The sequence below is a fragment of the Homalodisca vitripennis genome, chromosome X (assembly GCF_021130785.1).
Source record: "Homalodisca vitripennis isolate AUS2020 chromosome X, UT_GWSS_2.1, whole genome shotgun sequence".
Taxonomy (NCBI): Eukaryota; Metazoa; Arthropoda; class Insecta; order Hemiptera; family Cicadellidae; genus Homalodisca; species Homalodisca vitripennis.
Window position 1 is genome coordinate 117,457,736 of NC_060215.1, and position 121,896 is coordinate 117,579,631.

General features: G+C 33.4%; 2 protein-coding genes across 4 annotated transcripts; one reads left to right on the forward strand and one right to left on the reverse strand.

Moving 5' to 3' along the window:
* The first annotated feature begins 8,381 nt into the window (after positions 1 to 8,381).
* Positions 8,382 to 42,895, forward strand: LOC124369824 (UDP-glycosyltransferase UGT5-like). Of its 2 annotated transcripts, none has more exons than XM_046827948.1 (6): positions 8,382 to 8,474; positions 30,302 to 30,549; positions 31,281 to 31,897; positions 36,645 to 36,867; positions 39,642 to 39,861; positions 42,579 to 42,895. In XM_046827948.1, exons 2-6 carry the CDS (start codon positions 30,312 to 30,314, stop codon positions 42,874 to 42,876), a joined length of 1,596 nt encoding a protein of 531 aa, XP_046683904.1. In that variant the 5' UTR covers positions 8,382 to 8,474; positions 30,302 to 30,311; the 3' UTR covers positions 42,877 to 42,895. The 2 variants fall into 2 exon arrangements, with proteins under 2 accessions (XP_046683904.1, XP_046683903.1); XM_046827947.1 differs by lacking the exon at positions 8,382 to 8,474 and adding an exon at positions 16,038 to 16,127.
* Positions 42,896 to 47,254: 4,359 nt separating this feature from the next.
* On the reverse strand, positions 47,255 to 119,815 carry LOC124369825 (sorting nexin-4-like). Of its 2 annotated transcripts, none has more exons than XM_046827949.1 (11): positions 119,447 to 119,815; positions 107,049 to 107,155; positions 105,023 to 105,239; positions 94,313 to 94,418; positions 91,968 to 92,077; positions 90,021 to 90,158; positions 81,165 to 81,250; positions 64,766 to 64,890; positions 61,721 to 61,853; positions 51,755 to 51,869; positions 47,255 to 48,132 (listed from the first exon to the last, which is right to left on the reverse strand). In XM_046827949.1, the coding sequence occupies exons 1-11, from the start codon at positions 119,525 to 119,527 to the stop codon at positions 48,082 to 48,084; spliced, it is 1,269 nt and encodes a 422-aa protein (XP_046683905.1). In that variant the 5' UTR covers positions 119,528 to 119,815; the 3' UTR covers positions 47,255 to 48,081. The 2 variants fall into 2 exon arrangements, with proteins under 2 accessions (XP_046683905.1, XP_046683907.1); XM_046827951.1 differs by having other exon boundaries at positions 119,456 to 119,814.
* Between the last annotated feature and the right edge of the window lie 2,081 nt (positions 119,816 to 121,896).

A 121,896-nucleotide genomic window follows, 5' to 3' on the forward strand; every position in this document is an offset into this window, starting at 1 on the left:
ATCGAGAATCCACCCGGAAAGTGCATCTCCAAGAACAATTCTAAAGTCTCCTTCTTATTCATCATAAGGCTGTCATCAGTCTTTATTAAATCCTAAAGAGTTAGAGTAATGAGTTTGGAAAGTTTTATGAATCCTGGCAGCCTCTGGTAGGCTGTTTATATTTTTACAAAAGTGTTTCCAGGTTCTTCTTTTATTTTTCCAAATTTATTTCTTGTATTCGTTTAGGGTGTCTTGGTATAGCAACCAATCATCAGTCCTTTTTGCCCATTTAAGAAGTTTTCTAGTTTTGTTTATAGCCTCCTTGTCCACCAAGGCAGGTCGTTTTTAGCCTGTTGTTTCTGAGGGGGCAGTTTTTCTCATAGGCCTTTATGATGGCCTTTTTGTACCAATTGACCTAATCTTTTTAATTCAAACTCATTTTTCTGACAGGATTCTATTTCCTCCAACTCTTCTGCTAGGGACACTCTGAATATCCTCCAGTTGGTAGATTTAGGAACCCTGCGGGTCATATTCGTCTACTCCTAGGTTGAATATAATGAGACAATGGTCTGAAAGTGAGACCTCCTGTGAGACATGCCACCTCGCTATGTTAACGGCTTTAGATAAGGTAATATCCAAAACCTCTTTTCTTACTCTAGTAAAAAAGTGTTCTAGAACCATATCATTACTGAAAATACATTGCAAGAGTTCTAAGGTTAATATTGGCGCTGTTCCAGTAGATGTGGTAAGCGTTGCAGTCGCAGTAGCATTTGTATATCCACTGGTGGACAGTGTGTTTAAGTATGAAGTAAATATGTTGAGGCAAAAATTACATCTTTTCTCCATAAATTTTGAGAGTAAAACACACGCTCTTGGATTTTCATTTGATTGATCATATATAATATTACCAACCTGAGTTGTTAGGCCCCTGGTGTAACCTTTCTTGATCCAAGGTTCCTGGATTAGGGAAATATTCAGGCCTATTATGAAAAACCTCCTTCTAAGTTGCGCCAACAGCGTGATTGAAGTTTATCAGAATGAGGTGTATTACTACACCTTCCCCAGGTAGTCATCCCCTGTCCATCTTAAGCATCTAAATTACTCAAATGTGGGTTTTATCTAAGTTACTAAATAACTTTCAGGAATGAAACTGCCAAACCCCTATAAGAGAACAAAATATAACAAGAAACACCTAAAACGTCAAACCAATCCTAAACCCACAAATTATAAATCGATCAGGCTATCAGTTCTTGTTGAAAATAATTCCAGGGCTAAGAGTTGAATATAAATAAACTTGAAATGCATTTATTAACAATAAAAGATCGGGCAAAATAATTTAATTACATTATAAAGAAACATTTTGAATAGGATTAACTTCTGGTCTTCAAATTCTTCTAAATGTACTTGAACATCCCAAAGAGCTGGAAGGACTAGAGCTTCACACATTTATGGAGGTCTGGTAAGCTGCAGTAGCACGTAATACTCCACAGCTGACAAATGATATTCCTTTTCTGGTACTGAATTATATATGTTAAGTGAGAGAAGAGATTGCAGTAACATTAAAAAAATGGAGATCCTGATTCGGACGACCAAATTGTTATGTTCACACAAAGAGCTACAAATAAAATTAATAAAAAAATTACATCCGGAGATGGAAGGACGGGTACAAAAGGTACATTTGGGAATAGATGTCAACTTACCGATTTTAATCTTGGTTATTGCCTCGCTTCATCCGAGGAGGGGGAATTCCAGATCGTCCAGGGCTGCAGTAGGATCCACTGAAGAACGGATCACTTTCACTGAAAATCGTTACTGGCATCGGGGTAGGAACAAGTTTAGAGAGGAATCGTCGCGAGAACAAAGGGGTAAGCGACCGCGACCTGACCATGTCACCTCCGAAGCTGCACTGCGAATGAGTACGAAAGAATAAGGCATCAAGACCCAAGACGGCATTACTCTGCTCAAGAGAGAGAGAGAGAGCAAAAGCGGCGAGATCCGATACAAGACTACAACAAGAACAAGTTACGAGACTTTTGAGTGACCCCGACCGGACCTTATCTCCAGAATAACTTCTAAGGTACGACCTACTGTTTTGGGACGCTCCTGGACGGCGGATAGACAGACAAACAGATGTCCACCAATGAGATACGGCCCTTAAATCAAACTATAGGTACAACGGTCACTTGGATAAGCTCACCAGTATTGATTTTGTCATAGGAATACTCTAAAACTATTTCCACTGCTGTCAACGTGTCTTCTATTAAATATTAAATACCAAAACTTCTCTATTGGATATATTACAAATATTATACACCAATCGCCTTTAACTCACGTAGGAGTTCAACAAAACAAACTTAAGAGCCACTTAAAACAAGTCTAAAACGAGAAAGGACCGTAGAACAGGTTAGTTCAGAAGTGGAAACACCTGGACCGCAGGGCTGGCCAGGGTCCCGCCTGGAGTAGGTACGGCCAATGAATACAAACCTTACAAGAAGCGCAAAGCCAATGTTAAAAAGTCTGCCAACTTTTATTTGAATTTGGCAAGCTTAGCGCGTCCACCGCTAGGCAGCGTGAAGGGCGCTCGTGGCGTGGCCAGCAAGAGTGAGACAGAAGACAGAGCGGGAGCGAGGGAGAAGACAGCGCGCGGCCAGTTAGAGAGAGAGAGAGAGAGAGAGAGAGAGAGAGAGAGAGAGAGAGAGAGAGAGAGAGAGAGAGAGAGAGAGAGAGAGAGAGAGAGAGGAGAGAGAGAGAGAGAGAGAGAGAGAGAGAGAGAGAGAGAGAGAGAGAGAGAGAGAGAGAGAGAGAGAGAGAGAGAGAGAGAGAGAGAGAGAGAGAGAGAGAGAGAGAGAGAGAGAGAGAGAGAGAGAGAGAGAGAGAGAGAGAGAGAGAGAGAGAGAGAGAAAGAGAGAGAGAGAGAGAGAACAAGCTAGAGCGAGAGGGAAAGAGGGGGAAACAAGCGCTCTTAGCGGCGGACGTGCTAAGCTCGTTTTGGCGGGGAAACCAACTAGGCAGACTATTCTCCATAAGCTTTGCGCTTCTTGTACGGCACTGGAGGTGCGGGCTCCAGTATTGAGGGGAGGGGTGGTCGGCTCTCGTGGCGCAGTGCTCTGGCACAGCTGAACTGGTGTGTGCTCATGTGCTTGTGCTACACTGTTCACCACATCACTCTTGAGGTGGCGGGGGGGGGGGAGTTCGTAACGAAGAAAGGGTTACATAGTCACACCACATAGACAGAGAGTCGACGGTAAAATGTTTACCTAACTGTTCAGCGCAATAGCTAACCAGCTCGACTAAGAGGTGCTCGGCACACAATTCTAGTCTGGTAGTGTAACACACTTAAAAGGGGCAACACGAGTTTTTTACATAATTTAGTTCACGCGCAATTCACCTTCACTGTTTGCGCACTGCAAGAATACTACAACCGCGTAACCACTTTCTGACGCGTCAGAGAACCCACGTATTTCGTAGTTTATTGGTTCATTCAACTGTAGAGGACGTGGTATAGGGAGATGTCAGTCACACACCTTGTTGACACAAAATAATTCCACTGTTGGGCGAGTTCAGTGGGGAATATGGGGAATTTCCCTTTCCGCAAAATAACCTCAGGTAATGTGGTGAAGGTATTACTAGAGAATATATTTAAACCGCTCGGTTTATATGAGAGTATTGTAAGTGATAACGCTACCTATTTCACATGGAAACAGTTAACATGGAGTTGTTTCTTTGAAGAATACACTCACGAAATAAACTCCGCTACTATTTTGCTGTTAATAAGTACAGTACGAAGTACTCTTATATTAAAGACTGCTTCCACAAAAACTAATAATGTGCCATAACAGCCAATTATTCTATGTTATGGAGTTAGAGAAAAACTTCCATGCCGTCATCAAGGCGTTGTTTGAGTAATTTATTGAGTATATTGTAGAGTGATATAAATAATATGCATTGTTGCTAGCTCTAATACATGGTCACATTGATTAAAGAAAGGATTTTTCGGACATTTGCCATTGTTCAGTGATCACTGAACAATGGCAAATGTCCGAAAAATCCTGTTCCCTTCCATCGTCAAAAACAAACTTCGAACAAAAAATTAAAAACAGCTTAAGTCAGCTTACTTGGCTAAAGTAATAAATAATTCAAATGCGATTATATGTAAATAAATAAAAATAAAATGTTATTTTCGTAGGTACGATCAGCTGAACCAGTGTGGCTATTTTTATTTTAAAACCTTGCAATTTCCTTTTAAGGGAGGAAAATGGAAAATATCTATACAGCCCAGAGTTTTCAATGAAACAGGAAATTGCAAGCATTTCGAGAGATTGTAGTGTACAATGGTAATGGCAATGTATAGTATTATCTGGCTCTTAGTATGTATTTATGTGCCATTTAGTGTATTATGGATATTATTTAAACATTTTACAAGTTTAATGAGCAAAATTGTAAATATATGCACGTAAGGTACCCATAACTGGGATATCTAGGTATTGGGGCACGGTATGTTTACAGAAATTGAAGGAATATAGAAGCGCAGAGGGCCCGTAACTATTGTAAATAGAATCATTGGGCTGTCTTGAACATGAACACGGTCCAGGCGCTGAATAAGGACCGCCCTATTCTTAGGGGGTGCTTATTCAGGTCAAGGACATGGTCACTGCGCTGATTTAGCATCCCTTTCGTGATATCATATTGACGTTACGAGCGAGGGGGTGCAATGTCCAGGGGTTGCTGAAATAGGCGCACCGGCGGGAGTGGACCTAGGAGCCGTAGAAGACGCCGAGTTCGCTGAACGGGAAATCAGTAGTGGCGATGAGAGAAGACGCATGGTAACTGGGTGTTTGCGCTGTGTGTCTGGTGTGATATAGTCACTCTCGTCGTATTTGCATCAGTTCTTATTGATGCACCACAATTTTTACACAGACAGCGCCAGGACACCTCGTCGGTTTTTAAAGTTATGATTTGTTTGTATTTAAAATGATACAAAAACTATATATGGTTTGCCAGTCTTTGTTTTTTATATTGTGAAAGACATTTTGGCATAAATAAATAATGTAATAATTAAAACACATTTTAACATTAACTATGGGATAAATACAAAATTGTAAAATATCAAAAAAGATAAAAACTTTAATTTCAATAATATATTATGGTAACTTTGATAGTAAAAGAACTGCATAAAAATACCTGGTGAACGGATCGAACTCGTGATCTCTAGTCCAAAATTTCAAGACGGATACATTTTTGGCATTCAATCTTTATTGCAATTAAATCAGGCTATTACCTTTAAAAAAATAAATGAATATAAAAATTCGATTGTTTGGTATTTGGTCTTCCGATCATATGATATTTTGGTTAGTAAACAAATGTTAATCACAAGGTAAACACAATATTTCTGGCTATTGTGGGAAATGGCTCCTTCAGTAACGTGTTTTGACATTATCCATCACTGCAATGTAGGACATAAATTTGTAATAGAGCAAGAAAGTGTTTACATTCAGTTTTCATATTGACCTCAATTTTGAAATAAAAAAAAATATATTATATGTTTTAAATTTTATTTATGAACAGGTTTTAAAACACTTAAACTTGAGTTTTTCTATATATGCATAGACTATTTAGATTTAGTAACATACAACAGTGTGTAATTATTATTTACAATATACAAACTGCATTGTTAAAATACAATAAATCTATGTTTTTTTTTTGGAAAGTTCTTTCCCTTTAGATCTCTTTTTAATTTTCATTTACTTATTTATATTTTTATCGAACCTGGTTATTACTTTAATAAGGTAATTTTGCTTGGCATCCTCTTTGCAGTTTTGCTCCGTTTTCCTAAAGCCTGTGTTCGGTCCTTAACACTGCGAGCCCTCCGTCTATGTACCGTCGTCCTCTGGCGGGTGTGATTAGGCACTGCGCCCGAAATACGCCCGCCGAGGTATCCGCAGGATTACCCAGGAAGGCGATTACATTATTAATACTGTACCACAAAGACAACCGTAAATACATTCTCAGGCAACACAATGTTACAGGAAACTTAACTAATACTCCCCGAGTCAAGTACTGATTACGGTGTATTATGGCTTGATATACCCTGCTCAAAGTTGCTCAACACAGACTACAGCTTCATGGCCATCTCCCATCTCAGATGGGTGTCAGATTTATTAATTGTTTACCAGAAAATATGAAATCTATCACAAATCAATGAAAATTCAAAAAGGCGTTGAAACAATATATACTCGTAATAGAAAACAAATTTTATTCCGTGGGCGAGTTCTTGGAACTCAGCAACCAACGTTGTCAGAGCTGAAAGATGTGTGGGGAGCTGAAGAGTGTGCGACTGAGTTAATATGACAGATTGTATAATATGTGTATATGTGTAGTTATTTATTGGATGTATTTTTATTATTATTACTATTACTGTTACTTATTTTAAATGTTTATTTAATTTTAATTTTTAATGTTTTACTGTATACATGACGAAGCTTATTGGCTGAAAAATAGGATTAGTGGTGCATGTCATACAATTTTGTATAATTGTTAAATAATGAAAATAAAGAATTATTGAATTGAATTGAATTGAACCCTCATCTGGTCTATGGAGTGATCCTTTGGGGAGCTTGCGCAAACCCTCACTTCCATAGAGCATTCAGACTCCAAAAAAGCGATTCGAATCATCGCAAAAATAAAATTCAGACAGTCGTGCAGGCAAGATTTCAAGAAATTGCAGCTGCTAACTCTGCCATGTCTCTATAGATTGGAAACAACTTTGTTTTATATGAATGAATGTGCCTTAACCAGAGGCCAAGACATACACATGTATGAGACTAGTGGCAGAGCAAACTACCGAACTGGTAGACACGGAACGGTGGTTTATGAACGCCTGTCCTCACAAGCGGGTGTTCAATTCCTCAACAGACTGCCCAATTCAATCAAAGATGCTCCAACGCAAAAGGCGCTTAAGACTCGCCTAAAACGCTTCTTGGTGTCTCAGACATTTTATAATGCAGCTCAGTTTGGCTTTTAACTGGGAGGCCGCCTAATTAGAAGACTAACCCCGCTGTTCGAAGTGCGTTGTATTGGCGATGAATAAAAGAGGTGTGATTGTAACGATTGTATGTCTGTATGTGTATTATAGTTTGAATGACAGAAATGTTAGGATATCCTTATTAATTGACGTTTGCCATACGATGTTATTAATTATTGTCTCAGCAATAAAGCAGATTTGATTTGATTTTATACGCTGTCATTCAGTTTTTATTGCTTTTATCAACAGTACACAGGGTAACCAACTCGAGGTGTCCACCATTGTGATATCAGTAAGTAACAATTTTACAGCAAACTCTAAATGAGGAACTTTACCTTAATTTTATGCTTATTAAAATTACGTAGCCTAGTGTTTTCAATATGGCGTTTTTTAATTTTGAATTTCTTAATGAACCCCATATTATTTTGTTGATTTTGGGTTTATCATGCAATTCTAAAACTTCTTTAGTCTTGGTGGTGTTTTGATATAGCCGTTTAGCCACTGGGAGCGCTGAAAGTTTCAGAAACTATTTCTTTGACAGTTATTAAAGAGACTTGTTTTACCAGTTGCAAACAAATGCATTTAAAGACAGAGTGCAATATTTTTTACTCTTTTAGTGCAAGTCTGTGACAGCGTCAAATTTCAGACGCTGTGCCTAAGGGAAGGTGAATTGGAGCTAAATTCAATATTCACATTGAATCAACCCTTCCCACCACAGCTACGTGTAATAGAAATTATTGAACAGGTTTAAAACCCCCCAAGAAGAGACTGGTTATGGAGAGATACACGCCATTTCAATTTATTTTGTGGTGGAAAACAGTGGAATGATCCATATTAATATGATCCATAGTAATGGTGCATTATAATGGTGCATTAATATTTTTTTACAAACAATTTTCCCGTAGTGTTTAGTTTGCAATTTTTTGCAAGACTGTGTTTGCCTTCCTTTGAAATGTTCACTGGAGTACAGTGGTTTGGACTTGGTTTGTAATATTATAATTATTGTTAATGGTGGTATTTTGTTATTCGTTTGTTTTTCGTCAAATGTAAATCGTAATAGCAATTTATTTTGTTTTCTGTGGTAGTTAATTACTGTATATTGGAACCGTCTAATTTAAAAGAATTTAAATTGCAGTGTTTGCGGTTTTTATCAGTTATTACGGATCCGAAATATATTTTATCTTGTCATTGTCAAAAAGGTACAGGCCAGCAAAGATTTCTTTCCAACGATCAAATGGTTATGCGCCTAGTTTGTATGCAATTTACGGAGTACAGGTGACAGGTGGTGTTGCGGACACCGGATTGAAGGAGGTCTTGTTAGCTAAGAAAGAGTTACATTCATAAAGACTCGTTACATGCTGTCGGGTTATGTACCATAGAACCGGTTTGTTTCTTGCAGGACACTACAGTCGGTTTATTGTAAAGAGAATCCGTTCTAGATTCTTACCATGGCGAGTTGATCCTTCTTCCTCAGGTAGACAATTTAGAGCTTAAGAATACCTTTTACTTTACTTCTTACATAATTTATCCCCCGGCCTCTCTCATCACTGCTTGCCCGCGCATTTGTCTGCCTTTAGATGTATGAGTAAGAGTATAATAAACTAAACATTATTGACAAGAGTTATAAAAGTAAAATAATTTCTTCATGTAAATAGTGCATATAAAACCTTTGTCCACTTTGCGATTTAAATATATGATTTCGAATGTTAGTGTGTTTTGTCTGCTATTAGAATATTAAATGCCTTTGTTAATTTAATTGCTTGTAAAAAGAGTTATATACCCTGAGTCCCACGAAAGTAGTTCCACTTTTGAACCGCTAACATATGAGTGCTCTATACATCAATACATCACAAACTTTAAAAACATATTCCAAATTGTACCTTACCTCTTGAACGTTGCTACTTGCAATAGAAACAAGATGGCGGCTGCCAACAGCAATACATTGTTTAAAAGGCAAAAATAAAATTACGTTTACTTAAATTCAACTATAGATTCTAATAATTATTGCCGTTTTTCATTTAATTACTGCCTTATATTATTAATGGATTATGAAACTCGTTGTATAATGGAATAGAAAAACATTACATACTCGTTCTGTATGTAATAGAAAAAAGTTATACAATCTGTAACAGAATAACATGTTATTATATTGCTTCCGTTTAAACTATGAACCGCTGTCTGTAGAAACAGGACTACTTATCAGCTGGGCCCTATGATAACTAATATATTTATATATTTATACAAAAAAGAGCTCTAATCATAGTTTCAATGTCGTTACAGAAACATTTTACCATGGTGGGATACTTAAATACCATCGTTAATAGTGCAAAAAAGAAACAATACAAAAATATCTTACGCATGCAGATAATGATTCTCTATATAAATTAAAAAAATGTATAACACATTAATGATTTATTAAACATTTATAATTTACATGTTAAAATAATCTACTGTACATATGTTTGTCCAATTTACTTTATTTAATTTCATTTATGCAATTGTCAGCCTGTCTGTTCTAATCCATGCACTGCGTATAATACTGATTTCTACTGTTGATCCCATTGTGTAACTCAACCCTTTGCAGTAAAATAAAAATGTAACAAAATAAAAAAACCAACGGTTGGTTTCTATACCTACCATACGATATTTTTGATCTGTAACTTTTCTACAGTTAAAATATAGATTAACTGATAATAATGCTTAGATTTGGATAAACCTCACTTTGAATGAATAAACTTTACTTTGCAATCAACTTGTTTAAGTAATATTTTGCATTTGTAAGGAAATAATGGTCCTAACAATACATAAGTATGAAGGTCTTAGCAGCGAATAGCCAGTGTACAAAATCTGAATGAACAGCAGTTCTCAATGTGGACCATGTCTTGTCACAGATAATCTGCTCTAAATCAGTTATATATTATTAGATTTAAATGATTTTGGTACCATTAAATTTACATCCTCTAAAAAAATGTATTCTTTTAATTCTTTAAAAAATTGCTGATTTTAAGATATTCAAAGTTTTAATGACCGCCATTTTGAAAATACTAAAAATACTTTAATGATATTTTTCAGTAACTGGCCTTGTTATTATAAACATTTGAGTCAAATTCGGTATAATTTAATTTATTACTTTTTAAGATATTAATAATGTCATTGAAAACACATACAGAAAGACAGATGGGAAACTAGGCATCTGTCTTTCATATGGTGAAATCTGTCTTTCATCTGTTCATATGGTGAAATATGTTTGTCTTGACCTGAGCAATAACGTGGTATACCTTTGTCCAGAGAATTACGTTTAATTATATATAATTAGCAGGTTATATATAATATAAACATAGGTCGAGAAATGTTTATACTATATATCGTTTAGCCGCTAGCCGCCATTTTGCATTCTCATAAGGAAATTATTTTCTCTAAAACCAGTTGAGCTAAAGAAAACTAAATTTTGCATATAGGTTTGAATTGATAAGACGAAAATGTTGTGTTTTTTCTTTAATATTACCAAAATTGGCGTCTGTTTAAAGTGTTTTAAGTCAAATAACAAAAAAAACCGAATATAATTAAAATGTACTAGACATAAACCATTTGAGCAATTTAATTACAATTCAAACGGTACTTGTGTTAACGAAATCCATCAATGCATAAACGAGCACGACCACTTTAAATAAAGGTACGCTTGCACAATCAGGGAACAGGAATCATTTTGTCTTTTGAGAGCCATCAACTGTATTAAAATATCTAGAATTTTATTTAATTTGTGCTAATATAGTTTTGTGCTACACATATGGAGTAGAGATGACTTTTACAAACGTAAATAAACTGTAAATCGTTGAGTTTCGTAATAAGTTCAAAGTAATTTTTGGGTGGGAAGTTTGGGCTGTAAATAAACCACTTTTCGATTTTTACACATTATAAACCACAGTAAAGTGTTTTATAATGATTTGATTGGGTTGTAAGTGTTACTGCTTTAATTGAAGCAGTACTCAAAGATATTTTCACATTTACGCTCACATATAAATAGATTAAGCTCTGCTATCGTTTGTGCTGTAATAATTCTTATACGATAAGTAATATTCTTCTTACTGGCAGCTTCAACAATTACGATTGATTCATAATGAGCACGATGAGAATATGAATGCGCGACCGAATATTGTTTCATTTTGCTTAAGTCTTAAAAATCGTAGTACCAAAAAGGAGTGCTGTATCCAGTTTGTTTAGAATGCGCGACCGAATATTGTTTCATTTTGCTTAAGTCTTAAAAATCGTAGTACCAAAAAGGAGTGCTGTATCCAGTTTGTTTAGAATGCGCGACCGAATATTGTTTCATTTTGCTTAAGTCTTAAAAATCGTAGTACCAAAAAGGAGTGCTGTATCCAGTTTGTTTAGAATGCGCGACCGAATATTGTTTCATTTTGCTTAAGTCTTAAAAATCGTAGTACCAAAAAAGGAGTGCTGTATCCAGTTTGTTTAGAATGCGCGACCGAATATTGTTTCATTTTGCTTAAGTCTTAAAAATCGTAGTACCAAAAAGGAGTGCTGTATCCAGTTTGTTTAGAATGCGCGACCGAATATTGTTTCATTTTGCTTAAGTCTTAAAAATCGTAGTACCAAAAAGGAGTGCTGTATCCAGTTTGTTTAGAATGCGCGACCGAATATTGTTTCATTTTGCTTAAGTCTTAAAAATCGTAGTACCAAAAAGGAGTGCTGTATCCAGTTTGTTTAGAATGCGCGACCGAATATTGTTTCATTTTGCTTAAGTCTTAAAAATCGTAGTACCAAAAAGGAGTGCTGTATCCAGTTTGTTTAGAATGCGCGACCGAATATTGTTTCATTTTGCTTAAGTCTTAAAAATCGTAGTACCAAAAAGGAGTGCTGTATCCAGTTTGTTTAGAATGCGCGACCGAATATTGTTTCATTTTGCTTAAGTCTTAAAAATCGTAGTACCAAAAAGGAGTGCTGTATCCAGTTTGTTTAGAATGCGCGACCGAATATTGTTTCATTTTGCTTAAGTCTTAAAAATCGTAGTACCAAAAAGGAGTGCTGTATCCAGTTTGTTTAGAATGCGCGACCGAATATTGTTTCATTTTGCTTAAGTCTTAAAAATCGTAGTACCAAAAAGGAGTGCTGTATCCAGTTTGTTTAGAATGCGCGACCGAATATTGTTTCATTTTGCTTAAGTCTTAAAAATCGTAGTACCAAAAAGGAGTGCTGTATCCAGTTTGTTTAATTGGTTAAGTAGATTCATAGTCATTTGACTGATAAAATGTGTGTCCTTGACAGCAGAAATAGGAATTGAAACCAATCATACTTTGTAATGATCTGCCGGTATTAACATGGTTTTCTATTTGAATTAATGTTTTCCTTTTACCCCCAGTAAGTCTTTATCTTGTAGGCATGAAGAGTAGTGGTGAGATAATTGTACCAACGTATCTTGTGCCAATGTACCAAAGTTTTTGGGAGTGCCGATGACCGAGCGGTCTAAGACGTTGGACTTTGGGTCCGAGTTAGAGATAGTGCAGGTTCAAATCCTGTCTGTGACCGTTGCACTTTTTATCAGTACCGACGACGTTGTACTGTATCAATGCTCCTCCTTATTCTGTTTGATAAGATCCTCGCACAGGCTAGTGGCCTATGGGGACGGACAGAATAAGGCTAAAAAGGAATTCGGCCTCTCCTTTAAAGCATAAAAAAAGAAAAAAGTAGCCTGAGGGCGGAGTATTGTAGAAACGAACTGGTAAATTTATGTATTGTACCAAATTATTAAATAAATGTATTCATGCCATAAATGCTCTGTTAAACAGAGTTTGTACCCAACAGGTAGTTCTGTTATCTAGATTCAGTAACGTTTTACAACACACCAGATGTCCGTTTATGTATAGTATAAATAAGATGAATTTTGTAAAATGTAATTGAAATCAATAATTATAAAATTTATTTGAACAACATTCATACAGAAAACCATTACAAAAATGTTCAGATATGCATTAAAAATAAACTATTTAGTGTTGGAAAGAAGATCCTTAGCAGTTAGTGACTTGTAGGAGAGTGCCCTGGAGCTGGGTCCTGTAGGACAGACTGAGACTCTTGTATCTGTTATTCAGCTGATAAGGATCAGTGTTCAGGTCGTAGTATTCCCAGAAACACCCAGGCTAAACAGGACACACATAATGTACTTCAATAATTGCTAAAATTAATACACCTTGGGATTGATAATTCCCGATTACAACTCAAGCAATAAAACTTGGTATATAAACAAAACTGCACCTATAAATCTACTTTTTGAACTACCATTCACTGTCATGTCAAGGGGCTGGCTCGCAAGAAGTCAGAAATAAATCTTAAATTAGAATATAGTTCAAGTATTACATCAAATTAAAGGCTTCTATTAGTAGAGTACAATGCCGCCAATTCGGCCTGAAAAGGATCTCTCTTTAAAAAATGTGAAAAATTTAAAATGTATGTCTTGTTGTAGGTGGTTTAATATTCTTGACTTGGCTCAAGTTGTGAAAGTTAAACTTAATAAATGAATACTGGAAGTTAAGAAATAGTTTTTAAGGTAGTTATTGACTCTTCACACCTAATGAAGGACCGTCTACAAATTTAAAATAATGTACATTTTGCGATATTTTTACGTTAAAAATGTTTTCTGAACTCCTTGTAAGTAGGTACTGTTGTATTAATCAGTTTCAATTCTTTTACCACTAATTATAACCTCTTAGCCATAGTGAACGAGTTTTGCTGTTAACCACGGACACTACGATGTTTGGAAGATTGGAAATGTATTGGAAATTGGCTGGAAGTTAATGGCTGCCTACGTTCTTGCAGTTACTCGCGTCGGATTCGTGATCAACAAGACAAGGTCAAAAGGTTTCAACAAATTCACAAATCTTTTTGTGGTTGGATGTTTGTTGTCCATCACGTTGAAATAGTCGTTGTTGAAGTCGCCCGACATGACGAATTCTTGTCGTTGTTAGGTCAGGTCTGTATGAAGTCTAATTTTGAAATAAATTCTTCATTTCCCCTGGGAGACCTATGGATTCCAATGTCAAAATATTATGAATTGTCTGATTGAATATTGATAGTGACTGCTTCAAAATCTCGTTCGACTATTCTTGAATTAAAAACATGGAAAATGAAAAATGATTTTTCAAAAATATTGCTATGCCTCCTTCTTTGGACTGTCTGCAAAAAACGTTAAACAATTTGTAATTTGTAATTTTGCAGCAGGGAAGAAGGTTTTCGTTTTTGTGTTGGGTTTCATCAATTTTGTTGGTGGCCGATTGACAATTTTGATGAAGCAGTCGTATTTTTTGATTAATCGTCAATTTACTCCGTCGACTGTAGACAGGATCCCTAAAAAGGAAGATAAATTTACATTAGTTGGGACTGGTGATCCACTGACGGTCTCCGCACATGTGATATTCTGAAGTCTGGCAGCTGACTCCCTCGTGGCAACAGAGGGCACTGCAGGAAGAGTAGTGGGTGAGGGGACTCTCAAAGGTGGCAGCAACAGCGTGGGCACTGGTCACGCGGTAACAGGATGAGAGGAACTCATTAATATACGGATTTCCTTGATCATCCCCACCAGTAGCCACTTGTCCAACATAGAAAGATGTCTTGTGCAAAGTCTCCAGCCGATTCCATCAAAGTTCAGCACCCGGACTTTGAATCGGACAGCCATTTCTTCAATATAAGCATGATAGAAGTCAGAGCCGCAGCTATGGGCGGGGGGCAGGGGGGATCGTGTGCCCCGGGTGGCAAAATTGTAGGGGCGGCAAATTATAGAAGGTCCAGTCGTTGCACTGCAACTGGTGTTTACGCATAATTTAGTTAATCTACGCGCGAATTGCTTTACTATCGGGTCAAAAATAAAGATAATCGTGTTTGAAAGTTAATCACAAAATAACTAGCAGAACTACAATTACGGGAATTAATTTAAATTTAGATTGTTTATTTCTGCATTTATACACACAAAACAAATGATTGCAAATAATAAATTCCAGTTGTGTCAGTGACGGTTTTTTGTGGTTATCAACCAAATTAAAACTTTAAAATGTCATAACTCGGAAACTTGAGATCCCCCAATTAAGACCAAATTTTCATTCAAGATAGGTACAAATGAATTGTTTTAGTACGTAATTTTAGACTTATATGAAAATGTTTGTTATTAAAATACAATATCAACTTGTACTCTTGACCGAGCGGTTCAAAAGAGTCTACTTTGATCACGTTAAATGGAGATCCTAAAGTTATTATCCTGGGCTTATAATTTTGTAAATCACTATTTAAAACGTTTAATTATTAACACAGAGTTCAAGGTTTTGTTTATTTCCCGCGGCGGAAATGGTAAATTAAATAATTATTCTAATTACCCTACTGATACCTCACTCTACATAATCATCTTGGTTGAAAAATACTTTTTTGGAAATCGCTATCGATAACGTTTTAGTTATTATTTATTAAACTACTCACTTTCGGGATGAGGTACTGATCGTACGGTCTAGGAACTCGCATTGACCACTCAATATTCTGGTTCAAAAAGGCTATAATTTTCGTTCTCTCAAAGACTGAGTTGAAACCATGGATACTAGGTGATGCCGCCGCAGTCACCAATTGTTATTCGGTTCAGTTTTTGCAGTAAGGAGAATAGTATACTGCTCTCTACGTTGTTATATAATACTTAGTCATATTAATTGAGATATATGTCTCATCCCTCTATCCAAATCTCCGCCCCCGAAAATATAATCATACCATGTATTAAAGACATATCATGTGATATACATATTCATTAATTGAGTTGTTTGAACAATGGTAATTGTTCGCCATCATTAATGTATAACTTAATGAGACGACTGTTATTCTAAACACGTATATTAGGCTGTGAAAAAATGGGATTAATTAGAAACCACTGGTATGTTTTCGACCACGGAAACAAACATTGTAGAAGTCATCTCTAAACTAATTAAGCGGGTTGTCAGATGTAAAGCCCCAAAACATCAAGTCACATGACACGACCTCTTCTTATCTGGGTTATCTGGTAAGGGGGAACGGTAGAATGTGTTGTCCGTCATGTCCGTTATGCATTTGTGTAGTCTACATACAACACACCGGGAATGAACGTCTTGTAAGTCGTATATCTTATCTAACGCATTTTAACCTTTTGGAGAAACAGATCGGCAGAGACTGCCTCATTTATCTAGTTTTGTTTCAATACGTTTTTGTAGTATTTAGATTTGGTATATAGATATTTAAGTTGAAACATAATTATTGTTTCTCTACTAGTTTTTTTATTACACATGAATAAGTATCTCATTGCGTTGCTTTTGACTGTGAATTTATTGTTATTTTTATCAGGTTTAGGCCTACATATTTTGTAAACTTTTGTTACGTAACAAATTATTTTGTTTGCCTTTTCACAACAAAGTACTCATTCTAATGCATTATAAAGTACAGGGCACTGTTTCTTTAATAAACCTGCTCAGTTTTCACAGACCCCTAAAATACACGTATTCCGAAACATCACTAATGGAAACAACTAAGCGCTCTATTAACTGTACGTTTATGTACAATCGTAAGTGGTGCTAAGGGCATGTGAAAAAGAAAAGAAAAGAATCATACTAACGATCAAAACCTGATATATTTCTAAGTGCATTATATTTTTGTGTCAAGTAGGCATATATCTATGATAATATATGCAATACTACAAAGTTATTGCTATACAGCAGTCCCGATGTTTATGACTTCAAGTCATCAATATATGCTATTGGGTGAAGTATTTCAATTTAAAATTGGATAAGGCGGGCAAATCACTTTCATCTGAGGATTTAAGGGTTCGTGTTTTTAAATATTAATCCTGTTATTGTATTACTAGGCATTTCTCTCTCTATCTCAAAATATGAGACACTCCTGCCCGCTTCGCTTGCAAACCCCAGCCTACTGCTCTCATAGCTTGTTCGGCATTTGTGCCCAAAACATCTACAAAATAAACTTATTGCAGACTACAGTTGTTAAAAAGAATATAGCTATATTTTATAATTTTCGTAGTCCATTTCCCACAAATTTTAACGTATAAATCCAGCACGTATGGATTTAGTAAGATATTAATTCTAAGTTTAAGTAGCAAAGTACAGAACATTATGTAGATTAACGTAATGGAAAACAATTTTTAAACGCACTGTGGAGAAAACAATGATAAAAATACCACCACTAATAAATATCATGGCGTATTTCCAAAACAATTTAGGGAAATGCAATGTCCAACAAGGCCATATTTTAAGACAAACACGTCTTCTTTCATAGAAAGGAGTATTGTAATTATGTTATTTGTTTAATACATTGATGGATCGAGGAATAGCAATATCATTGAGTAGTATATATATAATGTGATCACTTACAAGGCTGATATAAATTATTTATTTATTTATTTATTTATTCAAACAATTTTATATGACAGCTACAGAAAACATGTTCCAAAACAGCTATCTTAACTATGTTACAATTATATAGACATAAATAGTAATGTACAAAGTTATAATGAAAATAATATTCTGACAGTCACGTTAAAAAAATAACCAAAAGCATATTTTTATCTAAACTTAAACTAATTCTATGAATAACTCTAAACTCAATTAGTTAAACTAAACAGGAATATCAATATAACTAATCTAAATCAAAAAGGTTGCTACATTTCATTAAAAATACACTTAACTTATCATTAAAAACATCTAGATCGGAAGCATAACAATTTAATAATCTCAATATTTTGTATAAAGGAAAGTTTAAAATGTGACAGTGTTCTACACCTTGGTAAGGAAAACAAATTAAATGTTCTTACACTTCGTCCAGGTACATATAAATGAATGTTCTCTAATAAAAACCTGCTATCGATTAGAACCATTTTAAAACTTTGTGTGTTAAGGATGCTAATGAAAGTTTTCTTCTCAGAGACAGTTTAGGGGCAGCAAAAATGTTTCTCAAATCGGAAGTAGGAAAATCAAAGGGACCATGAACGAGAAAATCTTTTGAAAATATACATATCTTAGAAATTTATTCTGGAGAATTTCTATTTTATCACAATCAGACTTGGTTTATTGAATCCCACACTACCGCACAGTATTCCAATTTGCTTTCTGATTAAAGTTTTGGTACAACCTTATTATGGCTTCTGTATCTTGGAAAGGACCTAGTATTTCTTTTAACAAACCCTAACAGCTTATAAGATTCAGCTATCACGCTATATACGTGATCATCAAAAGTAAGAGTGGAATCAAAGATTATGCCCAAGTCCTTTATTGTATTGACTGACTTTAACGGAGTACTTCCAATATGATATAAAATTATTGATAGAAACATTTCTCCGAGAGTATGACATAGCAAAAACATTTCTGGACATTGAGATATAATTTATTAAATAAACACCAGGAACTAAGTTGATCAATTGAGATTTGTAACAGTTGTGTATCTAATGTACTGTTTATTGGTTTGAATATTTTTAAATCATCAGCAAACAACAAACACTTGCAGTCAGAGAAGCAGTCTGGTAGATCATTAATAAAAATTAAGAAAAGAAGAGGCCCCAAATTTGAGCCCTGGGGCACACCCGAAGAACTGTGAAATATTGAAGATCTAGTACCAGAAATTGAGACATAACTGAGGTCGATCTTTTAGATATGAAGCCATCAAACTGCAAGCCCTCATTGAGAACCCCAAAATTTAATAATTTTATTTAACAGAATATCATGGTTAAACTTTGTCAAATGCCTTAGAAAAATCTGTATATATTACATCCAGCCTACCCCCAACATCGAGTTCAGAAGAAATATTAAAAGAAAATTCCATTAGATTAGTCGCGGAAGACCGTTTAGGAAGAAAAACCATGTTGCTCAGGGCGAATTTTACTCCTAACCGCATTGAAAATTTGTTTATATAAAAGTAGTTCATAGACCTTAGCAAATGAATTTAATAAAGAGATAGGCCTATAAATTTTCTATTTTATCTTTATCGCCAGATTTTAAAAATAGGAGTCACCTTTGCTTCCTTCCATCTGTGCGGAAATACACAGGACGAAAGCGATAAATTAAACAAAAAACATAAAGGTTCAGCTAATACTTCACCACAACCCTTTACAACATAACGCTGGTATACCGGTCAGGTCCCGATGACTTTTTTGATTTCATTTCTTTGATTGCAATACGTACTTCTGATGGAGTAAAAGGTGATATTTGAAAGTTATCCACAGATGAAGACTCACAACTTAAACTGGTATTTGGAAGGAGAACTATCATACACAGAAGAAAAATAAACCTGCAAATGCATTTGGAATTTCCTTATTACTGATAGTATTACCCTCACAAGGTCATACTCTTAAGTGTACCAATATCAAAGCCACTTCTGCTATTTATTGTCTTAAAATAATTCCAAAAATTTTTAACATTAGTTTTAATGCTATTTTCAACGTTACGTATATAATTTTCTATGGGGCAAGTCTAATATTTTCTTTAATACGTTTTCCTTAATTGTTTAAATAATTCGTCATGATACTTTGAGTACTTTCTCTTTTTGGATAATTTATTTTTCATTTTTAAGTCATGTTTAATTTCAGACGTAAAACCAAACTGGATATTTACTTTTTTACTACAAAGCTTTTCTGGGGTACAGTACTATCGACACAAGAGAAGAAAACTTTATAGAAAAAATCTAAACAGTCATCCACACAAGTAAGACTATACATTTCAAACCAATTAATTTCTCTCAGTCTACAATACAAGTCAAAAAAATTCGCATCTTTAAAAACATAATATTTCTTTGGCAGACAAACATTTGTAAACTTAAATTGGCTACAATCACTCATAAAAGATATAGATAGTGGAGGGTGATAAGCAATCTGGTGCCAACAGGGGAGACTCACTTTTTTTCAACTTTAACATCCTTCAAGTTACTTAAAACTAAATCTAATGTAAAAATTATCACAATTACGTATGTTATTAAAGGAGTTCAAAATTATATTCACACATGAGTGTATTAATTACTCCGGCTGAGGATCTAGCAACAGAGAAGTCAAAATTTGTACCGTTTATTCTAGGAATATTAAAATCACCCCAGAATTATGAAACCATCATATTTAATATTCAAATTATCATATGAATTACAATAGTTAGTGTAAAGATGAGCTGAGCGACCGGGAGGAATATACAGTAGGCTCACAAGAACCGTGCAGGCCTTGAGGCGGCGGCAGTGTCAGCCGAACCAAGAGCAAGTCAAGGTCGTCCGCTATCAGTGGATGAGTCATCAACACAGCTGAGACGCGCCGGTGCACTGCCAACAATACTCCTCCTCCCCGCCCTTTACCTGTCGCCATCTGATCCTATCCTTACGAAAAAACTTCATATCTTGCATCAAAGATTTCAGAACTACTTATACCGGGTTCGAGCCATGTTTCAGTTAATGCTATTAAGTCAAAATCCTCACCTAGTATAGATTCATAAAAACTCTAAAGTTTTCGTTCTCATGCCACGCACATTTTGATAGTAAATATTTAAAACTATGCTGATTTACCATTTGTAATCAAATAAAACCAAATATGCCTTAATTACTATTAAATTAGAATAATAATCAATGACGAAAAAATTAAATAAACTCAAAGTACTGTTGTATAGTAGATCAAACCGTACAGACTTACGTACATTAACTTTAAAATTTACAAACATATACATATATATATATAAACTACAAACAAGTAAACAATAACAAAGTGAAACAATATATTTTGACAGAGTAAAAATTCAGATTAACCCACAAACAAATCTAAGACCCCTTTGCCTCCCTACCAACCAGTCCAGCCAGCTCGTCCTCATTGTTTTATGACATTATTATGACATGTAGAAGATATATTGGTTCTGGGTAGAAATCACGAATCCAACTATTAACAACTCGATAGCTCCTATTACATTGTCAAACTACGAAAATAAATCAAGTTTACATAATAATAGGTATCACTTAATAAAACCATTGATGAAGATAAGCTTAGAACTCCTCAGTTTAGAACTACAAATCATAATATTTGGTGGAACTGAACACATAGAACCAATGTATCTTATGTGTTAATAATTTATATCAGCATTGTAAGTGATCACAACTTTTGTGCACTCCATAAACATTTATAAGCAGTTAAAGACTTATATTCTCAACAACTGCATTTTTGAACTGCCAACCTCATTCGTAGAGTAGCAGTCTAAGCCCATTTCAAACTATACAATATTTTTACGATCAATAAGTAGGCCTTGAAACTGTTCAAATTATTAGTTTTTTATTACTAAAATTGTAAATACGTATAGTCTCAGCACCCTCAATATGCTGGTGCAAATTGATTCAACTTTACATCTAAAGATATACTGTTTACCTAGTTACGTTTCTTCATGTTAGGCTTTGTAAATATTTAGGGTAATGCTTATCTGTGGGGTAGCTTTAGCCCTGTTCAAAATTCTGTTCTAAACTGTATCAGTTGAATTTACATATCACTTAATTTAATACAGAAACAATGTTACTAAACATTTCACTTGTTCGCCATTTCTCCTATCCTAAACCATTCATAAAACACTTTTCTGAAATATCTTAATTTAATGCATGTAAATGTCGTGAGATATATGGTTCCAATTATTAGATTTATTAACCCTTTCTTTAGATAAGGTGTAACAGTTACAAGGTGGAAATACGCCCACCACGTGTCGTAACAGCTTCGCTTAGGTTGCAGGCAAAATTAAAAATCTACAGCTCCTTTCATTATCGAGATGTCCCGTGGATAGATAGACAGGCAGGCATCATCTAAATATAAGTTAAAACTAAAATACCGCATCATAGAACTCATTCTGGTACCTATATAGGAAGTGTCATACAACATCTCAAATCTACATATGAAATATTTCTCGACATACCTTCACACATGATAAATTCATTATACAAATGAGATAAATAAATATTTTGCTGACATGGGATCATTTGAAGAAACTCAGAAAGAGTTGGAACATTTTTATAACTGAACAAAAAGCCTGGCCCTCAATGCAGAATTTACATTTATGGAGTTGTGTGATGGGCGGTGGGCGCTGATTAAATAGGGATTGAAATGATAAACGCAGTTAGCTCATATGCTATTGTGGCCTTCACTCATCTGGTAAACAAACCACTGAATATAATTAAATTTCTTAAGTCCTGGAAGATAAGCATAGCTCGACTCCTAGCAAAAAAGCAGAGCCCTTCCAGAGTCAGTGATTTTAGGCCAATGCTGATTCTGCTTGCCATGTCAAAAATAGTAGAGAATTCAACAACTATTTAAGTTCATGGCAAACCAGGATATTCTACCTTACAGGCTTCAATAAAGATTTAGGAGAAATCATGGCACCTGTACAGCACTTGTCTACCTATTTGATAACTCGTTTGAGACACGAGATGGGGGCAGTTGTAGCTCGTTAGTTTAGCTTGACTACTCTCAAGCTGAAAATTAGCAGAATGGGGCTGTCCTACTTTGGTTCGAAGACTAAAAAGGTAGTCAAGTATTTTTGACGTGACAACGTCTTAAATTAGGTTGCGGCTCGGAGTCACTCATGAAAAAGTGTAACGCCCGGTAACGTTACGATGCCCGTCCAGTGGGTCCGCCGCACGGGATCCGCACGGGATAAAGCAGATAACTGTGGGTCCGCCGCACGGGATAAAGCAGATAACTATGTTTATTCGTGAAAATGTGGAGTGCTTAGATTCGTCATTTACAACAACTACAACAATAAAGGTAAATAATTGTACACTGATATTTCATTATCGTAAACTATGATTGATTGATTAATTGTTAGATTGACACAAAAGTTGAGAAACTGAGTTTATAGGTTATGTCATACTATTGACAAATGTTGATAGTGTTAAGTAAATTATTAGTTTAAATCACTCTGCAATCAATCGTAATTCAGTCGATTGAGAAGAAACAGCGCGTATTGCTAGTCAAACATTTAAAATAACAAATTATAACCTCTAACCTGTCATAACAGTGCGACCAAACAAACGAACTAAACCGACCAATCACCACGCGCGGAGTTAGAATTTAACTGTGTTTAGCAAGAATTTCAAATTCCAATTTTAGTAAATGTTTTATTCAACTTTACCATTTACAATAACAAATTTTAATTAATTTCAAATTATGTACAATGTTTTAGTAAACAAAATATATTTCTATAGTTAAAATTTGTGCAATTCTTATTTTCATTCAATTCCTTGTTCCTATTGTGCAATTTAATAATATTCATATCAATAAATATTCTACCGAGAAAAAGACGTTGTCACGTAAAATCTTCGCCCGTAAAACCGACTTTACAGGCAACCATAATTTTTTTTGTTCAAAATTTAGTAAGTATATAGGCTAGTCTGTGTAAAGACTTAACATATGAACTGTAATTTATTTCAGTCTTTCACCATAGTAAAAAGTTATGTCTTCTTAGTATTAGTTTTCGTTATAGTAAATTAATGACTACAGTTATTGGGAAAAACACTGTACTTATTGACAATCGCTCTCAATAAAAGGCGTATTATTATTATTCACATTTTTGTTTCATTACATTGGGTTTCATTTCACTGTCAAGATAATAAAAGTCTAGACATCAAGTCACTATACAGTAAGATTATATATGTGATGGGATATTTAAGGTACATTTGTGAATATGTTACATTTTTTTAATCTCTTATGGCTGTATTGAGTTGGTTTATAAATTTATGTATTCACTATTTTCTCAATGCCATGCCATCATGGTTACCCTTAAGACCAAGGTAAATATATTGGCTAATGCTCAGCCACATCCCATGGAGTGACATGCACCACTATCGAACTCAGTGTTCCTGATATAGAACTTAAGCTTCATGCACAATATCAAGTCAGTTCGTTTTCGAGATATCATGCGGACAGACGGACAGAAACAAAATAATTCTCGCATCTCGAGTGATAGACTTTGCTGACGCTCGGTCAATTAGAACAGCAGCATTTCATTATCTGTGGAGATTCTTTCTCTCCTCATAATAGCGCGTCTTGTTTATATGTTCGCTGCATGCTCTTAAAACGCTTTGTAATTGTTACTCTAATCGGTGATCGTGTTCCATATTCCATCTGCCAACGGATTTGAAACCCTCGAAACTTTAGATGCTCTTTAAAACAAAGTTAATTTGATCAAGATGTAACAAAAATTCAGTCAAACTGATCACATATGAGAATTCTAGTAACATTAGTTACGTTATAAAAAACTGAATTTTGGATTATTGGCTGATTTACGTTTTAGAACAGATATATGATCATTTAAAAATGTTTTATTTTTCATTAAGACAATATTGATTCGGCCAGTAAAAATATTGAAATTTAATCAAATGAAAGTGTTAAGATATCTTAAACTATTGCATTCCCATGCCTAGTATTGTTCGATTGAGTTAACAAAGAACAGTTACAATTAAAAGAACGACTTTGTGTGATAAATACATTAGCCAGAAAATCTGAGGGCGTATTTCATCGGAACAGCCGTTGCTTCTTTGCACAACGATCCAGTTAACTCTCAATGCCCTCTTCTGGAACAGAGCATTACTAGATGATGCTGTCATAACTCAGTCTCGATTCCACTGAGGCAAAACAACCCAGCTTAAGCAAATATAGGACAGAAATTTCAAGAGATACATCATGACATGTATATCAGTATTAATCTGTTTGTTGAGTGTTGAAATTTGAGTCACCCATTTGAAATTATGAGATGTCAATACAAACAATTTCTTGCTAATGCATCGACTGACAATGGTTAATGGCAAAACGGTCCAACGCCGCCGTTTACTGCTCCATAAGATTATCGTATTATATTAATTGAAGCTCCACCAACAAGCGATTAAATAATGATCTTAATGCGCTTCATGACCAAAATTCATCCAGCGTTACTCACTGTAGCTGCATACAGCGTGTGCAGTTAAGGATGCTTCTCGATTGTTAATTAAAAACAGCTTCGTAAAAACGTACGACTTAAAACGAAATAATAATCGTGAACGGCGAATAACAAGTTTCAAATTTCAATTGATTAACTATCAATGATAGTTGTTTTTCTTTGATTAACTTTGAGATGGCGTGCTTTAATGCTTTAATCAGAAGAAATTGAAATTTGTAATTGGTAGTGCTTCCGTGTAAAAGAAAATTACAGAATGTAATTGTTTCGTATTAGTGCTCTACAGTTCTGTAGTCATATTAAATGCCTGGTTTTCAGTGGTTGGCTACAAAACACTATGTTATAAAATAACAATAGTAAAACATAGTTCAATATTGATAATAGAAATGAAATAATACTAACAATAAAACGGAGTATATGGTTGTTTTATAATAGGAGAAGTTGATACTTCAGTATTGAGTCACATTATATCAACATAGCTTAGAACAGAAAACGCAGTAACCATATTACAATTTATGTTAGCACTTATATAAATGACCTTGAGCAGGAGGCCATGCAGCTATTGAGTGACTTTTTAGGTCAATGTGCCACATTGGTGACAGTACATCATAATCTGATTATGACGTGAGACGTTCGATTCGAGTAGCTATGACCGCGGATTATTAGAAAAGCATGATGTTTCTGTATTTATAAGTTCTGATAAGTTTATAAGTTCTTATAATTCCTGATGGAAAGAACTACTGGATGAGAATTGTTTGCTGTAGAGTGAGCGGGTGGTACAAATCCTACTGAATTGTTCGGTCGCACGCGCATGTAGTATTAAAGAATACAAAGCGATCTTGTTTAACTGCGTGCACGCATAGTGATATCACGTCGCTTGACTGGTTCATACATTTTAATGGGCGCGTAAAAGGCGGATTACATAGCTTTGTATTGCATTGTAAAACCTTTTCAGTGTTAAGTTTGTGTTCACGGAAGTTTGTTTGCCAGAACCTTCATCATTATCGAAGTCGTAAAAGTAATTTTTAAACCCCTTAAACCATTTAAATACTGCACAAAATAAAAATCATTGCCATAAAAGACGTTATACTTTTAAAGCGGTTTCTGTTGCGGTCTTTCTTACATAGATTTTCCACATACTTACTATTACTGAAGGGCCAGAAGTTTTTACACAGTGTCAAATCGTGCTCCACTTTTAAATAGCGCTATTTTAGAGTGGAGAAGGTGGAAGAGTGATGACGGAAACTGGCTAACCTTATCTTCGTGACTTGATATAAAACTCCGGTTATTTTGTAGCCATACTGTATATACTCAAATCTGAATTTAATTGACTTATAACTCAACATTATTCTTGTCCGTTAATTAAACATCCCACTGTTTGTATCCGATTTTGGTGTGTGTGTGTGTGTGTGTGTGTGTGTGTGTGTGTGTGTGTGTGTGTGTGTGTTTTAGTAAGAATATTGTTAATTAGAAGTAAAGAGAAGTATTATTTTGTGGATCAGTTCCAGTGGAAGTAAACAAAACGGGTGGCTCAACAAAGAGCGGATCTAGTAGAGATTTTCGGAGGGGGCCATTTTGGTTTTAGTTTACCATTCAACTTTATTGTAACTGGTGATTTTGCATTAAGATACGACATAAATAAAATATTTTGAAAGAAATTTACTCATATCAGAAGATTACTTCATTAACTTAAGTTAATTTTATGTGTTATTGTTACAATACAGGAGTGATCATTTGTTTAATTAAAACTTATTTTTCAATCTCGGAGGGGGCCATGGTCCCTATGACCCCTCTTATGGATACGCCACTGGTCTTAGCAGCGAACGTAATGTACTGCATGGATCAGTTCCAAACCCGTCCTCCAGAATAGAACCGGTAGCTTCTTTACACAATCCTCCGCAACAACCCGCGCCAATCGCACCATTCACTTATTTATTTTAAATTCCCTTTAATAAAATAAGCAACGTGAGTAATTTATTTTTATGGAATTTCCGTAGATAAACTCCAATCGGTTAACGTACTAAGTAAATTGAAAATGTGAAGGTGTTACAAATATTTTGAAATGAAGTTCAATATGTATATTTTGGTTTTGTAATATGAATTCCAGACATCTGAAACGGCCAACAATGTTGGCTAACAGTGCAGCATCATGGCGGAGGTATAATATTTTCTGTGGAAATTTCCACTTAAGCGGATGTAAAATTGAATAACAATAATTGTATTTAGATCAAAATCAAAACGTAGCAAAAGAGAGAAAATGTTAAGGTTAATGTACTCGCTATACCTGTTGGAGTGTCTTATTAAGTAATGAAATAATATATCACAATTAAGGGAAATGTTTTGGCTCAGTAATACTCTTATGTTACGACTATATAGCTTTTTGGAATAAAAATGGCATCCATTCATATTTTTAATAAAACCAGGTCCAAGACTGAAATGTTGGTGTATACAAAATCCAGACTAGTACACTAGTTCTTCTCACTACATTTCTCACAGTATTTTGAAAACGATAAAGGAAATTCCGAGACAGAAATTTTTCTGTCAAATACCGTACTGACATTTGATTTGGAAACACAGTGTATAAAAATAATTGCTTGTCCTATCAGCTGTGTTGGGATATCACTTTGCAGTTCTGGTATAAAAATACATACTTTGGACAATGATTCAAACAAAAAATTCACCTAAAAAGCTTAAAAATTTTTAGAAATGCACTCTTATGTGGTATATGTAAGTGCTTTTTCGATACAATGCTTTACAGACGAAAGTTAATAACACTAAAAACTGGCTAAATTATAGAGGACTTCAACCAACTCGCTACAAAAACATTTAGGAAGCGTATGAGTGTGGAACCTACTGTAAAAAAATGGTTCGTTTTTCGGCGCTTTCAGATAGAGCGTACGGAATAAGTCAGAGTGATAAAACACTGCGGCCGCCTTGGGGCAGACGGGTATAGCAACGGGTAAGAGGAGAGGGGTACTTTCTGACAATATCAGCATGACTCACTTCTAGGATCACACACCATCCATCCATTGCAGTGAACCTTAAATGTTACAAGGAAAAGTAGTACTTATTAGCACACTGGCTGCCGCGCGCTCGTCTAGAGTGAGTCGCCCACCCCTTAGCTTCAGATGGATGACCTTTGTCAGCTCTGTGCACGGCCGACCAAGCCTCCCGATTGGAGAGAGAAATGAAATAATGCTCTAGGTTGTAAAAAATGGATGACTCATCAATTATACTAAGTGCATTTAAAAAATAAAAGTCATTTGACAGGTATTTGGTCTTCCGAGCATATGTTAGTTTGGTTATTTAAACACATATGTGAAAGAACGGCCAAATACAAAATAATTTAACCGTAAAAAGTGAGGGCTCTGTGGTGTAATGGTAGCTCATTCACCCGGCAAGTGAGCGACCCGGGTTCGAGTCCCGGCGGAGCAAGTACTTTTTGTGATTCAATGTTTATTGAAATTAAATTAGGCTATTGCTACTTATACAAATTAAATGAACGTAAATAGTGGATTTAAAAATTATATATATATATATATATATTTATATATATATTTATTTAAAACAGTAAAAATGCATCAATAATGGCTAGAGTGAATAATTTTGTTTTCCCATCAATAGGCATGTATTGATCGCTCTTATTTTGTACACTGGTATTAATTGTTTGTATCAAAACTCCCTAACAGAGTGGAATATAAAAATGTACAATTTTGATTAAGGTAATTTCGTGATTGCTCAATACTGCAATCGCTAAATTATGTTGCATGTTCAGTTTTATATCCTCATGATGGAAGATTGGTGGTCCGCAGAAATAAATGCAGTTTCCACAACAGGAAAGTGAGTAAACGATAGAGAAGTGTGTTTGTTCTCAAACAGGAAATTAAAACTGATTATTATGGGGTGCAATACAAGGAGTTTGAAATTTTCCATACTCGCATATTTGGCGAACAACTGACTAGTTCAAATGTAGGGTAATGGTATCCTCCGAAGGGTAGTTTTTGGACGTAGCCAACTTGAACTTTTAATGGCCTCTTGCGCGCTTACTTATTCATACATTGATTCAATGGAACTTGTACACCACACCCATGTTATTTGACAGGGTTTTCTGGTTCCTATAGTAATTTTAGAGAGTAAAAAAATGTGTATTTAATTTTTTAGAAATTAGACATTGAAACACGTTTTTTTTTTTTAAGAAAATTTGATCAAAATTGGATAACTTTTTTATAAAGTAGGTGTCATGGTAACTCCCAAAGGGAGGTGACCAGGCGTGAAATATATGTTATATATTTATTATTAGGTATAAGAATACACCTGCAAAATTAAAAAAAAAAATTTATTATGGGAAATGGGATAACCTACAGATCCTAGGGGTCACCGGAAGGTTTAAAACATTTTAAAAGTGTATTAAATCAACATAAAACTTTTTAGATAACTAAGAGTTAATTTATTTTAGGTTAATTTCCTTAGTTGCCATGTATTGTTAAAGTGCAGAATACCTTCATGCCACTTGCTTGTGAGTTTACGAATACATCTTTGCACAGAGTACAATTTTTACAAGATGATAGTATATTAAAGCCACTTGCACAGCTAAAGTCCTCCATCTATTGCTACAGCTAAAAACTTGTAGCAATCTAGTGCAAATCAGTAGGTTCTCATGGTACTCATATGAAAGGCTGAACACCTGTGTCAATGTACAAATATAGACTGGATGAAAGAAAGACAATATATCACCTGTATCTGTATGGAATGAATCTTAATGGGATTGAATAACAACTTTTAATTTCAACAACAACAAAAATGTACTGTCTTATTATGATATTAACTTACATATTGTAAAGATATCTCTAGTTTCACAAGAAAAACTAATATATAAAACGATTGTACACGAGAATGTATTATATCTATTTTTAATATTATAGTTTCAATAAATTATAGAAAAGACAATTTTAAACTCAAATAGAAATAGGAGGTCAAGGTCAAGCTTTGAAATTGAGCTAAACATGTCATTGTTTACACATAACTTGACTTTGAACTGCCAATAATCATATGAAGAATCATCACTGAATTGATCAAAAACTTGACTTACACCATCTCTATTGGAATTTGTTCTGGTGTTATTCCAATTTTGTGTTATTTATTTACTGTGATTTATGTACTATGTTGTATGCATGCAGATAGAGTGGGCTGGGTTTAAAGCATTTTAGGACAAATTCCACAAGAATGGTATTTTTTATCTTTTCCAAATTTTGAGAAGTATTGACATCCGGTTCTGAGCCTTGTAACTATATAGTAGCCAAAGTAGTGATATCCATATATTGTTATCCCAGCACTTGCTGTTTATTACTTTCAGAGAGACCAGGATGAGGTACCTGATCATATGGGTTCTAGCTTTGTGCGTAGTGGACAACGTACTGTCTATGAGGATACTTGCAGTACTCCCCTTCCCCGGCAAGAGTCATCACATCTTCTCCACAGGAATCATGAGAGCCTTGGCCGAGAGAGGACATGAGATAGTCGAGTACAGCCCATACCCCCCGGTCAGGCCTATACCCAACCATACACATATCGAATTCCATTCTCGTTTTGAGCAGGAAATAAGTTAGTTCTCATCTATACTTATTTTTAAATTATGTTCATTTTATTTTAATCCCCTGTTTAATTACTGAAGTATTACTGATTATCAATTAAGGATTATTTGAAGGAATAATACAATTATTTAGATTTATCTTTTTTTGGTTAAAAATGAAACATTATGTTTTCAGAACTTATATTTGTGAAAGATTTGAAGTTTAACATTGTTCTTAGGGGCCAAAAACTGAGATGGCTGCCAGTAAAGGCTCTTAATAACAAAGATTATGTATTCAGAAAAAATTTCTAATGATTGGAGATACTTGGGCCCAATTTGGGACAGTATTGTACCTTTAAAAGGCATTGTAGTAAAAATGAGCATGATTGAAATTAATTATTATCAAAACAGTATCAGAGGCAAAATTAATGATGTAGTATATTACCGAATTCTCATGTATTTCAATAATCGATAATCAATTACTGTCAAAATATTATTACAAACATATGCAGCAATACACATTCAATTAATGAAATTTTCATTTATTCAAAAGTAATGGTACTAGTATACGGATGCATTTAAAATCCATATTAAATAATTTAACTATATTTTGCATAAAAAAAATTTCATCAAAACTACTAAACTGTAATTTGCGTTGATTGTTTCTAAAGTTGAGACTGTTCCTCATTAAATATGTGAATAGTAGAAGTTGGTAGAAAATTCATTACAATTTAAAACATCTAATAATATTGTTATATTCCAGAAAGTTGGACCTACGAAGACTTTATGAAGTACCCTGCCCAACGTGATAAAAGCATTTTCGGATTTAAAATTAGAAGAATCTGGGAAATAAACTATAGTGTATGTGAAGATATGTTACAAAATGAGAAAATTCAATATCTTTTGAGGTCAAAAGAAAAATTTGATGTAGTACTGACTGAAGCCACTTTTGGGGAAGAATCTATGCTAGTATTTGGACACAGATTTTCTGCCCCCACGGTGTGCATAGAGGGGTTTTTCCCTTGGAGTATTTTAAATAGATATGCTGGAAATTCACTCTCCATTGCTTCAGTGCCCGACTTCACTTCTATGGTGTTTAAAAATGAGTTATTGTCTTTCAAAGATAGGTTACTGAACTTTATATCAATTTCTCGGTCCCTTTTTCACTACTACTACACTCATTTACCTCTTCATGACCAAATACTAAAACAGAATTACAAGTTTTCCAACACACCATCAGTAATAGAAATGGTGAAAAATGTGTCACTGTATCTCACAAACTCTCACCCAGCCGTCATCAACTACATACAGCCCTACACCCCTAACATTGTTCCAATTGGTGGGATCCACATAAACCCTCAGACCTCATCTGTTCCTCAGGTAAGAACACATTATTTCACATTCTTACTTTTTATATACATAGTGGAATAACTTAACTACCATTTCCTTTTAACTTATTTAATTTTAAAATAAATCAAACACTCAAGGGAATATCCAGCATACTACTTATTTGGGCCTCCTACCAAAATACAGGGGAGGGGTACTTCAACACTTACACCTATCATTCCAATCAATTAAATGAACACTAAAATTAAATCCATCACTATATGCAAAAACTTAACAATACAATAAAAATTAAATTTAGAAAGATAAAAACTATTTTAAAATGTCAAGTAATGTAAAAGGTATACTCCAAACATTTTTGTTTTATTTTCGTTACTACAGGTCCTAATATACATGGAACTTCTTTATTTTTCAACCTATACAGTGTTTGTTCCAAATGTTATGCACACTGAAGGGATCTTGGAAACTATAAGAAATACAGCAATTGACAAAGTTGTGCGTAACAACAAGACCAACAAATTAATGTGGTCAAGTTGATTATTGGTTCCGTCGTTCACTTGCTGAGCATAAGCAACAGTTTTTGATGAAATTGTAACAGCTCTCTTATGAAATCTGCATGAGATTTCTTCTAGTCTTTTAAAATTATTATGAAAAAGTTTTCTAGACCAGCAAACAGGAGGTGCAGTATTCTAGTACATTTTTGTAATGCGATGAAATGACCCATATTTAATAATTCATAAAAAGTGAATTTTAACTGATTTCAAAATTACCATATATGTTTTACTTTCTTCATGGTTTTCATAAAATAATAAATAAAAATCCATTTTTCTATGGTTGTGTGATCTACTACTCGGATAGGTGGTAAATCTAACTGATATATCACTGCACGCAGTGTTGAAATCAGCTGTAAAACATACAAATATTAGACAAGGTCAGTCTAAAAATGACTGTCACTAACTTTTTTTTAATTGATTAACAATACAATAGTTTGTTATATTCAAATTGTATCACAATTTATAACAAAAAATAAATAATAAAAATCATAATATAAAACAATTGAGGAGCTGGGTGCAAAAACGACCTGAGCAGCATCGGGTCGTTTTTGCGTAAAACATCTTAAATACACGGCCTTTTAATTCCTAACATTTTGGTGTTTGTTTCATTCCAATATCTTTGAAATTGGCTGAACCGTGGATTTTTTTTGCAGCAGTGTTTGACTTGATGATCACCTGTTGGACGTAAACACTAACACTTTGCTGTCTGCTGTGTTATTGTGAAGATTGTTTGGTTATGCGTCCATCGTTTTATTGGCGTAGTTAATAAGTGTCTTTTATTAGTGAATAATTAAGTGTCTTTACAGTTCTCATCCATGGAAACTGACAATGAAATGTCTGATGAAGAAAAGTCTGATGCTGAAATGTCTAATGACTCAAGTGAACTTTCAGAACATAGTGATCCTGGACCTTCGCGTAAGAGAGGGAGACGAAAGGAACGTGATAGCAGTACGTGGAAAAGAAATGTAAATAAAAAGAGGCGAGCTGAAGGTAAATCATTTGTTAAAAATACAATAAGGGGAAATGTTAAAGTTAAGGGTAAACAGTTTTCTGTCGTAACAACATGTTGCCCAAAGAAATGTTGTGATCGAGTTTTGAGAGCCCAACAAAATAAGATATTTGAAAATTTTTATGCATTGGGTGACAAAGCAAACCAAAACTTGTATTTATCAGGATGTATGTTGAATAAGGACATTTTGACTCGGAGTACTAATGCAACAAAACCTGTTGAAGCATTGTGGGAGTACAACATAAATGTACCAGAACTTAACGTAAGACATGCAACATGTCGAGAGTTTTTGCTTAAACTATTTCAAATATCTTTAGAAGAATACGTACTGTTCAGGATACTCTAAAGAAAGGGAGCCTAGATTTTAAAGAAAAAAGAGGTACTCATAACAACAGGCCTACCAAAATAGATGACTCTGTGTGGAATTTGGTAGAAGAGCATTGGGCCTCATTACCCAATACCCCTTCACACTACGCTGCAAAAAAAAGCAAGCGACTCTATTTTGATAATTCCTCACTCACTGTTACAGCGCTTTTCCACTTGTTCAAAAAATATTTTCAAGAAAAAACAAACACACCTCTCTCCAAGATGAAATACAACACTTACTTTCAATACTTCAAAAAGAACTCTCCCTACTCATTTAGAAAACCTAGGTCAGATACTTGTGACATGTGTGAAAAGCTCAACTTTAAGTTAAAAGAAAATCCTAGTGACATGAACACAAAGACTATGTTGCAATTACATGAAAAAAAGGTTGCTGCTTACAAAGATTTAAAAAATAAAATGGTAGAAAAAGCAAAATCTAATGACACTCACAGTCTATTGTTGGAGTTTGACTACGGTCAAAATTTGCCACTGCCAAAATTGACAGTAAATTCTGTATTTTATAAAAGACAGCTGTGGTATTACGTGTTTAATATTCACTGCCATAACAATAACTCTAGCACTATGTATACCTACCTAGAGACTGAGTGTACTAAAGATCCAGATACTGTAGTTTCTTTTTTGTACCACTACATAGACAACAGACTAAAAGAGAATAAAAACTTCAAAGAAATCATTTTGATGTCAGACAATGCTGGAGGTCAAAATAAAAATCATAAAATGCTTATGTTTTGTTCATTTCTGGCTGTAAAGTTCAAAATTAAAGTTAGCCAGTTATTTCCTGTAAGAGGCCACTCTTACTGCCAGTGTGACCGCAACTTTGGGGCCTATTCAAACGTTTTAAGAAAAACTGCGAGAATGGCCACAACTCAAGAGTATGACAAAATAATTTCCAGTAAGTCTGAGCTGGTTCATGGATATCAACATTTGAAAAACTGGAGTGCTTCGTTACTTGACTACTTCTTAGAATACAAGAATATAGTTTCAAAAAAAACTTCTTTCAAAATCCAGCAATACTGCAGGCTCCAGTATAACCCATCAGGGACCATCTCAGCCTCCTCCAGCTACCTCGGTTCATTCATCCCATTCAACTTCCTTGTAAAGGGGGCCAACCTGAACCTTTTTATCCCTGAAGATATTCCTGGTATGCCAAGAAAACAGTTAAAACCAGCAAAAGAGAAAGACTTAACAAGTCTGTTCTGCTTTTTAAGTGCAGAAGAACAGTGTTGGTTCAATGATGTCATTGAAAAGCCCAAAGTAGATGACAATGTGGTCGCAGAAAACGAAGAAAGTGACATTGAAGAGGAGTCGGACTATGAAAACATACTCGCCTATGAGTTTCCTTAAACATTGTTCACTTTTCAAAGTTTAAAAAAACATTGAAATATGATCAGTTCAATTTTGAACTAATTTTTTCATTAATCCTTAATTAAGTTAATTTCTAACAAATGCTTTATTTGTATTTTTATACCAATTTGAATTATTAATAATAATAATATTTTTAAGACTGCAGTGTTTTAGTGCCATTATTTCAAACAGTATCCTTGTAATTTTTCCCAACCTATACTTTTATGCAAAAACGACACGTGACACTAGCTACTATTATGTTTAATAACTTTGGTATAAAAAATGATATCACTTAGCAACAGATATATTCTTTAACTAGAAGAATATAATGTTACAGAATATTACAATGTACAGCACTATAAAAAATATAATAAAAAGAAAAAATCATGTCTAACTTTCAAAGCCCGTTTTCTCAAAACTCACTTTTCAGACTCAGGTCGTTTTTGCACCCAACTCCTCAATTACACAACCTAATTAAATCTGAACACAGGTTATTTTACTCTAACTAAAAGACACCGCTGACCCGCACGGTTAAAAGACTTGGCAACATTGGATGTTTTGATTTGGGAATAAATGAATAACAACTTTTATATCCATAGAGTTCAAATTTTTGTAGGATGTGTGTGATGCAAATGCTTTATTGAACACATTTTGTAAAAAGCTACTTCAAAAACTGTATCTCTAAGTTTACGTTCTTATTACATAACACAAATAAGAAGTAGTATAATGGAGACTCCCTAAAGCGTTTGATTTCTTTAAATATTAAACAAGTTAAAAGTCAGTTTATTCAAATTTATTCTACAACTGTGTCCATCTAATCTTTGCTGTATCACTTATACTTTCCAAGATCCCTTTAGTGTGCATACAATTCTGAACACACTGTATATTTGTTTTCAAATATTTTTTTTTCGTATAGTGTTTGATGATTTCTCTTATGTAATATTATAAAAAAAGAATTAAGGTGGTTTGAAATTCTAATGATAAATTAAAAATGGATGATTTAATCCATCATTAATTACGCATTAGAATTTCAGGTTTTGGTCTGAAAATAAAGAGCAAAAGATAAACTTATTATGCAATTGTGACAGATATAAAGTAAAAACTTTAACTTTAAACTAAAAATCCCTGTATGAATTTTTTCAAAACTTATCATGAAGACTGGAATCACTTAGAATTACTAAAAAAAACTTTACAGAGTTGCAATAGTAGCAATGATGAATGCTCTGACAGTGAATAATACAGAAACTGTGAATTTTTTACAGTACTGTAATGAAATTCCAGCCTCTATATTCTCCAGATATGATTCTGTGTGACAATTTTTATTAAAAAAATATGGAGAACCTTAAACTTCCTCAGTAATTCACTATAAGCTAAGGTTTATCCATATTATCACTGCTGCAAACATGTATTAATCCCTTTTTGATTAAACTATTTAGCTTCCAATATAAGCACGACTATCTTTAAAGGTTTCATCACAAACATGTTCTAGGATGTTTTAAAGTTTATGGATGATGCTAAAGAAGGTTTCATATACTTTGGTCTGGGGTCCTTGGTCCCCACACATCTCATGCCAAACGAGGTTCTCAATACATTTATCAACGTGTTCAGAAAGCTGCCTCAGAGGGTTCTGTGGAAAATCGATTCCAGAAATTTATCAAACCTGCCTAGTAATGTGATGACCAAGCCGTGGACTCCTCAACTTAATGTGTTAGGTAAGATGGTGGAAACATTTTCAAAAGTAATTTGTTCATTAGATGATCTACTTAAATAATTATAAGGGTATGCCAATGCAAATCAATATGCTACTGGAGTATTTTGTCTACTCTGATTGTACATAACATTAACACTTGTTAGCTCAATGTACTTATTAACAAAATAATTTCTCGTATTAAGTAAATCTTAAAAATAAATAGAATCATCACTCAAAGAGTTGGAAGGAAAAATTCTGTATACATAAAAGAATTAAAACTATTACTGAATTTGAAGAGTTTGAGAAGCAATTGATGAGCCAACATATTTTTTGATATTGTCACATAGTATTCATATTTTACTGTATAAATAATATTTTGATTTAATTAAAAATAAATGCTGAGAAAAGAATTATAATTCGAAATTAACCATTTTGGTGTAGTAGCACTATGCAATAATTAACCTATTACTTATATACCATGCTTTTACCAATTAATTGTTATGAAAACGATTCTTTGTGCTGAGTAAACCTAATTTGCACCAAATTTATTAGATCAGTCAAGCAGTAGTACCTTCTTACTAGGACCAATGTATTTTCAATACAAAAATTACACTTGATTGTGCTATTGTACATTATTAATGAAAGCATGAAATAAAAGCAGTCCAAGGATTGAGCCTTGTGGAATTTGATATTCCAGCTTTCAGATTGAATTTTAAGTTGTTTATAGTTCAAAGAGTCATGTACATACGCCATGCCATAAATTGTTAAACAAATATTACCACAGTTTTAAAATAAGCTATCATCAAGCTCTTAAAATTTGGCAGCAAAAAATGCTGGATACTTATTTATAACAGCTGAATAGATAGCCCTATAGAATGAGATCTATGACCTGAGTAATTTCACTAAGCCTGCTTAGTTTATCAGTAGTGTGTTTTAGTAGTGAATAGAGTTGTTGTTCCGTGGTTGAGGTTAACAGTTATCATTAAGAGGGTTTACGGATGACTCACCAAGGCCTAGCCGATAAGGAGTTATCTATTTCTTATTCGAAAAGTTTGATGTTTGAGGTAGAATAACAGGGAAATATTGATCAGAATCAGAATTTTTTATTTAGCATGAATGTATTTCTTCTATTTTCAGTAATGTCAATATTTTAGCTTTGGTTTTATTACTTAGAGGTGTTTAATACTCAACAGCCAATTTACATGTTGAAATGTCGAGTTTCGTGAAGCTAAGTACTGGATGAAAAAGTTTGTCTAGTTAAAATAATGAACCTTTTTTTCAAAGGAGGGGCCATTCCACTTTTTAGCCTTATTCTGCCCTGACCTGTGTGAGGATCTTATCAAACAGAACAAGTAGAAGAGCCAGTACAGTACAAGGTCAACAGTACTCATAAAAAGTGACACAGGCAGGATTTGAACCAGCTGTATCACTAACTTAGAGCCAAAGCATGATGCTTTAGACCGTGAGGTTACCGGCTCAAAACAATTTAAATATTTTTCCTACCATTTTTAATACCACATTGTGATGGTGTTGATTCACACATTAAAATAGTGTTTGAAATATGGAGAACTCAGAAGTGTAGTGACACCAAAGCAATGTTCTCTTATTGGTTAGAGTATTACATTGTATACAACTTGTTTTATTGTTGACTACATAAGGCTTTTATGAATTCAATATAAACATGAGTTTTTTATAAACAGATTTACTGCTGAATTATATTAATAACAGATGGTTTGAGCTGCTTTGGGGTCTTGTGCTAGCTTCTCAGCATCTGGTGTACAGAGCCAAATTTCAACGGGGTTATTTAAGAGATTTTGAAGATTAATATGATTTTATTAATGTTTATTTTAATCATAAGATGCCATCTGTGTAGAAAAACATCAAATTCCTTAAATTAAAAAGTGAAGTTTTATACAGTGAAATGTGAAAAGTTTATAAATATATATGAAGGTAAGTGCAACAAGAATATCACAAGTTTGTATGCTGATATCCATTTATACTTGGAGGATCATGTAACAAAGACCTCTTTAGAGCATTCTGCATTATAACATTATTAAACATTTGTTCATTGAAGGTTTTGAACATGTGTGATAAGTCAAACTTATTACATAATTTTCCTTAGAATAGACATTATGTTGCCCTGTCTGAAAAATGTATTAATTGAGATTCTGCAATGTCATGTCATTACATTCTCAATGGTTCATATAAGCCTATACAGAACATTTTGAAATCTGAATATGATGACAGCTTACTGCAGTTACGTTTATTAATCAATACTGTAAACTAACATTCACAGTTCATATAGGAGATTGTAATTTTTATAACATATACAGAGTTAAATGTATACAGTAATAAGTTTTATGAGTAAAATAGATAACAGGAGGCAAGTTTATAAATCAAATTTGAAACTTCATAAAGGATTGAAGTATTCCACATAATTTTGAGGCATTAAAGGTATATTTTAAGTATAATATTTTAACTTTACATTTTAATTAAGATAGTATTTTATATTATTCATTTTAACCATGTAAAATTTAATGACTAAAAGGGAATTTTCATTTAATTTCACGTTTGTTTAAATAATTTTCAAGTTTATAGTGATACCGAAATATTTTGTAAATGATTTTAATGAAGTATAAGTATGTCTGTTTAAAAATAAGTCAGAAATTTAAAAGTTTCTTTTAAAATTAAATGACAGGATAAAGACCTAAAAAAGTTGAAACCATTCATCAAATTTCTTAAACTCTTTTCTTTCACTATATATCACATGTTATAACTTCTATTACTGTATTGCAGGTCATAAAAATTGTAGACTCTTCATAACCCATGGGGGATTGTTCAGCCACCAGGAGGCAATACACGCAGGTGTACCAACTGTAGGTATTCCGTTCTTCGCAGACCAACCCTATAATGTGCAATATAGCCAACTCCGTGGACGCGGTGTGTGGCTGGACTTTGCTACTCTCTCCGAAGAGACCTTTACCGAAGCGATTTCCAAGGTTCTTAATAATTCCCAGTAAGTTGCAAAGTACATTAAATTGAGTTCGGATATATTTTTAGAATGATTGCTGTTTAAGTTGCAATTTCAAACCAGCAATCCAAGCATTTTTTAGATACAGGACTTCCCTTTTTTCACAATCTTTTGCTTGGGGACTAATGGTAATTGTGGTACTAACCTGGCTTTGGACAATAGATTGGAGAGCTAAAATATGAAATATTTAAACTGCTTAAAACAAAAGCAAAATATTTTGCATAGAAATTAAATATCTTTTTCATGTTTTTTGGTTCTTGTATACATAGAGTAAAGTACAGCAAAATATAAAAGTATTGAAAGAATAATACTGACACTGAAGAGCTACCATAAGGTTGTGTTCCCATTGGAAGCATGCTTGGGCAAGTAAAATGGAAGTGCACACTTGGCCAAGGATGCCCAAACTAGGCTTGCGGTCGCACTGTTTGAAGAAATTAAAAGGCAAGTGAATGCTTCCCAGGTATAATTGCATCAGAAGATGAGAATACGTTCCTTGAAAACGACTTTTTATTGGTTTTTAATGTTTTATTGTTATACAGGGTGCGGCAGCATAACTTCCTTTTTTAAAATGCACGCCATTCAGTTAGTTGATGTCATAGCGGAGCGCTAGTGGTCTCATTCAAAAGGGGGTACTGTAAAGTTTTGTCCCGACACGGTTCAGTCGCCATGATGCGTTGGAATAGTAAGGAGCGTGCCTTTGCCGTTGAGGCCTACTTTTCAAGCGGATGTTCAGTTATTGCAACACAGCGTGCATTTCGGAATCACTTTAATTTAGCCCCGATGGCTCCCGTCCCAGACCGCATATCAATTGTTACATGGGTCACTACATTCAGACAAACTGCAAGTGCGACAAAACGAAGAACTGGAGTCCCTCGGCCCGTTAGATCACCTGAGAACATTGAAGCAGTGAGAGCGTCAATGTTGCGATCACCACGGCGTTCTGCGCGCAAACACGCATCTGCCCTTGGACTATCCGATCGTTCTGTGAGAAGAATTCTTCGTGATGATCTTCATTTTCATCCCTATAAGATGGCGATAGTGCAGGAACTTTCAGAACGTGATTTCAATTCTCGGATGAACGCGTGTGAGCTTTTTCTTGATGTCGTTCCCGAGGGTGCTATTGTTTTTTTTAGCGATGAAGCCCATTTTCATTTGAGTGGGTCGGTTAACAAACAAAACATGCGCTACTGGGCTGACACCAACCCTCAAGAATTGCATCAAAGACCTTTGCATTCACCGAAAGTCACAGTGTGGTGTGCAATTTCCTTAGCTGGAATTATTGGTCCCTGGTTTTTTGAGGAAAATGAGGTTACAGTGACAGTGACTTCGGATCGATATGTAAACATGCTACAGAATTTTTTTTTCCCACGGCTAGAAGATTTGGATTTGGGGGACACTTGGTTCCAACAAGACGGTGCAACAGCACACAATTCGAGAGCATCGATGGCTGTTTTGAGGGAAAACTTTCCAGAGCGCCTTATCTCAATTAGAGGCAATTTGGAATGGCCGGCACGCTCTCCCGATCTGTCACTTTGTGATTTTTTTTCTACGGGGTTTTTTGAAATCCCGTGTTTATGTGAACCGTCCAAGAACTCTACAAGATTTGAAGACTAACATCCGAGAAGAAATTGCCAACATAACACCTGCTACGCTAACAACAGTCATGACAAATGCCAGAAATCGGCTTACGCAATGTATGGAGAATGGGGGACGTCACCTAACAGATTTGATCTTCAAAACAATGTAAATAAAAACTTTAGACATGTACCTACATTATAAAAAATGAATAAATATTTTCTGATGCATACAATAGTCTTTATTGAGTTTTGAAAAAAGGAAGTTATGCTGCCGCACCCTGTATTATGAACCATTTAGAGGAAAATGGGTTAATTAATACTTTGCAGACAGAGTAGAAGATGAAGACATTTTTCAGGGCCTTTATTATGGTCTCTGTTGCTATGCAACTAGGTAAGTTGTATCCCATATTGCTTTTTCCTTTAATTGCAGCTATGAGTAATTCAGTATCCATAATAAGAATTAATTAACAACAACTAAACTAAGCACACTAGTAATAACATTACTGTGTCACTGCCCTCTGGAAGAATGAGCATGACAGTAGAAACAATCTTTTGTTTCCTGACAGAGGTGGCACAAGTTTGAAACTTGCGCCTGTCATTGGTGATCAGTGAACGGCACAGGCAAGTTGCCACTAGTTTGTATCCCACATCAAAAAGATTTTTAAAGACACACTTGACCAAGTGTGCACTTCCTGTTTACTTGCCCCAGTGTGCTTCCAATGTGAATGCAGCCTAATTGACATTGGAGGTCCCTTAAGTACAATAACTTCAAAATATAAACATTATACTTTGTCAAGATCGTACACATGTGAAAAAAATATGTACAATATTGTAGTTATATAATCATACTGCGATTGGTTAAAAGTAACATATTTGTGTCTTCCTCCATCTCTGTTGGCATATATGTTTTTAAATGTATTTAGAAAACTATTTTTATGTTCATTATTATTGAATTTAGATACATACAAGATATTGAAATATATAGTTTAGATTCAACTGCTAACATATCCCGCACAAAAGCGTTTAGTCACAAAAGCGTAAGATTTCTGACAGTACCCGAGATACTGTTACCATAGAACTAAGGTTAATGGAAATTCATATAAATTTTCTTCTACTGCTTTCTAGGTACAGAGAGAATGCTGCCAGACTTGCACGTATATATCGAGACAGACCTATGTCTCCTGTTGATTCAGCAGTATTCTGGGTGGAGTATATAGTGAGACATGGTGGAGCCCAACACCTTAGACCTGCTGCAGCACTTCTGCCCTGGTATCAGCTTTATCTTTTGGACGTGGTATCAGCAGTAGTTGCTACCATATTATTGACGGTGTTTACTATAATCATAATTATTAGGAAAATATTTACAGTTCTGTTTAATAAAAAAGGAAGCAAAAGAGTGTCTAATCACAAGAAAAACAAATAAAGTGTCTCTATCAAACTGATAAATTCTTATTAAATGATTCCTGTAAATCTTTTTAGTGGTCTTAGTTGATGAATAGAACATATCACAAATGAACATAAATACAAAGTTTATGAAAGCATGAGCTAAAAAATATTTGCTTATATGATCTCATGCTAGTACACTTTTGATGTTTGTTATGTAATTAAAAATAATGTATTCTACGAAGTTGTAGCTGCAAGAAAACCAAGCACCTTTGTAGGAATGTGAGGTTTTTTAACAAAAGAAATTACTTAGTAATACAATTACTTTATTGTTCGGTTTTTGTACTCAGATTCAATGCATAGATATTTATCTTAAATCTACAAACATATTTCAAAGTTGACAAAAAGGTAACATACTTTAAATTATCATTTTCATTTTACACAATGTAGTTTGTCAGCTGCTCATCAAGGTAAAATTGTATGCGCTAACACTGGTATAAATAGATTATCTCAAACATAAAACTATTCAACACAATCACAATTTACGTAACTGTGCAAATCTTTAATTGATGGGCACATGCAAAAGTATAAAAAATTAACTACCAAGAAGGTACAGCAATCCCCTTTGGAACGGTAAGTAAATAATAGAACCATGAAAAATTTAAAACATTGTAATTTTTTTAATAACAGGATAATACATAATTTCTTTATAAATAACAAATTCAGGAGAATATAAAATATATTTTATTATATTTTTCCACATATATTTATAACATTTAACGTTGTAACAGCTTTTTTATACTGTGGTCAAAGAATTTTGATCCCTTCCATTCAACCAGTCAGTAACTTTGAATTGCATGGCAAAGCTTTGATGGCATGTCATAATACCTTCCAGCATCTAATGTCATTCATTACACCTTCCCCATTTACTTGAAAAACTTGCTAATATATTTTCAGCAGTAAGTACGCCTTTTTAAAAATCATGTGATTCTATGGACTGCCAGCAGGACGATTAATTAGCACAACAGTAAATAATACAGAGTAATGAAATAACCAATAGTTGAAATATATTGCTGTAGTAGGTGGCCAAGAGTTGTTCACGATTGGTTCACATTTTATAACAAGCTGAAGGAGAGTAAAACCGGAGATAATGGAATACACACTTTTTAGAGCACACGCTACAACAAAAATACTCCATACAAGACCAGGATTAGGAAATTGGGACAGGGTAAAATCACATGTTGGAGCCAAGAGATGTCAAAAGAAGAGTTTTCACCTGCGAACAGCTGCTCAAAAGGCAAAGAAGGAAAGGATTTATGCCTCACATAGCGTTGAAGATGAAAAGTGGATTCGTTACAATAATCCAAAGCGAAAAAAATCATGGTGAAAACCGAGCCAAGCATCAATATTGACCTACAAAGAAAAATTCATGGATCGAAGGTGATGCTCAGTATAAGGTGGGATCAGGTAGGAGTATTTGGAGTTAATTCTTGTTTGCTAAATTCTAATGTTCATTCGATCCATTTAGAATATTTGCAATGTCTCAGGAAGACAGATTAGTACAAATAAAAATTGAAACATAATTAGTGTAATTTTGGTAAACTAGCCCACGGAAAATAAAGACAAGACAATTTTATATTACATACACTTCAAAAAAGTCACCTGAATTTGCTACTTAAGTTCTTAAGGAAAGTAACCAAAAGAAATATTTCACACATGTAATTTTCTTTGAAGAAAGATTTGGATATAAAAAAACCATTGTTGCTGAAATTCTGACAAAGGGTTTGAGTTTGAAACAAGTGGTGGAGAAATGTGTTCCAAAATTGCTCACAGAATATACAAAGGAGCATTGTTCTGAAGTCGTGCAAGACTTGTTTGGTACTATGACTACATACCAACCATACATTTTTTAAAAGTAATCACTGGCAATGAGACATGGCTACCACCACATCATCATCCAGGAACCCAGAGCCAGAAAAAAGCTCGCAGAATTTGAACGAGACTAAAGTTTGGTTGCGATTGCTAAGCTAGTTTTTCAACAATACCAAAATACTATATACTTTCTGGGAAGCCATCACACTTTTGGATATCTTGTATTATACTAGTGAATTACTGAGAATAACCAAAATAGAGGTTGATACATGGAAACAGTAAATTTGGGGGAAGGTGAAGGAGACCGAACATTTTAAAGTGAAATTTGGTCATTAAAAAAAAAAAACTTGAAAATTATAACTGGCAATGGAATATAATTAGTATAGTAAGAATATAAAACACTTCAATGCTTAAATGCTTTAGCCACATACACAATTTGACAAGCAGACTGACTACTAACAGACATACACATATCATTGTAATATTAAATATTTTAAAAATAAATTATATATTGAAGTATTTTAATTTAATTAAAACATATATTATAACATGATGAAAAACAACAACGCTATAAACAAAAAAAATACTTATTCGAATAACAGTTGTGTTTAACTTCAACTAATCATTACCCTATTATTATGAGAAAATGTGTTTTATCACTCAGAGAATGTTAGCTTCTAAGATTGTAATGAACAGTAATTCTATTTGGATATAAAGCTTCTTTAATTTAATCAGGATTTGTCTGCTAGCCAAAGGGAGAGTAATTTTATAAGTACATTTTCTTATAGTAATTACAAACTAATCAACTCTATATTACAGAATATTATATCTACTTTATTTTATGGCAAAAATAAGTAACAACATTGAGTAACAGGAACTTCAAGTAGTGCATGAATTGAAATTTGCAAGTGTCCTACAATTTAACTTGACAAATTAAGGCAGTTCTTTTGTTAAAATAATTACAATGTAGCAGTATTTTTACACACAAACTCATACACATACTAATTTCTTTAGTACTTCAGATTAGCTTATGGAACATGAAATTAACTGTATTACTCCACCATACCTAATGTGATTTTATTGATCTAATATTAGCATTTTATATCATTATGTTTTGATACAAGAATGTGGAGTGTACTTATTTTAATATTATGTAATCAATAATAACATTATTAGCTTATAGGTGGTTTTCAGAAACAATTATTAACTAACACAAGCCCATTCTCAGCAGTTTTGGACCAATTTATAATTATCGTAAATGGTTAAATGTATTTATGTACTAAATTCATTCACATGCAGATAGTGCAATGACATCACCACTATCTATAGTGTCAAGGGATTTACATGTTCTGGAATAAAACATGCCAAATAAGTCGCCATGATGAGGACTTACTGTATTGATGTGACTGTGTGATTATAAATCTTTAGATGCTAAACAGAAATATATATTTCCACTACTTTCCATGCTGCCTTTCATTGTTAAGGAATGCAGTGAAAATATATATATATATATATATATATATATATACAGTATATATATATATATATATATATATATATATATATATATATATATATATATACCTTTAGTTGTTATTCCATACCAGATAAAGTGCATGATGGTAATTTATTTTTATAATTTGTTATTCAGCTAGAATGAGAATATTTTCAATATAACTCGCTCACTTGTAACATCTTTAAAACAATTTTCTTAAGTAATATTATACCTACCTACTATTAGCTGTTAAGAGCAGTGTGGCTTTGTATATATTTGTACATCAAAACTACTTTATAACAAAAAATAAATTTTGACTTCAAGGTAAAAGTTCAGGACTGTATGTTAGTGAGACCTGTCATGGAGTTTGCCTGGACAAATTTGTCAATAGAATTGAAAAACAGCTAAGAACATTTTGTAAGTATTTGTGTGAATGTGTTTGTAAATATATGTGTTGATAGGTGTAGAATTACTGTGTTCGGTTGGTGTATAATCACCTTTGATTATACACCAACCAAAATCAAGCAAACATTGAGACAGCATGCACAGTAGTTTTTTGTTTGTTTTTGTGAGGTTCAAAACACTTCCCTAAGTGTTTTGAACCTCACAATTAACATTTTCATGTATGTTACTGATTTTTTTATTTTATCAGATTACTATAATTGATGTTTAAAACTGTGTAAAGCTTTTCTTGAACACCTGACAGTTAACTTTTAGTTAAGTTATATATTTTTTATTCATTATAACGTGGATATTTAATAAAACATTTACACATGACAAATTTGTATAAGATCTGTACTATCAAAGTTTTTTAATTAAGAAACTAAACTAAAATGTTTCAACATGTTTTATTCGTATGCTTATACTTACACATTTATAAATTATAACATACCTTGAATGTGTATCTTTCACTCATACACTCGATGAAATCATGACATTTTTTCTAATATTCCAAATCTTTCTTTGAAATTGGAAGGGTTATGTTTTTATTTAAATATCTTAATGTGGACCGTTTTGTCTACTATAAATTACATTACAAGCAGCTGATACATTCTCTTACTGGTCCAAAACATGTGTCCCAAAAACAGCCCTCAAGTCACCTATAGGCTAAAACTGTTATTATTAATTGTATGAAATTAATTTATGTAAAGATAGCGGTTTTATGAAATTATAACTAGATAAAAACATATTATAAACGCCACCGTTTGCAATATTAGCTAATTCTTATGTTTGTTTCAAAAACATTCATAGTAACTTTTACGTTTGACTAGAAAATAATGTACTATTTTGTATATCAATTCCTTCACATGATTTCTTACTCACTAAACATGTATTACAAATTCAAAATATACTTTTTGAAATCTTGCTCAATTACTTAAGTTACAACAACCTTGAAATTGGTCCAGCGTTTCCATATCTATCTGTACACTTACTTACAAAAATATTCTACATAAATAAACAAGAAACCACATTTATTAAAAATATAAAATGGATAACATGAAAAATACAGTAAAACATTTGCAATAAACAAAGTTAATACTGTAAGTTTCTATGACTAAACAGTTCAAAACTAAATAACAAACATTTCACATTTATTATGTTTAAGATTTTAATTTATATTTTGCACTTCGATACTTCATATTTAATTAATTACAACTACAACAAACTGAAGGTATATAATCTTCTTGGAATAAGATAATACACAAAAACAATACTTCGTGACACTGGCATATACATAAATTCAGTCGAATAGACATTTTATTTCTGGAAAGATAACAAAATTAACACCTAAAACTAACACAGACAATAATTTATTAAGTATCACTAGAACAAAAACAGACTGGTATAATATGATATCTTTGTATTACTATTGTTGGTTTATGGAATGTTCTCAATACACTCTCTGATATGGGTCCAAGTCTGCAAACCCTGGAACAAAATGTGAAACTGCTTGGAATATTGTAGAACAAGAAACAGGGTCTTTAAAAAAATACAAATTCTATTACTGAATTGATTATGAAGTACAAATAAATAATCAATTCCTGAATGTATCTAGTAAACCTTTGCTGTTTCATGATATAGTACGATCTTTTTTTTTTTTCTTCAAAAGCAGAATGGACTGGTAACTTATTGATAACTTCAGGTTCTGTGACTGACCTGAATGTTTTTAAGAAACTAAAGCAGCTTAAACATACAAAATCTTCGGGCTGGGATGAGATACCTGTATTTATGTATTTATTCTCAGAGAATGTGCCAGCTTCTTAAGATACATTTGGTTCATTTAATTAGTTCCTCCCTCACTACTGGTATTTTTCCTGATGCTCTTATATACATAATGTAAAAACAATTAAAAAAAAAGATAATCCAACTCAACTGGATAACTATAATCTATTTGCTATTCTTCCTGCAGTATCTAAAGTGTTAGAAGCTGTAATTCTCAATAAACTTTCCAGTTATCTTGAAGAGAATGAATGTTTACATGCTCCACAATTTGGCTTTACAAAAGGAGAGGCACCTTTAACCCTTTAAGCGTCATAAAAAATTGGACCTGATCCTTGATTAAGTTAGAATTTTTTTTAATTTCCAATGTGTAAAGTTAAATTTATTTTCCTTTCTGTATGTCAAAATAGAGTTATTTAATGGTAAATAAAATTTGTTTAGCCCTTTTTGGATTTCCTAGGCTAATTTTTAACTTTTGAGAATATCGTAGAATAGCAGTGTAGTTGTCACTAATTTTTTTATCATTTATTCAGTAAATAGGGGAATGAAACACAGTTTTACAGATAAACATAATACTATATTACAAACTAATAAAATTAGAAAAATACAAAAGTACACAAAGAGTGTTTATTTGGTGGCGGGCTGCCACAACTGGCATTCCGCGCCTCTCCCGCAAGCCACTGTTATCGCGTGGATTTTAAACCTTCTTATCGCTCGGCAACCTGTAGGACGGCCTTGCGGGGCTTGAATTATGTTTCTTGCTTTCTGATAACATCCTTATGACCGTAGTAAAATATGAAAAAGTTTGGGGTTGACCAAGTAATTGCTCAGAATTACCAAATCTTCAAATTCCGAATCGTCTGGATTCGCCATTCACGCGAGTAAAGGTAAAAAAACACTACCGATAAATAAACACTGGACACTGCTGTATATAATATAATTAATTTACTTTAAAAAGAACAGGACACAACAGAAAATTAGCGATAACCGAAATACATGTGCGTGTACCGGACGCTTCTCACTAACTAACTGACTAGATGCCTTGACGGGAGCTCCCGTCAATGACTTTGTGAAAGGCGCAAGGCCACGCCCGTTAGACAGTGTTTGCCCAATTAGAAGCCACTGCCACTCCCATTGTAATAGAATTTGAGGCAGGGCAACCCGTCTGTATGTCGCATAACTACTAGAACCATCTAGCAGCAAAATATTCAACTAACATAGCATTAAGAAAATAAAGAATGCAAAAACGCGGATCCACGGCAATAACGTTTTGAGCTTGTAGTAGCCCTCCGCGGATCCGCGTCAATAACGCTGGAAAGGTTAATGCTATTCATGAGATGGTCTCTAAAATGGTGATTGCTTTTAGTGGATCACATATTCACTGCTGCTGTTCCACGATCTTTCAAAGGCTTTCGAGTGTGTCCAACATAAAATATTGCTGACAAAATTGCATTTTTACGGTATTCGTGATGGTGCATTGGGATGGTTAGAATGATATCTTACTAACTGCAGACAAAATGTAACTCTTGAGAACAGGATTTCACATAAAAAATATGAAACAATGAGTTTAGGGGTACCCCAAGGCTCTATCTTGGGACCACTGTTGTTTGTGATTTACTGGCAAATATAAAAACAACTCTAATATAACTGTGATGCCAATGATACAACTGCTCTCATTTCTAATCATGACAAAATCATACTTAACAGGCTTATTTCTCAGGATCTCTTATAAATGAATAATTGGTTCACAGAAAACAGTCTTTTCACTCGACACTGGAAAAACTCAGACAGTCATTTTCACCATAATTATAGCAATAGCTCTAGATCTGACATCTCCTTACTACAACTTTATTAGGAGTTTACATTGACGGGAGTCTCACTTGGAAACAACATGTTCATTTGTTATCAAACTTAGTAAGGCATATTATCTGGTATCTTTCCTGTCTTTATAAGTACATAATACAACACTGCTAACAGTATATATATACATATGTATTATTCCTACCTTACATATGGCTTTGAATTCTAGGGTGATTCAGTTGAAGTAAATAAGCTTTTCATAATTAAAAAAAGATCAAATAAAACATAATGTATGATGCATCCTGCAAGTCCAGTTTTAGATACTTAAAACGGCTTATTCTTCCATCAATTTATGTCAGACACTTATTATGATCAAGAAAACCATAGCAAATTACAGTTAATTTTCCAATATACATAATTATTCCACCAAACCCAGAAAATTCTTATGTATCCATTACACAAAAACAAGTCTTTGAAAATTACCTGAATATGCAGGAGTATGCTCTATAATAATTTTTTTTAATAAAGTCAAATCAGAGAATTGTTTAAAAGTTTTTTTTTTAACGTAAAGGTCTATTTTCTGGAAAAAGTAAATGTAAATGTACGATGTAAATGTATTATTAACCAAATAACAATATGTTATTCATTATGTTATGTTAAAATTTTACTGTTTGCTGTCAATGATTTACATTTAATGTTTAGTATTCAGTGTTTTATGTTTAAACTTTAATACCATATGTTTTATCTGTAAAAGTTATATTTATATTTTAATTTAGTATAGGCGTTTTTGACAAATTGACGTATCATCTACCACAAGATAATTACTGTTATAAGGTGTTATATGACAACACATGAGAATAAGAAATTAAACAAAAATAAAAACAAATTGGTATAAGATAATATAACTAACATCGAAGTTTTCAAACTTTACTTACACCGCACTGTGTCAAAATATTGTATATACAGTTAACTTCTTGAAATACTTTGGCATTGCTGTGGAGAGCCATCCTCAGTCAACAGATGTTAAACCAAAACAGTGGAGTAGTTTTATGTAGTACTGTTCACATAAATCTATCATTAAAAACTATTCATTGTTTAAAGTTTGTTTTGGTGATGGAAGAATTGTGAAGGAAACAGAACTTTTCAGACATTTGCCGTTGTTCAGTGATATAACAAATCAGTACCATTATGTTTAGACATTTTGCAATCTGATCTCTCCTCAGGTGGATAACTAATCTAACATTTAGCTACAATTTAGATTAAAATAAGGAAATCGTACCAGAACATTTTGACAGTCAGGAATCATAACAAACATGTAATGTGTCAATTTCATAAACACCATCTCTAAAACTTGTACTTAATAAAAACCCTAATAAAACTGAACAGAAGAATAAAGGTCACAATAGAACTACTGAATAATCAACACAACTGAATAGAGGATAATAGTAAATGGTGATCGACATAGCAGAAACAAGATGGGGGCAAATCAGGAAATAATTTCATAGCTATTCATATATCCTGAACTCCTTACCTTTCTAGCCATTTTTATTTGCAAGGACATATAGGTAGCCAAAGTGTCTCGGAGATCTACCACCTTCTTCTGTTGAAACCCATCAAACTCTTGAAGTGCTTTATGAGAGAAGTCACTAGAAGCAAATAAGTTTGTATTAGCTTTCGTATTTTATTGAATGATCAAACATGTTTTTCAATCTTAACTGCACGGTTAAGAATAGCTAAAATCAAACACAAATTGTCACTAAGCAACTTAATTGGGTCAAAAATTATCAAAATATGTTGGAGGGAACCTATCACAAAACAGTTATGAATTAACCATTTGCGGTCGGTTTGTGGATCTGCTAAAGGTTAAATTTGTCAAATTCCTGATAAAAACCCTGATACCTGACACTTTCACAGACCTGAATCCTGGAATCTGGAATCCACGTCCATCTAAAGAGATCCAAAATAAGTCAAGAGACAAACTGTACAACTGATGAGACAATAAGAATAACTCAACATGTGTAATCTAGACGAGGGTCTAGATTACACATGATTTTGTAGCCTACATATCTCTGATGTTAAAATGGTGCAAGAGGTTGTTTTGAGTTTCTTCGTCACTAAAGTACGAGTATATTATATCTCTTTAGATGGACATGGACTCAGATTCCAGGAATAACGTCTGTCACATAGTGAGATTTCAGACATTGCACTACGCGGAAGGTGAAATGGAGCTGAACTCCACATTTGCATAAACACTACATTTTTATGCCCAATACACCATAGATATTGAATAAAATTACCAGTAATGGCATTACTCAAACTGTATGTTTCAAATGGCCATGCATACTCAAGTTAAATATTATAAAAATACAGTAATCTTAAGTGCAACTCAAGTATTTTATTTGCCAAAAAAGAGATTTACATTGTATTGGTGACGTCATTTTTATTAATGATAAAACAACCCTTTTTCAATAGCATGGTAATAAATTGTCAATAAAATATAACATACACGTGTACTATATGTTTTACAGTGTTGATATATTTGTATTAACCATATATTACAGCACATATCAACTCCCTGACAGCCAAACCCGTGTTATCAAGTTCCAAACAGCTGCTTTGCTAACTATTAGAAATCCACAGTAGTTTATTTAATTGCTACTACAGTAGTAGAACCCCTCATATCCGGCCTCGGTTTTACCGCACCTCGGTTTATCCGGCCACTTCCCGGAAGCCAATATCGAAATTTATTTACCACGGCTTGCAGACGCGCAGTTGCACGCACTAGTCTCCCACGACTCTTGCGTTATTTTGGTGTATCTATTTGTTTACATTTTCCTGTGTTGTCCTCAGTTGAGCTAATAGGTTTTAACCTGTAAACAGTTCGTTGATTATTTCCAGTGCGGTTAGTACAGTACAGTACAATTGTTTTGTTTCGTCAAGTGCTGTGTACTGTAGGTTGGTTTATCCGGCCGAATCGTTATCCGGCCAGGGGCTCAGTCCCGTGGTGGCCGGATATGAGGGGTTCTACTGTACACTCTGACAGTCAACTAAGAAAGCACATGATGAAGTTTTACCTGAATGTTAGAAGCAGAACTTTAATGTTTTCTAGTTTTTTTTCAATTCCGTTTTAAGATTACTAAAACAAGTTTGTTTTATTTTCGATTTTCATTGTGAAAATATTTTCATTGTCAGTATTGTAGGAATTAGTTGTAATAATGATAAGGATATTATTAATTTTAGATTTTTCCAGACACATTGTTGTGAGTTAGGAATTCAGCAATGTAACTTTTCTAAATTGTGGTGATCTAGATGCAAACTCAATTTATCAACCATGACCTGACGTGATGAATCAGGAGACTTTGATGACAGTTTGGTAAATGATGATATTGCTGAAGTTACCATGGTGTGTGAGAAACATGTATTAGTGCTGATTGTGGAGCAGCTCTATGTGTGGCAAATAAGCCCGGCAGTAGCCAATAACATCACTGTAAACTCTGAAAACTCTGCACTTAAAGTGTTAAAAGAAAGCATGTCAAAAAAGTCAAGGGATGAAAATATATTAAAAAAAGTATAATTAAAAATATAATTTCCAATATTTCAGGAAAATGAATGTTAATGAATGTTTATAGTTGAAATGTTAAAATCATATAACCAATAATGGAAAAGTTTTGAACTTAAAGTACCACTAAGCAAACATTGTAAAAATCGGAGAAAGTTGCATCCATCACATAGTTTAAAAGACCACTTTGGTAGTACAGTTTAAAAAATATAATGTTGATGATAACAAATCATTTTGAATTTGAATGTACAAGAGATTTCAGCTTGAAATCCAAAAATGCTACAAGCTCTTCAGACATTTTAGCAAAAATATTTTGTCTTGTACGACTTATTAATAGCAATGTTATCCAGCGGGAGATTACAATAATACTTAACAAAAAGCAGTCTGTAGTTCTATAATACTTTAGCCTCCAGAACCAATATTTACATTTATATTTATATATATATGTATATAGTTGTAAAAATATTTAGAACCTCAATAATCAAAAGATTTTTAAGAGGTTTTATTAAAAGCAGCATAGTTAAAAATAAAATTTTTAATTTATTTGTAAAAGTACACAAAACACCAGTCTTCCCTTAATTTAAAATACAAAATTAAATTAAATAGCATGGCTATTAGTCATAAAAAAGTTACTTTTCACATCAATTTATCTTTAAAAAAACTAATAAGGCCTACCAACATCATTAAATTGTAGTCTTCTTTGTTTTGTAAACACCAATGTTTAAACCTCATTAGAATAGATTGTTTTTTGTTAACACCTTAGAGATCATTAAAAAATTATTTAGATTGGTTATGCTTAACCTTATACGAATGTCTGAAATTTCAAAATAAAATTTGACTGCCACATAACCTTAAATTTCCAGCATTAGTTACAGATGCTAAGAAAAACGTTTAGAAGTATACAACGTTTGTTTTTGTTCTTACATGTCAGCCATGGCGCATCAGCACTGTTGTCATACCAACATAATACCTTATAATGTATATATATCAACATAAAAAAAAGGTATAGGAATGAATTAACACTAGCAAAAAAAGTTGCAGTTGAGCAGTATATTAGTAAAGCTCCTAACCAATGCAGGGCTGCTTGGAAGGTGATTAGTAATGAACACTCACCTACACACAGTCAAGATGTAAATTTGGATCCTGAGGAATTCAACCAGTATTTCATAAACTCAATTAAAAGAGCTTAGTGAAGGAATTCCCCCAGCCACCATAGTCCTGATTACTTTCTGAGGGAGAACGAATGATTGATCAAAATTCATTTGTTTGGCTAACAAGTTACAGCCGAGGATGTTATAAAGGCTGTGTCAAAATTCTCAAATTCAAAAGCTATGGACTATTATTGGTTGTCGAATTTCATTATTAAAAGTACTATTGAATTTATAAGTGAACCCCTAGCGATAATTTTAAATAACTGCATGAATGAGGGTTTTTTTCACCTTTACTAAGGTTAGTGTCAAAAGTTACTCCAGTGTTTAAGAAAGGTGACAAAAATTGTGTACATAACTATCGTCCAATCTCAATTGTCCCTATATTTTCTAAAATTTTTTGAATCAATTATGTACAACAAGCTGAATGGCTATTTTGAGTTTCATAATTTAATTTCAAATAGTCAATATGGCTTCCGCCAGGGAAGATCTACAACTTCGGCTGTATTAAACATAATTGATCATACCCTAGAGGCTTTTGAAAAAAAGGATTCCTCTTCATTAGTTTTTATGTGACCTCAGTAAAGCATTTGACAGTGTCCTTGTTGATGTTCTTCTTGATAAGCTTGCATTTTACGGTGTTAGTAATTGTGCTTTAAGACTTATTAAGTCATATCTTTCCAATAGATTGCAATATGTATGTGTCAGGAATAAATGCTCTCAAATGAAAACCGTGGAAACTGGTTTTCCACAGGGTTCTATTTTCTTGGGCCTTTTTTCTTTATTGTTTTATATTAATGATCTTCCTAAAAACCTCAATACTCATTCAGTGATTTACGCTGATGATACCACCTTACTTTCTAGTCATCATAATTTTAGACTGTTTGGCACAAAATTACCCAACAATCTGAGAAGAGGGCTTATGAATGGTTTGCAGCAAATAAGCTAGCATGCAATTTGGATAAAACACAGTGTATTACTTTAAGCCTCAAACAGGAAATAAAATTTGGTATCGGTCAAGCTCCTAGGAATTAATGTAGACTCAAAATTAAACTGGTCAACTCATATAGATACTGTCTGTAACAAAATCTCAAGAGTAAATTACTTACTTTGGAAAACTCAAAAGTTTTGTTAGTCCAGAGTATTTAAGATTGGCATATTTTGGGCTTTTTCAGTCGCACATATTGTATGGTCTACTTGTATGGGGTCATTCTTCACATGTCATTGACATTTCTTGTGCTACAGAAAAAGGCTGTTCGTAATATTGGAGGAGCCAACCCACTTGAACACTGCAAACCTCTTTTTGTACAATTTCAAATTCCCACAATAGTAAATCTTTATATTTTTCAAGTTTTATTGTATACAAAAATCTAATTTGAATCTTTTTCATACAAGACAGGAGATCCATCAATACAACACTAGGGGAAGGAATAAGATTGATATATTGCCTCACAGACTAGCTAAAACTAAAAGCTCGTTTAAATTAAATTTTATAAATTTTTTTAATAAGCTGCCTGATGATGCGAGACTTGTTTCCTTTAAAATATTTAAAAAAAAGTTATATGATTGGCTAGTGAAAAATCCTTTTTACAGCATTGAGGAATTCATGAATTGCCATATTAATGTTAGGTTTTAGTTTATAACTAACTATAATTATTTTTATTTATTGCTACTTTACTTAAATTTCATGTGAACTTTTTACAACACTTTTGTGTTAATGCAATTTTTAGCTCTAATAATGTATGTAATTTTAAAATGACTTGTCCTATTTTCTGTAAACAGATCAATGGAATAAATGATTCTTATTCTTCTTATTCTTATTCTTATTCTTATAACAAGCATAGCCGTTCATTGGATACTACTCTTGCATCAAAAAGGATTGATAACCTAGTTTGAACGTTAACCACATACTAACAAGTTGAGTACAAATTACGGGAGTGGAATTAAAATGTAGCTTAGTTTATTTTAGAGTCTAGACATAAATCAAATTGTTTACAAACATTAAATTTAAGATTTTATGTTGGTAAGAATGGAAAATGGTAACTCTTTTGGTGCTTTTCAAACAAATTACAATTTTGAACATTCATAACCACGAAAAATTGTAATCCTATTAAGACCAAAGTTTATACAAGATATGTACAAGAGTACTAACTTGGAGTCTGTAGTTTTAGTATTTTTGAATTGTATGGATAAAGTTGTCGAGCCAGTAGTTTGATAACCATTTTAACTTTTATTCTCAACTGGTTTCGGTTTAAAAAACTCGGCATTGGTCACATTATTGAGCTTATAGTAATTATTTTTGTTTTAAAGGCAATTTATAAACACAATTTTAAACTATAGTTTTGAACATCACTGGAACTTAGTTACTACCTTAGTTACTACATTTTGGCATCTGGTCAGTCGTAGGTGGTTGGTCGACGAATGCAAACCTATTGTGAACTGTATTCTGTAGTTTAGTTTTTTATTACGCGCATGTTTTAGTGTTAGTGAAATTGACACACAACATGGTGGTTGTGATTCCTGACTTACGTGTGTCACAACGCTCTGGTATGATTTGTTTCTTTTAACCTAGTTTGTAATTATGTCTTAGGTTAGTTATTTACCTAAATAACAGATCAGATTGCAGATCTCGAAACGTAGTGTTACTGATTTTTTGTTTCACTGAACGATGGCAAATTTCCGGAAAAATTCTGTTTCCTTCACAATCCTTCCATCGTCAAAAACAAACTTTAAACAAAGAAGTAACTTAGTTAAACAGATTTTGTTAATTTGCCCAGACTGGCGGATGCTCATTAGAATGTGTGAACCATCAGACCGTCGAGGGCAATGTTGTGACGTCATGCAGGGTCCACTCGCACCCCTGAAGGAGCCGTAATAAATTAAATATTGTTTTAATATATTAGACCGTTTTCCATTAGCTTTTTTTATATTAGCTCTAAGCCTCTAATGGCAGGTTTAACAATAATAATTTAACTTTCAAAATTTCAGTTTAGTAACAAAGCGCCAAAACAGGTAACTTTTTTCATTGTTACAGACACAAAACTTGTATGTAAATAATTTGCTTTATACGTCTAGATGCAGAAATAAACATTTTAAATTTTAATGTAACTCCCAAAACAAACAAAAATAGGGAAAATCCAAAAGACCTCACTCTGATGGCTCCACACCGGATGCTCATCGGAGAAAGAAAAAAAACGAAGTGAGACAGGGGGAATATAAGGAGCAATCTGCACTACCCCAGAAACCTTCATATAAACAAGCAGTAACGGTATAAGGGTGGGAATTCTACACTCCAACTTTCCTGAAACCCTACTCTCAACAGAACAGATGGAAGAGATCCAGAACTTCATCCTGGAAGCGATTGTGGAGGAACAGGAGGGTCCCAACTCTCCAAGCTTCTACGGGATCAACAGGAGTTCTGATCTTCACTTGTGAAGACAACAACCCTGCTGAATGGCTGAAAGGAAAGCAAGATTCCCTAAGCCTTGGGAAGGGGCCAGTCTGAGGATTGTACCAGAGGTAGAAATTCCACGTGCAAGAATCGTAACTATTTATTTTCCTAATACCACAAATGAAACCACCGATAAGATCATGAAGTTCTTACAAGCTCAAAATAAAGAGCTATCTGTCACAAACTTGAAATAGAGGGTCCATGGATCAGATACAAGTTTGGAAAAATTCAGGTAAGACTGAAGATAAAACATCAAGGGAACACTGAGGAACCTAAAAAGGTGGAGGAGACTTCAGAGAAATCTGAGACAGTCACCGTGGATAAAAGCACCGATGAAGAGATGGAAGTGGAGAAGACCGTAAAGGTATCAGAGCAATCTGTACATACCTTACCTAAGAGGTCTACTCCAGAAGCCAGTGCAGAGGTCCAAAAAGAAAAACCAACTTGCTCCCTCTTCCTGAAGAAGGGACCCTCTCTGAAAGTACCATCCGTCTTGGCCAGGGGAAAAAAGGGGACAGCATCCCCAAACACACCTAAAAGGAAGGACGGGGATGGATCACCAAGGCGAGGTGAAAAAAGGGCATAAGTATGTGCCTCATACAAATAAACCTTCACTATGCTAAGGGCGCAACCAACATTTTGGGTAGGAGGTTTATCTCAACAGGCCTGGGAATCGCCCTAATCCAGGAACCATGGATCAACAGAGGTTGCATCAGAGGATTGACAACTCAGGTTGGTAATCTCGTATATGATCGATCAAATGAAAATCCCAGAACATGTATCCTAATTTCAAAACATATAACAGCCTTTCCTGTTACAGATCTGATAACAAGAGACTTGGTGGCGGTTACTGTGAAAGTGGCATCACAGCAAGGGGTAAAAGAGGTTACCATATCCTCAGCCTCCTTCCCCAACCCATCAACAAGCTGCCCACCAATAGAAGTAGAAAGGCTATTACAGAGCTGCAGAGATAGAGGTTCAGCCCTCATTCTCGGCTGTAACTGCAATGCTCATCATATCTAATGGGGAAGCACAAACATAAGCCCAAGAGGTGAGGAACTCCTACAGTTTATGTTCTGTAATGATTTAGTCTTAGAAAATAGAGGGTCCACTCCCACTTTTATTACCAGAACTAGACAAGAAGTCCTAGACATAACCTTATCCACAGGACTCAAAAATATAAACATTGTAAGGTGGCACGTTTCACAGGAGGCCTCACTATCGGACCAATGCCCCATTAGGTTTGAAATAGAGGAGATAGGGAGATAAACGTGATCCACAGGGTCCCTAAATCTACCAACTGGAGAGGATACTGAGTGTCCTTGGCTGAAGAGTTGGAGGAAATAGAACCCTTCCAGAAAAATTTACTTGATTTAGAAAGGTCTGCTCAATTAGTTGAACAAGCTATAACAAAAGCCTATGAGAAAAACTGCCCTCTCAGACAAAACAGGCTGAAGAAAGATGTGCTTTGTTTGGGCTGGGAGGCTAGAGACACTAAGAAATAAAACTATGAAATTACTAAAATGGGCAAAAAGGACAAACAATTGGATCCCTTATCTGCACACCCAAAACGAATATAAAAGAGAATTAAGAAAGAACAAAAGAACCTGGAGAAATTTCTGCAAAAATATAAACAGCCTACCAGAGGCTGCCAGGCTTTAAAAAAGTCTCCAAACTGATCACACTAATCCTATGGGGTCCTTAGAAAAAAAGGCCAACAGTGACCTTACAGTGAACAGGAAGGAGACCTTAGAACTGCTCCTGGAGATGCACTTTCCGGGGAGTTCACTTGACACGAAATGAGGATATTAATTATCTAGTTGAGGGGCGATCCAGTCGGGAAGTTGCAAAAACCAGAGAGCGGTCTAAAAGACTGTTCACACACGAAATAATTAAATGAGCAATAAGATCATTCAAGCCATTTAAATCACCTGGGGCCGATGGAGTTTCAAGCCCTTCTTCATAAGGGGCTGGACATACTATTAAATATTCTAATCAATCTGTTCAAAAGCAGTAACGTCTTAGGAATATATCCCAAAAAACTGGAGGACAGCACTGGTGGTTTTCGTGCGGAAAAAAGACAGGGATCCGAACTCAACCCAACTCGTACAGATCCATAAGCCTAACCTCCTTCATGGGGAAAACTATGGAAAGAATAATAAATAGACACATTAGGGATGAAACCTTACCAGTTCACCCACTTAGTCTCACACAACATGCTTATATAGAAGGTAAATCACTACTACCACCTCTCTCCACAGCTTAGTGGAAGCGGTGGAGAACACCTACAACGAAAAGGAAACCTAATCAGCGTCTTAATGGACATTGAAGGAGCTTTCGACTGAGTTGCATATCAATCCATGGAGACTGCTATGGAACGTTTGGGAGTTCCCTCAGATGTAGTCAAATGGACAGTAGCCCTCCTAAAAAGCAGATAAGTGAAGGCAAAGTAAGGAGACGAATATACCACAATCACAGCCCGGAAAGGCTGCCCCCAGGGGGGAGATTTGTCTCCTCTCCTGTGGGTGATGGTAGTAGATGGTCTTGTTAGCAAAGCAGAGAAGAGGGGAACAAGGCTACTATGCTATGCAGACGACCTAGTGCTTATTAGGGACGACTGGTATTAGGGATGTTGATAGGACATGGCCCCCTAAGGAAATATCTTATGAGCGTGGGCCTTAGCCAGCCTGACGAATGTAGACTCTGTGGTGAAGAGGAGAAATCAGCAGAGCACATTTGGTTAGATTGTTCTGCCATCTCAAAAATTCGGAAAAGATTCCTGGGAGCATATCTCCTTAGCCCCAAGGTTATCAGAGAACAGGAGCCCTCAAATCTGATAGGCTTCTGTAAAAGCCACGGACTTTGAGGATACAAATTTAAGTAAGGGAGGCGCAAAGGTCCTTTTAGGACTAAGCCCGGGGATAAAACCGTCCTTTTCCCTCAGGACAAAAAAAACTCCCATAATTTCATCTTAACTAGTTTGTGGTTAACGTTCAAACTCGGGTATCTATACTTTTAATCTGAGAGTAGGCAAGCGTCTTCCAATCAGACAGTTTTTTCGACCTGCACCGCCGCACAGTGTCTAATATTTTATATACATGAAATTAAATGTGATGACAAAATGTATAATCTTATAGTATCATTGAAAGACATTATTTGTAACGCTATAAACTGATTTTCAAAATGTGATATACTTTTTTTGCGGTTAGTTCTTTCTCGCTTTCGTCGCAATTTGCTAAAGCTTTTGCCAGCATCGCATTTTCTCTGCTCATTTTTCAAAATGAGACAAATTTGATTGCAGCTTAAACCCTGGTATTGTCTACTTCAATGTTATCTCACCTTAAAGCTAGCTTGCAGTCTTGTACTGCTTGTTCCCCTACTTGAATCCTGGCCTCCAACTGGTTCAGTTTCATGTCTCTGACCTCCTCAGTCTCAACTGACCCAAACAGCCTGGACATCAGACCCGACCTGCCTGTTACAGCAAAGATAACAACGGATGTAAAAGTTTATTAACTCAAAGAAGTTCTAAAACAATGCTGTACTTTTACAATGTGCTGTAAAGTAAATTAAAACTCTCTGTAAACTTTCAACAGACACTGTTAGAAGCCAATCAAACAAGAGGTCCAGGGTGTACATTGATTAGCAATTAAAAAGTAGGTGAAGTATCTATGTTTGTAAATAGAACTTATACTTTGGTTACACTTGTTTTCCGCAGTTTATCTTTATATTATGTTTATAAAGCACTTGTTGATCTTGCAGAAAGAATCATTTAAAACAACCAAATTATAAAATAAATAAATGTTAGCAAGCAATTTTAATATATAAATAATTTTTAGCACATAATAAAATTGAAAAATTGTATGAAAGTGATTTCTTGAAGATTAACAAAAATAAACTAGAATCAAACATCAGGCAGTATAATTATAACATTCACCATACAAACAAATTTTCAGAAACACGCTGTAAAATATTATAAGAAATGAACCAAGTTATATTCATATTCATTTTGTGACAGGAGATGGATTTGAAAATCTACTGCCCATGGGCTATAGCGATAGCAGTGCCCCCTGTCCCCCTATAGATTACTGCCGTATCACATCCCCACTGATACTACCTTTGATAATGCAATAATCTGTGAGAAGGTATGTCATATAACACTAAAAACAGTCGCCATCTAAAATATTCAGATTGTGTTCCTATTTAGCGGCAAATGACAGAAGCAGAAGTGACAAAAAAAGGTATTACAGAAAAGTATAAAAAATGCTATATTTTTTAAACTCTAACATTAACAAAAATTACATGATATTTAAATGTAACTCATCAACATGAAACCATTATTAAAAGATTCAAATGGATTAGAACTCTTAGCTAAAGATTTAGTATGGTAGTGCTAATCGCGTCACAGAATTGCTTATAGGTAATACTCAAAAGATTTCTGCCACAAAATTCCTGTATGGATTCACTGTCATTCTTTTTTAAAGTCAAAGCTATCACTAATTTCTCTACAGCTACATGAGAGGGTACTGTATTGCTGAGATTGAACACTGCAATGCCCCTGCACACTATGAAGTCATTACACAGAGTTAGCAAAATTATAGAAATCTGTATGGCGATCGCATAATATATAGAGGATTATAGAGGTAGTACAGATGTCGTTTCGAAAGCCACACATCAAATGAATACGTAAATCTTTCTCTACGAAATCATATCATATCTGTACTAAATCATTTTTATTTTCTCTTATAGTCAACTTCATTAAATGAAGTCTGGTTTATATAAATAATTTTATATAGGTAATGATTTCCACTATTTATTTAAATTTTAAGATCATAGACGAATTGTTCCTACCTCATTCTAACCACTGCCCAACTCCCCTACCCTATCCCCCTGATTACTTGTTCTACCCATGGATTTTGCTAAGCCTTTTCAAGCAGAGTAAACAAATAAATGCTGACTTCCTATACACATCATGATCAGCAATGTGATATTAACTACCCTAATAATTTAAATGTATAGTATTTAATTTTATAACACTCCAAATAGCCTTAATTTCTGCTGACATTCCACAGTCATGTGTTTAACAGTTTTCTTTTTCCATTTTGTTTGCAATTTGTATCAACGAGCGACATTATAAGGCAGTGCGATTATAGAAATACTATAATTTTACTATGTTATAGCTTGTATATCAAACAAAACTCTACAGTTGTGAATGTTGAGTAGTTTCATCTTTCATCAGTGGCATTACACGTTCTGTACAGTACTATAAAGTACAGTACAGTAGAAGGGTAATTATCAAACCGCAGCAATAGCCTATTTTAATTCTAGCAATGACACTAGTAGAGCCTACTTTTTGGTTCTATATTCCACTATATTTAAAGTATTTCTTTTGAATTTTCTTTTTTTAGTTCATGTATATTCTGAAATGTCTCCTAAATTTGCTGCCCCTCAAAATGTGATGCCCTGGGTTATAGCCCTTTAAGTTGTAAATCTAGCCCTGTACATAAGTATGTCCTAGTTCTTAAATAGCTGATATACATATATATATATATATATGTATATACGTATATATACATATACGTATATATATATTAAAAGTGAAAGATCCGGGTTCGATTCCCGGCGGAGCAAGTACTTTTTTTGATTCAATGTTTATTGAAATTAAATAAGGCTATTGCCATTTATACAATTTAATGTAAATAAAAGTCGTTTGACAGGTATTTTGTCTTCCGATCATATGTTAGTTTGCTTATTTAAAAGCATATGTGACAGATACAGCCAAATACAAAATAATTGAATCGGAAAAAGTAAGCGCTCTGTGGTGTAATGGTAGCACATTCACCCGGCAAGTGAGAGATCCGGGTTCGACTCCCGGCGGAGCAAGTAATTTTTGTGATTCATTGTTTATTGAAATTAAATAAGGCTATTGCCATTTATACAATTTAATGTAAATAAAAGTCGTTTGACAGGTATTTGGTCTTCCGATCATATGTTAGTTTGCTTATTTAAACACATATGTGACAGATACGGCCAAATACAAAATAATTGAATCGGAAAAAGTAAGCGCTCTGTGGTGTAATGGTAGCAAATTCACTCGGCAAGTGAGAGATCCGGGTTCGACTCCCGGCGGAGCAAGTACTTTTTGTGATTCAATGTTTATTGAAATTATACATACAGTATATATATATATATATATATATATATATATATATATATATATATATATATATATATATATATATACTGCACCGCTTACACCACTTTCTAACTCAGGTGAATTTAAGATGGGTGTATCCACTAAATACCATCATTTTGTATGAATGAAGGAGAAAGTAAAAACATAAATGAACTGTATTTCTGATTTGCTTTATAGTTGACACTACATACCCTGTTGAACCCTTATCTTCTCTTGTTCCTTGTTCTTGATGTTTTCTTGAGCCTGCTCCAATTCATACTGTAGTAGTTCTTGTCGCCTACACAGGGCTTGAAGAGATCCAGAGAAAAACAGGTACCTGTTACAAATAAGATACTCTTATAATATTGAAACTATAATTTCATTTATAATCAATAAGAAAAGATTTTATTTAGGAACTACCAAAATTAAAAATAAATGTAATTAAAACAGAATTTTTATGTTAGTTTCCACTAAAATGCCACAGCCAGTTTTGTGATTTAATGATGGGGCATTACTACACATTGTTCAATAATTACAAATTAAATAAATAGTCATTAATTTTTGAACTTTTAACGAGGTAAAATACCATATATTTGTCTTTAACTCCAGTTTTGAGGCTATTACAAACATGGACATATAGTACATTAAATCAAATGTAAATATCAATATTTAAAAATTGATAAAACAATCCTTTACCAATTTTCTTACCATTTATACAACTCTCCATACACTAATAATTCTATTAATGTCAATAACTTTCAATATTTTGTTGCTTTCAAAAAATAAATCACAATATGTTTTTCACAACTTAAATGTATTTATTAAAAAAAAATCCATCATATAACGTCCGAAGGCTTTTGGATCGAACCATCTAAAGAATTGCTGAAAATCAATCTTTATGCTTAAGATGTTTCATAGGGAAAATGTGTCTTTAATATTTTAAAATCTTAACTGTCCCAATGTGGTACTACTTTAAATTCTTCTAAAATGTAGAGATACAAGTGAGTACTTGCTTCTTAGTTGATTTTAAGAAAATTCTGATATGCCCTTCTGAAAACATCGACTCTAAACTTGAGTCTGGTTGCAGTACATTATAACAAGAAAAAAGGTAGTTCAAATCATCTCAATAAACAATTGCGGGATTAGATTACATGTAAATCACTTCACTGTAAAGTTAAATTTTTAATTAATTTGTTTATTGCATCTAGTATGATTATTTTTAAATTAAAATGTTTACACTTTTTATTTGAAATTGCTATAAGTTGCAAAATATATATTTCACAAGCAATAATCTGTGAAAGACTACTATTAAACCTCTTATGTCTGGCAATTAATTTAAAAGTGTAAGGAATCAAAGAAGAATATTGAAGTGTATCAAACTTGCCTACTGTAACCCTGATTTCATAGGATTTCACATGTATCTCAACACGCAAAAACATGTATTCTACCGCATGTATTTGTTTGTGTGTCCTACAAATTTTGAACACACTTTAGTGCATGAAATAATTTGCTATGGGAGAAGACAACACCAAAATGTGCTACAACTTAACATTAAAACACTGAGTAATTACCAATACAACTTCTACAACAGACATACATGGTGAGCAACATTTCTCTAGGAAATAGCTATTATAAAAATCAAGTGAGTATGCTACCAGGAAAGAATTAAAAAATATAATATTAATAATAAACTATAAAGACTGGGTTACAGAACCCACTTGTGAATACTTTGTCCTTGAAAGGATAACAGGATTTCAACATTTGCCATCGTTATAGGTTATAAAAAGTATTATGCTGTTTATAACCTACAAAGATGGCCAATATCTGAAATCCTGTTATCCTTTCAAACCTTCATCGCCAATAACAAATTTTAAACTTTGTCCTTAATAGGCTGACCCAAAAATGAGTGCTCCTTTTATGGAAAGTAAAGTGGATTCCTGATTTCCTATACATCCTATCAGGAAACACTACGATGTCACTATGAACACTGGGCAGATTGTTCTTTCCACAGAGGTGGAGCTGTGATACGGTGTTGGATAATTCTTTATTCACAAATCAAGAGTTAGGATGGCATCATAAAACATAACAATAATGCCAGATATTGATGATGTCCTAGTGAAAGCCTTTACAACAGATATTTATTTATTACTGCTATGAACAAATATGTTCATTGTGACCATTGATTGACCGAAAGCAACTTTAATGCTTGTCTGATAAACCTGTCTGCATACAGACTTCGCTGTATACTATACACAGCAAGAAACTACTTAAGAAGAACTGTAAATCAAGGCATGTAAAGAAGAACTGACTAAACCACTTGTACATATTATCAATCAATTATTCAAAGAGACAATTTTTCCAAATGATCTAAAAATTCAATAGTATTCCCAAAATTAAACGAGACAGTTTCGATCCCAAAAAATTACACTCCTATACCTACATTTTTCAATGTTTTTGAAAATTAGTGCTTCGAACATTTATCTTGTTATCAATTACTTACCCCAGATCAACATGCCTTTCTCAGAGGTAAATCTAACATATCGGCCATCACTACCCTAGGTAGGGTAAGGGAGGGTAAGAGTACGCGGTCAGCTAAGAGTACGCAGGGAATTTTCAAACTGTTGGCATCACTGCAGCAACTACGCCATTCTAGTGTGTCTACAACTGGAGAAGAAAACGCCCTACTGTCATCCGCCTGCCACTCTTTCCTTGGATTTTACAAGGTAAAATGTTCTTTTGCAACTTTGTAATGTAGTATTTATGCTTCAAAACTGCCATGTAGCGGCCATTTATTTAATCAAGTCAAGTGAGGCCAAAAGTACGCAGCACTGCGTACTTTTAGCCTCACAAGCATAAGGTTGACTGATAACCCTATTTACTCAATATATAGTTCTTATAAATTGATTATAGAAATTTGTTTATATGTTCCTATAGTAATATTAAATTTATAATATTAAAATAATAAACATTATATACATTGTAAATTAATTTCTTTTAGTATTTGTAAAGTAGCAAAAAATGTACTTTGGAGATGGCACAACCTGTAAAAATGTAACCTGGGGTGTGTGCTTTGGATTCGATTTAAATAACTTTATAATATTTTTGTTTCTATAGGCAAATGGCGCCGTATAAAAGAAAAACTGAAAGTGAAGTCATCACAAAACAAAAACTGGAGGCCGGGAAAAGTAAACAGGCAGTCGCAAGAAAGTTCAGCATGAATGTACCTTGAGCAAGAGATTAAAAGCTGTAAGTCTAAATTACTATAAAATTAACCCGTCATTAGGTAGGCCTACAGGTTATAAGATGTATGAATAAAAAACCTGAAACAGTTTAGACACTTAACCTGATCTATTTTTAACGCCAATAAGATGATATTTTAACTTCTAAATTTAGTATTGCAATTTTGATTTGTTCTTTGTAATTTTGTTTTTTTAGTGCAAAGTTTTAGTCATAGTCATAGTCATAGTCATAGTCATATTTCTTTATTAACATATTCTTCAAGAACAGTAATAGAGTCACAATGTTAACAAATTACATAATTGATATTAATAAATAATCAATACAAGATGTCAGAGCCTCCAATCTTCCTTGTTTACTTCTGTGAATTCTTCGATGGTGTATATTGGGTGGTCCACCAGGAAGTTGTGAAGACATCTTTTCAAGGCAGCTCCCTTGAGGTTTTTCACAGCTTGTGGCAGGAGGTTCCTCAGCTTCCTACCAATGTAGGATGGTTTTTCCTCGAAAAGTGATGTCCGATGTAGAGGTAGTGTGTAATTTCCTGCATGGCGTGTGTTATGTGTATGAAGGGTTTTTCCTGTTTGTACATGCAGTTGGTCAACATGCAAAATTACTTCTTGTATGTAGAGTGCAGTAATTGTCATAATTTCCCAAGGTTTTAAACGCTTGTCGGCAGCTCTGTTGGTGTTCGAGTTCCGCTAGGGTTCGGATAGCTTTTTTCTGCAGGAGTAGTACTCTGTTCAGGTTTCCTGCAGAGGATCCACCCCAAACAACAAGTCCATACCTCACATGAGTTTCCACCAAAGCATAGTAAGCTGTTTTTGCTGCCTCCAAGTTGCCGATACATTTTATTCGGCATACTACATATATACCAGTGCTGATTTTTTTGCAAAACCTGGTTTACATGCTCAGTCCACGTAAGTTTGTGGTCAATAGTTACGCCAAGGAATTTGATATGGTCTTTTCTTGATACATCAAGTGGGTTAGGGATATGGTCCTTCCTCTTGCTGAAGTTGATGTGAACTGTCTTCGATGGATTCATGGCTAGATCATTCCTTCTGCAGTAATTGAGGGTTTTACTGAGAGCTTGTGGCACTTTCGTACACTCCTTCAGCAGAGTCATTCTTAATCAACAATGTTGTATCGTCTGCATACATCACACAAGTGGTATTGTGATCACGTATATAAGCTGGGAAGTCATTCACAAATAAGACAAAGAGAACTGGGCCCAAAACAGATCCTTGCGGTACTCCGCGGGTAACAGGTAGTGGATTGGATTGATGTGAAGTAGTTACACCATAAATGGTAGTTTGTAGCTCGACTATTTGAGATCGGCCTGTGAGGTAACTTACAAAACCATTTGTTAGCTGTGTCTCTGATTCCTAATGATGTTAATTTCTTTGAGATGATGTCGTGGCCCAGGCAATCAAACGCCTTGCTGTAGTCAAGAAAGAGTGCAGATACGTATTGTTCTTTGTCTATTTGGTCAATAACATGTTCAACAAGGCTGATGATGGCAGAGCTGGTTGATTTTCCTTTCAAAAATCCATGTTGCTTTTCGGTTATCAGATTTTCTTGTTTTAGGTGAGCCATGAGTCTGTGTAAAGCTATTTTTTCTATGATTTTTGAGAATGTTGAGATTAGAGAGATGGGACGGTAATTTTGGACTTCCAGTGTTGAACCTTTTTTATGTTTGGGATATACTTTAGAGAGCTTAAGGGCTGTAGGGAACTCACCAAGGCTGAAGGACTTATTAATTATGCTGACTAAAGGCGGCATTAGCTCTTCAGAGCAGTGTTTCACAATTTTAGAAGAATATTCATCCACTCCACTTGAAGATTTTGATTTTAGGGCATTTATGATGTTCCGTACTTCATTGATGCATGTTGGGGTTAGATATAGAGATTTATCAACATAGTTAAGTGGAGTTTCGTAATTTTCATTATCATCTGCGTCCCCTGGGGAGCAGTTATTCTGTTTCAGCGTCAATTCTGCTACTTCTGTGAAGAAGGTGTTAAAGTGGTCTGCAGTTTGTGTGGGGTTGTCCACATGTTTCCCATTCACTGAGAGACATATGTTTGGCTGTAGTTGATGTTTTCCTCTTCTTTCATTGTTTATGACATTTCAAAGAGCTTTACTTTTGTTGTCAGCCGAGTTGATGAAGTCAGCATTAGCATTTTTTCTTATTTCTCTAAGTTTTTTATCATAATTTTTCTTTTTTACCACCATATCTTCTTTGTCTTGGGTATTTCCTGTGGTCTCAAATTTGTGCAGGGCTTTTAGAAAGTCATTTTTAAGGTCTTTGGCATCGTTGTCATAATACACATGTTTCCTTTTGTGTTTTTGACTACATTTTTTAGTAGGACAGGCAATGTCTAGCGTTGCTTGGAGAGTTCTATGAAAGATGTTGTATGCTTGCTCTGCATCTGGGGCCATATAGACAGCATTCCAGTTTTTATTCATTAGGAGAGATTTTATCTGGTCTGTATTAGAATAACAAAAGTTTCTCTTGAGAATGATCTGTGGAGGGATGTTTACTCTCCAGTCATATATTTTTATAATTTGAGCAGTATGGTCAGAAAGTCCAGTTTCAAGTATGGCTGTGCCAATGTTGTCCTCGATTATGTTTGTGCATATGAAGTCAATTGAGGTGGCAGTGCTATGTGTGATACGTGTTACAGGAAGTGGCAGTCTTCGGATGTTATGGGTGTGTAGTTCATCTTCTAGGATAGTGTTGTCTAGGGTTGTTTTCATCCTGTCGATGTTTATGTCTCCAGCAAGCATGATTGATTTACTGTGTGCTTGAGTATATTCTAAGATGTTGGATAAGGCATTTACACCGGCTCGTACATTCTCTTTGGGAGATCGATATACCCCAAGAATGTGTATGTATTTACCCATGGATTCAATTACTGCCATGGCTGCTTCACAGTTAAATTCTTGGCAGAGGTGGGATATGTCAGTTGCTGTTGTGCAGTTTTTGAGGGTTTCTTTGGCATATATGGCAACACCACCAAGCTTATGATTTTCTCTGCAGTATTCTGCTATGAGAAAGTACCCTTCAATTTTTGTATTCTCTATTTCTATTTTTTTCAGGCCATGTTCAGTAAGCACTAGTATATTGGGGTCAATGTCATTAAGAAGGTGGTTAAGTCTGTCTAATTTTTTGTCTAGTCCACGGATGTTTTGGTGTAGTATTTTTAGGTTACTTAGGTTTATTTTAGATTTGAGTTTATAATATACCTGTTTTTGAATTTGATCTTTTTCTGTTGGGTTTGGTCTAAAAAATGGTGGTTGTTTTTTTGGCTTGTATTTTCAGTTACTGTCGTCAGATGGGGTGATAGAGACTTTTCGTTAGTAGTGGTAAGTTCTTGTGTTGCCTTATAGTGCTCAATATACTTGTCGAAAAAGTCCTGGTATGTTTCATTGGGTGCTTTAAGTTTAGCTGTACAAGGTGGTGACTTATTAGATTTCTGAGCTGGTTTTTTGTAATCTTTAGACTCCGGCATTGTACAAATATTTTCTCTGTGAAACATGGCTTCCACTTCGATCACTTCAAAGTCTCCTTTGTCCCTTGGTATGCATGTGGGAATTGGTCGCTGTTTATCTGATATGGTTAGGACTGGGTTGTTGTAAGGTTCTTTGGGGTAGGTTGTTTGCTCTTTAATTTTTTGTACTTGTAAAGAGATACTAAATTTATTTTTGGAATTCCCATTAATCTTTTGTTTTTTTAAAGAGTTATGAGATTGGTTTACAGCTTCCCTTTTCTTTTGATTTGTTAGATTTTCTGCACGGTTTTGACTATCTAGGTTTAAACGGTTAAGTTTTTGCTCTAGAAGATAGTGATTATTTTTTAGTTGAACAATCTCTGTTACCAGTGGGGTTGATTCAGCTACTGAAAATGGTGGGGAGTCTGTTTGTGTACCAGCTTCTTCAAGAACCTTTTCTTGGGACATATTTTCTTGGGTTTTTTAAACGTTTTTTTAAAATTAATATTTCTTTAGATAGCTCTTTAATCTTTTGTTCATAGTCATTTAGAACTTGTGCTTGTCGTCTATCGTGATCTTCAAAGATTTGTTGTGTATCAATAAGTAGTTGCTTTTCTTTTCCAAGTTGCCTATCCATATCAGAAATTTTTTGTTGAAAATTTTCTACTCTTGAGAGATAAGTTTCTTCCTCTCGGCTGTAATCTTCAATTTTAGCCTCCATACTGTTTAGCAAGAAGTTTAACCTTCGATTGTCTTCTTTGAGGGCCTCGTTTTCTTTAAGCAGTGCTTTTCCCAATTTTGCTGCCATGATTAGACTGTCTTCCCCATTTTGCAGTTCACTTTCAATTAAGCTTTCTTCTAGCTCTGGTAGTGTACTTTCTAATATTGAGTCTTGACTAATATAGCCTTTTAGGGTTTTATTGGAGTTGCTCTCTGTTAGAGACTTTAGGTGACAGTATTAACCTTAATATACCTTATAACCTTAATATAAACTTGATAACTGAACTTTCTTTTTAAGTTGTTTGACTCATATCTTATATTATTTTATTTTAGAATATCCAAATTTAAATTATTTTAAAATATTGATAAACAATGGGAAGACTACATTTTTATGATTATCAGTGACTATATTTTGACAGTTAATGGATTGAACACGTCTGAACAGTAAATCTTCATATCAGTGTCATTTGTACTGGCTGGAACACAAGCTCAGATGTAAGCTTGAGTAGCTCAGCTGGTAGAATGCCTGCCTGTTCCTGAATTAGGACTGATGACAGGAACTAGGTTCAAATCCAGCTTGGAACTATATATAATTTTGTATAGTTGTTTTAAATACTAAATCAACTACTGAACACTATTATTGAAATAAAATAGTGATGTAGCCTTTTTTTCTTTCTCTTCTTCTATTGTTTATTTATTGAGGAGACATTATTAATTTATGTAAATAATAATAAAGAATTTTAAAAAGATTGTAGAGGTAAATATTTTACTGCACTATTAACAGTATTAATATAATAAAAATCAAAGTGAAAAAGTTGTAATTAATAAGATTGTATTTGCAAAAGTAAGAAGATATAAACCCTGACCAGCTTACATTTCACTGTCACAAGCCACTATCAAAGCTCTAATATTAAAAAAAAGCTGCACCCTGTTGAAAACAACTGTTCAGAGCTGCCAGTCAATACACAGAAAACCTCTATTTCTGATCCAATAAACACAGGAAATGTGCGGATAAGTCTGAAGATAAAAATGAACAAAAAAGTTTCATCTGTAAAAAGGAAAATAAAAACATGCAACTTAAAAAAACTTAGAAAAATCATCGCCAAAAAGTTTTTGAGTCCATAATTTCTACTTCTAACATATATGAAGCTTTAGACTGCCCACCAGACTCTAAATTAATAAGGAAGGAAATTCCATTACCGTCTTTAAAATCTTCAGTACATGTCAAAAACTCAGATCCAGACATAAAAATTATCAATACAGACAAAATAAAGAAATGTTACAAAACTGCTTTGGATTAGAAAGCAAGATTTGTAGTGGACTGTCCACAAGTAAAAGTGACTCTGTGCAGCAACAGCCAAGGTAGTTACTTAAGTAGCAAAATAGAAAAACTAAGCAATGGGAAAATTCCCACTTTTGGCTATGTAAGAGCAAACACCATTCTAGCACAGGTTATTGAATCTATTGCCTTAGAAAGTAAAAATCCTCTAATAATTCTTGGTGGAACCAATGACAGCCTGAATGGAAGTTTTGATTATATTTACAGAGACTTTGATAAACAACTAAAAATAATTAGTAATTTTAGGCCTGTTTTTATCAGTACTATCCCTATAAGACATGATAAACTATGGAACAATACCATAAATAAATTGCTAAGATTAGCAAATAACTAACAGCTAGAATGAAAAATGTCTACGTACTGAACTTAAACTGTTTTAGAAGACTTCACTATACTAAACATGGCCTCCACTTGAATAAAAGTGGGAAATATAAACTGGCCGCTTTAATAATAAAGGCTATTAGATTGTGGCAATCAGAGGATAGATTACCAGAGAGTTTGGATCGAGAATCTGGCTTACCAGAAAAACCACATGTAGAACTAAAACAGATCAACATCATTGAGGCAGACATGAACAAACTAATAAAGGATAACTGTAGAGACAAAAGTGTTGCCTTTGCGCATTGTATACCAGGAGACTTCCAACAATGACAGAAATATGAGCGCTGGTGTAGCTAAAGTTTTCAAGATGCAGTTTGGTAAACCAGATATTGGTAAGGATTATTTCAGTGATCATTTGGCTTGCTAGGTAATTGAAACCGGAGTGGCTGTATATAGTCCAATCACCAAAGATAATTACTTTCAAAAACCTAATGGTGAAATATATGATAAAGCATTTCAACAACTCAAAAAGGACTTCAAGAAAAGACATTTCAGTCAGCTGATTTGTTCGCCCATGGGATGTGTGTGGGATGGTATCAATTCATTTTCAGTGTGTCACCGGAACCTCTGTAACTATTGTAACTTATGATGAACATGCTAGAAGAGTTATAAGGAATGGTTTAACACATGCCGAGTTTGTTCAAAATCTGCGACATACCATCTCTGCGCTGCTGCAGAATGATGAAAATCCTTACGTGTCAAACCCAAATATAGTATCAGAGACATCTACATCATTTGTCGATGGTGACTCCTGTGAAGTGTTGAACACAACAACCCAAAGTCTACGGACATCAAACGCCTCAACAATGAATCGGTGGCCACTAACTTTTCAGGATGGTCTACTCCTCACAGTGCAATTAAGAAGAAAAATGTTTTCAGTGATTTTCTTTCTACTAGGGAGCATTCAGTATCTTGTTCAAGTGACACTTTAAATAGTTTTAATGTAGCCTCTAATAATACAATAAATTATGAATTAGATCAGACAAAAAACTTGCAAGTATCAAAAGCAAAGACTAATGTATAGTAAAAGATTTTAAGGTTTTCGATCAAAATGCAAGGAGCTTACAACCAAAATTAAACCATTTTGAAATTTTAATTGACCAAATAAATCCTGATATTTTACTGATAACTGAACATTGGTCGAGCGATAACATTCTTGAATGCATCAAATTTAATAATGGGATGTATACATTGGCTAATTCTTTTTCTAGAACCTCAATTAAAGGTGGTGGAGCTGCAATTTTCACAAAACGTTCTGTTTCATTTCAAAAACTTGATATAACTTCATGTGAAGGATTACTGGAAGCTACAGGAATTATAACTAAAATAAATAAAGAGAATTACTTAATTATTTGTATCTACAGACCGCCCAATTCTGATATTTACATTTTTATACGTAAATTATCCAGAATAGTTGACTCACTTGGTTCTAGTTCTAATTGTATTCTGACAGGAGATTTTAATATTGATATTTTAGTGCACTTTAACAATAAATTTAAACTAATGACTTTTCTTAATGAATTAAATTTTAGATATCTGATAAACCAAACACCCAGAATACACAGTCAGCTTTGGATAATATATTAATCAATAAAAAGTTGGGCTTAAAAAAAGTAACTTCAAAAGTCATAATTACAGGATTATCAGATCACTTTGGTATCACATTTAATATTCCTATTAATAATGCAACAGAATATTCCTTAAAGTGAATACCAACAAAAGCAAGGTCTTCAATGCAAAAAATTTACGCATACTAAATTATTTTCTTCAAAAAGAAAACTGGGATATAGTGACATCAAGTTGTGATGTCAATAAGCAATATTCTAGTTTTGTTGGAATATTAAATTATAATCTTGATATTTGTTACCCAATAAAAGATAAAAATATTAAGAAACAGATTAAAGATGAAACGCCAGGGATAACTCAAGAAATTACTGAGACAAAAAATGTTTTTAATTTTCCTTGAATCACTTTGGCTTCGAAATCGTAATAATTTTGCAATTAAAAATCTTTTGAAAATGCAAAAGCAAAATATGAAAGTCTGCTAAGAAAAACAAAACAAGAATATATGACAAATAAAATTTTGAACTCAAAAAACTTAAATGCTGATACATGGCAAATCATAAACAGAGATTTAGGAAGAAATACAAAACATAGAGCTAAAATTTCACTAAGAAACCATGTTAATTTGATAAATGGTCCCAATGTTAATGCCAATCAGTTTAATGAATATTTTAAAGGCATCCCTGAACGATTGGCTATTAATTTTAGTAATCTGAATTACTCTTTCAACAGTAAAAGAATTGAAAGCAGCTTGTTTCTTCACCCAAACTCTGAAAAAGAGATTCTTAAAATAATAAAGAACTTGAGGAATAGTTATGCAGTTGGTTGGGACTGCATAAGTACTAATTTATTAAAGAATATTTCAAATGCTATAGCAGGACCTTTGTCATCTATAATTAATACAAGTTTTGAATCAGGGATTTTCCAAGATAGTCTTAAAATTTCTAAAATTGTGCCTGTTTTTAAAGACAAGGAAAACTGCTCAGAAATTATTAACTATAGACCAGTTGCACTTCTTCATGTTATTTCTAAAGTTTTTGAGAAAGCTATTTATAATAGGTTTATAATAGGTTAATTGATTTTTAGAAGCTAAGAGCAAACTTTTTGTAAATCAACATGGATTCATAAGGGGAACATTCACTTTGTCAGCCATAATTAAATTTCTTAATGAAATAATGAAAGGAATAATATTTGGTGATTATATTTGTGGTGTGTTTCTGGATTTACAAAAAGCTTTTGACTGTGTAAACATAGATATTTTGCTTGATAAAGTAGAAAACTATGGAATAAGAGGGACACCTCATGATTTACTGAAATCTTACTTAGTCTGTCGGAAACAGTTTGTCAGTATAAAAAATTATCAGGCTGAAGTCACATCTAAAAGAGCAGACATTCTGTTCTTGGTCCATTGCTATTTTTAATATATATTAATGACATTGGAAATGTAAGTAATCCTAACCAGACAATTTTATATGCAGATGATACATCTATACTATATAAACACATATAAACACAAAACTTTGGAGGATTTAGAAATCATAGCAAATATACAAATTAATAATATAGTGCAATACTTTAATGAATGCTTTTTAACAGTAAATGCAAATAAATCAACTGCTGTAAATTTGATTTCAAATAAAAAATCTTCCTTTGAAATTCAAATGGAAGTTGACAATTTAGTAATACCAATGTATGATTCCACAAAATTTCTCGGATTGATTATCAACAAAAATTTAAATTGGAATGACCATATAACTACTCTCTGTTTAAGGTTATCTAAAGCAATATTTATGATGAGAAAACTGTCATATAAAAACATCCACCAATATAACACAAGGGGCGCAAACAATATTGTAACAAAAAAACTGACTTCCAAACAATATTCTTTAGTGACATTATCTCTTGGACCAAAATTATGGAATGCACTGCCAAACAGATTAAGATCACTGCCATTTGGTATTTTCAAAAGATAAATTGGCTTTTTCATTTTGGAACACCCATTTTATGAAGTGGATGAGTTTTTTGGGATTAATCATGAATTAAACAATTATTGTTGATATTGGGAAATTCTTTTATCTGTGTTGTAATTAGTTTTTAATTAATTAATTCATCTGTTTTAATTGATTTTTTATTTATTTAATGTATTGCTTCTTTTAAAGATCTGGATGAACTGGAGGATTGCATTGCTCTTAAAATTGAAATGTACAATGTTGTATTTCAATGTGACAATGTACGTAATCTTTACCAGTAATAAATGAGTATCATTGCCAAAGTTGAAAACCATAAATATTACGTTGTAATTTTTGGTACAAGTGATACTACGGTGTATAAAGAGGGAGATGTCTTTGCCTACAATAATATAAAACAGAAATGTTACCACAAAGGAAGATTAAATCTGCTTTAAAAATTGCTCTTGAGGAAGCCAAGACTCATATTTTGCAAAACATAAATTCAACTAGGGAAGAAAAAGAAGAGACTTTCTCATATGAGCCTGCAGAAGAAAGCATGATTGATGAATGTGAAATAAATAGCCAACTACAGTACGAAAAAGAAAAAAATGGAATCACCCCTACGCATGACAGAGGAAGAAGCTGAAGAGATGAGTCGAAAGATTGAGGAGATAGCAAGTCTCAACGGTCAAATAAAGCTGCTGGAGGATAAACTTTGCAAGAAAGATAAGGAATTGGCTGAGCTACACATGAAACTAAAAAATAATATTTCAGAGGAACTGAATTATTTATCTCCAATAGTGTGTATTCCAATTGGTACACAGACAAAAGAGAAAAATACAAATAAAAAAATACAGAATACAACATTAATGAAGAGCTTGTGACTAAACTAAAAGAATATGGAAAAGAATTAAACGACAAAAAGAATACTTATTTTGAAACTTAAAGACAATATTGACGAACTCAATGAATCCGCTATAAATAAAAAATGTCTCCACTGTTTTCCTCCCCTGCAGGATTCAGGGTTTTAAACATGATAAAATTAAATCCTTGAATAAAGAAATGAAACACATGTCACCTCTCAAAAAATCATACTTTGACAAGTAATAACCGTTTTAAAATTCTAGAAATAGAATAGAATAGAATAGAAATTCTTTATTTTGCTGCAATACAATTTAGTACAATAAATACACATACAAAAAAATTATGGATTTTTTTATTGGATTTGAATAGAAGATGATGTTGGAGAGGTTTTAATAGAACATGAAATAGTAATTTCAAATAAAAGACCCACCCAGACATTGCACTTCTTAAATAAAAAATCCTATACAAATGTCAAACCAACAAATACAGAAACTCATCCAAATCCATCAACACCAGCTGCTTCAATCAAGAACCAATTTCTCATCTTGACTGATAAGTCATGGAAAATATTTAAGCTCAGTGGTTTAGCAAAGATCTTCAGTGAACGTTTTCTCATGTCTTCGGCCTGGAGCAAAGTTTAGTGGTGTGGTGGAAGACATTATGGACCTAAGCAAGAAATTTACTAAAGAAGACAGTGTCCTTATCATAGCTGGAGCAAACAATGTGGAAACTATAGGTACAAAACGTTTCTTGAATGAGGTACAGGAATTGCTCAATGAGCCCAATGATTTGGACCTTATCCTAGCCACATTGCCAATCAGGCATGACAAGCCTAATAAAAAAAAAAAAAATTCTATAATAAAATTCTGATTTGAAAATTTCTATAATAAGAGAGAAATTGAAAGTATTGCTGCTAACAAAAATTGTCTCGTATTAACACTCCATTATCTACCTCGCCACCTTTTTACAAATCACAGGTTACATATGAACAAGAGAGGTAAATCAAGAGTAGCTGAAATGATATTAAAATTTATCAACAAAAATAATAATCTAAATAAAACTCCATTTACCTTGAACACTCCTTGTCCCAAATTATGACCCATTTAAAACGCCTTTATTACCCAAAGAGGGCAGAGTAACTGTTGTGGAAGCCGACATGAGGGAAGTTTTTGAAGAAGTCAAGAATACTTACTTCACCAATTGCACTAGCACATGCCGTGTCATCAGATTTTCAAATGTCAGAGAAAAGTTTAAACGACCTCAAACATCTGACCTATTATACAGAAATTTGGCTAAGCAAAGGATTAATACTACTTAGTCTAGTCACAAAAATAAGATATTTTGACAAGCCTATACTTTCTGACTACAATGCATCATTTGACCAGCTACAGCATGATTTAAAATCCCAAGGTTTATCAACTCTGATTTTCTCTGTGAAGGGGTGCGTCACAGACCTTATTAAACCACAGCATTTTGTTTGTAACAACATAAATTTCCACAAAAAATTGGGGTTAACGTAAAAATAGTTTCACATCACCAAGAGGCAAGAAGAACTTTTTGGAGGAGACTTGCGCAACCCTAGGGGAGCAGTAGATACCCTACACATTTACTCTTTTCAGAATTTCTAGTTATGAATATTCGCCAAGTGCACAAAAAAAATCCTCTTTATTTTTATTCGTAACAACAGTCATAAAATATTCTTTAATATTCCTCATCAATATCACGAGCCAGAGAATATTTTAATATTCATTTACCTAGACTTTGATAAAATTTAAAAAGCTTGAGTTCATTTTACATTGCGCACCAGGTGTACCACTGATTGCCTGTAGTAATAATTGAAACGGAAAGTGACAACGTTGTGTACAGATGGAGGGTCGGTGAGTACCTGTTGTGTATCGGTGTTGCTGCTGCAGAGATGCTGACACAATCTCCATACAATTAACATTAACTTTTTTGATTTGATTTCTCCCTTCAACATGGAGCAAATGGTTAGATTGGACAATCCAAAATGTACTGACACTCCTACAATACATTTTTTCATATCAAATAATTATTAGCAGATATATCAACTTTTATTTTAAAAATTTCATTTAAAATTTTGTATCTACAATGTGTAATCCATATTTATAGTATTAATATATCAACATCAGAATGTGTGCATCACTAGATTACTAGCTAGTTCAATAATTATTGTAGTTCTCTTTAAAAGTTATGCATTACAGATGCATATATTACTAAATACCAGATTGAGAACAAAGAGCAAATGAGAATTAACAATATAACTGAATACTGTCAAGTTTAGGTGATTCTAGAATTTAGAATTAAAATCAATCCATGTCAATTAGAAGTAAATATATTGAGTTTGGTGTGCTCATTGTTATATTAGAAAAATGGTAGAACTGATTAACAGATTTATTTTGTTTGGTCGTATTTAATAAAATCGATGATCCTAATTTAGCTTCCAGTTCTTCTATCAATAATGCATTCATATTATAGTCATTGATCATAAAATAAAATTAAAAAACATTGTTAGATAGGCTGACATTAATTTTGATTGGGTCTTTCTCAATTTGTTACTATAAAAAGGCACACAGTATCCACTGCATATTTAATTCTATACAAAACTTTTGGTTTATATTGATCAAAATAAATCCTATCACTATCATAGCTGTATGCTTTGGTGAATGTGTCATCCTAGTTCTCTATATGTCATCAAAATATTTCTGGTACCATGTTTAATCATGAAATCAAGTGGTTGCTTTCACATATTTTATCTATCAAACAGAGCTCAATTTCATCCATACCCCTCATGATCATGATCCTTTACCTTTCTATGGGAATGTAACATGTAATGCTTTGTAATTTCATTAATACATTGGCCTGTTTTTCTAATCAACACAATTTGTTAACAATACACTGTGCTTTATATATGTACTCTTACGCTTACATCTTTAGATATACAAGACTTACATAACAAGGTTTCCATGATTTGTACAGAATAAAACTTGTACAGTTAAAATTTTGTATAGTATATTACGTTACTGTATGAACATACTTGTTTAAAACTTACTCTTTCAGCTGATCAATAACCAATTCTTCATCCTCCAGGCTTGTGCCAATGCCGGCTGCTATAGAATCAAAGAAGTGCCCAGATTTCTGAAACAATACAAAATTCAAATACAGTATACCTTTTTAAACAGAGTAAACAGCTCTCCTCTTAAAATAATATATAAATAAATAGAAAATAACTGAACTTTGAGAGGAAATGAAGATGTTAAAGCAATGTCTTCAAATCAAGGACATGGCCGTACTAATACTACTGCACTAGGCAGCAGCAAAACACATTCCAAAACCTACACCAACTCCAACCATATCTCTCAAGATGCAAGTAAAAGTAACTATCAACAACAAAATCCTGCTTTGTACTCTAAGATTCTTCAGCTAAAACCTGCAGTAAATAGTGACAAACCAAAACCTAGGCCTATCGTTGGCACAAAGGCTCTTGCGCCAAACAGTAACAAGCTCACATGTGTGAAGAAATTAAATTAGGGAGTGCCGATGGCCGAGCGGTCTAAGTCGTTGGACTTTGGGTCTGAGTTAGAGATAACGCAGGTTCAAATCCTGTCTGTGACCATTGCACTTTTTATCAGTACCATTTACCTTGTACTGTATCGACTCTCCCTCTTATTCTGTTTGAAAATATCCTCGCACAGGCCAGTGGCCCATGAGGGCGGACAGAATAAGGCTTAAAAGGGGATCGGCCTCTCCTTTAAAAAAAAAATTGGATTTTCATCTCTAGGCTTGATCCGAGCGTTGTAAAGGAAGATGTCAAAGAATATCTCACTAGTGGAGGTATTACTGACAGTTCTTGTGAAGATGTTGTGTCTCGTTTCACTACCTATAAATCTTTTAAAATAGGTGTAACTGATGAGCAAAGGGATAAGGCGTTGGACCCGGGATTCTGGTTGGAAGGGGTGCTAGTGAAAGAGTTTGTTCAAAAGAGGCGAAATTTGAACAACAGGGATTTTTTGTCAGCAAATTAAGGTCAGGTCCAAGTGAAGATAAATCTAATCTTCCTGCTACAAATAGGCCTAGTCAAATACCTATGGATCCTAAACCTAGAGTAGAAGAATTTGTGTTCTTCAGTTGGAATGTGCAAGGATTGTTATCCAAACTGAACATAATTGAATCTCTGACTGAGGACATAGGACCTGATGCTCTGTGTTTCTGTGAATATTGGTTAACCTCTGAGGAAATCTCTACCATTGCAATTGATGGCTATGACCTCAGGGCTTCCTTCTGCCGACCTCAGTATAAGCGTGGAGGTGTGGCTCTATTCCTAAAATCTGGAATTGAAAGTAAGTTAACTAATATTGATAGTTTTGCATGCATATCTGACTTTGAAGTTGTGGGCTATTTATTGCATGTTATAAGATTGTTCTTATTAATGTATATAGAGTTCCTGATAAAAGAAAAGATTCTATTGACAATTTTATTGCTAAGTTGCATGATGTGGAGAATTATATATTTATGACATATTCCAATTTCAATATTGTGATTGCGGGGGACTATAATATTAATATTTTACAGCCTCATAGATATGATACTCAAGAATTCTTTAGCTTACTAGGTATGTGTGGTATGAGACACACCATAACTGAATTTACTAGACCATCCGTTTCAGCAGATAGACTTGGTCACTTTAATGTAGGCTCATGCATTGACAATTTTTTGACAAATGTCCACTCTGATCACTGTTCGGCTAGTGTCATACCGACTCTTTCCACTTCAGATCATGATGCAATCACTTTGAAATTAGCCGTTGATCAGGTAGAGTTTTATCAAGCGAGGAAAGAACCAAAAACTGTATTTTGTAGGCAAATGTCAGATCTTGGTTTAAAAAATTTTATCTTCTTGCTGAGCACAGTAAGTTGGCTTTTCATGTACTCTTGTACAGAACCTGCTGATATGGCATACTGTTTCTTGTCCTGTTTTTTAAATGTAGTAGATGTGTCATACCCTTAACTAAGAAAATAGTAAAGTTTAAAAAACATTCCAATGCAAATAAATGGTATACAGAAGAACTTCATAAATTGAAAGAAGCCTGTCTTGAATATTATTATGCTGCCAAAGACTCACAGTGTATTAATGTTAAAACTGTTTATAATGATCTCAAACTTAGGTACAAACAAAAGTTACAGGCTACAAAATGTGCTTACTACTCAAATCTCATAGAAAGCTCATCAAATAAATCAAAAACAACTTGGTCTCTTGTGAAGGACTTGACTCACATTAGTACTAAAGCCAGATTTACTCTTAGTGATCCTGGCCTAACATCGGAAGGTTTTAACAACTTTTTTGTCGACAGTGTGAATGACGTCATCAATGCTAAACCATATAACGGAAAATGTTTTTCGTTCTTTCTCAGTACCAATATACCAAGCCATTTCAGCTTTACTCAAGTGACAGTGGAAGATGTACATGGTGTGATAATGTCTTAAAAATAGTAGTTCTCTGGATGTATATGGACTGAACCCTCTAATCATCAAACAGGCTGCCTACTACATTTGCAAACCATTGACTTGTCTCTTTAATAGGTGCATTGAAGTGGGTACATTTCCCGACTGTTTAAAATTCCCTAAGGTCAATCAATCATCTTTATTCATCATTAAGCATTCATTATACATGCAATAGATGTTGTCAAAATTTACAATATATTAATAATACATTGAAGTATGTGTTATGTCTTAATTTATTTACAATTATAAAATTAGAGAACATACTTAATCATACCATATGCAATACCTTTACCAAAAATAACAATTTATAACAACTTAAGCCTCAAACAGGTAAAAAAAGGTAAACAACAAAAAGCAACAACTTATAATAAACATTAAAATGGCATAACAATCTGACCGTAATATAACACTGAAATAAATAATAAGATACATAGCAGGATAAAATAACATGAAAGGTTAAAACTAAGCAATATAGGTAATTCAGAATCAGAAACATTTATTGTTTTTTAAACTCACAATGTGTGATTAACAAAGTCAAGCCTTATAATAATAATATTAACAAATCCGACTTAAATGAGTAATGCTCTAAAAAGAAAATTTAACAACAGTAGAGCTAAAATGGTAACAATATAATCAACAAATTATTCAACAACAGTTATTTACTAACAACGAGAGGTCTCAATAAATAAATAAATAAACAACAAGATTCAGATACCCTACGTATTCTCTAAAAACTACTCTAGACACTAATGTCACAAAATCATAGGCCAAATATTCGTCAATTGAATAAAAAACAATTTCCTTTAGAAACTTTTTTAGTTTTATTTCAAACTGCTTCAAGGGCAGACACCATAATTCCTTTTGGCAATTTATTAAATAATTTTTATTTTCATACACAAATGACTACATTTAGTCTTTTCCAACCTTACTGGTATTGTTTCGAGAAGGTAGTTTTGCCTAGTAGGATAATTATGTGTTTCTCGTCTTGTAGGAAGATTATTCAAAGATTGCTTGATATCCATCACGCAACAGTAAATATAAAGATTAGGGAGAGTCATTATTTGATACTCTTTAAACAATGGCACACAGGATTCCCTAGCAGATACATTTTTAATTACCCTCAGAGCCTTTTTCTGCCATTTAAAAACAGTTTGTGCCCCACAAGAGTTGCCCCATAGAGTTATCCCATACCTCATATGGGAATGGAAAAAAGCATAATATGCAGTTATCAGCGTATTAAGAGTGACACAGGTTCTTAGTTTTCGAAGAAGAAAGATAACTCTAGATAGTTTTTTTACATAACTGTTCCATATGACAGTCCCAGCTTAACCTACTCTCTATATGGATACCTAACAGCTTAACAGGCTTGTATTCTTTAATAAATAGAATGGTCCAGTGAAAATACAATAGTTTCAGTTTTTTGGTCATTTACAATCAAAGAGTTTAGAGTGGAACCATTCTATTGCTATATCTAAGGCATGTTTTTCTTGAATAATAAGCTTATCTAAATCTTTATTACAATTAACAAGCGTTGTATCATCCGCATATAGATTGAAGGGCAAGGAACATTGAAAGGAAAATCATTTACAGAGATAATAAAAAGTAGAGGCCCAAGGACTGATTCCCTGTGGAACTCCCCATCTCTACTTCTTCTAAAAACAGATTTATCCTCTCCCTGGACAACCATTTGTTTCCTGTCACTTAAGTATGATATCAATAGACTGAGCTCCTTGTCCCTTTATACCATAGCAAAAAAGCTTTAGTTTTAGAATCTCAGGATTAATGCAGTCAAAAGCTTTTGACAGATCAATCAGTAACGCAGATGACAACAGTTTATTTTCAAAATTTGCCAGAACTTCTCTGACCACATTTTCTACTGCATTGATTGTATTTTTACCTGACATAAAACCAAACTGTTCCTCACAGAACAAGTTATTGCTAATAAAAAAAGAATTAATCTGACCCTTTATGCATGATTCAAAAATTTTACTAATAATTGGGACAAGAGAAATGGGTCGATAACTTGACGGGGTCAATCTTTCACCTTTTTTGTAAACTGGTATCACCTTGGTTACTTTGAGTGCCCTCGGGTATATACCTTGTTCCAACATTTTATTGAACAGGAAAGATAATGGGTGAACTATTACCTCAATAATATACTTTAAAACCTTGTTAGACAGCCCATAGTAAATCTTCACTGCATGAGGTACTTAACTTTAGTTACACAATTTATTATGTCAGTAGTACTGATTTTTTCCCAAGTTAACGATTTTTACCCTCCGAGTTTTTATGTAGTACAAAATCCTTGACTAATTCTATAGCCTGGTTATTAAACCCATTATTGTCCCCAGATATATTTAGGTTATTAACCACATTAACATAATAAGTATTTAAAAGTATCGGAGTCTATCAAAACCTCTTGACTATGTGTTTTTAAGTTTGACTCAGCTTTGATCAAATTCCAAGCCGCCTTACATTGATTAGAAGAATTCATTATATATTGTTCATTTGCCACTTTTTTACAATAGCTAATTTTTATTTTTGTACCTTCTTTTCACTTCTCTATAATCTTGCTTAAACACTAGTTCATTTGACGTGCCCTTGCTATTCTTATATCGATCATAAAAAGTTGTGACATATTCTTTAAATTTTTTTTAACTCAGGCGTATACCATTTTTATATATGGCCCATTCCTTATTTTTACTTCCTTAATACTACAGCATTCATTAAATGAATTTGTCAGTAATAAATTAAAAATATCAAAAGCTTGATCAACATTACAATAATTCTCTAACTGCACCCAATCAATCTCAGACAATTTTTTTCTAAAACAAGACAGTGAAGCAGGATTTAAATTTCTTTTAATTTTTAACCGACACATTTTTATCAACTCTGTTTTTAATAACTATTTCTTTAAATTGAGCGTACACCCCAGCATGATCAGATAAGTGGGGTTCTATTACAGAACAATTCACTTTCTTTCTATCAAAATTTGTAACAATATTGTCTAAACATTTATCACCCCTAGTTGGCTCTTCATTTAACCAGTACATATCAAACGAGCGAAGTAAATTAAAAAAATATTCTCTCTCAAGTGATCTGGACAGTATATTTATGTTAAAATCAGCAGCAACCACATACGTTAGTCCTATATACTTCTTACTCAAACACAATAGAAAAGATTCAAGTACATTTAAAAAAACTGGTTGACATTCGAATCTGGAGTTCTGTAAAGAGTGGATATAATTAAATTAGTATTTGGCAGTAAAATGGGCGGTTACTTCAAAGATCCTGTCCTTATAAAATTGTTTTACATCTAAAGTTTGGGCCTCAATATTTTGCTTAACATATATAGCACTGCCTCCACCACGTTCAAATGAATTATCCCTACCACAGATACTACCTAATTTAAATCCTGAGGGGATGTAGAGAGAGTATTCTCCCTCAAATAACCAGTGCTCATTTTAATGTTAAAATGTCACAATTGGTGCCTGTCAAAAAAATATCTATCTCATGTAATTTATTTCTTATAGACTGAACATTACAATGATAAATGTTAAGATTTGTTGACACATGTTCTATGGGTGGTTGTTCTGTATGAAAGAGTCTTACCTATGTTCTATGGGTGGTTGTTCTGTATGAAAGGCGAGGCGTTTCCCAACAGTGACTCAGTTCCCGGTGGGGTAGGTTGTTCATCACTTTCACGGCAGGGATGTCCTCGCTGCTGCTTCGCTGCTACAGCTTCCATTATCATTTCTGATTAACCCCTTCTTTCCCCTGTGGTTGAGATGGAGACCTTGGCGAGTATGCCAGTGTCTTTCAGCTTTGCTCGCCTCCACCAAAATTACATTTTCATATTTTCTACTGAGCTCTTGGAGTCGTTGATTGGTTTCCCTCACCGCCTTGTTCACACATGACCAGTCCACTAAATCATTACTGTTTGGCAGATTCACAATAACAACCTTAGTCTCCTTAGCTGAGTCTAAGATATTCGTAACACCTTCAATTACTTCATCGGCTTCGTTTCTTAGCCACGTCATTTGTCCCACAGCATATAACTAAAACATCATCCTTGGTAAGTTTAGCTTCTTCGATATTTCTTCTTTCTAACACTTGTTTGGTTCGACCACCTGGCCGCACATACCCTACTGCTTCAAATGCTTTTTGGGATTTATTTATATGCCATGCTAAATCCCTGCCATGACTGTCAGCACAGATTAGTATTTTATTCACCTTCTGCCCAGTTTTCATTGAATCATGTACACTATTTACAGTGACAGGACCCTCAGAGTTTTCTTCTTCTTCTTCACTACTCAGGGCTTCAAAACGGTTGGATAGAACAGTGGGCTCTATATTACTAGGTCTATTTATTTTTGCAGGACTACAAGTTTTTTCTTTCCCTTAACAACCATAGCAAAGGAAGAAATATTTTTTTTCTCAGAGTTTTCTTGTTGCAAAGCCTTCTGGGGTAGAGTGTATTATTGGTAGGTTATATTCTCCCATGTGAGATCTTAAACCACCAGTCCTATTAGCACCCTCAGCCTTAATATTTAACGAATTAAGTCTTCTTTCTAACATTATTATTGCTTCTTCTTTTTTTAAGACCATAGTTTCAAGCTGAATTATATGGGCTCTTTAGATGTTTAATAACTTCATTTGCCTCATTCAAGTCCTCTTTAGTGTTTTAATAATCTCATTTTGCATCTGAATCTCCTGTGTTACCTCATTACCTATTTCTATTGCCTTCCCTATCATTTCTTAAAGTAACATCAACAGACAGACATTGATTGCAAATCCATTTTTTAGAGGATTTTTGTACAGGTTGTGCCTGGCCCTGTACATAAAAAAGGCAGAAAGTCAGAGTACAGTAATTTTAGGCCTATAAGCATTATTACTGTCCTATCAAAAATATTTGAGGTTTTATTAAATCGACAAATTGTACATTATTTTGAATCACACTCTCTATTCAGCAAGTGTCAGTATGGTTTTAGAGCAAAGCGCAGTACAGTGGACGCGGTTTTATCATACACTCTTAAATGCTCTGAAGGCTTAGAAAACAAGTTTAGTGTAGGTGGAAGGATGTATGATTTTACCAAAGCCTTCGACACTGTTTCTCACAAAATTCTTCTTCTGAAATTAAAGCACTACGGATTTCAAGATTCAAGTATTGCACTCATGAAATCTTACCTTGATGAACGTTATCAGGCTGTTTGTTTGGAGGGCAGTGTATCTACTTTACAGTTGATGGAGCATGGAGTCCCACAGGGCTCAGTGTTGGGACCACTGTTATTCATAATTTATGCAAATGACCTCCCCAATGCTATTCAGAGTGAATCGGTGGAAGCTTACCAGTTTGCTGATGACTTAGCACTTGCTGTATGTGAGAGGGGTAGCATGGCATTGAATTTGAGATTGGATGGATTATCGAACATCATACAAAATTGGTCTGAAGCAAATAGTCTCTGCCTCAATGACGCTAAACCGGACATCAAATTTACATCAAATCGCACTAGAAATATGCATTCTGAAGCTGTTAAGTTCCTTGGTGTGCACCTAGAATCTAATTTGGGATGGGAGACACACATTAGCTCGCTCGTCAAGAAAATCTGTAGCAGAATATTTACTCTCAGAGTCCTTTATCGCACCATCTCAATTCAGGCCTTGCTTACCGTATACTATGCCCATATTCATAGCTACTTGGCATATGGAACCATTCTCTGGGGAAACCATTCTACTGCTATTCGTCTACTGGTTCTTCAAAAGAGAGCATTAAGGGTAATGATAGGAGCCCCATCTAGAGCACATTGTAGACCAATCTTCAAAGAACTTGGAATTTTGACCTTGCCAGCAATGTTTGTACTTGACTGTTTAAGTTATGTCAGATGCAATATTGGAAACTTTTCAGCCTTTGAAGATATACATGAGCATAATACCAGACATAGACAGGATCTCTTCATTAAATTTCATAAATACGCAAGAACTCAAAAAAGTTTTGAGGTGGTATCAGTGAAGTGAAGCTTTTCAATCTTTTACCTGTTGACACAAGACTGTTATCTGTAAAGCACTTCAGACAAAAGCTCAAAACATTTCTTACCAACAACCCAATTTACAGTTATTTGGAGTTTTTTGATATTATACATCTTTTTGAATAATGTATAAAAATTGTTATTTCTTTGTGTGTAATTTACTGTTTACTCTAAAACTAATTTTTGACACTATTCCATGTAACATGGTTATCACGAATAAAGATTGTTTGACTCTTGACTCTTGAACATTAGTCAATCTCCATGTCAACACCAACCTCTGATAAACTAGAAGCCATGCAATTTAAATTTGAAACACATGAATTTTCAATGCATTTTCTGAATTCAGAAAAATAAAATAAGAGCAATCCAAAAATTACTGACCTGTAGACCATCCCCCATATCCTTCTCAACAACACTCCATTCACTGAAGACTCTTCCATAACCCTGGTGTAACTTGTTTATACTGAAGAGCTTAGCTGCTAGTTTGGCGCGGATTCTCAACAGGTTGTGTAGGTTACCCTGTAATATACTGAATTATCACAATATTTTTGACTCTAACACCATTCTTGTTTTACATTAATAATCCTACATTGGTCAACACTGAAGATCATACAAAGTTGCTCATTTTCAGGAGGCAAAAGGTCTATTAGATGACATTGATTATCCAGTTTAAGGGTAGGTAGATTATTTTGTTACAATATTGTTAATGTGTGGTTGAGAAAAAGAGTTGTACAAGCAAGCATGCTGTCTAAAGAAATCATTTTGCTTGTGAGTTTTCGGTTGGATTTATACACCACTCAACTGTTACTCAGGATGTGAGAGGTGGCAGTAGTGTCTGCCTCTTGTTACATATTTTATCATGCTAATGGAGTAATCTAACAGATAGGCTACTTAATATAAAGCAAACATAATAATCTCTCATGAACAGATTAATTATTATAGCAAGTTGATTCATTATTGAATAAGCTTAGTAAGACATATTATCTTATGCCTTCCTGTCTTTAAAAGTGGATACTAAAACACTGCAAACGGTATATTATGCATATATATATATATATATATATATATATATATATATATATATATATATATATATATAGTCCTATTTTACATATGGCATTGAATTCTGGAATGATTCAGAAGAAGTAAATAAGATTTCCATACTTGAAAAAGACCGTAAAATAAACTGAATTAAGTACCATGCATCCAACAAGTCAAGTTTTAGAGGTTTACATCTGCTTAGTTTTCCATCGATTTAAATTGACCAAACACTCATTAGGATCAAGAAAACATAGGAAATTTCAGTTCATTTTCCAATATACATAATTATTCCACCAGACACAAAGCCCTTTTATATATCCCCTGCACAAAACGAGCCTTTGAAAATTTCCTGAATATTGAGATGTCAGATCAGGGAATTTTTTTATGAGAAATTGATGTAACTATATAGTACTTGAACCCTGCCATATTTAACATATTAATTTTTTGAATTTTTAACTCTCAAATTACTGATAATTTTCTCCATGATGGTATGCACTTTACAGTCATTATTAAAGATTTAATACCTGTTCCATACTACTGAAAGTTCAACTTATATGTGACATATATATCATTGTTTATAGAAAATGTCAGGGATTACTAGTATCCGTCTATCTGTGTAATAGTTCTTCATAGAAAGATCCTAGTGACTTGACATAGGTTCCTCTTGGTTCAAGGAAGGAAACTTTTGTTGGTTTTAGCGTCAAAACGTCAAAGGACAGTAAAGTTCCAGTCAGTTATATCCGAAGTTACATTAGTCAGGACATGCAACCACCATTGGTCACCAAATATGCCAAAAACAATGAAAAAACAAATATCAAATTCATTTAAGGGAGGGGAGATTCTTTATAAAATACTTGTTTTGAAACCAAAATGCCCAAAAGTACTCCAATAACCCTCAGTACACGATAAATTCTCTTTTTATACCATACAAGATTTAGGTTATTGCTGGCCACTTAAGATTAATTTATTTACTTAGTACATCAAATGCCTCAAAACATTAATAGTAGTTATTGATGACGTGTGATTCATGTTAATTAGAGCTGACTTAAAATTCTGCTGAAAACTTACAATTTATTATAAATTCTCTAAACAAAAAAATATAACCATTTTATAAAGAGCAAAATTTATAAATAATTATTGGGTCTAATTCTTTTAGAATGTGGGATCAAACAGGAACACTATTGGCTAGGACAAGTTTGGCCATTTTCATTCCACACACACAATCTGAGTACATTAGATTTAATTTTTTTTTAATCTCCTTTGACAGCACATTTATGTAGGACTTACATGCAATCCAGTTGCGTAGGACTTGATATCATCAAATCTTGGATCAGCAGACTTGAGTCTGACACCGATGCTGAGTGCCCGAAGTTTAGTTTCTGCATGTTGCAGGTACCCTGACAAACAATTAACAACAAAGCTTTAGCAATCAGTTTCTTTTCAAGTATTGTCAGCATCTGATGAAATAATAAAGAATTGCCAGTATATAGTTACAAATATATCTATCTGTTCAATCATTCTGCGAGTTTAACATAACTGTTAGTGATTTCACACAGAAACACGTGTAATCCATTGTGAAAGCACAGCATAAAATCTCCAAGAGCTGAAATTATCCTCTTCCCATTGACTTAAGTATATGTTAATTATACTAATTAACTATACTATGATAAGTTTTCATTGTTATATGAAAATACATGATGAATTAATTGCACCCATGCCAAGTAACAACCGGTTTTAACATTACTAGGTTTTTTCACATGATTTTAGACAAGGGTTGCTGGTAAAAAAAAAAAAAAAATACAAATGAGGACATTAGGCACAACCACTCCAAGGACAAACAGTCTTATTAATACAAGGGTTTTCTAGAAACTAACATATTTTGGAATAGCTCGGAAGTGGACAGGGCTAGAGACCAGTAAGTACGAGTACAGACTAATGATTTCTGTAGGGTTCCACCCATCGCAGCTTTATTAGGAACATTATTGGAAAACTTCAACTTAGTGCCAAGATCTCGATAAACATTCCTATAGTCAGTGGTGGGGACTTAAAACTTTCATCTCCATCTCGTACCACAGACACAGGCCAGGAATTAAATTATCCCCAATATTTTATCAAAGCCTTTCCCTTAACCCCTTGCTATTGAGAGGCCACTAATGTGATTAAACCTTATCTCTCCCTCAGTTCAGATGGAGTCTCAAGTGGTTGTCCTCTCAGCTAGTTAGGCCACGCATAGTGTTTTGCGTCACCACTCAGCACTTGCATAACCATTAACATAATTTTTATTCAGACTTAAATAACAGAATTTGACCTTCGGCTCTTTAAATGACAGATTTAAATGAAATTCTTAAATAATTTACAAAGCTTATTAACTTCAGGGTTGAAACTTTATCGACTGGTTATTTATTATTTGCTTTTAAGTGGACCAAGTAATATATACTATATATATATAATTAAGTTACAAGTTGATCTGTTTAAAAAGTAATTTTATTTACAGAATAAAAATACAATCAGTCTCAACTAGGTCTCTAGTATCAACAGAATATACACTTGTTTCCATATTTTCAGCTTCGTCTCCACAAAACTCACTAGTATTTTAATAAGTAGGTTGGATACCCTATAGCAGTTATAGTGACACCGAGAGTCATAAAAATTTATTTCTGAAAGATACTTCCTATGGCATGTGCTGCAAATAGTGAAAATTTAGTTACTTATTTGGTCAAGATATTGTAGCACTTTTCAGCTACAACTGGATAAATAATGAATTATATAACTGCACAATATATTGGGCCACACATAGTAGACTGACGAGCTGAATGGCAAAACAGCAAGGGGTCTCTAGATGTAGTCCGCCAAGCTGAGGAACAGGACATGCTCATAAATCAAAGACCTGACTGACCGGAGACAGAGAACAACCGTGGCCACCGTTGTGGCCAGGCAATATGAGAAACCACAATCATATGAATTTAATACCGATCCCAAAGGTTCAATAATGTCTATTATAATATGATAGAACTGTGCCATTTCTTAGATATGTACATTCATAAGTAGTCTTATTTAAATTAACATCAGTATTTGTATTCCAACAATATTTTGACCCATAAGACAGTATTAGTCAGTGATGAACCAACTTTTTATATGTTGTTTTAAAAACATTCATTGAAGTATAACCTTTAATATGGTGACAATGTGGTACTATTGGTCTATTTCTGAAATTCGCTTAAACTGCTATAAATATTTTCTACCACACCCATATCACAAAAGTGAAAAATTTGAACATTTATAGAAGACTGATTTCTTTCTTAGTCAGAATTTCACAGCTGATGGAATTCAAGAATTCATTTTTTTATTACTAATAATGCAGGTTGAGTATAACACTTAAACCAAGAGTTTCTTCCTGATGGCAAGATTTACAAATCTTATTTCATCAAACCACCCAAAACGATAAACATGAAATAAACCATAAAAATGTTTAAGTCAATCTGAAAATTCCATAATCTAATTTCACTGCCTCAAATTTCCCAAACCAAGCCACCAAGATAAAAGCATTCATCACAAGTGACACAATTCATCATATCAAAACTGAAGTAAATCGATAAAAGTATAAATTGAATTGAAGAACAGCTCCAAATTACCTGTCTTTTTGACAGTCTCCTTCCACCCTTCTTCTTGCTGGAGAAAACCAAGAAATATTTGATCTTTTGATAGGATGGGATGTGCAGCAATACGGTGTAGGAAATTCTGAAATTAAATAAATCAATCAGTTGCCTGTTCTTCAGCTATGCTCTGTTAGGCACTGTGCAACTTCATAATTTGAGCAGGTAGATAATTCCTTAGATCTATTCATTTCAATAATAAAATGACATTATTCCATCTATTAAACTTTATTTAATTCATTAAGAAAAGCTATCCAAATTAATTAAATTAATCCATTTAATTTTTAAAATGAATTTGGGCTATTTACTATGTATAGTAGATTTACCAATTTGAGTAATTTTAAATTCTCTTTACTGGGTAGAATATGAAAAAATGTTAAATGTTACATTTCACTTCACGCTTCTATAAATTAAAACCTATATAATGCAGAAAACTTAAGAAATAGCTAATTAAAAAATGTTATTGAAACAAGCTACTGACAGGTGAAGCAATGAAACACAGATTGAACTCCTTGTTGACAGTTGATCCAGTCTAATGAATCGAATAGTTTGTGAACAATATCAAAGGTAGTGAACTTAACTAAAGAAGAAAACATAATCACAATGTATACTTTTACAATATAGGTAATCGTATCATTTCAACATTTTTTGCACGATTCTCTGTGTTCACTTGATGTTCAGAAATAAAGCATTATTCTATTCTATTATATATTTATACATTTTAGAATAATATTTACTGTATGAGAAAGGTATGTACAAATACAAAACTAATACACTATGCAGAAAATGTCCATAAGTGGAACAACTACTGCTGTTAAGCAATACTATTTTGTTTCCACAGCTGTTAATTAGCATAACTCAATTTCTGAAAGAAGAGATGTAAATTGTTTTCTAAATTCATTAGATTTATTTTTATAATGTATGTAAAAAAACAGTCATGTAAAAAATTAAGTACATGTCAGTAAAATAATATAGTGGTACAAAAATTAAACTCAGCAAATTTTAACATAGATACTGGTATAATAAGCTCAGAAACACAGCCTTTCCTTAATTTGTTATGATCATTTAATCTATACTGCTTGGATCAAAAACAAACTGGGGAAGATGCAGTATTCGATAATATTGTTCAAATATTAGCAAAGACAACACTAAATGTCAGGTTATTGAGCCATATTTTTTCAGATTATCCTTTAGTCCTGAAAATCCATTTAGTATATGTTAAAATATTAGGGGGGCTTGACTCCTACAACAGTTTTGAATCTCAAAGACATGTTAGCTTTAAGAGATTGGAGGCAATTGTATTCTATGTCTGATGGTGAAGAATCTGGCTAGTATTTTATTTATATTTTCACAAATTCTTTTAAAGAATGCTGTAAAATTAGACAGGTTAAGGTAAAAAAAGTCTAACAGGCCAAAAATCAAATGGTTTACCAGAACTGAAAAAGATGAAGGAACTTATAATTTTATTTTATGACAAATACAAAAATCATAAGGGTACATTAGATTAAAGTAAATACAAAAAGCATACATTAAAGCAAACAGACATTACAAAAAAAATTGTTTTAGAAAATAAATACGCTGACAAACCATCATTGCCAATGTTTCTAATAAATTTAAAACATTATTAAAAATGAATATAATAATTTATTGCAATGGCTGTAACAAATCTATTCAAGGTATTGTTATTGATTCCAATACATTTAATGAATATTTTGTTGATTTAGTAAGTTAGATTTAAGTAGTTATAATAAAAGTATACCTGAGGTTATTAATTATGTAAAAGAATATGTTGTAAACTATTTTGAGGGCGAAGAGCATTTTAACTAGAAAAAAAATTAGATAAGCCGATATTTTAAAAATTGTACAGAGTCTCAGGTCATCTCGTAGTGAGGATTACTATGGTTTTTTAAACTTTGTTGTTAAAGAAATTATTGGAATAATTTTATATCCTTAAATTCTCTTTTTAATAAGATATTAAAGCAAAGGGTATATCCTTTGTCTTTTAAACTAGCTAAAGTGGCTACAATATTTTAAAAAAAGGACAAAAACATAATCCATCTAGCTACCAACCAATACCTCTGGTTCCAATTTTTAGTAAGGTATTAGAGTGTTAAGCAACATTTAATTTTTTTCTTAAATAATCAGTTTTGGCAACAAACAGTTCGGTTTCATGCAGGGCCGCAATACAGTAAAGGAGTATAACAAATTATTCTGGATGTTGAAAACAAATTAATATCCTCTGCTATTCTAGTTGAATTGAAAAAAGAATTTGATTGTATCTCACACAATTGATTAATAAAAAACTGCTTGTATATGGAATAAGAGATAAAGAGCTTGATTTACTCGTATTTCCAGCTTATCTAGAAGATAGGAAACAAATGGTAGTCCAGGGCTAAGAAAAATCAACTTTTAAAGATGTAAATATAGGGAGTTCCACAAATATCAGTCCTTGGACCATTTTTATAAAAATAGTCCAACATTTAATATACCATGCTCATCATTTTTATAAGCTGATGACTCCCCTTCAGCTTGCTGGGTGCGAATTATGTATTATTTGAATTTGGACATGAGGTTTCTAAATTTCATGTTCACAGCTCTATACGTTCTCGAGAATTGTGTGGGTCATAATGCTTTACTAACGCTCAGCAATAAGTGCTAAAATGATCCATAGATTTCATAGAAAAAGAATCTCGAGACCAAATCTAATAGAACAAAATGTAGTAGTATAACAAAGTAAAAGAATAATTTATGCTATTAAATTTACTAGAATTTACTAAAGTTTTGAATTTGAGGTGTATTTATGGGACGACAAATAAAGATACAAGGAAATACCAAATGACCTTTTTTAAAGATCACTTAATCTTCAATAATGATAATGCATTAGATTTGTGTTCCAACCACTAGATCGATCAAAACTGGCCTTTGAACACAAATAAACATGGAAAATTGCCAATAATTAACTGAAGTGTTTGACTTTAAACGTGTTTTGTTGCTTAACTGCTTGATATACGACAAAATAACTGGACTTTTTTGTACAAAATTTAAAACTCTAGAATGATCCTGCTCTCAGATTTTGGCTAAGTCCTCTGGTTTGCCCGATACAAAGGTTGTGAGAAAAGTCTGCACCGGTCAGACATTGTGAACTTTTTAGGGTAATTTAAATGAAGAAATTGCCAGCTTTTAGGTGTTTTCTAGTGGTTATTAGAAGTACAATAGGATTGCGCTGAATGCAAAATTTCTAGCATTCCAGGAAGTACGTTAAACTCTGTATACTGAGTACCACAGTGGGTTAGAACAAGCTGTTTTATTATCTAAAGAATACTTCATCTAAGACAATACTTTTTTTAGTAAAATAAGTTGATCCGGTGATAAGCTGATAATTACAATTGAAATTATCTGTCTATACCAGGAATTTCTCGGGGAGGGGGTTAAAAAGAGCATGTGGTTCTTTTCTGGTGAGAGTTGTGTCTGTGCTATGAGAATAGACAGTAATCTTTATCACCATAATAAGTTAGATGGATTAATTTACGCAAGAGATTATTTGGATATACTAGGAATTTCCTGGGGAAGGGGGATCAATATTCCGAGGGCTTAAAATAAAATGTGGTCCTTTACTGAGGAAAGTTGTGTCTGTGCTATGAGAATAAATGTACCGTAATGTAGAAAAATAAGTTGATCAGGGGGTTTAACTAAATCATGAGATAATCTTTTCATATCAGTGAGATTCCAATGGAGGAGGGTTTTATTGTAACCGGGGGTTAAAAGTAGAAGGGGTTACTTGCTAGAGGGTTTGTTGTCTGGTTAACATTAAATATTGAGCGAGCAACATGTTCTAAAGATATCCTACAATAAACCACTATTTGGTGAAATTAATTAAAAACACGCTGTCTCTATCTACTATTAACGCTCATCCAACTCCAGGGGGGATGTCAACCCTCATTGAACTATATCTTGTTAACGTGGAAATAAAGTAATATGTTAAAGTTTTATATTCATAGTTTAATTTGTTCTCTAAATATCGCAGGCCAGTGATCCTCAGTCAAATTTCATGGAGGTAGGTACACATACCTTATCTTAACTACATCTTTTAGCATAGTAACAAAGTGTTGTGCAAAATTTCAAGTCCACAGCTCATTTCATTCTCAAGATATCCTACAGAAATGAATAAGAATAAGAATACATTATCAATTGTTTACATAGTAATACAAGTTCAATCGGGATCAGGATCGAATAGCATAAATTGTAGTGGTAGAAGTATTTTAAATGTCTAAAACTAGCAATATGCGACCAAGGATTTTGTAATTGAGAGCAATTTTCAAGCTTAAGTAAGAATACCCGACAAAAAGCCACTTAAGGACCTTTTTTGTATATCACATCATTGTCTAGTTATCAAATATTTTAGATTTAAGCTAAGACCAACGGTTCGATCTCTATCGTGCCCAGAAATAAATTTATCACGTAAAATTACTAAAGGATTATATTTATACGCGTTTTGAGAGTAAACCAATGAAAATAGAGCAAAGAGTGACTAAATCTTTCTTGTAGATCATGTAATTTCTTAATTCCTGTTGACAATTTGTTTTGAGGTACGATCGGTTTGGCCGCTATCGAACCCGGAAACTAAATTCTCACTTGAAAATTTCAAACATTTTGTACATAATCGTGTTTTACAGCCAAAACAATGGGAATAGAGCAAAGTGTCATTGGACCTTTTTTGTAGTCCACATCATTCTCGACTAGGAATTTTGTATCAGGTACAAGCTAGCTCTAACAGTTCGCCCACTATCATGTATCAAAGAAAGAGCTGCAAGGATGAAAAAGTGCAAAAATTCACAAATTTCTGGATGAGTTTAAAAGTAAAAATTTCCAGTTTTTGACTTTTCCCGGTGGTTACACGAATAAAGCTACGTGTGTGCACAATTTCGTGTTTCCAGTACTTCTAGAAGTTGGTTAGAATTTGTATACCCTATCAGTCAGTCAGTTACATATGCGGCTGTATGTATTGTAGATGTATACTATACTTTCATGCTGGAATAAAAGTTTGGATACACTGGTTGAGGATGAAATTCAAGCCGTAGAAAAAGCACTAGAATTGTTTGAAGCAAACAACCTTATTGTATAGTAATAAAACAGAAACAATAATTTTCTACTTGATGCACTATATTTATACAGATGTAAAACCTTTCAAACTGTTGAGAATACACCAGAATAGTAGACTGAGCTGGGATTAACACATTTAGGAGTTATGTAAAAGAAAATATCTATAGTAACATATATTTTACATAAGCTTAGGTTTTCTTTGACTGTGAATATGGTAATTACTATTTACTGTGCATTTTTCTACTCTCATCTGAGATATGGAATTACACTATGGCTATCAGCTGTGGTTATGAAAAAGATTTTACATAGCAAAAGAGAGCTCTAGGAACAATAAAAAATGTTTCAGAAAGAGAGACATGTAAGATTTTTTTTTAGAGAATTACAAATAATTACTCTCTCGGGTTTATAAATTTATTGCGGTTTAGTTGATATTAAACAAAATCTATCAACATACAAGATTAGGCAAGTGGTACAAAGGCATAATATTACTAGCTGTTTCCCGTGGCTTCGCACGCTTTTCGTAAGTTTTGCCCGCGTATGAGCATTTCTGGTTGAAGTAAATTATATTTCCAACCCCGATGTAGATTTTACCTTGATGTCACGATCAAGAAAATATGTCAAAAATGTATTGTACATGCATAATGTATTTTATTACAAAGTGGTCTACCACTCAACCTTTAAGTTCAACCAAAAATTTAGTTTAGACAATTATACATCATAACTTAGCGCCTTCAAATAGTGTTTCACTGTTTAATATACGTATCTATCTCGTAATTGCAGGTTATAATGTGCAGGCGCTTTGAAAACTTTTCTTCATTTTATTCGTTTATATTCACGACATAAGCGAATAATTCAGATAATAACTATCCTATCTTCTAAGTTAGACTAAATTACGGATACATGTGAAATTTGATTGAAATTGGTTCAGTCGTTTTGGAGTTTATTGGCAACATACATCGTGACTCAAGATTTTTATATATATAAGATAAAGAAACATATAATAGAAATATTACCAGTAAAACTGGAAAAAAAAACTAGATATAGTCATTTCATTATGAAAGTAAAGACATTCAATAATCTACCACAAGAAAAATGGAAAATTCTACAGGAATGGCTTGAGGATGAAGACTTTTACTCTGTAAAAAGTTTTTGGCCTGTGATACTAGTACCTTAAGATTTTAAATTAGTGTAATACCTGTTTATTTAGTGGTTATTGTTTTTTATAATACTTTATTTACTAACTTTTTTTCTTGTTTTTATTGTTGTCACATCTTAGTGTTGTTTTAAGTTTTTGTTGTTGTTAAGCCTTTATATTTTAGAATGATGTAATGGTTAATTTGAAGAGATATATATGAAATGCATTTTTTAATATTGATTGTATGTTATTTCCTATATCGATTTAACACACTAAGAGAGCATTTATTTCATAATAGGTTAAGGTATTCCTTACTGTAAAAGAAGACTTGGTCGATTACATGATTCGTGTTTAAAGACAATAAACTTTCTGAGACAAATATGGACCATCTGATCGACCAATGTAAATGGATGGACACGTCTACAGCCAACTATTTACAACAATGTTAAATTGCTGATGCGTCAGCAAGGAACCTTTCCGTTAGCATGATTGCTAATGACGCATCATCAATAAACCACTGGAGGGATAGTTTTCATAAAAACTGTTTTCGTATAAAATTTATAGGGGTACTAAACATTTTATTGTTTAAGATCAAATCTTATGGATAATAACAAAACTCGGATGAATGCTGGATACAAGACACGATTCATTGAGTTTTTGGAGTTGTAGACTAATATTATAACATTGCTGGGCAGTAATAGAGATACTTCTTAATGCTTTTTTAAGTATCTCCTCAAAAATGTATATGAACAAATATCAGAATTTTTTCAAACTTTTTGATATTTTTAAATTTTATTTATAAAGCTAATTACTGATCTTTAGAAAATGTATTAAGTTTTTTATAATTAACCATATAGAACGTTTTTAAATTTTCAAACACTGTATTATTTTAAAAACATGTTCACTTTTTTTGCTATTGGATTTTAAACAAACACAGTTTTTTCAGTAATGCAATACAATGTTCTGGTAAAATATGTTCAATAGTAAACTTACTAAAAACTACTGATTAAATTAGGTGTTTTAAATTTAGATGTTTTAAATTTAAATTAGGATTAAATCATTAAAAAATGATTAAATTAGGTGAGATGATTAAAGGCTTAATAGGTCATACATTTGAAAAGTGTGAGAGTTATTTTAACTTACAGAAAATGCTTATGAAACAAATCCTTTGCAAAATAAAATAGATAACCTAAGAAAAACTATAATATACTGTATATGTAGCAATTATTTCAATTGGTAATCAAATTGTTTTTAGTAACAGTATAACTTATAATGAAATCATAATTATTTTTAAATGTGTTGAATTGATTATTTGTACTACATAAAAAATAATACACATTTCATTTTTAGATTACAATTTTGAAAATATAGACACGTCTTATCTGTCTGTTTATTACATAAGTGTTTGTTTCCAATAATTTTATTTAAATTCCTAAACTTACAAGTTGAAAAATATAATGATTGTTGACAAAATTATCTTGTGGTTATAGAGGGCTGGAAATGGATGAAAAATGGTAATTTCTTTAAAATTGAATGAAGGGTTCAGGTATCATATGACATAGAAGTCAAACAGATTACAAATACATGATGGATATTTTAAAAATGGATCATTGCTATGTCATTAAATCAAATTTAAAGGTCAGTTTTAGAACGTACTTATGATCTAATTTCTAGATGACAATTTGACAAATTTCTACAATTTCTTCATAAAACTACCTTTATTAAAATAAGTTGTAATAGGTATTAAATTGAAATAAGCTTTTATACTTTCCTAAAAAAAGAGCTCTCACCTTCCTAATGATATTTCAAATGTACTTAAACAATAAATTACACTATTTCCTAGTATTAATGCTTCAGTTCCCCTTTCCATAGCACTTTAGTTCACTTATTATACCAAACACTTGTTTTAAATAAATGTCCTGCTTAACTTAAAATTTCTATTTTTTAGTAAAGAATTACTTTTAAAACTAGACTAATCTATATAATTAAAAAATCATCTCATTTCACTGAGTTGTTCTAAATAGCGCTAGATATATAAACAAATCTGAAATTTGGATTCAATACAAAATCATAATTATCTATTGTTATCTTATAACACAGCCAATTAATCTGATAACATTGTATTAATGAACAGTAATGTCTGTATGTTGTCAAATCTTTATTGTAATTGAAAACTGTTTTTATCAAGAACCATTGTCATATCTGAGTAATGGTTTGCTTTAGATAACTATCCAAATAATCCTATCTGTTGCAACACATCAAACACTACTAATACAGAACACCTCCAAAGAAAACGGTCTATTATTTAGTTATTTGAAAAAATTTTCAAACTGACTGAAATTGCTAAATCAAAACTCAGTATTAAGTACTATTAAATTGAGCCCAAATGTCTAATATAGGTATACACTTATTACATTGATAGAAAACTTATAACACTGTTAAAAGTTTTTAGAATTATAAATTACAATATTTTATATAACTTAAGTGAAACTATTACATAAACTAATATTATTTTTATTTTGTAAAATCTAAGAAATGAATAGAATTTTTTCAGTGGTGATTTATACAGTCATGGTTTATAAAAGTTACGGAAATGTAATAACAGGTTGTAATAATGCCAGTTTCATTTGTCAAAAATGTTTGAAAAGTTTTAGTTGCAGATTATCCACTACACGTTTTGAGACAAGTGTTTTATCACCCAATGACTATAGCAGTTTATCTATCATGTAAGTATTTTACATGACCATATTATAATTTTCACATGATTGTTTAATGTATGACTAATTTGAGATTGCATTGCACTGTGCGGTGTTGTTTCACTGCCCTATGCCCTAGTTTGAAACTTAATTAATAAATCTATAGATCAAAAGGATTCTAATCATTGTGGTAGGATACTTTGTTTTCTCTAGTAGAGTTCACTTCTGGCTGGTTTATAACTTCCAGATGAACCTTCACTGGGTACAGCAAAACTAATGTATCACTTAAATATAGGCTCGGCACCCACAAATGTTGAGATATTGGAGTGCAAGGGTAGATCAATAGGTCTGGTCTAATGCGAAGGATGACTGTTGGAATTGGTGAAGCTCCCTAAGTTTTAAAGGCAGTTACTAGCCTGGACATAAGGGTGTGCTACCTCTGACCACTTTAACTGGAGAGGATGGTACAAAGCTGGGCCCCCTACTTCCAAGGTGAAATGACTGAGATATAGTGTCAGCTATCCCAACTCATGGATCTGTAAAGGAGGCAGCCCCCTACCCCCAACCTTACCCGTCCTGAATAACCCGTCACTCTAGAAGCAAGCGCAGAGTTCCTTTTAGGATTAAATGCAATTAAATGTTTCTCAGTTTACGCTGCAAAGCAACCAATAAGCAATGCTTAGTCAATAAAACATTCTTAAAGTGTTACATGATCCAACTATTCAAAAAATTTTATGGATGAGTTAACTTAATAAGTTTATTCTCTTAGGACAAGAAGCACTTAGTTTTAAAAGGACTTTTGCGGTAGTTCCAGAGTGACAGGAAATTTTGGATGGGTAAGGCTGAGGGTAGATGGATGAGTGTTTTTAGTAAAGACCAAAAGTTTTTGATTAAAAGGAGGTTAATCATAATCTACCTTCTTTATCTGTTATATTTTTATGATGAAAGATTTCTTGCAATTGATTTTCCCTAATCAAATTCTTTTGGGTTGAGCTTCATTCTTATATTAATATCCAAATAAGTTTATTTTAACAAAACCAGACTCTGTTTCAAAAAAGTAATTCTAAATCTGTAGGCTAAATGCTTGGGGAATTAAAAATGAATTATGAGCTCAGTACAAAACTCAGAGCATTTTCTTGAGCTTTTATTAATAGGTTTAGCTTGGGTTATTTTTCAAAACCAAAGCTGCTGTTTTATTTAATGAATGTACCTATTGCTGCTGTTTTATTTAATTAATGTAACTATTGCTCTTTCCTATTTTCTTTTACATTGAATCTCATTATTATGCATGTCATTACTCATTTTGCAGAAGTTAACACCTGCTTTACTATGCCATCAGGTGGTTATGGAAACAATGGCATTTACCTGAATTAATTCACAACCACACAAAGATCATCTTTTTATTAGTTTGGCAAATTAATAAATTAATTAATGTTACTAACCCCCACAATGAGTAGACATGTAATAAAAATTTAAATAAACAAATATTGTCACAATTATTTATGAAATAAACTTACAGAAGTTTATATTTCACGATTCAACTACCCACATATAAATAAAGATGCTCAATATATTGAATTGAATAAAACATCAGTTTAATATCATTTCAAATAATAAAATGTACTTATTAATGTAGTCTCTCAATAACTATACTCATAAATTTTGTCTGCACATTTTGTTTTGAATTAAACTGAACGAACTATAGGTCATCCACTTTTGTTCATTTTATTTGCACCTAAAATGAAAATAAAAACCAACCTCTAGTCCGGCTCTTCGACGGTCAACAAAATCGGGATCAAAGGTATCATTAGGAATGTTTTGCCAAGTGTAGAGGGGACGTTTCTCTGGCAGTGGAGGCACAATTGCCCATGGATAGGTCACCTCTAGATATGCTCTCAGTTGTTCGAACTCTGTGTATCTCCTCCACAGAAGACCTAGTGAACGAGTAACTGCTGGCCATTCTTTATTCAGCGTCCTTAAAACAATAACAGATAATACTGAATAATACTCAAATATAATGAACACACTTGTTACACTGCAAAAAATGAAGATGACAAAATAGTTGAAGTGGTGACAGGAAAATGAAAAATCTGTGACAAATAGTAAAGAGATTGCTAAGATCAGTTTAATGCCAGTATATACAATATACAGAAAGCGGATAACAAAGGTTGGTTTGACCATTTTTATATAGTCAAATTCTCATCATAATGTTAAATATGAATGTCTGCACTTCCAAAAAAAATGTCTTCAGTTAATTGATTAAGAGTTGGTCACATTATTCAGGAGAAAACTTATCAGACACACAAAGAACTCAGAATACAGCTAATTATTGTAAATTGGGTTTTAAATTAATCTATATTAATATTCAAGAACATTCAGGATGGTATTCTGTTTGAAGAATAAGATGCATATAATAAGGCTATGTACACAGCCTACAGTGTGCTACAAATGTATGTTGTTCCAATTTGTTGATTTGGTCTGCCTGTTCTTAAACCAAACTTTATATTCTTTACAAAATGCTATTCTTAAAGATTTTCTAGTAAAATCCCACATGCGATTTTAAAATAAAAACGTTTAAAATTATTTGAATGAAACTGAGGAATTGATGTTTACACTACAAGAATAGGTTTTTAAAATTTTTTACCAAATATGGAAACAATATATATTTTGAGAATGCAAACTAGTGTGGCATTTTATTATATAAGAACTAATTTTATGATAAGAATATGTGCACAACTACAAAGCTCTATTACACTTTTGAAATTTTTTTGAAAATTAGCACAATAATACTATACATTAGCTAAAATTGTTGGGCAACAAAATGTACCTATCCTTTGTATTGTTCATTCAGATTTTAACAATGAATAGTCATAAAAAATCCTTGCATACTTTAAAATGTGAAAAAGCTAATATTTTTAACTATACTCAACAAAATTATTTAGACATTAAGATCTATTAAAATATTCCTAATAATATTGTAAATGTTAAAGTGATTTTATTTGTTATGCTTTAACACGTAAACTATTCAACTGATTTTACTGAAATTTGTATGGACATTCATAGCGTCACTGGTAAAGATACAGGCGGAAAGTCTCTCCGGGCTATGCCCCACTTATCTCTAATGTAGTGAGAAATCCCATCTTGGTCTTAAGTTGCATCACAGCAAACAAATATTATTAATTGAAAGAGCCTGTTAAATCTAATCAACTGTTCTGTGTAAACAGTTTTATGGCAGCAATGTCATGTATTTAATTAATTTAACCACTATTTGCAATTTGTTTATTTATAGTGTAAAAGCACAGAGTAAGAAAATGTCCAGATACTAAAATTAAAGTTTTAGTAAAAATATACTTTTAACTGTACATTTTAGAAAATATTAAGTATGCAGTGCTTGGTCAGTACTATAATGCATATATCAAAGACAAAGTTACTATCTAACTTTTACTACAAATTTAAATACTGTAATAATACCCCTCTTAGTAGTTTTTTCACAGAAGTAGGCTTCTCAGACCTGTGTATATATATATATATATATATATATATATATATTTTCTTGACCAGGGAAACAAGGTAAAACTACTATGGCACAAACAATGCTAAGGCCAGAGTAAACTACAATGGGCATTAATATACAGTTTTTGACATATTTTCTCACTCAACATTGAGAAATATAATTCGCTCAAACGAGAAGAGCTCTTACACGTGCAAAGCCTACAAAATTGTGTGTGAAGCCACGGGTAACTACTAGCACTTTCATAATCTAATGTAATAAAGCACGACTTACTTAGTTTCAATCAGGTAGACTGTATAGTATTCTCGAATGTTTAATGCTGAATTTGCTCTTTTTTCAGCTTCTGTGATGTTGATCTCCATATGATCCAATAAACATGGCTGAAAAAGGGCAACATATAACCAAAGATATAACCAATGTCATTAAGTAACCACCTTAACGTAAATGATGAACTGTTTTATTCTTTGAGAAATGATTAGGAAGATAAGGAAGCAAGTACATAAACTTGTTGAGATATTTTATCCTTTAACACCTGAAATGAAAGATATTGAATACAAAATTAATAATACATTGAAAACCACACACGATTATAAATACCATAAAAAGTGATAAATTGCTATCCACCTAAGACATTAAGGGGCAAAAGGGTTGGAAAATCTTGAGACGCAAGAATCAAACTAGGATTATAAGTTACAAAATGATGTTAAAAAAATTATATGGAATGTGAGCACTCTAAACATGTTTGTCAATGTAAAAGTTAGAGTTGGGAAAGAGAAGCTGTTCAGATGCCTATACTACTGATATTTTACACTTACTTAAACTATACTGTAATTGAATAAATATTACCTAGAGAAACATCATATTTAACAATAAATTGATGTTCCTGCACTCCAACACAACCCACTTAACCTGTAAGCTTTAGAGTAGAAAATAATAAAATTATAAATTCACAATAATTTGAATTCAGAATGAAATAGATCTACAATTACAACAGCAAATAACCTTTGGGAGAATGTTATTCAATGATTCAAGGGCCGAGAACATGTGATTAGCATATTTCTTATTCTGTCCAAAGCTTTTTGTGTGCACCATGAGATGTTGTACCTTGTACGTTGTAGTTAAGACATTTAGTCTTCTGCACTTTTGAGTCACTTCTTCAGTCCTCATTTCCCTTAAGTCCTTTCAAACCAAATTAAAACACTTGACAGAGTCCCTCAGAGATCTATTCTTGGGTGTTTTCTAATCAATGTCATTAGACTAAATTCAGTTATCCAGCATTGGATATTAATGCAATATGCTGATGACATGACTCTGTTTTAAAAGTAAATCAACATAAGAATGGAAAATAACTTTGTACATGAAATTGGATTCTATAATTGACTAAAATAAATTTTAAAATTAATCAGTCTAAATTAAATGTCATAAATTTCTGCTTTCATCAGCATTTCTGCCTTTGTGTGTGACCAGCCGTGTTTATGAAAGATGTTCTATGACTAATTTCAAAGAGTTTCTGGGAATGAACGTACATAGGGGATTTACGTGGAAAGAGCATGATAATATGGTTTGGCTAGTCAACTATGCCTATGCATAATCTGACAAAGTTTTGTTCCTCCGGAATTTAAAAAAATATGGCTTAATTCGTTCACATTTTATGTATGGAATAAAACTTTGGGAAGGCTGTATCAGAACAAAATGGAGTGAGTCTTTAGATCCAAATAGGCTATTAGATTCATCACAAAATTCTTTATACAGGGGTTCAAAAAAAGGGTGTCACAAACTTTTGTGGCTGATAGTACTCATCATTTCAAACAAAAATGTCATATAAACATAGTTTGAGATATGCCTTGTTTAGCCGCTAGCCGCCATTTTGTATTATTTATAAAAAAATTGTCATCTTTAAAACTAGTTAAGTTAAAAAAACGAAACTTAGCACATATGTTTGAATAGATAATATTAACGAAATGGCATCTGTTGAAACTTTTCAAAATCAAATGACAAAAGACTCAGAATAGTAATACAACATTTACTAAACACAAACTATTACAATTTACAGAATAATTTCATTACAATTCCAACGATACTTGTTTCAACAAAATCTGTTAATGACTAAGCCAGACGACCATTTCAAAGGTACGCTTGCACAAGTAGGGAACAGCAAACATTTTGTCTTTTGACAGGCATCATCTTTTTTATAAAAGTTATAAAAATTTTACATGATATTGACTATTTTGAAATGTTAATAACAATTCCAACAGTATTTTTTTTTCAACATAATCCTTCAACGCATAAGGAGCACTTTAAGGTGAGCTTACAAAAGCCAGGAGCAACAATCAACTGATACCTCTCAACTGACATGTTTAGCGCTTCTGGCTTTTGCAAGGGTATCTTTAAAGCGGTTGTGCTCGCTTACCCATTGACTGATTTCATTGAAAAAAGTACTAATTTAGTGGCAGTAATGTTCATCAATATTAAACCAGAAGAAGGGACATCTTTCGAACTCACCAACATAGACTGATGTTAATTAACTCCCGGAATGTATACAAAATTATGATAACCAAAATCAATTTAAAACTCATCTCAAATACTTTGGTGCCCAACATGTTCTACTGTGTTCGTGAATTCATTATGAGTCTGCCGAGATATCTGAAAGTACTGGATTGTGTTACTGTCAAGTCTGTATGACAGTATCGGAAAGAATGTAGGAAATGTTAATCTAAATGTGTGTGAAAATCTAGATGAGAAGCCTACCTACTAAATTTGACTATTAGACTATTGTGATACGATGAACATTGTGAATACATAGCAATAAATAGATTATTATCTAGAGTGACCTCCAGATATTATGCGTGTTCATTGTGTTTAAACAGAACACTATCAAATCAATGTTACGCTTAAAGTGAACCATATTCTTATTAAGACGAAATCACGCTGGTTTCCATTTAAAAGTAGTTGAAATTGAGCTTATAGTTTCAAAAGTAGTTTCTTGAGGGCTACAAAACAAAATGTCCTAGATGAATATGTGGATTCTGTCACATCCACATGTACTTCTCTATTCTGTGATGCAATGGTAATGTCATTTGTTTTATATATATATATATATATATATATATATACATATGATTTCAATAAATATTGAATCGCAAAAAGTACTTTATATATATATATATATATATATATATATACTCGCCTTCGGCTCGCTGGGGGCTACGCCCCCAGGCCCCCAAAGTAAACGCTTGCAAATTCGGGGATAAGCGGAATTCGGTGACTGGTTAAGTCCGGACATTAAGTAAATGACAAGGGATTTAAAAATTGACCTTTTTCATAGATTTTTTTCCGGATTCGTAAAAACTTTTGACTTTGAGGGCATTTTGCGGTTAAACCGTTAGAGATACGACAAAAAGTGACTGGACCTTTCTTGTTGGAAATTTAATTTTGTCTTTCGATTGTGCCCTCAGATCTGATCTACGACCTATGGTTTAGCCAGAAATGAGCTCGGGAGAAAAGTCTGCACGGGTCAGCTATCTTGAATTGTTTAGTATAAACATAATAAAAACCGACCTCAAGGCAGTATTTTAAGTCGAACAGGGGGTTTAATATCACCAGGAGACTATCTAGTCAAGGCGAGAAATTCCCTGGGTGGGTGATTAATGTTAAGGAGGTTAAGACAAGAGGGGGTTTAATTTCGTCAGGATATTGTCTGGTCATATGAACAAATTCCCAGGGGGGGTTAACGTTACCGGGGGATAAGTCTCCAGGGGGTTATCTGGTCATACCAGGATCTTCCCAGGGGGGGGGGTTAAGAGATTTGGTGACTGGTAAAATTCGGACATGAGGTCATGGCAGGAAATTCCCTGGGGGGGTTTAATGTTACCAGGGGGGTTAACACATCAGGGGGTTGAATGTACAGGAGGTTATCAGGTCATACCAGGAAATCCCCGGGGGGGGTTTAATATTACCGGGGGTTAATGACACACTTGGGCCTTTTTTAGAGGGTATTGTGTCTGTGAACATAATAAATATTCCTCTGTCCCTATCTACTATTGACGCTTAGCTAACGCTCAGCCAACTCCCGAAGTCACTGAACCTTTTCTGTAGATCACGTGATTTCCTAAATCCCGTTTAAAATTTGTTTTGAGTTACGACCAACCGTTTAGCCGCTATCAAGCCCGGAATGTAAATTTTTAGGCGAAAAATGTCCAATATTTTCACTTAATCGCGTTTTGCGGTCAAACTAAGGGAAATATAGTAAAAAGTCACTGGACCTTTTTTGTAGGTCATCTTATTTCCTAAATAAAACGTTAGTCTTATTTTGACCTCCGACCAATGGTTTCGCCGCTATCGACCCCAAAAACAAAAGTTTCGCGTAAAAGTTACAACAAAATATTGTACATAATCACGTTTTTTTTTCGGCCAAACCAATCGAGATAGGGCAAAAGATTACTGGACCTTTTCTGTAGATCGCGCAATTTGCTAATTTGATGGGTCAATCAGATTTGAGCTACGACCAACGGTTCGGCCGCTATCGGGCTTGAAACATTATTTTTATCGAAAAAATCTCTGGAATTTCAAATGTTCGAGCGTTTTGTCGCTTAACCATGGAAGATAGAGCAAAAAGTCATTAGACCTTTTTTGTAGTTCACTTCATTCCTGACCATGAATTTTCCGTCAGATCCGAGCTAGCTCCAACAGTTCGCCCGCTATCGGGCTTACAAAAAATGCCTGCAGGGGTGAAGAATGCGCGATTTTTTGGGAATTTTTTTGAGGGGTTGAAAATGAAAAATTCTCACTTTTCGGGATTTTCCTGGTGGTTACACGTGGAAAGCTATCTGTGTACCAAATTTCAAGTCTCTAACTCATCTGGAAGTAGGTTAGAATTAGTATACGTGAGTGAGTGAGTGAGTCAGTCAGTCAGTTACACATGCGGTTGTATATATATTAGATATAGACAATAGACAAATATTTATTGTACAATACATTTTCTAGTATCACAATGTAATAAAAACTGGTACATAGTCAATGATTAAAAACTACATCACTAAACTTATTCTAAAACATTACTTTCATACTTTCATAAAAAAACATTGATTAAATCCAAGGCTAAACCCATTGTACATATTTTTAAAGATATATTTTTACTATACGTTTTCATCAAAAACTACCTTCAAAGAATTCATTTACACTATAATATGTTTTTTGACAAAGTGCTTCTTTTAATTTTTTTGTAATTGTAGATAAGGGAAGTTTTTTATATGCCTGTGGAATATTATTATATAATTTCAAACCTAGATAAATAGGACTATTTTCAAATTTTTTTAGTTTATGTGCCGGATATTGAAACAAATTACAATTTCGTGTGTGATATCTATGATTAAATAGTAAAATGATGTGATATCTATAAAACGTTATATATATATATATATATATATATATAATTTTATCAAAATTTTATCAAGAATCTTTCACTTGACAGACCTAGGTTTTAATATCTTTTTTTACACCTCTTAAAATATGTTTTAAAGTTTTGTAGGGACTATAGCTTCTCTAATAATATTGTATGTATTATACCTACTTAAAAATTTGTATAAAGGTTATTTGATTTAAAGATTATCATGTAGTTGTCTTAAAAAGTAATACTTTTTTATTTATGAAAATGTTTCATCTCCTGAATAGATGTTTAATAAAACAATAGGTTTATTCATTAATTTTAAAACTGAGACTCCAATATAATATATATCATCACTTGCATTTTCTCAAAACTATGTTTTCTATGAATTTCTATTCTGCAACAAATCATGTGCGAAAATGAGGATTCTATCTTTGATCAGCAGTAATGGTTCAACAGTTATTGAGACACATAACAGTTCAACACAGTTGTTGAGCCTATTGCATCAAGAATTATAAGTGACACGAGAATTGTATTTCTCATGCTCTGATTTTAAGCATTAAATATGTAAATGCATGTACAAATTTACCTATTTAATGAACCAAATGTTCCAACCAACTTCATCCAACACATATCACACTATTTTATGTATCACCCTGATTACTGTCCTGTACAAATTAAAACTCCCAACCTGACACCAACATTAGTCAAAAATAAACCATCGATCACTGCAGAAATCCGTAAGAAAACTGAAGGCCTAGAGAATTTTTTTAACAATCACGTTGAATTCTACAAAAATATAAATAACAACTACCGGTGCTCAAGCAGTATAAACAAGCAAGCTGAAAAAGTTGACACCAACATAAGTATGCTGCAGGCTGATCAGCACTCATCAAGTAGCTCGCTGACACCAACACCACAACTACCAAACCCTTTTTTATGCCTCACCAAAAAGAAAAGAAAAATCTCATAACTAACCAACTTGAGAAAATAACTATAAAATTAATTCACCAAAATATAAATGGACTCAAGAATAAAATATACATGCAAACACACCTTCTATATAATATAAATCCAGACATAATAATACTATCAGAACATGGATTAAGTACTGAAAATCTTGAAAATACTACAATACCAGAGTATCAACTTATTGGAGGCATTGCAAGAACACAATATAAGAAAGGTGGAGTGGCCATATATGCCAGCTGTACATTGTACAATCTGACCACCCTGATATCTGTTTCAGACCCAACAGCTGAACTATTGTGTGAAATTATCCTTATAAAATAAGTATTAAAAAGTATCATCTGTACCTTATGGGTATCTACAGAACACCCTAAAGCAGACTAGAAAACGCGTTAGAGGTTTTGTCGGAAGAACTAGGCAAAATACCCAGTGTAAGCATCCCAACTATCATAATGGGAGATATAAATGTGGACAATCTAACAAGTAACAACAATAACACATGTCTGACAGAGGTACTGTCTGGATACAACCTAAAAAGGTTAAAACTACTCGCCACACTTGTCAATCATAACAGTCACATGTCCATTGACATCATCTATACCAATCTCTGTGAAGCCCAACTTTCACAAAGTGTGTTCATGACTGAACTATCTGACCACACTGTGCAGCTGTGTTCTGTGAGGGTTGACTTGAAATGCCCTGAAATAAGGGTCAAGCAGAGGCTGATTAACCAACACACAATGGAGCAACTAAGGAACATATTAGCAGCTCAAGACTGGGCACAGGTCATAGAAGCAACGGTACTGTAAGATTTGCACATGAGACAGCATGTCCATTTAAACAAATCAAAACAAACCGGAGTCGTTCAAAAAAATATTTGGGACTCTGATTGTATAACTCTAAAAAAAAACTTACTTAGAGGCACTTAACAAAGAAATCCTCACAGGAAATGAAAGAGACAAAAGAGAAACTGCAATCAAGAAGAAAAACTATGACCTCAAACTCAAATCGCTCAAGAAAAAGCAAAATTCTGATTTTATTGCACAAGCTAAAAATAAATCAAAGGCTCTGTGGAAAGTAATTAATGTAGAGAGGAAAGTTTTAAACCTACTACTTCACTTCCCAAGAGCATGAGAGTTAACGGTGAGACTTTTAACACACCTGAGAATATTGCTGACTTGTTAAACAATTTCATTTCAAAAATAGCAGAGAAAATTTTACAACAAAACAACCGAAATATTACCTCAAACCAATGTAATTTGATAAATACCCTGCAGACGGAATGTCAAGAAAAAAACTAAAATTTTACAGTACTACTGAAGAGGAAGTTATGAAAATTATTAAAGAGATGAAACCTGAAACATCGGCAGGAGAAGATCAGATTAGCTCAAAAATAATTAAATACTGTAGAAATGAAATCATCGCCCCTTTATCAAATCTAATCAACAAATCCCTAAGCAAAGGGGTCTTCCCCAGTAGCCTGAAAGTAGTTTAAGTCTACCCTAAGTTTAAGAGTGGCAAAACCACCGAAAAGCAGCAAACTATCGCTCAATATCACTCAAATCAAATTTTCAAGACTTATTGAGCGTATAGTACTAAACAGGCTCATAGAACACATATAAGAACACAATCGCTTTGCCCCCAGACAGCATGGTTTTATAAAGAAGAGGTCAACGACAACAGCAGTGGGTCCAATTAGTTGAAGGCATAATTGACAAACTTGATCAGGGCTACATAGCATCCAGTATTCAGCTAGATTTCAGTTTAAAGCATTTGATTGTATTGACCACAAACTAATTTTAAGAAAACTTACATTACTGGGTATTGCTGAGGAAAGAAGCAAATTGGTTTAATAGCTACCTTAGTGGAAGGAAACAAGTGGTAGAAGTAACCTGTAAGGTAAATGACAAAATTATTAAAGTGAAATCTGGAGCTCTGTCTATGTATAGAGGAGTACCCCAAGGATCCGTACTCGGACCAGTGCTCTACATACTATTAACCAATGACTTCCCAACATATCTAGAAGAATTCTGTGAAGTTATAATGTTTGCTGACGATACTTTTCTAATCACTGCTAGCAAAGAAATAGAACTTGAAATAAGCTCTAACACTGCATACAATATGGCAAAACAATACTGCCTTTAAAATTACCTAGTTCTGAATGAAAATAAATCAAACAAGCTTATATATACCGCACTTCAAAATAATCACCAAGGTCTACCAGAAATTGAAACATTAAGTTCTACTAAATATTTGGGCATTATCCTCGATAACAACTTGTCCTGGACATCACATGTAAACTACCTACGCCAAAAACTTAGCTATGGCCTCTATGCTGTAAAAATAATTATACAAATAAGCAAAAAATGAAGCAGCTCTGACAGTGTACTACTCGTTGTTCCAGACACATCTTACATATGGACTAGCGGTATGGGGAAGCACAAGTGCAACAAATTTTTCAGCGAGTGTTGGTTATCCAAAAGAAAGCCATAAGAGCATTAGCAGGGCAAACCCAAAGACATGTGCAGAGAAGCATTTAAAGAACTTAAGATATTTACAATAACCTCACTGTACATCTGTGAAGTAATCCTGCATGCTGTACGATCAGACGAAGCCAGGCTGGCAGAGCATCACACATACAACACACAGCATGGGAACTTATTCGCACTACACTCTCATCAGCTGACCCTCTGTGAAAAGAAGCCTTCCTACTGTGGTGCTGCCTTCTGCAACCGGCTGTCACATGCTCTACAGCAATTAATTACCTAAGAAGAACTTGAAGACTGCATTAACAACATGGCTCCTTGGCCGATCCATATACACAGTCAAGGAGTTCCTGGACTGGAGGAGCCAATAGAACACTGCTGGACTTATTATTTACATTGATTTAAAACCTTATTTAAAACTTGTTATCTTGATTCAACACTGTACTCAATGTATATGTGATTAAAGAATGATTTGATTTGATTTTTAAATAAATGTTTGAATCATTAATATAATCAGTTAAATAAGTTAATACTGTTTTACAACCAGTTATCCAATATATTATCATTGAATGTTAATTCGGTTATAGAATAGGAAAATTAACATAATCACTGCAACAAACATAGGCTAAGTAATTTTACATGAAATTCTTTTGAGCAAATACTATCTGTCAACCTAATACTTATGAAACAATTGAGGATTTTGGTGGTGGTTAATTTTAGTTATAACATTCTATTAGGAAAACTAAAGAGTGATGTAATAAAGGTTACATAGATTGACAGGCTAAGGAAGTGTCCTTGGGAGCTCCTTAAAGTTCTGTGGTTGGCTCCACCTTTTTCAGAATAATCAATTTTTCTTTCAGTTAAATTCATACATTACTGAACTCATAATACACAGTTCTATACCTAAGTAATATTTTGTAATATTTTGTATACTTCAACAAGCATAACAAACAGAATAATTCAAAATTTATCACCGATTAGCAGTAATTTTATTATGGGAAATCGAGAACTACGGGGACAAACTTTGCCTGTGCATACGCATGAGCCATTACCATACCTTACTTGGAACTTATAAGAAATTAGATTCAAAGACGGAGAAAATAGTTTTGGACTAAAAAAATAAAACCAAAACATGTATAATAGAAAAACATTAATAATTTATTTAACGTAGTGAATACTTTTATAAATAAAAAGCGTACATGCTGAATGGTGACACATGCATGTACTATATACATAATCATATAAATACTTGATCTTAATTGGTTGTACAGGTGATGTCAGAAAACATTGTTTTGAAGGAAATGTCCATTATTGAAACTACAAACACCACCTGAAAGAGCACTCAATACAGCAAACAACAATCCATTTCCATGCACCTCTTTATGGCATATAACAGGCCAAGCGAAAGCTGCCAAAACATTGAAATGCAACATGGATGAGTAACAATTACAAGCTATTCATTCAGTGTTTCAAGGATTTATAGTAAACCTCAGATGTAAACCATCAGCCACTCAGTATCTTAACCCGTTGCACACCACAATAAGCCAAAGAATAATAAATGTATAATTAATTATTAATTGCAATAAATGATTTTCTTACTTATGTTAAGAGAGTAATCTAAACTGATGATACAACTTTTGTTTTATGTAAGAATACATTAATACTGTGAAGTATTAAATTGTAGAAGTTCAGCAGACTGTTTTTAATTAGTTTCCTTCCAATACAATTTAAGTTTAATACAATCCAAAAAACACTCAATGCATGATGATCTACGGAAAGAACAAGTAGACGTTATACTACGTATGTTGCTTTGATAGCTCATTTCGAACTTGTTCAGTTACATAAATAATAGACTTATAGTATGATGATACTCGGTCTCAGTTGATTAGATTTTATAAATAAAACATTTTTTAAGAACAATGTACAACACGGGTCTCAGAGAATATTTTTGACATATTTCTATTAAAAGTTTCACTGTCATTACTTTGCATATTTTTAAAATTCTGCTATCACTTTGCAAGAATTCAGATAAACTTGATTTTGTAGATTTTGAAAGCTTAAATTATTCAATTTATAAAAATTGTGTAGGGTAAAATTTATAGGAAAAGTTATATAATTTTTCTAGTGGAGAATCAGAAACAGACATATTGTGTACCTTCTGGCAATAAATAGCCTTCATATCAGAATACAAATTAATATTACAAAAATGTAAATATGAACATTTTTTATGTTACTTAAATTTTAAAGATCATTCACTGCAAAATAGATGAAAAATCCAAAACCCGATACACATAAAGATGAACTCACAATGTTTCAATAAAAATAAACTAATTTAAGACAAGTAAAAAGATTTTAATTTCCGAACACCCATCTCTACTTGTGATAGCTGCATTTTGTAGGGATAAGACAATACAAATTGTGACGATAATGGCTGAAGGGTTAATAGATTACCTGTATCTGCTCACTTTCCTAACTGAGTATATTATAAGAAGTTGCCTAGTTAGATATTGACAGTTCATTTTAAACTATCAACAGGGTCATAGAGTTTAAAATGGATACTGATTTTAATTAAACATTCTTACTGAATATGATGGATCTATTATTCATTAATGTTATCAAGATTGATGATTTTTACACTTGTTGATTTAACAATTGTAAAACCAATTTATAAACTCTTAACGACAAATCTAAACCCATGTTGCATTTTGTAACAGCAACAAAAATCTATATTCAACAAGTTCAAATGGGTGTTGCTGATTTGTTATGTAAAACTATACAATTGTATTAACCCAAGCCAACCCTCATTAATCAATATGATTTACCACAGCTAAATTACTTTCATAAATGCACCAGACCAACAAAAACAAAAAAAAACTACCAGTATTTGATTTGAGTGGGAATTAACAAACATTCAACCATTCCGACATGTGTTTTTGTTGCTTAGATTACTTAGTAGCGAGCAGATCCAACAATGGCTTTAGTTGCTTGACAGTTTAGGTAGGCCTTTCATCATGAAAAGTTTGTGTTTAAAACAAAATTTAGGATTTTTGTGCTCAACTTATATTGTTTTTAATTGGATTAATAACACACATGTTTGCGTACAGACTTAACATAAAGTTTCTGAAATTCTGCCATTAATGCCTTCAGCTATCAACACAAGCTGCGCCAAGCCTCACGCTGATGGCAACGAACAAAAACATCCCTCAACATAGCTAGTATTGATCAATAAAATATAATATTCGAGAAGGCTAATCACTAATGCTTGAAGGCTACAATTATTACAAAATCACTTAACCATATTAATCTATGTAGCTCTGTAATAGCAGAAAAATGCCATAACCTACTATTGTAGGAGTACAACTATGACTATTCAGAATTATTGTACAATAGTCTTTGTAATACTTATTAGGTAGTTGTGCTAATTTTTAGAATATATTATAATCCATAGATTATAATATATTATTGATGCATAATATATTATACCCGTAAGTAACCTCAACTGTTTCCATGTGTATGGGCTAAATAGGTTAAAACCGATAACATCTCTTTAAAACGACAATGCTCCTAAATAATTAAACTGCATACAAGTTTAGTTACAGCTTGGTATAGTTGAATAGACAAGCTAGGTTTAAATATAGGTGGATTTTTATTGGCCAAGAATTCTAAAATTATGCATCAACAAATAGTATAATACTGAAATGTAGGCTATATTGACTATTAGGCAATAATAAATCTATTCAGAATAACCTAGTTAGTCCTATTAACATACAATTTTTAAATCTCAAAGCCTGAACTTATTTAGATCTTTATGAAGTGATAGTTGAAGTTAATACTTGGCCTACCTGTTTTCGAGAATTGTCCAACAGCAAATTATCAACACTAAATGTATCAGTGTCTCCTTGTGATGAGGCCATTGCACTTCAGCTGAAGTTATGATAATAAAATCCACTCTTTATTATATTAAATTAGTTAAAATGGTTTAACCTCACTTATCTTCTAGGCACATACACTGAACTTCCCTTGAAAAAACATACACCTGATGATGAAGCACACACTTTAAACTAACCTATTACGACTGATTCAAACTCAATGATTCATAATGTAATTAATAATGTTACTACACTACAATAATATTTACAGACGACAAAATCAACGAGAATGTTTGAAGGAAAGCGCTTCTCAGCTGGAACATAGGAATTTTTGACATTTTACAGTTTTCTATTTGGAGTTGGACAGCCGTTCAACTGCTTACAGACAAGAAGGCCTCTGCATCATTTTTTGTTACACTTGTGATCATATAGCCTTTCACTGATATTGTAATATAGTGTCAAAACTATTTTACTTTTTCAGACCATGAATAAATAAAATTCATAGTATGTTAGAGTGAAAATGTTAAAATTATAAAATAAGACCTGTGTTTATACTGGCTAATAATTACGGCAAATACAGAGTATGTTTCTGTTAAAAAGTATATTCATATGGCTGTCGTGGAGAACCCTACTGAGCAGTTCTAGCTGGCGAGACGTGATGCCCAAACTAATTTATATGGACTGTGTGCTCTGAGAAGACTAGATCTTAACCCAACTGATAGTGGGCGGCGAAAATGCGAGGTTATTGTTGTGTATGATGTGCTTTTGAGACAGAGCCAGTTTCAATGACTAATTATCCCTTCATTTAGTTACCTATGTGGCACATATCACTCAAGCAGAAACACCACTCACTACCTCAGTACCAATTACACAGAGGACGTCAACTCCTTCGAATACCATATTGGGCTTACAGCGTTTGCCGTTAGTTTTGGACATGTGATTTTGTGTCATAGTTTAGGAAGCATATGATAAAACCACTATGACCTTTCCACTCACAGCATTATGCGACCATTGTGCGTTCTGTGCCAACTTCTATTATATGCCGAGCAGTTTCCTTTCCCTTCAGTTGTTATGTCACTGCTATAACATATAAATCCAGTCTTCCAAAGAATTCCAAGGTAAGCACCAAACTAGGAGCTCACAAACTAGGCTGTTGAAGTTTGCAACCTCATTTAGTTGACTTAAATTTGAACTACTCTGGCCTAATACTATTTACGCCGAAGTTACTTTATATGTAGCTGTTCTCCACTGTGCAGAATAATGATATTCAGAGCCCAATCGATTTACTTTTCAATCAAGTCAGAATGATAAACTCATGCCGATAGAGGCACCAAGGTATTGTTGTGGAGTCGGTAGGGTTTTTTAAGACGGTACACCAAACTGAAAAATGAACCGGAAATGCACATAATTTGGTCAAAGCATTACTAAGGGCAATTTTCAGAATTTTTTTACGGGTTCCAAGAGGTCAAATGCATTGGTACTGCCATGTCCGGAGATAATAGCTTGCCATACAAGCCTAACAGTTTAATAAATATCAAACCACGGAGGACAAACAGAGAACGTACATGTACGTATGCAAAAGACTGTTGATACAAATTTGGCCAACTACATTGTCATCTTAGGATTGAAACATGGATACAGCGATCCCAACTATGCACGTATTACTTTACCAAGCAAAAACTAAGGCCAGTCATCTAAAGAGAAGTAATCACAAAATTCTTAAGCGCAGTTGGTGTTTTAAATCGTCTTGAGAATATAATCCTTAACGTAACTCGTAAACAGAGGAGCAATTTGTCTTCCGGGACAAGATACAATGAGAATTTAATACTAAAGAAGGTGAAAGTCAAAGAATTGCCTCCTTGGTTCTCAGCTCTAAGGTCTTGAACGTGAAAGAATTCATATACTTGTAAAACTAAATTCATAACAAGACGAGATAACTATTCACAGCAACAACTAACCGGTAATGACGCCTTACTCTGCACCAGTTAAAATTAACTTTAAAAAACCACAGTTAAGTATGGGACAAATATTGACATTTGAAGATGGCTTACAAATTTGAAATATGTTCAGTTTTAATCCCTTTTGTAGTAATCAATCAACAAACCAACGTTGTATTTTCTAGTTTGAAAGGGCGTTTAGTGGGTCATAGCGTTTGAAATTTCCCATCAGAAATAAATGAGTAAAATATCAATCTGCTAAAAAAATTTTCCTTTGCATACAACCTGATACAATTTTGCATTTTCCATACAGTTTGGTTTTGACATTTATTTTATAGATACTTAAAAGCCAAAAATTAAAAGTTTGGGAGTATTGCGGTGGAGGCGTAGGTTTTTCTTAAGACAGTAGACTAGACTGCAAAATAAACCGGAACATACTCACAATTTGGTCAATGCATTACTTATTAAGGATAATTT

Bases quoted from the DNA above. Each gene is read 5' to 3' on its own strand.
- LOC124369824 (XM_046827947.1), top strand. The intron at 31,898-36,644 runs GTAAGAACACAT...AACATGTTCTAG, and splicing joins AGACCTCATCTGTTCCTCAG to GATGTTTTAAAGTTTATGGA. The intron at 39,862-42,578 runs GTAAGTTGCAAA...ACTGCTTTCTAG, and splicing joins AAGGTTCTTAATAATTCCCA to GTACAGAGAGAATGCTGCCA.
- LOC124369825 (XM_046827949.1), bottom strand. From the start codon at position 119,527: ATGGCCTCATCACAAGGAGACACTGATACATTTAGTGTTGATAATTTG. The intron at 90,159-91,967 runs GTAAGTCCTACA...AGTATATTACAG, and splicing joins CCTACGCAACTGGATTGCAT to GGTAACCTACACAACCTGTT. The intron at 64,891-81,164 runs GTAAGTTTTAAA...TATTTGTAACAG, and splicing joins GTTATTGATCAGCTGAAAGA to GTACCTGTTTTTCTCTGGAT.